The 144,179-nt window shown below is 40.6% G+C and overlaps 2 long non-coding RNA genes across 9 annotated transcripts; one reads left to right on the top strand and one right to left on the bottom strand.

Moving 5' to 3' along the window:
- The first annotated feature begins 42,872 nt into the window (after positions 1-42,872).
- Positions 42,873-114,690, top strand: LOC144044786 (uncharacterized). Of its 7 annotated transcripts, none has more exons than XR_013291362.1 (5): positions 42,873-43,409; positions 90,407-90,467; positions 110,095-110,742; positions 113,308-113,495; positions 114,036-114,690. It is a non-coding gene; the product is annotated as an uncharacterized LOC144044786 (long non-coding RNA). The 7 variants fall into 7 exon arrangements; XR_013291360.1 differs by having other exon boundaries at positions 113,308-113,519; XR_013291357.1 differs by lacking the exon at positions 113,308-113,495 and adding an exon at positions 53,838-54,000.
- A 4,879-nt stretch (positions 114,691-119,569) lies between these two features.
- On the bottom strand, positions 119,570-122,422 carry LOC144044294 (uncharacterized). 2 transcript variants are annotated; one of them, XR_013291245.1, is made up of 4 exons: positions 121,713-122,422; positions 121,360-121,618; positions 121,214-121,280; positions 119,570-120,298 (listed from the first exon to the last, which is right to left on the bottom strand). It is a non-coding gene; the product is annotated as an uncharacterized LOC144044294 (long non-coding RNA). The 2 variants fall into 2 exon arrangements; XR_013291244.1 differs by having other exon boundaries at positions 121,360-122,422.
- Between the last annotated feature and the right edge of the window lie 21,757 nt (positions 122,423-144,179).

Below are 144,179 nucleotides of genomic sequence, written 5' to 3'. Positions count from 1 at the left end.
CATATTCCTGAATGATTAGACTGTTATTTAGATTGTTATACAGTATTTCATGGTCAAGTCTAATGGAAGTGAGGACATGCAATACATGTTTTCAAGGTAGCTTAAATTCATCTTGGCAATTGTATTTATTAAATATGTATTGCTTGACAAAAAAAATAAATATATATATATATTTCCTGGACATGCAAAAGGCACAGATTTGGTGGAATGGGGTGTGTATCATCCAACTTTTTATCGTCAACCCAACATTTTTATTCTGTCTAGCAACAAGTGACCATGCAAATTGTGACTAGAAAATAGAATGTTATGATACTGGAATAATACTAAAGTATCTAGAGACTGGTTCGTTCTTCCACCTACAATGCAGAGCAACAACTTCAATTCATCACAGTCAGTGTATATACTGTAAGTGCTGCTATTTTGATTAGCAAGCGAGTTCAGCAAATGTCCATGTAGAGTTTTTTGTTGTTTTTTTTGCCGATGAAAAAAGAAAAATGTTTGTCTCATGTGAATGATCAGGAAACTAATTGGGGGAAGGATATCAACTTGCTAGACGGACGCTATTTGAAGAAATTCTGTATTTTTCTTAACTTCTTTAAACGCAATCTTAACCAGGCAGTATTGTCTAACGGGCTGTGAAATGTAAATGAAACAGACCTGTCTGAATTGCCATGTTGGCTCACCCCATCCATCCCTCCTCCTCACATCCATCAAGCGGCACGCTCAATGTGACTGAGTTGATCTAATGTGTTGTAAGCCAGAAGGGAGCACTTAGACAGAGGGCTAACTGTAACTCACCAGCCCTCCACCCCTCCCTCTTACTTTTTCCCTCCGTGTGAATAGTTTTTACTGTCTCTGCCTCGTCCGTTGCTTCCCACATTGTCTCAGCGGCTGACAAACAATCCATTCATGGGATAACCAGACATCCCAAGAAACCCCATCGTGTGTTTATGAATTCTCCAGGCGGACAAGGCTGTTTGCGGTCGAGGCTATTGCTGCTTTTCCATGTTTTCAGCTCTCCTGTTGTCTCTCAAGATAGTTTCCAGGCCTCCTCCCTTTCACGTTGCTGCCTTCTGTTTTGCTTTTTGTGTCTATTTTCAGACTCTGTCTTCACTCTGGTACAGATCAGGGAATGTCTATATTTGATACCACTTTTTTTTCCAGACCAATACCAGTACGAGTACTCACCGAAACCAAATACTGATACCATTAGTACTTTTGGTACATACTATTTCCCCCCCCAAAAAACAATGACTTTGTCTTGCAATTTACAATTTACAAAACTAAGACCAATTTTCTATTATTCTCATTTCTTATTTCTATTTCCTGATTGTAAAGCGGCACAAGTACTGTACCTTGAATCAGTACTTGACGATCTCTAATTATCTTTAGCAGTGCTCCTCAAACGTTTTACATCAAATGCAACTTTTTGGCTTTACAAGTGCCAGTCTATTTTATTAAATACTGTATTGCATCACAGATGGTTCAAAGGAAGTGTACATCAACAAAGCAGAACTCATTAGCACTGCACAACTGTACTTAATACGGGTTGTACAACAAATAGTTCTAAAAGATTAGATGCAAATGTGTTGTACTTCAAAGTTAAATACAACTGAATGGTACCTTGAGATTAGGTGTACGACTTCCTTAATTAATCTCTGGACAGACACCTCTTGTACTACACATTCTTTCTCTACTTTGACCGAGTGGTTCAGTTCCTTTGGACATTGTTCACATTTGAAATGCCCGTGAGTCAAAACAGAGCCATTAGGTTATTAATAATGAATTGGAATTCATTCCCTTGCCCCTTGGGGTGTCTGTCTGCGTAATAAACTGTCTGGGTTGGCATCAGCCATTTAGCTCAAGGCCCAGGCTTTGATATAACATTCAGCAAGGTTTTATAAGACTAATGAACCAGTCTGGCAGAAACCAATCAATATGTTTAATGTCTGAGTAGCTTATGTTCTAGTGCAGTAATTCTCAAAGTGTGTATGTGGTATGCAAAGAATGACTGAATTCGCTGTTCAAACTGTACATTGCACTGCAGTACTTTTGTCATGTATAGTTCAGTTGTATTTAACTCATTCACTCCCAGCCATTTTCACAGAAGCAGCCCCTTTTGCTCCCGGCTGTTTTACTTACTTATTTATTTATTTATTTATTTTTTACAGATTTTTCAAGGCCCACAGAATATTGTGCTCTATTGCTATAAAAACATGTAACCTACCAAGACAAATATTAGAGTCTCTTCTTTCATCAGGAAAAAAAGTATATTTGTATCTGTTTCCGTTTTGCAACAATTAGCATTAAAATATAGCTAAGTTTCATCATTATTCACAAACCTGATCAAAACACTGGGGAAAAGAGCTTTTTGCAACATGGTCCTGGTTGATCTCTTATACTCTGCTGCCACCCGTTGGCCATTGCTTTAAGCGACCTGTCAGGTCACGGGCAATATTTAAAATAGAATGTTCTTATTGATTTTTGGGAGCAAATAAATTAACTTTAAGTGATTTACTCTCCTTACTTCTATGAAGGTAGCATGGCTTCACAAAGTGGCAGTGTGAACATTAAGTGCAAACAAATGTCTGTTTCTCTATGATTGAATATTAAACAATCCAGGTTGTAGTCAGCTGGGACAGGCTCCAGCTCCCAGCAGCAGTGAAACGGATAAAAGTACAGAAAATGAGTTGATGGATGTTTCTGGTTCCATGGGTTTTCCACCGGATTTGCTTGTGGCCACAATGCTAACCTCAGCATCAACCCTTCACAAGGCCAATGTACCAAACTTCCCAGGATGAGAAAACTTTCAATCAAAATGTTATTCTTCTGCGTCCTCAAAGGACACATTGTGTAGGGATCCAGAAGGACATACCAGGCAGTGAAAGAGGCTCTTTCTTGTTGTTTCTTTTTTTTTTTCCTGGTCCATTGGCCCCCTCCCAGTCTCTCACTGGGGCCGCCTGTCTCTCTCCGACAGCAGCTGCTTGCTGCCTTTAGAGGCCAAGCTCGAGCAGTGCAGTCCAGACATCTGTAGGCTCTGAGACATTCATACACACACATAGAAGCCCAACGCTCAGCACAAAGGGCGATATTCATCTTCTCATAAAGCCGACTAGTGAACAGGTCGCCCGAAGCTCCTTAGCGCTTCGTTGAGACTCCGTCCTTCTCTGGGCGCTCCCTTCCTTCTATAATTGTGTTCACATTCACTGAAATGGCAAAGTAATTGAACATCATGCACTGCGGTCAACCCCAACGATATCCGAAGGCCGTCGCTCTTAATTGAGGGAGACTTTCCCCGGGATGGAAGCTTGGTGACCTCGGTTTGGCTTCTGCGTACATCTAATTATGAGCGTCTTTGAAAAAATAAGCAGGAGTGTGGATGTATTTGTGCGTCCCTCTCCCCTGTGTGAGTTTTACCTCCTCACCCTGAGAACGGGGCATTCCAGCGCGGAGGACTTGCTGCCCTATGCTCACAAAGAGATCTACTGAGGGAGGCCGGAGCAGAACAGAGATCCTTTGTACCGAATGAATGTGGCCCGTGAGAAGTTTGAGAACGTTGCGGTTTGAGAAACATCGCAAAGTTTTATGAAGGCCCCACCGGTCGGAAGCCGCCTGCTTTCAACGCGGTTGCTCGAGGTCGTCCACACGTCCATCAGCTTGTCTTTGGGACGTAATAGCGTGGGAACCATGGCGCTAAACGCCTGCCATGACGTCTTTACTGTAGCTGTTCCTATCCAAGTCGCAAGCTGTTTCCCCCAGAGTCAGCAGACACCTACCCTGCTGTTCCAGCAGGTGACCTCGACTAGGCATGTGTTTTGTTAAGCTGCTGGGAGCGTCGCCTTCTCTGCTGTGTAAGCTCCGGTGGGGTCATTCTACAATATACCCAGGAACTCACAACAATGAGCAGGAATGGAATGATTGACACAAAGTAAAAAATGCTGCGAGCTGTTATTGCAGCACAGTCCAGGAGGTTGTCATGCCAAGAATACAAAGACATCCGTGGTATTTTTTTCCCTTGATTCTGTACGACAAAGAAAAATGGTGAAGTTCAGCAAGGTTGTACCCTACAAATGTGAACCTTGGAGGATACTGTCAAGCTTTGTTTTTGTCAAATAAATACCCATCTTAATGCCTTTACCATGTTCAAATTAACATGCATGTTGTTTGGAATGAGGAATGAAATCAGGAGAAAACCTAAAACTTTTATACATTCAATGCCTTGCTGACGGAGACCATTCTAATGTTAGCGTGTATTTTTCCATCAGGGTATAAAACCACAATTAAACCCCAGTCGGGTTCCGTGCTCTGCAATTAAAAAATAATAAAAACATCTAAGGTCCACACAGACACACACACACACAAGCAGCGCAAAGCACAACTTGTCTGCTCATCTGCTTGTCATTAGTGACGACACAGAGATGCCAAATGGGAGATATGGATCTCATTCCTCAGCAGACAAAGCCTTATTCATCGCCGGAAAAGTCAGATGTGGGAAGACGTTTCCAGCAACTCGCAAAGCGGATGCTCGCCACCCCCCTCCTGGGTCTTATTTTGAACCTCGCGTAACCATGCGCTAGGACGGGTAGAAGGATGTTTGAGACGGAACGATGGGATTGTTTACCCTGCAATCTTGTCTGACTTAAGTAGACAGCGGTTTGTTTTCCATTAGTGGCCGCTGAGAATGAACAAAGTCATTGTTGAGCAAGAACATCCGTTTAAGTCACTTAATTGACCTGCCACAAACAGCAAGCAATTTTTCAGCACAACTCCATCTTATGAATATGACTGTCACCACCCCCCTCACGCAACTGACCCCAATGCAAGTGGACTGTAACGACAACAAAAAATGACTGTATGAATGTAGTTCCTATTTATAGCTATAAAAAAGACTAGCTAACGATCCAAAATCATGCTACTTTATGTATCATTTAACATTTATCGAGCTGTCTATTGAATGGAGCAGTTCACGATCCAAACTATACCACATCAACTCTCTTCGATCTATCTACTGAATGTGGTATTATTAGACTGTTTATTGGCAGGGCTAATTATCAGGGCCAATATTTGGCATTTGTCAATTATCGACACCTGTCTTTTTATTTTTATTTTTATTTATTTATTAATTTGACGGCCTCTACGTGATCAATTAAAAACTAGGCTATTTTGGCTCTATGTTCGCAGCGCGCCTCTGATTGGTTGCTTGTGCAGTGGTTAACAAGCCAATCAGCAGTGAAAGCTAGCCTGGAAATTATTCCAGACTCACTCGCGGCTTTGCCAGAGAGTGAGAATGGTCAACCGCCCTATCAGTCACATTTCTGAGGCGGGGCAAACTTGAGCTAACAGACAGTGGAATGAGCCAATAAGCAAAAGGCGGACGTGACGTCAGAAAACAACATCAATAAAGCCCCCCCCCCCCCGCAGAGACGGGGTAAAAATCCAACATGGCTAACTAGCCAAAGAGAGACAGTAGTGAATGACTTATGTTGTTGCGGTAAAAACTTCAAAACTTGAAGATGCATGGTGTCATTAGTCACTCTATTTTGATATTCAAACTGGTTAGCGAAGACGACGTAATGCAAATGGACAAATTTGATTGGCCGGCCTGTCCAAATCGCTGTCAATGGACGCCTGTTCGAACGGCTTGCCAGGCTATCAATTTGCACGTAATAGAAATAGGAGAGAGGAATAACGTTGTGGGAGAGGCAAAAAGTAAGAAAAAAACAACAACAACAACACCCCATAGAACACCAGAAAAAGTTGTCACTAGTTGCTTTTGACAAAACAAAAACATTTCCCAAAAGGTTTTGGAAAGTCACTAGATTTAGCAAGAAAGTCACCAAGTTGGCAACACTCTGCTCCAGTGAGCAGAGGTAAGTTAAAGCTACTTTTCCGAATTTGTAATAAATAAACACAATTACTCTGCTCACTTGTAAAACACACAGTGACTTTGTCTATTAAATGCATAGATAAAAAGAGCTGTACCCCGCTACTAGACAATGCGGTTAACCTATGAGCTAACTGCTACCCCTCCCAACAAGCTGCTACTTTGCTATATCAACCACATGGCTCGAGAGAGAAGTTTAACCACTCCTTTTTCAAAATATTGCCACAACTATCCAAACACTGCACTAAATTTGTATAACTCCAACACTGTTTGCAAAATGACACACTTCAGTCACAACATACTCACTATTAAAAGCATACACATACAGTATTTACAAAAATACTGTTTTGGTGTCATCTCACGAACACAGTCTGAAATGATGAGACTATTGCAGTAATTTACACACTACTGTGACCAATATAAACAATATAAAACACATTTGTAAAAAGTCCTATTTAGGGACCAGCATGTGCTAGAATTATATATATATATATAATGAAAATGGCAAAAATGTGCATTTTCGGCATTCGGCTGAAATAAAATACAAGCCGAATAAAAAATATAATATAAGAAAAGAAAAATGCTGCAGGCAAGTGTCTGTTTGAATTAAACACAAAACACGAGAGTGAGTGCCCGCCTTGCTGCTCGTTGGCGTGTGTGAGTACAGCTTCATTGTGCACACCGGAGAAGGAGAGGGTCGCTTGGTAAACTATGTCAAAAAAGAGAGCACTGCCGAGTACTGCACTAAAGGTGAGCCACTCTTTCTCCTGCAGCGCCTTCCTTTTTTTCTTTGATGAGCGCTTCCACTTTTTCACTTGCATTCTGGTGGCCATGTTAAATACTTTAGCTAATGTTAGCACTATTGCTATCAACAGTTTTAAACAAGTAAACACTTACCACTATCTCCGGTTGCCTACAGATCTGTACAGGACGCCCTGTGTGACTTTGCAGGCCGTTCCCAAAGCCGATTGGCTGGTGCGAAGAAATGTATTTATTTTTAGACGTTGGTGAATGTGTGAATGTGCCGATTTTAAGTGCGCCGCACCGTGTCCCGCTCCAAATAGCCGACAAATACATCATCCGCACCGCACCGCCAGAAAATGCTCAGTTGCTCACCCCGCGTTTGGTGTTAATAATAATACCATTCGCCAACATGTCTCTGATGTCTGTGGTGTGGACGCATTTAAATTTATATTGTGCTTCATTAAAATGCCCGTGCTAAATAGGCCTAAATGTTTTATAATAATATTCTAATTTTAATTAAGTATAATAAATGCAATGATAATAAAAATTTGCCATAAATTTTTTTCGGCGTTTCGGTTTTCGGCCAAGCATTTCTCATTTTCAGTTCATTCCGGTGCATCCCTAATATATATATATATATATATACATACACACACACACACACACACACACACAGTGTTGCGCAAAAGTTTGTGAACCTCTTGAGCAATTTCGTCTTTCCAATTGTTTCAACCTGATTTTGTTGATCAATCTGAACCATTACATTTTATATGAAATAACAGGTGTTCTTTTTTTAATCAATTGTGTAGTCAAAACTTAATTAAAAAATAGTTTTTGGTCAATTCATGTCGGTGCAAAAGTAAGTGAACCCTGAGCTGCTTAGCGTAAAACAAGCAGTCAAGTAGGATCAGGTAGGACAAATTGGTAGCTAAAATAACCACTGAAATGGACAAATGAAATGAGAGGTTTAGCAAAGAAATTGTGCATCAGTGACTGAAACAGAGGAAAAACAACATCACTTTAGTCTTACCCAGGTGAACCCATAGGTCAGTCATCCTGAGAGGAAGATACATCTCAGGGGACCTCAGGAAGTAGGTAGAGACAGCACAGCTGTCTGGGGAAAGCTATAAAGTCATCTAAAAAAAAAAAATAGCTACATCATTCCACTGTGAAGCAGATCATCTGCAACTAGAGAACACTGAAATTTACTACAATCCTGCCTAGAAGTGGGCAGCCTTCTAAAATATCAGCAAGAACCACAAGAAAAATGATAATCCAGGTAAAAAGCCAATTTAAACATCACATCAAGGAATTTGCAGACCTCTTTTGCTGCATCTGGGACACATGTGCATGATTCAACAATCAGAAGAAAAGTCAATCGACAAGGCTTTCATGGAAGGCTTGCTAAGGTAGAAGCCTCTGCTCACAACAACAAAAATCTAAGATGCCCATCTGAACTTTGCCAGCGAGTACCTGGACAACACTGAAGCTTTTTGGAAGTCCCTTCTGTGGACAGATAAGTCCAAAATTTAACTGTTTGGTCACAACTAAAACAGTCATTTTTGATGAAAAGTCAACACTGCATACCAGCAAAAGAACCTTCACCTTTAGAGTGAAGCATGGGGTTGAGAATGTTAAATTCTGGGCTGGCTTTCCATCCTCATGACCTGGACAACTTCACATAATCCAGAGAATCATGAATTCAGAGGAATATTGTGAATATCCTGGAACATAACCTGAAAGCCGTCTTTGTGAAGTTACTGCCTGGTAGAAGATGGATCATGCAACATGACAATAATCCAAAGCATTTCAGCAATACAACCAAAGAATGGCCGAAGAACAACAAGATTCATGTCCTGGATGTGCCCAGTCAAAATCCTGACTTAAATATTTTCAAAATAATGTGGCGGGACCTGAAGCGGGCAGTTTGTGCTAGATGCCCATCCAACCTCTCTCAACTGGCTGCATTTTGCAAGGAAGAGTGGCAAAAATTCCCCCAAAGTAGATGAAAAAGACTGATAAATCACTAAAGAAAATGTTTGGATGAAGTTCTCATTGCAAAAGGAGGTGCAATGTCCGATTAAGTGAGAGGTTCACATACTTTTACACTCATGAAATCTGAGTTTTGTGTTCCATGCTTCTGAGGTTTATCAGTAAATGTAGGGCCTTGACCCATCATTGTCAACTGTTCTCTTGAGTAGGATGACCTCCATTGACTACCAGGAGGTTGGCCCGTCGGTACACCTTTATCTACTATTGCAACTTCATCACACAGAGAAGTGTTAGTTCTTACAGTTTGCGTTCAAATTACTTTTTGTTGCTAACCATTCCATGTGCCTGCACTGAGTTTGCAAAGAAAGCTATTATCTTCTCTGACCCTTCTACATGGAACCTGTAGCATAACACTCAACAATACAAATCAGTACAAAATAGGCTGGGTTGGGGTGGATGGCTGGGGGCGGCTGAGGCTGGGTTGGGGTGGATGGCGGGGGGTGAATGGGTGGCAGGGGGTGTGGGGGGAGCGGGGGCTGTGGACCGGTGGGGTGAACGGTATGGGATTTTTTAATAGGTTTTAGGTGAACTAATGAATACACACACACGCACGCACACACACACATGCACATACACATGCTCACCCACATACAAAATAAAAATTAATTTAAAAAATATATAGATATAAAAAAAAGATAGAGAGCAATGATGATGACATTGTCAAATCGGTAAAATTACCGAATGAATAATACTGAGCTCTCCAAAAAAAAAAAAGGAAAGGTACAACTCATGATTCAAAGCATACCATGTGTCATGTTATCTATTGAGCTATCTATCTTTTGAAAAGAACAGCTTATACACACACACTCGCACGCACGCACATACACATATTCACCCACATACTAAAAATAAAATAAAATATATATATATAAAAATAAAAAAAAAGAGAGCAATGATGATGACATGTCAAATTGGTAAAATTACCAAATGAACAATACTGAGCTCTCCGGGAGAGAGAGAAAAAAGGAATAGCTTATGAACCATAGCAGACACATCAACTGTCATCCACCTAATTGTCTGCATGATGTCTGTTTGAAAAGGTACAGCCCAGATGACATGTCAAATGATCAATACTGAGCTCTCCCAAAAAAATAAAAATAAAAAATGAAAAGGTACAGCTCATGATCCAAAGCATTCAAATACAGATCTATCTAATGTAAATGTATCTATAAAACACAGTTAGCGTATTAACTTCCATAGGAAAAACAAAGCCTCCAGTGTCATATTGTGCAGGCTAAACGGTCAATGCCTCAGTTTAACAATGGCTGTAAAGTCTTAACTGCTAACTCTCCGCTGGTTTATTGCCTCCCGTTTGACCCTCAGTCCACTTCCTAAACGTCAAAAGCAAGACAAAACACATTCCACTTTTTGTCCAAACATTGTCTTTTCCATTCAGCACTTTTCCCCTATTGCACAAATGGCAGAGTGCAGTGTTGTTCTTTGGCTTCTTTTTAGTTTTGTGTAAGCTGGCAGCACTAATTCCTCAGGCTATGAGGTTGCTGACCTACAGTTCACCTGTTCACTGTCGTAATACATTATAGATGATAACATGTGATTGTGTGCGTGCGATTGTATGGTGTCTTCACAGGTTTTCACTGAACTCACAAAATTGTCTGGACTTTATCTCTATTGATAATTCTGCCGCTTTTAAAGCACTTGCCAAAATGTTTGAATTGCAAAGTTATGGGATCTTGTCTGACAGGACAAAGGGGTCATAGTCATAAGGGATGTGTTTCGCAGGGTTTGGTGATTTTGACCAAATCTTTATTTCTTTACACCTCTCCACCTGTTTATGTAGCTTCCATGAAATAAAAGAAGGAAACAAAATCAAATTAGATGATTTTCCAAGAAATACCTGATGCTCCTGCTCTAAATCTAAAACTGCCCTAGCCCAAGCCCTAACTCCACTGTAGCACCATCAAACAGCACCTAATAGGAAGCCATCTTAATCAGATTCAAGTACTACAAGGTTCTCTGTAATCTACTAAAACAAGCTAAATGTTATGGGCTTCCTCTCTCGCACCTCTCCAACCTATCCCCCCTTTCCGCCGCAATGCACGGAGCAAGGTTCATTTGAAAGGCACTGTTTGTTAAGGCTTTAGCGGTTAGTAAGTGCTTTCTTTGTGTGGCGGGAGCGCAGAGACAGGGGGTTAATATCTCCCAGGGAGTGCGTACAAAGAGGGCCTTCAGCTCGCCTGGCCGAAGCGGGGTGGCGAGATGAATGAGGCCGGGCCGCAGAGCAGAGGTGCCAGCAAGGGCACGGGAGGGTGGGGAAGTTCAGAGGGAGAAGTCTTGGGACGTCAAGGGATTCCGGAGGTTTTCGGTGAAGGTGTCTTCAGGGGGCAAAGTCAATGCAGGGGTAACCGTCTGCTAGTGGCCTGAGATGAAAGATAAGCGTCATATGAGGGTAAATTTGGAGGTAAAAAGGTTGAGGTATGTGTTTCCGATTAGGGCGCTTGAGGAAACAGCATTTCAGGTGACCTGGTGCACAGACCTTCACTAACTGTCTATTAATATTCACAACTCACAAATAGTTAGGGATGTACTGAGCCTTCCTCCTCTATTTGGGAGTTGCCATGGCAAGGCAACAAATTCAATTCAAATTCCAGAAGTCAAGTCCTAAGGCTGGTGGTGCTCATTGGGACCGGTATGAATTCTTCCACTGTATGTCTGCAAGATGACTAAAATCTTACCCCATGAGACAGTTGATGGGTCGGTCACCGTATCACACCTTTGCCCTGATCTTCACCAAAATGCAACAGATTTTTCCTTAGCCCAATCAGTTTTATATTTATATTTTTTATATATCATATTTGTCTTGTATCCCTCCTAATTCAAAGTCACAATGACTACATTAATCCAAGTAATTAAAACAACAAATACTTGGGACTTGTCTTATAAGTACTATACTCAATTGTGTTCTGACCAATGGCGGACCCAGACCAGCCAGGGTTCATAGTTTTTCTTCAGCCAGGGCATTACAGCAGGGCATCTGAATCGCAATTTTAAGCATGAATCTTGGCTTTTCTGGAATTTGCCGTTTGGGTTTGAGACCCAGAATGGATGATGATCAGTGTTCCCTCTCTATGGTGCTATGTTGACAAAGTGTCAGCTAATAATTATTGATCAGGGATTTTACCGAAATTCAGCAATCAGCACTTGTTTGATTCATCAATGGAGCATGTGTTCGATGGACATAATGCCTCTAGTGATTCATGGGCTGTTGCATGTTGGGGCTTTGTTGGTGTTACCATCTTCTTTTCTTTGAGAGAGGGAGGAAGGGAGATGTGTCTGGTGGTTACTCGCCTCTTCCCACGGAACGACTATTGCATTCCCGCTGTGTCGTGGCCAAACCAAAGGTCTCTTTGTGCCTCGTCCATCCGTGTTCCACAAACACTGGCCTCTCTGTGAGCCGCAACCCAGCACTGCTGCCTTTGGGACTGCACCAACAACAGCAAAAATATGGAATTCCTTCACCTCTTTGCCCTCTTCTGGGAAAAGTCTCTAATGGTATTTAATCCATATCCACTGGTACTAGCTCTAGTAACAATTTGGCCAAGGTATGCCAGGAAAACACCATATGGTTGACGCAAACCACTGCTCGTCGAGAAGGTTTGTCATCACTATATGATTAAGGGTAAATGGCTAGGAATAACAAACATGCTAATGTTAAATTAGCTTGTTGCAGTGCCTTAGCTCTGGTCTCTGCTTTCTCCACTTGGCTGGGTCACTCTGTTGAGTAGAGATGGAAAACCGACCGCTCCAAATACAGTAGAGGCAATATGAGCTGGAAATGAGCATCAACAGCACACAGGGAGGAAGGAGATTTCTCTTTGTGAATACTTTATTTCCTCAAAAAAAGAAAAGAGAAAAAAAAGACAATTGAACATCACGCCACAATTAGTCATTGAAGACATTTAATATTTTCAATTTGATGTTTTACTGTTTATTAATTTACTTATAGGCATATCAATGTGATATAATCATGAGTGTTTAATAGAATACAGTGGAGTAATGATTTTGTGAACTTTATTTTATCCTCTCACCCTCAAAGCTATTGAAGATAGGAATGTGCATGATGTTATTTAGAGCCTTTTGGCATTGGAGTCTAAAAGTCTGGGGTTAGATCCTCATTGCATTTGTTCCCCCAGTCAAGAAGGGGAACTGTATGTAAATGTCTGTTTACTAATAAGATTACACCTTTGGCCAACCTGGAATCAACATGTCTGTATGTAAACGTCTGCTTGCTAATAACATCAACATTTGGTCACTAGGAGATGACATGTCTGCCCTTTGTTCAATCAAGAGCCGGGAGGAGGAACCTTTTATCTTTTTTGTATAAATGTGTCGATGTTCTGTAAATTGTCACACACTTGGGGTCATCACGTTGCATTCAGATGTGGCGTCCTAACGGTGTCTTTGGAAGCTTTTAAATAAATCCTTGCAAGGAACCTTGTTCATCAGATCTCGGATACAATCATTTTGAACACGCAAAGATTACACTTAAAATAGTAATCATACAATTCCTTCATCATCCATCAATCCAACAATCTATTTTCTACACTGCTTGTCCTGTTTTGTAAAATTTTCACAGAGATGTTTCAGTGGAGAATCGAACCCAGATCTCCTGACTGATAAGACAAACATGCTAACCGCAGTTTCAATGTGGTATGCATCTCCTTTTTTCAATGAGGAACAAATACAGTAGTTGCTGTAATTATCGCAGTTTAAAGGATCCAAGAGTTAACTCGTGATCCGTTTGAACTATGTTGCTAATCAAAACTTTAGCACCTACCGGAGCATGTAAAACAGGGTCCAAAAGTGTCATGGCCTGTGTTTGAAATTGTATTTGGATTTGTTTCATGTTATGTTTTGTGTTCCTGTCTTGTCCTGCTAAATCTATTGTTTACACCTGTGCTTGTCTATTCGTTCCCTCGAGTCTATCAATCACCTCTCTCTGCCGCTTAGGTCATGTCCAGATGTTTCTCACTGTCTCATTAGTTTGCTTGTATTTAGGCCCCGTCCAGACAGAAGCAAAGCCGGCTTCGTTCCTCAAACAAATCTCATACACACAGAAGCATTTCAAGATTTGCGTGTGTTCAAAAGAAGACGCTGAGGACGTTTAACGGCTGTAATGTAAATGCCAAGTCTGGAGTGGCGCTGTAGCGCAACCACAGGGAGTTAACGGAAAGCGTAGAAGAAGAATCAGCGAAGAAGACAAACACTTTTTTTCCCCCTAACTTTATTGCAATCTACAGAACAAACATGGCTTTGCATGTATCAAAATTACATGAAATAGACGAACACAGGAGAAGTGACAATGGCGGCTGGTTCAAATACAACACTGCTTGTTGAACGTGGGAATAAAGAAGCAAAATATTGTGTTGCATAAGCAAGCTAAGGAGGCTGCGCAAAACGACTATGACACGGCTATCCGCCATTGTTGTTGACAGACTGACGGTCGCGCGAGAATTGGCGCCTACGTCATCAATCTGCGACAACGCGTCGTCATCGAGCTGCGACCATTAAGTCATCACTGGAGGAGTATCCTGCATATGGTGTCCAGACTGACACGTACAGGGCGCGTTTTGAAATCTTTCCCCTCTGGATCCCGGTTTCAAAAATGATCGGTTTCAAGCTCTGAAACTGCGCCATCGTTTGGACGAACGGCCTAAGTGGTAAGAAACTTGTGAGGATACATTGAAACTGGCTTTCGTGTGGACGGGGCCTTAGTTCCTTGCTTCTATTCAGTCATTATCGGATCGTTTTGCATTTCTCAGTATCTTTCATTTGTCCTGTCCTTGCCCTGGTTAGCCTAGTGTGTTTTGTTTGTATCTGCTTTTTGGTATTTTGTTAGTTTCATAGTTTTGATTCCAAGTTTCCTGTTTGGCTTTGAGTTTTTCTTTTGGAAATAAATTCCTTATTTTTATTTTGACATCCTGCAAATCTGCCTTGCCTCCGTGCTTCCTGCATTTTTGTCCTCAACCCCACTCAACACCTAACACAAAGTACACTACACGGCCCTCAAGGACCGAGTTTGGACACCACCACATGTAGTTGAGCGGTGGGCTAGGAAATCTTGGCTTCAAGTCTGTGAGTGATTTTACAGCTTTTATAGAAGCTTTAAACATGCTCTACGACGCTGATTCAAAGCAGTTCTGCGAAAGAATAATATTTATTCACTTTAATCCCTCCTCTCCTTCTCGACACATTCCCCAGGTTACACAAATGCAGCGGTGTGCCATTACAAGCGCCCCTCCCTTCTCCTCCCAAACCTTCCCCTATGACCCGCTCCGCCACAATGAGCAGCAGGTGTTTGGCTAAGACCATGTTGCAGGGACCGATTATATGTAGGATTTGGCCCAAACGGATGTTCAGAGTATAATGGCTGCGCCTGTGCAGAAAGGCATGTTGACAAGCAACGCAGATACAGCACATTTTTCCAGTTCATTAAAATGTTGCTAAAAGGTAGCCTATAGTAAGTCCGTTCAAATAACAATGAATCAGTCAGTCTACCAGCTCATCTTCAATTGGAAACATTTGACTGACGTCACACCGCTCTCAAATAGAACATTTTCCAATTCGAGGCGCCTTACCGTCCGCGACAAAAGTCCTCTTGCCGCGTTGCGCCGCTCCGTGCTGCCCATCAACGCTTCATTCTGTGGTCCCCGTCCTCACCTCTTACACACTCCATGAGTATGATGATGGCACACTGCTAAATGCACTGCACAAATGGCATAAAGCCTTAATATTAGGTAGGTATAAATTGTATAAAATATGCAATACTACAACCAAAAACATCCTACTTTAACTATTAAACCAAAAAAATTGTATGGTTACTAAATTACAAGAAAAAAATCTAGATTTTGCATGGAAAAAGAAATGTTATGAAAACAAACCTTAATATTACAACAACATCAAAATTGTATGTAAAGAAAAACGGGAGAAAAGAGCATCATTCAATTTGTTTTTCTTTTTTTACAAGAGTAAGAAACAAAGTAACATAAACGTATAGTAATCAGAAGTTGTTAGCTAACACATAATGATTTCTAAATGTCTCATGAGGTGCAGAGTAAGGACCCAAACACAGACAGGACACAGAAGTTGGGGGATCAGAGTAACAACAGAGAACTGGGCTGGATTTCACAAGGTCTCGAAGAAAACACTTGATGGAAAAACTTTGACAATTTTTTTTTTGTTGAGAGGGCTGGATGCATGGACGAACAGCTTGCATGGAAGAGTAGGGATAGGAAACCTCGTACTGACAAAAGTGTCATTCAGTAACTCTTGCTAGAGCAATGCGCACTTATTTGTCAAAATAAAAGCCTGTATGACAAAAAAAAAAAGTCACATACAGACCCTAAATACAGGAACTAAGAGTGAAAATTACAGGACCATAGCAACTGTACTGTATAGCAACTGACAACTTAATCAACACAAGGGACATAGCAGCTGACATCATCATCCTCGTCATAATAATAAGGACCACAATGAGCCAATGACCCAACCTAAAATACAGTTGTAACAAATATGCCTTTTTTGTTTTTGACGTTGACTTAAATTTATTTATTTTTTATTTATGTATTTATTTATTCCAGTGTGGTCCAAATACACCACGTGATGTCAACAACCAAGAGGAGGAAATGCACTTTTTAAAATGTGATTTATTTTTCAAATTTTGGTGGTTTGTATTTTTGGGAATCTAAAAAAGGGCACGGAATTATATCTTTTTTTAAATACCCCTCTTTTTGTGGTTGGAAAGGCATTCATAAGTAAATGAAAGAAGCTAAAAAGCTTATGCAAGGGATCCACGTTTGGATCCATCCATCCATCTATCTATCTATCTATCTATCTATCTATCTATCTATCTGTCTGTCTGTCTGTCTGTCTGTCTGTCTGTCTGTCTGTCTGTCTGTCTGTCTGTCTGTCTGTCTGTCTGTCTGTCTGTCTTTCTTTCTTTCTTTCTTTCTTTCTTTCTTTCTTTCTTTCTTTCTTTCCCCCACCAAAATTAGCTAATCTGATAGCATTTCCATTCTTCCTTACCTTTCACTCACCTATTGTTCCCTTCGCCGTCTTACTCCCTCCTCCCCTCTGCTCTATCCCAAGTTTTCGTCGTGTCGTGACTAGATGTCATTAATCTTGTGGATGTTGACAGTGTGCCAGCAAGTCCTAGCACAAAGCCAAGGCAACTGCGCGAGCTGCTTTTCTTGTTTGCAGAACGCTGCCTGTGTGTCATGCCGCCGCTGCCCTCGGGGCACTGCGACACCTCAGCTGATAAGTACACACTTGGATGCACACCTTTTGTTTTGTGTCGGGTCACAAAATCCTTTTAACATTGACAATAAAGTCAACTTTTTGGCAGACTTGATTTCTTCTTATCACCCTCAGCAGCCTCCATGAATTGTGAAAAAAAATGAGCTGACTGCAAATGTGTGAGTCAGTCAGCCTTTGCGTGATGTTATCAAACATCATACATTTAGCATACATTTAATCATTAGCATCTGTCTTGACAGTGTCAAGTTGTATAAAAAGAAAGTACATGTTTTAAAGGACAGATCATTTGTTTACTTATCTATTTATGATCTATTTTAATTAATTATCTACCTATTATTTAATTATCTATGAATTATAAAAACAAAATAATGGTGATCCATTCTTGTATTGAGTCTTTACTCGTCTTCAATGTCAGCAGTTAAGATTTTCACCGAAGGGTAAATTTTGCCAATCAATTGAGATACTTGTTAAAAACACATTTATTAATACAAAATAAAAACACTCTGTTCTTGTCTTCATAGCCTCCACTATTCTACTATAAAATTTATGTGTGTGCGTGCCTGTGTCATACTTGCATACAACTCTCCCGATTTAGGCGGGAGACTCCCAAATTGCAACCCTATCTCCCACATGTCTCCCAAGCAAGCGGTTTACATTGTGGGGAATATTTGACACATTGTCTGGCAACATGTCGCCAATGTGGAGAAAAGTCCAGCTTCAAAATTAACCTTGCCATACCAAATAATATGTGGAGTGCAATGCTTTAATTTTGAAGTTCTTAATTCCGTTGACATTTTATTGCACAGTGACTGTTGCTAGCGCTTAGGGCAGCTAACAGCGTTAGCGTGCTAACAGTGCTAGACGCTGCAGCGAGAGCCATTGGATTAGTTTTCTTTTTCTTTTCTTTTTAATTTTTTCTGAGAGCTCAGTATTGTTCATTCGGTAATCTTACCGATTCAACATGTCGTCATCATTGCTCTCGCTCTTTTTTCTTTCTGTGTGTGTGCGTGTGTGCATATGTGCGTGCGTGTGAGTTTGTACTCATTAATTCACCTGAAACCTATTAAAAATCCCATACCCTTCACCTGAACTGAATACTTCAGCATCTCGATGTATAGTCGTGAAGTTTTCAGGAGACCCAACACCTTCATCGACCAGAGACCACGTACTACACACCAGAATCTTTCACCAACCCCAGAAGCATATACATTTCAACAAATTAGAGACCTCAAGAGACCAAAGGAAAGGAAGGAAGCATAGATGAAGCAGAGTGAGATCCACAGACATCAGTCTTCACCGATTCAGCAACCAGAGGAAGAAGCAGATTGTGTTTGAATTTCGGTAGATGCTGATGTGGTGGATCTGGCATGCAGTAAAAACCTCTACCAAAGAGGGGAGCCGTCGACCCCGGCCAGGACAGGGCAAGCACAACCCCCCAGGGCCCCCCAGGCCTTGGCAGCGCCAGGGCACAAACCCGGGACCCGCGGGGGCCACCGGCCGGAGAGCAAACCCAGGAGCCCGGAGCGCCCTCAGCCCAACGCAGCAGAACGGAGCACAGCAGGCCCACTAGAATCTCACTAATGTTTCTAGAGAGGAAAATAATGTAAAAAAGTAAAAATAAAACAAGTTGATTATCTACAAATAAAAGTCGGTCGATCATTATTAAGTGGAAATATCTTTTTAATATCTGTATTCATAATTGTTCTTTCACCAAGAAAACATTTTTATTTTTATCCGAATACCTGATTATTCAATGTAATTTTCTGTAGGATAGAATAGAACAGAATGTTTTGAAAGAAAATGAAAGAGTTTTTTTTGCCATGTGTACAAGTCAAAACCAGGTTAAAAAACAAGTACATCGGAGTCAAGTAGCTAAAAATAATAACAACGATATAATAAAATAAATAAATGCATATTTGATATACTAAAGTATTCGATAACTGCAGGCTTGGAGGGGACTGCAACCCACAGCGCTATCCTGGTTCATATATAGCATAGATGGATAATGAAAGAGATGACCTGACACTTGGGGAGGACTGGCCATTGGGAATTGCATGAGTTTCTCAAATGCCCAGTCCATTTTCCAGCCAGTGGTCTAATCGCCGCATGTCGCTGACTGCTGTGCACACGCTCTTCCCACGGTGACAAATCACGAATAGTAATTTCTGTTACTCTCCTATAAAATGTGTGCCTGTGTGCTGTTGTTGAAAGAGGAAATAAAGGACAGTTCTGGCAGGTCAGTGGCGATATTTGTTCAAACCATGACGTGGTTTTATTGGTTGTTTATCTCCAGCGAAACAAGGGTTTTGTTGTTGCCGCAATCTTCCCCGGCCAGTGTTCAGTAGGTGAACAAACCTTGTCATCTTCAGTGTGTTGGCAGTAGACTCTGGACTTTGTGTTGCATGTTGAAAAAAACAAAACAAAAAATAACAATGGGGAAATGCAACAGCTGACCCCAATTAAAAAGTAAAACCATAAAGAGCCACTGGGAGGTTAACAGAACGCATTGTGCGCACCATAAACGTCAAGCAGTACAAAATGAGAAGCAAAATGCAGAAATAGAAGTGATTTACAACTTGAACCTAATCTCTAAAGCAATGATACTCGCTATTTTTTTTTACACAAGAGCCACATTAGCAGAGCCAAGTCAAGGGGAGAGCCACTTTAGATCAAATCAACGGACCCCGACAATAAGCTGGAACACCGACAGGAGCTTGCTGTGTTGCCATGTTTGACAGTTACCTCCTTTTAGAAAACAGCATTCATTGAAATTAGATTTATAATGTGGGTATTTGCATCTTAGTCGCATAATGATGGTATATATTTATGTAGCAGAATATAAATAATGTATTGAATGTGTTTTCATTTGGTTCTAAATTGCCACTAAACGTGTTGATATTACATTCTGAAGGTATGATAACAGTGAGTAGAACTATCGCAAAGTCATGGACTGTATCACGGTATTAAAATAACAACTCTAAAATGTTCTTTTTTTTATGTTCATATTTTGGTAAATTGAAAACAGCATTTTATTTTCATTGAACACAATCAATTTAATTAAATAAAACATACAATATTTGGTACATTCACAAACATGTACCATGTTAACTTTAAATAAATACATGTTGACAATCTCATATTTAAACTCTTAGCAAGTCGCAGCGTCCCATCAATGGTAAGCTTTTTTTTTTTTTGAACTGACCCAAGCTACACGTGTTCTTTTAAGTGAATTTACTGAAAATGTGCAAAACGGACATGCGACCGTTTCCATCCGTTCTTCTGTTGCGAATATGGGTTATATGCCACGGAGGAGGCGGGACTTCCGACTTTCACACATCAGCTTTGTTTCCGTTTCCTGTTTGCGACGTGTGGGCCGCGTCCCAGTTCTTGTCCTTCCGCCTTTGTGCCCCTCGGTTGCGCGTTCCCATCAATAGGTGCGAGTGTGTAGTGTGTCTGTGTTAGTTGTCCGAAGCATTTCAGAGAGCAAAGACGCCCTGCACGCTCCACCCTTCGGCAAGCTCGCGCGGTTGGGGACACAAGGGTGGGGGTGCGAGTGTTGGAACGAGGCCAGCAGTAGCTGGAAATGGCGCTGATCTGTGAAACCCGGAAGTCTGTGGCATCTACCACATTGAGAGAGGACTCTGCCGCTGTAGGTGGCGGCATACACCATAGAGATGTAATCCACCAGTAATTTAAAAGAAGAAGAAGACCAGGAAGCGACTGCGCCGGGCGATGACGTAGTCTGAGTTTGCTTTTGTAATTCTTGATAAACTGTAGCGTTTCTTTGCTGTTTTCTAAAATAGCATTAATATTCGCTTCTTTAATTAATTCCAAAAATATTTCTGTTTCGTCGTCCCCCCAAACATATCTTACTTTATCGTCCGACATTGCTTTGTGACTACAAATCTACGTGTGACGTAATATTCGATCAAAACGTGCGACGTGTATCTGGTCTTGTCAGCATTTATTCGCAAAGCCTGTTTCCATAGCCAAAATTCGCATTTCCCTTTTTTCTATACGCTTCAAAATCCACCCCCTCCAAGCGTAAAAACTTTTTTTGCGAATAAAGTTGTCTTTCTCGGCGTGGCTGCCGTCCGTCGCTGCTCACCTGGACCCTGGCTAGCATGTTGCTGGCCGCCACGTCGACGCTGCCGATCCGGACTTAGCACATTAGCGGAGCCTCACTGGATCTTCCTCACCAACCCCGTTACATTCATCGGGGGTCAGGGCGCCGCTTTGTTTTGTCTAAGAGCGGTGACCATAGCTCCGTCACATCACTCTGGTCGGCATTGCATCCTGTCGCAAAACGGCTGCGTCATTGATTGCATCATAAGAGCAACGCTACTCCTGGCCCTGTTATGGATTGTAGTGCACGGCGCTTTGGAAGACCTGGAGTGGATTACAGTATTCTCCGCTCTCTTTAAGAAAATGGATCTTAACGCCCACTTAATGTGCAGTCGTCAAATAAATCTGGCCTCATTAACGACTATATTCCGGACAAAGGAATCGACATACTCTGTTTAACAGAGACTTGGCTACAGCCTGATGACTATGCAACCCTGAATGAGGCCTGCCCACCCGGGTATTTATATTTACATAAAGCCCACACAACTGGCCGGGTGGTGGCCTTGCTGTTATCCATCGCAGAAGCATTAAAATGTCTGTGCCGAGTGTCGATTCTTTTGATAGTTTGGTTCTCAAGTGTTGTCATCCTTTCTCTGCAACAATAGCACTCATCTATCACCCACCCAAACCACAACCATCTTTCATCTCTGATATCCATAACATAATTTCACTCTGTACGACTTAATCCAACACTCTGCTTCTTGGTGATTTTAATGAACATATGGGCTCACACAACTGTCGACTGGCCTCTGATTTCAATCAGGTTCTGGACTGCCTAAATCTTCAGCAGTTTGTGGACAGCCCCACACACAACTGGGGGCACAATAATAACTGACTCCCTTCCAGTCACTGGCCTTGAGGTGTATGATGTTGGTGTCTCCGATCACCTGGTAGTCACCTTCAGGGTCCCTATGTCCTCATCCCTCACAAAACTAAAACGCAAGATCACTTTTAGGAACATCAAAAACATTGACTCCTCCTCTCTCAACCTGCATCTCCAACAGCTTTCCCCCTCTCCACTCTCATCAGTCAATGATTTAGTGGATTACTACAATACAAGACTCAGCTCCATCTTGGACATTAATGCTCCATTAACAAACCGGATTGTCACTTTCACTCATTCCGCACCCTGGTTTACAAGTGAACTTAGAGAGATGAAGAGGTCTGGCCATGTCCTGGAGCGTGCTTTCAAAACATCTGACCTGACGGTGCATAAGTTGGCCTACCGGGACCATCACAGATCATATGGAAAGGCTCTCTCCAGGGCCAGGTTAGTTTATTACTCTACACATTAACATTAACAACAATCCCAGTAACTCCAAAAAACTGTTCTCCACAATCAATCATATACTCAAACCACAAATTTCCTTCACCTTACAGCCATACAGAAATAAATTGTAACCGGTTTCTTGATTTTTTCACTTGACATAATCCGCTCTTCATTCTTACCTCCCATCAATGTTACCCCAACGTATAATTCATCCCTCACACAACAATTAACTAAATTCTCTCTTCAAACGCAGCAGGAGGTTGAGAACACAACAACACCGTAAATCCAAACCATCTACTTGCCCCCTTGATCCAGTCCCGTCCTCTTTGCTTAAAACTCACCACCACTCTACTAGTTCCTTCATTACCGAAATAATAAACCTCTCTTTTGAAAACGGGCACTGTGCCATCCACCCTTAAAATTGCTCTCATTAAACCCCTCCTCAAAAAAACTACCTTGAACCCTGAACACCTGTCAAATTACAGACCAATTTCAAATCTTCCGTTTATTTCGAAACTCCTAAAAAAAACTGTTTCTATCCAGCTACACAACCATCTCAAATGCAATAGTCTGTATGAAAAATTCCAATCTGGTCCCCCCCTCCCACACACACTACAGAAACAGCTCACAGTCACTAATGATCTGCTGATGACTCTGGTTCAACTTCCCTCCTCATTCTTCTCAACCTCTCTCTGCTACGTTACAACATTGGTCTCACTAGCACTCCCCTTCACTCCTACCTCACCAATAGGACCGATTACGTGGCTCTGGGGGATGCAAAATCCCGCTCCCACACTATCACCTATGGGGTCCCCCAGGGCTCTGTACTCAGCCCTTCCCTCTTCACCATTTATATGCGTCCCCTTGGCCGTGTCTTCAGCAAGCATGAAATTAATTTTAATTGCTATGCTGACAACACACAACTTTACATTAAAATCAATCCCACCAGCTCCCCCGCTTCCTCTATTGTCCGTGTTAGCTCCTGCCTGGAGGGGATGGGGGCATGGATGAGTCAAAACTTCCTGCAGCTAAATGGCTCGAAAACAGAAGCCATTCACACCGGTACTCCTCATCAACTCCGCTCCTCTCCTCTCACCTCTGTTTTATTCTTTTTCATGTCACCTGTCTGCAAAACCTCCTTTTTCCACCTCATTAACGTTTCTAAACTGCGCCCTTCCCTTTCCCTTTCTGCTGCAGAGAGGCTTGTCCAGGCCTTTGTTTCCTCCAAGCTGGACTACTGTAATGCAGTCCTCATTGGGATCGCTGACAGGAGCCTACATAAGCTCCAGTATGTACAGAACAGTGCTGCCAGAGTCCTGATGAGGGTGCAAAAACATGAACACATCACTCCCATCCTTCGCACTCTGCACTGGCTCCCCATGCCCGTATAGAATACAAGATTATTTTACATACCCATCACTGTCTGCACGGTGCGACCCCCACCTATGTCACCGAACTACTCACACTACACACCTCTTCCCGGACCTGGTCAGGCCAACAGCACCGTCTGGTCTCGCCCAGGACACGGCTCAAAACGATGGGCGATAGAGCCTACGAAGCCGCAGCTCCTCATGTATGGAACGCCCTCCCAGACCACCATAGGGCTCCTCAGACGGTGGATGTTTTTACGAAAGGACTTAAAACCTTCCTTTTTAGAAAGACGTATCAATTGTGATTTTTATGATTGTTTTATCTTATTTATAGTGTTTTTTTTTAAATTGGTTTTAATACATTGGTTTTATTTATTTATATAAAGTGCTTTACAAATTAAATGTATAATTATTATTATTATCACAAGGGTCACGGACGCGCTGAAGCCTACCCCAGCTGTCTACGGGCTGTAGTAATTACGCCTTTGAAAAGTAATCAAACGGCTGGAGCACTTTACCGCTGCTAGCTAGCGCGGCTAGCTTGCTTCTTGGTGCTGGTAGCTCGCTGTTAGCTAGCAGTCGCCGCTAAATGCTGGCAACAGGCGCCGTACAATATAATGTCAGCATAATTATGTCTTGATGCTCTTAACTGGAGCTTGAACGTGACTTCAGGACTTTGTCTTACTGACGTCTGTCGCAGCAGTTTGGGACATTTATATTGTTGTTCACAAACTCTGATTAGACAAGCACGTCGTCAGCCCTTATACCGCAACGACACACTTCCGGAACAACTTCAAAATAAAAGCACTACAATGCATTGATCTACATACGCTACTTGGTAAGGTAAGGTTTATTTTTTAAATTGGGTTTCTCACAGCGTTAGTAACGTGTACTGTCATCGGGTATCCGAGGCAGAAATGACCAGGACTCGTTGCAGCCCTAGCATTAATAATCGTTTTTGTACGATTATACCAATTTTGTAATCGTGGAGAGTAATAATCAAAATCATAATTGAATTTCAATTAATTGCACAGCCCTATCGTGTCATGCAAAACTCGTGTGTCATCTCATGTCCACCCGTTTGGTTCCAGTGTGCCCCTCTTTCCGCCACTTCCCTCCTCCTTGTGTCCTAACCATGGGGTTATCGGCCCATGCCTTGAAAGGAGCTAAAGCTAAACGAGTCGCATGTGGCTCATGAGCCGCGCATTGAGTATGACTACTCTAAAGTATCAATTCCTGTCAATGAGGAAAAAATGATAATGATAAAATTAAAAAGTAAAAGCTTAAGCTTTGACAAACTGGTTTTAGGCCACATTTAAAAAAATAAAAAAAAAACTTATACTTTTAAACAGAAACTGTAAATCCGTACAGGCGTTTTTTGGGGAGGAAAATTATCTTTTATCTACTCATTACTGTTAAAAAGTAGTTCCCTTTTTAAATTGTGTACAATTAAATTTAAATTAAGTCTTTGTCATTTACATTTTGCAAAAATTAAATAATTAATATTTTAACAAACATGTCCAACCAATTTTAAGCAAATCTGTGAAGCTAATGTCATCGGATAATTGTTTTTCAAGCTTTCCCCAGTTAGAAAATGGTGGCGTCAAACTTTGATTCCATTCATTGCCCAACCTAAATGACAATAGGCAAAATAAGCACAACAATTTAGTGTTTCCCACCTCTCTAGGATATCCGCTTTTGATATGAGCTCATTTGGCAGTATTTTCTAGGTGGATGAGCCTTGTCTGGAATTCACTAGAAAAAGCTGTTTCAAACTAAAAGGGCTGATTTCCTGTTTAATTTCTGGCGAGGGTCAGTGCATCCATATCTAATAACCAATTCCCGCCAGTTTCGTGTCGATCATTTCACCGGGGCAAATGTCTTTTTCTAGTTTCCAGGGGGTGGCAACTGGGCGGATAAAAACATTACAGATTCAATTTGTGGCTTCATGACTATGTGTATATAACAAATGTGTATATAATAATGTTTAACTTCTCCCACCTCAGACCAAGTAAGCCGTGTCTAATTACATTTGAGAAAAATGGCCTCCTAATGATAATGTGATGACGTTCAAACTGAGAAGTTTATGTCTGATTGCTTTGAAGTTCGGTGCCTCGGGCATGCAGTCGCTTAGCTCTACTTCACTGCATCTCTGATGTGATGGGAGGATGAGGGTGGGGGTATGTGGGGTTAACCTGCCTCTGCTGTCACGCTAGCTTGCGGTTGAATGAATCAGCAGCTGCGAAACATACACACACACATGCATACACACACAAAATACACTTGGACCTTCACATACCATTCTCAGACATCAAAAGCAGCCAAAGCGACTCCATACGCTGAGAGTTCACATCAGCACTTCCATTAAAGTGGTTGCACTTTTACATGTGTGCACTCCAATACAAATGATCTATTCATACGTCAAGCAAGCTAATTGTAAACAATTTCACTTGAGTGAATTGCATCCATACTCGGCAGACTCTTTCGTCCTTTCCAAAATGAAGTAAATACATGTCAATATGTCTCTTCATAAAAAAAAAAGTAGTTTACAGAGCTATTTCTGTTTTGCCAGTACTGCTTTGTTCTCTGAAATAGTTTTTCCTCTCAGCTCTGTTCTTAAGCCAGTTGGAGCGTATACAAACGGCAGCCTGCCATGACTGAAAACGCCTCCAAGTATCTCACGTTCCTAAGATGCTTCAGAAGTGGCAGTCATAAGGTAAAGCAATGAACATGTTTCATAACAATCGTAATTCTTGTATGACAAATAGACTACCAAGTTGTACAGATGAGAACAGTTTGGTACATCAACGTATTTACTAAAAAATTATTTTCACTGCATTTACTCCATCCTTGGGAATTGAAACCAGATCAAGTGTCAGTTTCTTGGTTTCTAGTTGTAGGGTCAACAGGAGTATCTGGCAAGGCACAGGGAGAACATATAACGCTGCACCCTGAAGTGTGATGTTGAGAGTGCTCCAACCAGGCACCTTTTTGTTGTGAGACAGCTGGAGGCACACACATCTAGGACCAGGAGACTTTTGTGAGGGGATGCGGATGCCTTGCTCAATGACACCTCTGCATTCTGCAAGTGGTCCTCAATGAATCTCGAGCTTGGAATACTGTGGTCTCCAAGCCAAGTGTGTAAGACAGCTGAACTCAAACCAGGGGATATTTTTAGGAAAAATTGCTGGGGAAAATCCTTTCAGGCAAGGACTCCACATGCAAATCCACACCGCTGACTCATTGTCCAAGAGTGGTCCAACCTGGAATCTAACCAGGGACCTTCTTGTGCCACCATCAGCACCAGAGCATTTGTGTGAAGGGCAGAGTTGGGGAATCCAGATCCAGAAAGTAAAAACCCAGAAACAGTTAGGCTTCAGCGCCTTTACTTGCCAATTGAGTAGAAGCACCTGTGGCTCAAGCTAATCTGTGGCAGAGATTTTACTTTCTCGGTCTGGATTCATCAAACCTGGTGAAAAGAGGGTGGACACCCTGATCAAGGGCATCTATGTAGTCTGCAACTCTTTTCAGCAGTGACGTGCAGTGAACTCTAGGTTTGGGTAGGCAGGCAGTCGCAAATGGAGACGCACACACCAATTACAAATTTTTGTGTCGACAGGCGAGTGTACAACATATCCTAGGGTGACCATATTTTAATTTCCAAAAAAGAGGACACTCAGCCCGATCTCGAGATATTTGATACTCAGATACAAGATGCCATACAGTCAAACTATTTTAACATATGCCTCCTCTGTATCTCTTCTGAAGTCTTATATTTTTTTGCTCCGCAATATTAATTAATTATTTTTTTATTTCCAGCTGGGTTCATACCCATCGCTTCTGGTGCGGCAGCTCAACATTTGCCACGCAGCTAAAGTTCTGGGCCACCATCACAGCCAGTGTGAGGTCTGCCAGCCATGGTAAACGTTGCAGTGCACTCCCATTTGCCGCACAACGAAAAACGGACCATTTCAAATCCGCCCGGAAAGAATGTAATAAAGGGAATATCTCCCTGTAAAACAGCCTAATTGCTTACAAAATCAGGCTAGCAATAGCAATACCAAGCACCATGTATTGTAAAGTGAAACAGTCAGTTATTTGAAGCACATCCACGGAGCCAATCTTTCCTTTTGCACCATTCTTTGTGAAAAGTACGAATAATTCTTTGTCCCTCACTTTGCAGAAGATCCGGTAGCTAAGGCGTTGGTCTCCCATCCTTCAAAAGCTGACGTTTTCCCTCAAAAGAAAGGCATGAAAATAGTTTTATATTCTCCAGAGTGGCGTCATCTTACCGCTTTGCTGTGCACTAAGTGTGTTTTGAATTTACGAATGCACTGTGCGAACGTACGTTCGCATAGGAATAATCCAGCAACGTAAAAAGGCTGCGTAGCGATCTGCCTATGCATGCACAAACACACATCGTTACACGGACAGAGCTGGTAAAAGCACAGTAGCGGTGTGCCTTTAGGAGGATAATTTTTGCAGCATTTTTGCCTGCAGCCCGGCGAAGTAATGAGACATTTTTAATTGAGGTATGAAAATCACCAAATGTTGTCACTTTTAAACCTATAGGTAGTGTAGGCTTTTGGAAATGAAAGAAATAATTTAAATAAACAGAAAAAGCCAAATGGTTTCAACTTTCATTTCAGCCTGGGGTAGGCAGTGCCTACCTTGGCTATCCTGACCGCACGTCACTGCTTTTCAGTGAGTCTCGAACTTGGAACCCTTCAGTTCCCAAGCTAAGGCTTAATCTCAATACCGCCCCTTACCCCTCGTCTTGTCCCTCAGCCCTTGGAATGTGTGTTAACGACGACGAAGGAGTTTCACAATTCTCCTTAAACTGTAGGGGTAGGATTACAAACAAGGGCTGCAGGTCTCTTTTCACAAAGATAGACGCCGACCTCCCTAGTTTCTCTTACTACTGTCACGCCCCCTCAGCAACACAGGCTGAAGTAATGGCGACGCCAGGAAATAACAAAAAACAGGAAACACATAAATGTGTAAGTATTGTATGTTAATATTTATTGAATATCATAGTAAAGATAGTGGTTTTATCGAATGTTCTCTATACTTTGGCAGAAATTGGCACAATTGCGTGTTTTGGTAAACGCTCGCTATTGTCATGTCTCTTACGTCACAAACAGCACACAACTGCGGCGGCTCGAGGTGACGACGTAACAGATTGGATAGCAATAGTACAATTTCTAGAGGGATTTTTTTGTCTTTGCCTCCCCAAATAAGTAGAAGGGAGAGGGGAGAGATTAACGAGACAAAGAGTGCAGGGTAAAGAGGAAGTTACGTCGTACGCGACCTACGTTGTTTCGATTTTACAGCATTAGTGCCTTGTTCGTAGCATCTTTTTTTTCGTTAATTTCCCACAGTAATCACGCCATTTTTAAGTTATTTAAAGTTGTGTTGTTTTTACCTCCTGCAACGGATGTCCATCAGCAGGTTGGCTTGCCATCAGGCGCGTCACATTTCCGTGTTTAAATTTGAATTAGCTCCGCTCTGCCGTCCGTCAGCAAAGAATGTCCGTGTGGAAACACAAAATATTGGTTCCAGCTCTTCCAGGTTACGTAAATATGTGTTTTAAAATGACTGTACAAATTATTTTGATGTAAATATTGACTTTAACGGGGAAATACGACTTAAGTCGAAATTCGGGTTAAATTGCCAGCGTAGGAACGGAACTCCGCTGTAACTTGAAGACTCCCTGTAATGGGATTGGGGGTAAATCTGTGCCGGACAGACCCTTCCAAACAGTTACAACCTTATACTACATCAGAAGTCAGAAAATTATGGGTGAAATTCAGCTCACTCTCAAACTCCATCGGTACCCTTATGAGTGAAAATAGTGAAATGTGAATTAATCATGTAGAAAATATGGCATGGAGCCTCTTGATTGGTAACTGCTTAAAATATAGTTGCTAGTGGAAGGCGCACATGCTTCCTGCTTGTAATGCCAGGTTGCTGGCATGCCTGCAAGCACACCTTGCAGTGAGAGCAGGGACAATAAGCTCGTTCATCGCTGTCACACCTTATATCCAGGACATCCTTGGGCTCCTGTGACAACAAGTAAAGCTGTGCGACATGACAGAATAGACAATTGTGAAACCAATAGAACCAAACACAATTGCAGAAATTGCGTCATGGGAAATATGGAAGACTAAATCATGACTATCATTGGCCATTTCTCTTGCCTTGCCTTATGTTGCGGCACCAATGGCTTCATATTTGCAATCAAACAACCCCTTTGTCTCGGGGGTTTCATCCGAGCACGGTGGAACAGAGCGCTGCATTGACGGGACGCAGACAGATTATCTTGTTTGAATGGCTTTTCCAGAGCAGCAAAAAGGCCAGCACAACAATAGGTAACTTGTTATAGGCACAACAAATCTAATATTCGTTTAACATGGCCCATGTGAGGTGGTGGGGGGCTGCTCTTGCCGGTACAGTAACTGTTTGTGTTTGCACAATGCACCACCTCAGCAGGGCTGCTAATTGGGCTGGTCGGACGCCGCCAAAATCCCCCGATGAAAGCAAGCGGTGGCCGCAAGTTGTCACAAGAGACACAACAATGTAGGGATTGAAATAATCTCTTTTGCGGGATTGTTTTGTCCTCGAGTACAGTCGGACAATCAATCAGAAAAGCCTAACTGTGCGTTGTTGCATACTGGGAGGGGGTTGTCCGTTGGTTTAGGCTGCCGATTTACAATGTATGTACAAGTGACTGATTATCTTAGGATCTTCTCCAAACCATTCCCATAAAGTTGGAAGCATAGGATGGTCCACAATATCAGAAAAAAAAAATCTGGGGAAGTGTAATGCGGTTGATTTTTAACATCTTAACTGATTTTTTAAATGTGAGAGACTCCATACATGGTGATGGAAAAATAATCGACAAATGGGAGGGGCGATTTCCTGCTTTTGAGGGAATCTCGGAGTCTTCAGGAGTCTCCAGTGATGCCACAAAAGTCGTTCAGTTTGTTGCGTGTTGCTTTTAAGAAGACATGACTAAGAGGATTGTAAATGTTCAATTTAGCGACAAAGTTGATAAGCAGGCCACATTGAGTAGCCGCTCACTAGCGCATGCCACTTTGTTGTCAGGGTACCAAAAGTTGCACCTAATTTTCAGTGGACAGAACGCTGCCCCCTCCCGACCCCTCTTTTCCAAGTGTGGTGGCTGTTAATAATTATTTAAAACTCATTTTACAGCATTAGCTTTTAAAATTGCTTACTTTTACTTCATGTTGAAAAATACACATTTGGCCTTTGCTGCATAGACAATTTTTTTACCAAGAACCTTGCAAGCGTCTTCAGGGAAACAGGTGCTGAGTCAGTGAGGGCAGGAATGCCAGAAAGAATGGGGAGGGAAGCAAAGTGTGTGTGAGTAATACTGAAAAGAAGCCAGCACCGAGAACAAGGGGCGGAGCCTGTCCGGGGATTGCGTGCAGACATCAAATGTTTACCTGTAGCGAAAAGAAAGGGGAAGGTGTAGAAAAGAAAAAACGGGCCCTGGTTTACAGGGGTGGGCGGGGAACCAAAGCCCAGAGCATGAGCTTCGCACGCAACTTAACAATACTACCTTTATGGAGACTGCCTTGCGTTAGTCACGCACACACACATGCACACACACACTTGCAACTGATGATGCGAGGGAATCTCATAGCAACATGATGATGACACTGCAGTCGGCCATGTGAAGCCATGCAAGGCAAAATGTGATTTTTCTTTTACTTCCCATCCATCCTGGTCATGTTTGCAAATAAGAATGACTTCTCAAACTTTTCACCTGCTAAAATAAAGGTTAAATAGATAAATAAAATACAATAAAATAAAACAAATCTAACAGCTTTTAAACAAGGATCCGGCAATCTGCGCCCAGCAAAAGCGTTGACCACGCCACGTGGTCATTTTACCATCAACAAATGGACAAAATGAGAGTGGCCTGACAGCCCCATTTGATCCCCGCTAACCAGCCTCCACTCTTCATCCTTGTCTGACTTCTGTGTCACTTGCTTTGTCTTCCTCTACACTTATCTTTGCTCCTCATCACATATCTGTTCTATGAACAAAACTTCTGGGATAAAGTGCACCGATAAGCGATAACAATAGCCAAGCAACAAGTTTGTTCTTTTCACCCACCTTTTTTCTATTATCTTCGCACCACTCTTAACAGTATTTGACTTGATTGGCATGCATCTCATTGTAGGCCCAGTTTGTGGAAATGGCCTAGCAAGACGGATTGGATAGGTTTTGGGGAACTGTTGCCACCTTAAGGACTGGAATTGTTATGAACGTACTTAAAAATGCATTTTTTTACACTCAGAGGAGGGACATTTATGTTTAAAAAAAATACCCTGATACGCATGTACATGGCCTATACCTTTGAATGTGCATGTCCAACAGTTCGGTTTTTTAGTGCTTTTTGCGCAACGTGCTATTTTCTTACTAGGAGCTAAACGGCAAATTTCACAACTGTGTGTGATTCCTGAAAATTTCCAAGGCTGTCCATGTCAATGCCTTTCTGTTACTCCTTCAGTCTCTCTGGATCTTTGTTGCAACATGCTGATTACATCGCAGGGGCCGCTTTTTCTCTTCGAGAACATCATTTTTGAAGTACTGTACTGTTGATCAACTGGTAGTTGTCATCTTGGCCTCATGTCAGATGTGAACAACATTTTGAAGAGGAATCTTTAAATACCATCTCTAATAACAGCAAATGTACTTGTCCATTTACAAATCAACAGATGTATAATAAATAACATCATACTTGTGATGTGAATAAATTATTAAATGACTTTACAACTTCGGAAGTCATACATTTTCAGAGAATATGTCAAAAAGTTACAGGAAAAAGTCGTAGTATTGTGACAAAAAAAAAAGTCACATTTGTTTCCAAAAAGAGAATTGTAGATTTACCAGAAGGAGTCTTACAGTTACAAAATATATATATATATACAATCATAATTTTTATTTTAATTACAAGAATAAAGTTGCAACATTACAGTGGTAAGGCTGTAAAGTTGTGAGAAAACGTAATAGCAAGAAAGTTGTGTTCGTCTTCACAAAATACAATGTGGTAAAAATAATTTTGTAGTGTTTTTTTTCTAAATTAAATCTAGCGTTCTATAATATTTTAGTTTATAAAAACATAATGTAATAATACCCTTCAGATGTGTGTGATTTTACCACCAGGGGAAGTATGATACTTATAAAGAAGCAAACTAAGAAGAATTTTACAACTACTATGAAGCCTATATCCCACTGAGGAGTGAACGTTTGCGAAGCTAGCTAATATTGATTTCTTGTCAGGGTTCGTTCAAGGTCCCAACATTAATGTTGGTCAACATTTTCAAAATTTCATTGTGACCAGAAAATTTATGAAAACATTAGGTAAACATTGAGCATTGAGACCTTGAACAAACACTAATGAGAAATCTACATTTGCTAGCTTCGCAAACGTTCGCCCTCAGTGGGATTCATGCATAAGTTACGCAATAAGCTGCAGTAATAAAAGTTTGGTAGAGGAAAAAAACTATAGGTCTGTGAGTATTGTATTGTTGTCTGCATGTGTTGATGCACAATTTGTGCCTAAATACCCATTGATTGTAACACAATAAACAATTTTAGCCTGTCTATGTTTTTTTGTGTTAGTTAGCATTAAGCTAAGATGAGGCAAAGCTATGTTGTTGTTTTAAATACATAAAGTGTGGTTCTCCTTTTTTTTGATTAGCTTGACAGTAAATTTACACATTTTGAAGCCATTTTTAGGAAAAAGTATTCCCTATGCCAAAAGCGTATTAAAAAATGTCTGCTAAGAAGCCTATATCCCACTGAGGGGTGAACGTTTGCGAAGCTAGCTAATATTGATTTCTTGTCAGGGTTCGATCAGGGTCCCAACATTAATGTTGGTCAACATTTTCAAAATTTCATTGCGACCAGAAAATTTATGAAAACATTAAGTAAACGTTTAGTGAGCGTTGAGACCTTGAACAAACCCTGATGAAAATATACACAAAAGCATACAAAAGATGTCTGCTATTTTGAAAAGTTAGGTCACTCATATCTCAAATCACCACTGTAGTTGACTCCTGTTCAGTGTGAAGAATTAAGTTGTAATATTGTGAAAATATGTTAAAAGAATAACAGAGCATTACAGGAAAAACATCATAATGCTTCTTGAATAAAGTCAAAATGTTATAAATTAATTAGATTATGCTTTGGCGGAGGTTTGCGCCAAGCTCTTGTTTTTAATGCTGCATGCATTATGACACAGTTAAAAGGTGTGATTGGCAGCTTGCGTGTAAAAGGCAGAGTTGCCGGGATTTAGCCGGCAGGCGCCTGCGGTCAGCGTAACGCACATGGCCTACTATAAATAATTTGACGATGCCATATAGTGTGTGAGCGAGGGCACGCGGGTGAGCGGGGCTTCCTTCCGTGTGAGCGTCTGCACTTAGGTTTGCGCGTACAATAGAGAGCATTGTTCACTTGACAGGCCCCTGCCTGCCTGACTGCCTGCACCCCCACACAACACTCCTACCTGAGCACAGAGACAGGTGTATTTGTCCCAGTCACGCATAGCCCAGCCACACTCCCACACAACCTGATACTGACACATACACACCAATTCCATGCAGCATACATACTATACTAGCATTGGATGTCATGCAGGTGTGGGAAACCTATGGCCCACTAAACTGCGATCATGCAAAAACAATTAAATCTGAACAGGCCCTGTTATGGAAAATCCAAATGTTATTATGTAACAATGTACTTAGCATAAAACACAAAACTCCAATCACTCAGCTCTACGGGGTCCAAGCTGGAAACACATGCACAATAAGTGAGCAAGCTAAAGTCTTCGGCTGCAGGAAAGTTCCAGTGTATTTCCATAAAAATGCAAACGCAACTCCCGGAAGGGTGTGTTTATCTAAACAAATGTCCTCTCGCATGCATTCATCAAGAATGCCTGAGTCATTTCATTATGAGTCAGAAGTTGATTTCACTGTTGCTTAATGGGGATTATTATTTCCTCCTCCAAGCGTGAGGCAGCGGGATCATTAAAACAAAATTTCTGGTTCTTTTTTTGCCATTTGAAAGATGTATCCCCAAGTTGGAATTTGATATATTCCCAATATCTTAGATTGTCCTCTATAAAGAAGTAAGCTTGCTAACCTGCTGAAGACCCCCCCCCCCCCCACACACACACACACACACACTTGTATCTGAGGTATTTCCCATCACTTCTTGACGTTACAGTAATGAGGCAAGTGTTACCCCCTCCCAGACACAAAAATTATACAACATTAGTACGTACATTGGTACATTCCAGTAAGTGGCTTGCGTCCACTGGAGGACTAACAAACACAACTACACTGCTTTACTTTTGTTTGTTTTTTCACTTTTGCAAAATAACTGTATCTATTTTTGCTATTTTAGTAAGGGTGGATGCGTTTCCTCAGCCAAAGAATTAATAGTTGCATTCCCATGCAGACATATATCTCTTAGCATGATAGCCTGAAGGAAGTAGCCTGATAACATAAGGACAAAGAAACAATGTGAACTTCACCTGTTTTATTGGATGATTTCTTTGTTTTTATATTTGTTAATTTACATCTTTGTTGTTTGAGTCAAGACACAAGTCTTCCCACCCTCACAGATAATATATATAGATTGCAGTCTTGTCGTCTTGACCGTCAAGAAATAGCATGCTAGCATATGGATAATCAAACAAAGTCTTTGACTTTTTCACTTTTTTGTTGAGAAATATTTATCCCTCCCATATAAAGTATCTCCCACAACACTTTTTTCCCCCATCAATTTTAATTTTCCTAAAATAAATGTTCAAAATGCCTATGTTTGTATTTGCCATAATACTGTAAAACAAAACAAAACAATCCCATTCATTTTACTCACACATCACACATAAAGCAGCGATATATACAAAGGTCACAATTGCTATGGTAATAAATTATTTCATACGCTGGTCTCCATCACTTCGGCATTTGCACTTCGGTTGACGGAGCTTGGGAAGTCGGAGCCACATAAGGAAACATTTGTTCCCGCCGTCCTTGAATGGAGTGCTTGTGCCGGAGGTAGTCAAAGAGATACAAGAGGAGAGCACATCCAAACAGTTTGAACACAAGAGCTTCGCTGTGAAGCCCCCTCTCTGTCTGAGTAATGAATGTCCTCCAGTCTTATGATGATCGCACACGGCCCAATGATATGACTGACGCCATTGTCCTCGCCGCCAGGTTGGTGGACGCTGGCGGAGGTCAGTTAATATTAGATTTGGCTTTGGCTGGACATGTATATAGAAGACAGATTGTGTTTATAAGACCTAAAGGAAATGGGGAGTGGGGACCCATCTTTATTGAGTGGTTGTTATTGGGGGTATACTTGAATCAGTAAACCTGAGGGTCATGGGTCCATTTTTATTGGGTTATCAGAGCAAAATGGCACAAGCTATTTTAGTGATTGTCAAGAACATGCAATTTAACTCATTTGCTCCCAAAAACGTTTAAAAACATTGTATTTTAAATATTGCCATGCTGCCAAAAATTTATTTATAAGTTTTTTATGTTATGTCGACTGAAAAAAAAAAGATCTAAATCTGCATCATTATCTATCAGACTTTAAAATTAATAAAATAGTAGGTACAGCTTTTCTGGTTAGCAACATTTTGGTTTTCACAAGGCACTACAGATTGGTATGTCTCACCCATACTTTCTTAGTGTCTACATCAGAATATCTGGGTTAAAAACAATAAAATAAAACAAAACACATTTATTTTTTATTCACATTTATTTCCCAAAATTTAGTTCTGAATTCAAAATAGTACCGTAAAATGCCTTAAGCTTATTTTCTTAAAGGTCCCAGAGTATGAAAATGCACTTTAGTGGGGTTTCCTATCAATAATATGCGTCCCCGGCCTGTCTACAGTCCAACCAGGTATGAAAAAAATACGTCTGCGACTTCGTTAGCTTTCTCCTCCTTTCTAAAATGTGTGCTAAAAACGGGCAGATTAAACTTCCGTGACTTAGTGACGTCAAAAAGACACTGAAGTGCACTCGAACCAGCCCCCTCGGGTTAGTGGCACCACCTCTGGTAAAGGTTTGTCACGCCAACTGAAATTCGAGATGCTGGCTGCGCCTTTCTTTTTCTCTCCCTGCTTGCAAATGCTCCGTGGAGAGGGGAAACAATGATCAGGAAAAAGTGGTTGCTTCCTTCGTCCCAAGTCTCTGAGAAGACAGTGGATTAATTTTATTTTTGAAGGACGTGTACCGACATCATTTCTCAAAGGACTGTTTTGTTAGTGAACAGAGCTGGAACATAATGGATCGGTCCCAACAGTGTAACATGACTGCAAACGGGGAAGATGTAAGTTTAACGTTTTTGATTTAGCCTTCCTTTCTATTACTGGTGTATTTTAGTGCCTAAAATGGGAGCTACATTTGTCGTGTGGAGGTTGTTTGGTCCGCGGTGGTTAATTTGCCGTGAGTGGCAACTCGCCACCTAGTTGACATGACTTTGTGATGCCAACAGGACGCTAAGTGGTCTCGACGAGAAGGCTTGCACGTTGCAACCGCGCAGTGGCCTAAATGTGCACATTTGTGTTATTCATAACCACTTGTAAGTGTCTACAAGCATTCATGGCAAATCAGAGACATTCACGGCAAAATAACATTCGCGGCAGATTTGCCGGTTACGGCAAAAAAAACCATTCCCTAAACAATCACAAACTAACGCTACAACATAGTCTCTGTAGTAACGTTATGCTTTTTCTTATTGTAAAATGTTATGCCACTTTTCTACATATTAAAATAGTTCTCAAATGTGTAAAAGACATGTCTGTATTTTTCTTTTCTTCTGCTCCCATGGCCAGTCGTTTCCATTCACAGCATAAGCACATGGCTACCATGACCGAAATCACTGCCCATTCGAGAGAGCAGGGTGCGGCCTAGGCGTGGCCTGGTGCAGCTATTTACATAAAAGTGACACCCCTAAAACAAGCTGTATTGAACAGAGCGTTTTTTTGGCTGATTTAGGGACAGCAAAAATATTAGATCCAAAGTCCATTTTGATGAATACATGTCACAGACATGTCTTAACTATTCTAGTATGTTGAAAAGTTGAGACCTTTAAGGATGGGCAAGTATCAGGCTGATGCCCGGCCTTATTTCAAGGTATCCGTTCACGTGACGGGCTAGTTCAGGAAATAGAATTTAGAAGAATAGGAAATTGCCATTAATTTCATGCAATATGAATGAAAAATGCTGCATTTCGATATATATATATTTTCTTTAAAATTATCTATTATTCTTTTTTGGGGGAGATTTGATGTATCAAAAGTAGTATCGGTCCTTGATATTGTTGTCCATGACTAAGTTGACTACTCATTCTGAAAAAAAGTGGTATTCAACATTCCTACATACAATTCCACGGCTGAGCTCTTTATTTTCTTTTTTTTACTTGACTGAACAATGTTTTCTTACATCATATACTGTACTGTATATACTAGGCATGGGATGTTGCAGGTAACTAACCCATGGTATAGTCTGTACCTCAGTTTTTGGGTCATGGTTCGGTACGTTTTCGATACGTGTTTTGCGCATTATAAAAAAAAAAAACCTCTCTCTTTTTCAAAACTATCTTTTCATTTTGTTTGTCAGCAAAAACGGCACTGTACCAGTGCACTGAATCACAGAACTTATTTCATTTCCATGCTTGAATTAATCTTTAATTAATTTAATAAGCCATGGCTTCTTTCCGTCTCCTTTCGGATGTCAATGTTGCAAATGATATGATGTGATTGATGTAACCTGTAATAATGTGTCTGAAATGAAAAAAATGAATAAAACAAAACAAATCTGTGAGATTGTTACACGCTCTGATAATAATAAGGCGTCAGATTTATGTAGCGCTTTTCTAGACACTCCAAGATGATCCATTATTCACGCCTTCACACATTCACACTGTGGTGGCGGTAAGCTACTTAAGTAGCCACAGCTGCCCTGGGGCAGGATAATGGAAACATGGGTGCCAGTGTGCACCTATGACCCCTCTGACCACCACCAAACATTTGCACCTTCCATACACCAGTGTAGTAGCACTAGAGGCAATGTGTGTGAAGTGGACACAACATTGCCTTGGGGAGAGCGGGGATCGAACAGCCGACCTTTTGGTTACTGAATAACCGAGCCACGGCCACCACAATTGGTGCTGCTGTTTTTGATAGCAATGGAGTTCAAGTCTCTGAGGTCTTGTATGATTTAAAGTTTTCCATGCTGCCTCAGATAAAAAACAAAAACGAACCTTGAACGAATAAACATTAGATGTGATTTTGAAGATGTGATTGACTACCGCCATGCATTTGCAGTATGCTTGCTGAATACGATTACTGTGTAAGCTCAAGGCAGGCACATGGTATTGAGATAAAGCCACATTCATATTTTGTTCGCTGATCACAAACAGATTTGATGTTATTTACATTCATCACATAGTTTCAGATAAGGTCCAGTCTCCCCCAGTTGCCTTTAATTTTATAAACGTAATTATTCATTGATGTCAGTTGAGTTTAGGGAGATCCACACTGTGAGCTTTATTAAAAAATGTCTATTTCTCCTTTACTTTCTTTTTTTTCCACCTTAAGAGGAGAAAAAAAGCCTTCATGCAGCAGTGGTGGCTTAGGAATGTGAGACAGGAATGCTGTTCAGTTACTATAAAGGGGGTTACTGATCACTGAAAACAATGTCTTTGTGTTTTCATCCTTGGCTGTAGTCACGCAATGTTGTGTGCGCAAAAAAGAAAAAAACATGGGCAACTTTTCAACCCCCGGCACATACGGCACACAAGAAAGCCATCAAGTACCTGCGATTGACAGAATCGCGTGCGGCTCAGGTACTCTGGGAGCGTACTGGAGCGGCGCCAGATGCAGAGGCATGGAAAAGCTGGAGTGGAACTGTGCTATGCCTGACTCACGACTTTTCAGTCCTCTAATTGTACTTTACAACAGCGTTTCCCAACCTTTATTGACCCAGACACACATTTTATATTGGCAATATCACACGGCACACCATCACATAAAAAAAATGTCACACAAAATAATACTGATAAAATGATGAGCTCATCTTTAAATTAGGGGTGTTTGGCGATTACATTTTACAATTAATCGCAATACTTCAAGAGTTAATTCATGATTAATCACAAATAATCTGTTCTAAATGTACAATACAATGCACAATAAAATTTCCCCCCCAAGTTTTCATACTTTTGTTAACATAAAAGTGGGGAAAAAATGTTAAATAGAAATGTGGCTATATCTTTTAGTCATTGATACAGTAATTTCATAATAATTCATTCTTTAACATGAAGAATATTAATTAAAATGGCAAAATACAACTTGACCCAAGTCTCCACAAAAATATGCAATATTATTAAATGTATTACTGCTAAGTTTTGAAATGGACGTGTCTGCTGCGTTGCGAATGGAATTCACCCACTACAGGCTTTCCATGTAAGGGGCGGTCATTCGCGCGTTACAAAAACTAGTGGCGTTAAAGGAACTTTAAATTAGCGGCAACTCAAAATGAACACACTCATTTTGACACCACTACTTTATATACATACACTCACAAATTTGATATGGCATTAAAAAAGGTGATTTTTATTATTTGTTACTAGAGCTTAAAACTGCAGGAACGGAGAATGTGTGGTGGTGGTATGCATGGTGAGCAGAGAGCAAAAATAGGGTCTTATAATAATAATAATTTAAGACCATTTTAATTAAACTTGTCCCCACTTTAATTAAGCTGACACTGACACACTTTGGTAAGTGCTGCTGTTCTGGTTAGCAATAGTTTAAATAGGCCCAGCAGTACATTTTTTATACCATATGCAAATATGAAAGTATATCATATTTGCCGCAAATTATTAATTCAACTCCTACTGAGGGAGGCATTTATTTGTACAAATACATGTTTTAATTACTGGTATATTGCATTATGTACAGTGAAACTTGACTATATGACACAACATTGTTGTGTGACCATAAATCAACGTGTTGAAGTTCCTGTTTCCACATGACATGAATTCATTTACATTATTGTGCAGGGAACATGTTCCACGCTTGAATTCATCTGAGAGTCTGTTAGTGTTTACATGCCTTGGTAGGCGTTGTTTTGGTTCGCAACCGAGGTCTAATCTGCAGTTCACTGTTTAATGTCCGTATGTGAAAGGTAGCATCTAAAGTATAGAAGGTGTGTATTTAAAGAAATTCTCTTTGTGGTATGGTACACACTCACCTTCAGAAAATTAGTTACCCCTAATGAAATTTAATGCGTTGGCCTAATTATTATTCAAAAACGGGACTGGGAAATACTGTAAAAGTTTTAAGATAACAGTTCATAAAGATTAAATGAATTAAATTGTACTAAAAAGTTAAATACTGATGAACTTAGTGATTCTTCTATTTTCCATTTTGAGAATTTTCCTTCTATATGGTTTCATTAGACTGTGAGTAATTTATCAGGATAATATCCCTCTGGCATCTCCAGTCCACTCCTAGAGTCTCCAGTTCTTGTTTTGAGGCTGTGAGGGAAGCTCTGATCCAAGGAATACTGTACAAGCAAGCCCGGAGGCGTAAGAACATGAAAGTGAAGTCAGCAAAAACAAGAGATTCATTCATTCATGGGAAGGTGATTTAATGCACCAACATCCTTGTGTGTCTGCGCGCCGCCACAGATGATCATCATTACTCACTCGCACCGCTCACACGCAAGCCACCTTCATGCTGACACCTGATGAATGACAATCAAATCTACTGACACGATTACTGACATAATGACATCTTTGGGTCTTACTGGTAATACTATAATGTCATCAATTACTGTATATGTGTATGTATGTATAAATGCATGCTAATGCTACTTTTAGAACAATTTTAAGTTTGTTTAGTGGTGTGAGGAATCTCTTTTTTATATCAGTATGTTCACTTACAATATTTTACATGAAAATGACATTCAAAAATATATTTTTTTCATTCAACATCAAATATTGTTTCATATTGTCTTTTTTCTAGTACAAATGAATGAAATACATGATTGAAATTAAATAGAAAAAACAAACAAACAAATATGCTAATAAAAATAAGATATTGTTTTATATAATACAACCCTGTGCACAACCCTGTTACCATAACCTTTTTAGCACGAGAACATTTGTTTTTTGAATGTGTGTACACCAAGATATTTTGGGAAGCATTTCAGCGCTGGATTTTGGATGATAATGATTCACTAACACTGGGTTTCAAGAACATTAAATTTGGGATTGTGATACAAGACAGAAAAAGGGAAATGATGCTCAATACTTTGATAATAATGGCAAAATTATAACACATATGCAAGTTTATTAAATGTCGACCTTCGTTTTTGATTTATTGAACAGAGATTGAAGGGTTTGGAAGGGCATTGAGGAAGGTTAAGACAAAGCAAGCCTTGTCGGTATTTAATAACACTGATTAGACCTTTTTTTATGGGGGGGGGGGGGGGGGTGTTTTGTGTGTGTTTTTTTTCTTGTGTTTTGTTTGACAGCACCGTTCTGGTTTTGTGTGCTCAGTTTGAATTGGATGTTGGAGTTTAAATTAATAAAGAAACCAACAAAAAACACACACAACCTTTTAGCACAAAAGAAGAAGAAGAAGAAGAAGAATGATACGCTGAAATGTACATTTTCCAAAAGAATGGGTAGAGCAAAGTGATGCCCCCACTTCTATTTTTCATATTTTTGTAACATAGTTAGCCTTAATTTACAAATTTAGATTTCATGTTAGTTTATTTATTACGTCTTTATTTAGGAAGCTGGAAACTGCTATTTATTATTATTATTTGGCTTTTTTTTTTAAAGGCATGCTTCATTCACAAATGAGCAATCATATATTGTATAGTACTTACTATGCTTCTCTTATTATATTTTAATGGGAATTGTAAACTACTTTTCTCAATTTATTTATTTCCCCAGGAACACACTTATGACGGTTTGTGCTGGCGTTTGCTGGATTCCACGTTAAAACTTCATATCCCAGCAGGCTTTGCGCGCCTCACGTCAGACGCAGGCAGCATGTGCTCGAGTGCTGAGTTCCAACTATGGCTCAGTCTCGAGTTGACGAAGGACAAGAGCGGTTCGTCCGAGGAAGCAACTTTTAACAGCACCGCGCTGGATACATGCTGAAAAATTGAGCTGGAAACTAGGACCTCGTTTAATTCCTGGAATTTTACTTTTTTTTCAACTATTTTGAGGGCAGTTGCGAGGATTCTTGGGATGTGTCGAGAAGTTTAAACGCTAACCCGCGTGTTTTCTTCTTGTTAAAATACAATGCAGTAGTACATCATATTATAAATGAAAAGGATAAAGATGGCTTCATGTTATGGATTAAACAAGCTCCCTGTGGATCATTCTGTGGAATACTCAACTCTTCAAATGGGAAGAGTGATGTCCCAGTCCGGCTGCGGGACATGTGAGACAGACGACTCTCATGGGATAGCAACATCCTCATACTTGTACTCCTGTGGATCGGATTGGTTTTAAAACACAAAGAATGGATTAACGTCTAATATCTTGGAATATTTGTAATATTTATGTTGGTGCTTTGCAGCCGAGCGACTTTATGGAGCATCACCTGATCAAGCAGGTATGTAAGAATGAAATGTTGGTAATGAATATTGTCAGTGAAAGTAGGGTACGATACTACAAAGGGCAGGGACTGGTAATTTAGAAAAAAAATCAAACTATTGAGAGAATCTGATCTGGCTACAAAAGTGTCAAAGAATGGAGGTGATGGAGAAGCTGTTACTTGTGTTACTTATACTTGTGTTGATAAAACAAGTGCTTTGGCAAGTTTCTTCCCCTTTTCAGTTGCATTATACATATTACAATGGGCCATATGTGTCCCCTTCTGCCCCTCACACTATATCGCAAAATTGCTGTATCATGATGTCATCCTTGGCCACATATTCCAATGTTACTCCCATCCTTAGTCAAGAGGCTACAACACAGGTGTCTCCCCAATCTGCCATCATATCTCATAAATAAGTTTCTCTACCTCTTTTTTTTTAAAGACCTTAAACTGTTCCTGAGTTGCAAATTTTAGTGGTTGTCAATTACACATATTTGGTCAATTTCGATATTTACAATACATTGGTATAAAGGTACATGAGTTTTTTTGTTTTCGTGTTTGAAACTTGTCAGGTTTGTAATGTTGTACCATCAGTTACTCTATTTCAAATGGTACAGATAAATCCTCAATCTGTCAATGGTAAATTTGGAGATAAATCTGTACATTTTGGGTTTCTGATTTATTGAAAAGTTTAGCGTTTAATGGGGTGCATTTGCCAAAATTTTTGTGATTTTCAAACAGGTATTTTTCCCGTTACCTGTAAATTGTACATATAACAGGACTTGTGTTTAGGATTTCGAGTAATATATAGTACCTTGTTCATAAATAATAAGTGTTTTAGTTAGATTAAACCGTTGGATTTGTACCAACAGAACCTTCAGAATTAAAGTGTTTAGCTGTTTTATTACCATCAAATGTGGTTGAGCAAACGTGTATCCATTATCAACCTGGATCTTTCTCAAACATGGGTGAATTTACTCATTCCGTCATTCATCTTAAGATCACCCTCCAAAATGAGCTACATTCATTCCGTGACCTTCCGTGCACCTGCTCCTTACACCTCGCAGCCTCTGCTTGTGCAAGTGATCCACCCTCTGACTCCCTACAGGTGAACGTGGATAAAATCTCATAGGATCATACCTTTTCGGAAAAACCTCAAGACAATCCCTCGCCTAACCTTATTAGCCAGAAAGACTGATGTCTTTTGTGAAGGGTCGAGGGACAGAGCACCTCTATGTGTCCGTAGTACAACACACAAGACCCCCTTTCTCGACTGAAGAGGGACCCTCTGTCTAGAGCCAAGTGACTCTCATGGCCGGCATTGACGGTGGGACACTTGCCCTCACAAAAGGAGCTGAAGTGTCAAATAAACTCGGTCAGAGCAGCACTCACCCCACCACCCCCAACCAACGCCAAGACACACAAGAATTCCTTTATCTAACACCCTGCGAGGCGGACAAAGACGGACATTGTGTCAGCAAACGAGGTCTTGGCTAAACACTGGGTCTTCTTCTTCTTCCTGCTTTTTGTCGTATGTGAGTGGCGGAGAAGGCGCATGTCTGCAGACGTGACCCTTGATCGAACCCCCCATGTGAGCAATATAGACACTTGTTTGGCTGTGTCAGCACTCAGCAGCAGAAAATAAGTACGCCAGCTTCTTATTGAGGTGATACCCTCAAAAGTAACTAGTTTTATACTCTGGGTGGGCCAAAACATTCATACTGCACTGCAACGATTAATAGAGTAACTGGAATAATTTTATTACACAGAAAGGTTGAGGCAAAATCTCTACCTGGCATGCAAAAACTGAGAATTTCCAATATTTGAGATCATTTCACACTTACAAAGGAAGAGGTGAAATATGTATTATAACAACACGTCTACTCCAACATAAGGTAACATATCAATGATAGCTAATTTAACATAGCATCGTCGCTATTTTCCCCACAAGATGTCAAGGTTAGACAGACGCAGCCGCAGGCTTCCTCTCACTCACTTTACTGAGCAAACCATAAGACAATAAACATGCAATGTGCACATTCATACACGATTTGCTGATGGTGACAACTCACGCTGAGTCACTCAAAGAGCAGAATAACAACCAGCCAACTCTACACTCTCATTCACTGACACCCACATCACTTACCAGGCCAGGCATCATCTTTTCCAGCCTTACACACTCCTAGCCACAGATACTACTGAAGAACACGAGGATGACATGACTACCCAAGTGAACAAAAATGATACCTACACCACATATGCACATTTTTGTTTTTCATAATGCAAAAATAATTTGATACAATTAATCAATGGTGTAATACAATATTTGATTCTACCAATATTTGCAAACTCAGTTGTAAATAATCATTGTCGGAGTTTTGTTATAACGTCGGTGGCGTAACCAGAATTTGTAGTCCTTGCTCTAGTCTTAATGCACCATAGTCTATTGTTAACCTACGCTAATGCTGTAGTAAAGCCTTACTTAACAGTGTTTCCCACAGATTTGAAATCTACCTGGGTGGGTTGGACGGAAGGTGGGTCCCAGTCCTGTTAGTACGTCTAGTCTAGCCTCACGATCCACAAGTGAGTGATGGCGAACTAACGTCACATGTGGTATATTTTATCGCGACACGTTTTTTTTCTTTTTAAATATATTTTTAATACATTTTCTTGTAAACTTCTTGGGTGGTGGCCAATATACTTGGGTGGCCCACCCAAGTATTAACATGGTGCGGGGAACACTGCTTAAACTAAATATTTGTATACGAACACTTCAAGACCAACAGTCAAATAAAAAATAGTAAGTGCTGAACTTGTTTGTTTGTCACCTCAAAATGTAGGGTTCGAGGATTGTCACTAAATAGGCTTGTCCAAATATTGGGATTTTTTAAATGTATTTTATTTTGTTTTTATCAAAGAACAGAACATTTTCCTTGCCTTCATGAATTCTAATCAACAGTGGTTATACCTTAAATGAAAAATGTTTTTCCATCCATCCAACCATCATCTGAACCTCTTATCCTCAAACGGGTCGCCTTGTGGTTTATTTGCTCTTGCCTGAAAACACCTCCTTTGTATTTTTGTGCAAGTTAAGAAAACATTTTGTTTCGTTGTCTTTAATTTTGTAATTTTTGGTTACATGATAGCTTAGTGTATCCGTAAATGGCTTTCATCCATTATGCCAATTATTGCTACATTGATAATATTGAGTCTTACATTCTTCTGTGATTCCCTTTACTTTTTACAACTTGGGAAACACCTGTACTTTTTTTGATCCTAGAAAACTGTGAAAAAGTTGCTTTCCGAGTCAAGCAATCAGTCATATGGAGTGCATGAGCGATAGAGACACATTATTGTATAAATGCAACACTCATCCAAGTGGCCAATGAGTTGTTTTCTTAGGCGGGGGTAACAAATTTTCTTTGCATCTCAGGGCGGTCGTCGCTGAGCGCTCAGGAATTTGCTTTCTCACGCAGTGTCAAGCATGCTGCCATATGATAGGCTTGAGGCGAACCGCAGCAGAGAACCATTTACGCACCGGGGTTTGACTCGTTTAACAAGCCCCGTTTTCTTTTTTTTCCCCCTCCCCGCTAATTTCCCTCTTCCCAGGAATTTTCTTTTCTTTTCAGCACGGGTGAAATGTTTCACCATGTTTTCCTGTGTGTCTTGTCAAATGTTTTCACGCTTATGTTCTTCATAGGGATGTTATTTAAACATCGCTTGAAGCAAACATGTTTTCAAGATTTGGAACTGGTCATCGTCCAACGATAGCATTTAAATTTCATTTTGCTGAGCTAAAATGGCAACGGGAACAACGATTATGGATGATAACAGGTTGATATCATTGCAATCTTAAGATACTGGCAAACTGTCTTCTAGTCGCTATAAGCAGCATAACTTTACAGCAAAGTGTCTTTTCTAACTAATCTTCTCGTTTAAGAACCATATATTTATTTATTTATTTATTTATTTATTTAATTAAATAATAATATTAATAAAAATAATAAATAAATATAATTTAATAAATTAATAAATAATAATAAATTAAACAAATTAATTTAATATTAATAAAATAATATTAAATTAATTAAATTTTTTCCCTTTACATTTGATCCATCACAGCAAACACACTGTTATTGGCTTCTTGCTCAAGGACACTGCACCTGTGTGTCTTGAACTGGGATCCCCATAGTGGCAGGTGACAATGTTAACCACTTGGCCACAGCTGCTCAAAATTTCTGAGCAGTCTTGTGCCGTGAAAAGTAATGGCTCACTTCTTCAGAAGTCTCACATTTGTGAATTTGACAAATAACAGGGCTCGACACTGTGACCAATTCCACCCGCAAATGTGAGCAACTTTACAGCCTGTGCTGGTAAAAAATCAATCAAGTCGCACGGTGCGAGTACATGTTTAAATGTGTGGTGCAACGGCGCATCTTTAAGCATGGATTTTCTTATATATGATTCTTTTACCATCCATCTATTTTCTGAACCGCTTATCCCTCACAAGGGTCGCAGGATTCTTATAACATTTACCATCAAAAATAGGGGCGCCTATACATTAGTCCCCTTTAAACAGGCATTAAACAAAACACTGAACAAGAATAATACTCCCCATGGCAGTTTAATTGTATTTCCATCAGTTACCTGAGCTTCCATATACCCCCTGTAATGTGCTCACATAACTCTGGTTGGGAAACACTGCATCTGAGAACCTAATCCAAAGTTTGTTTAAGGGCCAGTATTTACTGATCATGATGCTATACAGACTGTGAAGCAATTGGTTTTCCCAAGGGGAAGAGGGTTTGGAGGCCACGCATTAAGAGCTGACCTCTCTGCGTTGAACAAACTAATGTTCACATAAAAGCAAAGCCTTTTTTCCAAATGTCCTCTTTTAAAGTAATATCAAATAATTGACCTGTTTTATTGCAGACAAATCTTGTTACAGTAAAATGTTTTGCAGCTATACTGCATGTTGAGTCACTGTCAATCTTCACGTCATCTACAACTACGCTATGCAACTTGAAAAACTATACATACAGTCATGCTGTATTTCCCCCCAAAAAGGCGCGACCAAAACCTGTGTGGTGCGACTAACTAAAAAAGTTGGTAGCAACAGTGCTACCAGTGCAAAAGTTAGTGTAGAGCTCTGAAAGGTTAAAACTAGTGTTGTTCCGATACTAGTATCGGCAGAGGCCCCGATACTGCATTAAAACAGTGGTATCGGTGAGTACTAACAAGTAACATGTCGATACCATTAATTCTGACGCTAATATAGGATTTTGGATGCAGCATCTTGTGTCTTGTTCATGCACGACATTCACTGATGTGTGACATGTTCACTGCATGCCGAGCTAAAATATCCTATTGGCCTTTGAATGTTTTAAACCAATGGCAGGATAGCTTTTTCATGTTGAGAAAAAAAAACGTAGGTATTGGTATGCTGGGTATCGGAATCGGTATCGGGGGCCAAAAAACGGTATCGGAACAACATTCCGGCATTCAGCTAACTATGGAACAGTACAAAGTAAGTTTTCCTAAAATATGATATCTTTATTTGACATTAAATCCTATGTCACAAATAGCATAGCTTTCATGTTCTTCTTCAAACTGGAAACTAGTTGACACTGAATCAACAATGCCTCTGCTGGTTGCAGCTTAGTACTGCATTCCAATTTGCCTCAGTTGCTTCAAGATGCACAATCAACAGAATTCTGAACAATCACGAGTTTAACATTTTGTCATTTTTCTTGTATCAGTGCTTGAGTCATTGCACTCGCTAAGTCAGGGTGGCTAGCATGGTAGCATGGCGCTGAAAGCAAACAGTTCGTCTTGCTTCGGTGGTGCATGTTAATGATGTGTTTATGAGCTTGGGTCGAGTGGGGATTGCTGACAAAGTCAAGAGCCAGACCTCAGTAGCAGGTGAATGAGCTCAACGTGACCTGATGGTGAACTCCCATGTCTGGGTGTCATGACTGGCTGTTTTCCCAAACCACGGGGGAGCAGGAGGAACACGTATTACACACTAATGACACCTATTTTTGTCTATTGTGCTGCACTGATTTACCTCAGGATAAGTAGCCCCTCATCGTTCCTGTCAGATGATCTTCTAGTGTGGGATTCATGGCAAATTGTCCTTACCATAAATTGCGTTTTTCATGTGTATTTCATGTCCGAACAGGAGAACTGCCATTTATTATTATGGCACGAACAATGGGAAGCTTGTCTCCGGGGGTGGCAGGGGGCCGGCAGGGGGGCCGACGGAGCCCGTTGGTGGTGGTGGGGCTGGTCTGAGATTGGGCAGCAGCCTCTGACCAAGAACAAGCCCCCGTCTGATGGAGAGAACTGCTGACCCTTCCTGAGTAAAATGGTACCTTTGTTTTCGAGGTGTATGTGTTTATGCGTGTGTGTGGGAGAAGGAGTACGTTTTTTTTTTTTTTTTTTTTGTAAAGCGGTGGCCTGCTGTGGAAAGTGTTTTTGTGATTTTTCTGTCAGGTTCTCATTGCACTTGTCTGGGAAAGAAATGCGTGAGAAACAGGTAAAAAAAAAAAAAGGACATCTTACTGTAAAATGGTCTAATCTTGAGCAACAATGTTCCGGTAATGGTGGATTCATGCAATTACCGGTTAATATTTTCCCAAAGAAGCATGAAGATTGGGGTTTGGGGAGGTTTTAAGTAGCTGATGGAGAAACAGCCAGAATAAATAATTTACTCTTCCATGCATTTGTCCTTATTGGTGCTGTATGTCATCTCATCTGAAAACTTCCATCCTGATTTGTCTGAATTGTTTTGTCAGGAAGCTCGCAGATACCGACAAAATGCTGCAAATGCAAATGCTGGAAACTTAGGTTAGGAGATGCGGTTATGGTTAATTTTGGGGGGTTGGAGTTGGGTTTTTGGGATAGGGACAGATAATTGATCCCATAATTAGAATAAAGATTACGGCTAAAGCGCTAGCTAGGGAACCCTGGTCCTCGAGAGCCACTGTCCTGCCTGTTTTCCATGTCTCCCGTCACCAACACACTTGATTTGATGAACAGGATTGTTATCAGCCCTCTACAGAGCTTGCTGATGAGCTGATCATTTGAGTTAGCTGTGTTGGAGGAGGGAGTAGCACTCAAGGACTATGGTTCCCTACCCCTCAGTGAGAGGGTCAGTTTAAGGTTAGGGGGAAGAGTTAAGGTAAAGGTTACTGGAGACTGTAAAGGTTAGGGGATAGGAATGCGCCAGGTTTAAGGTTAGGTTAAGTTAGAGTTTGGTGGTTACTGTTAAGGTTCGGGGTTGGAGGTTAGTGTTAGGGGACAGGTGTTAGTTTAAGGTAAAGGGGAGATGATAGTGGTTAGGATGTATGCCACAGGTTATGGAAGGCATTCGGGTTAATGTAACTGGTTAGGGGTTGATGGGTACTGTTAAAGTTTGGGGTTAGATGCTTGGATTATTTTTTGTAATTAGTAGTTTGGTTGAGAGGTTTGTCTTTTAAGATTAAGGTAATGGGATGGTAAGGTTAAGTTTAAGATAAAGGTTAGGTTCATGGTTAGGGTTGATGTTGGGGCTTTTTTGTGCCTATATTTATGCATAGCTAACCCACATCTTAGGTGGACATTCATTTTCGTCTTCTTAACCAGGTGTTTGACTAGAAGACAAATTTACTAGCACATGTATGTGAAACTTTTGAATTTTGGGGGGAATTTTTACAAGTGTAGGTTGTATCCCCTCCACAACAATTTTCTTTACCACTAATGCCATCTCCTAGCCTGGCATGCATATTGCAGTTTTTCATGGTCCTAATGAGCTTTTTTGGCAATATTATTATGTGAAACGTTTTAAAGTGAATGCCCCAAATATACTAGGTGTACCTTGTTACTGTACCACTAAGAAGTGCAGCAGTGTTTGTTGTGTTATTTAATAGACATCACCATCTTGTGGCCTGTTATGCACAATGCAGTGTTATGCAGCTCTTATTTGAAAATGATTGTCATCTATGAGAAACCTTTCAAGGAAAAAGTGTCAACCATTATTTCTAGGTTGTTTGTAAGCATACCTTAGTGGCTATCCTATTTTTCGTGATATGCAAAAAAAAGAAAGAAGATAGATATAAAATCAAAAGCTTTTAATATGTCCTATAACCTGTACAACGCAGTATAAAAACTGACATTTTATGGGAAATAAAGTGTGCACAACCTCTTATAAATGGGGAAGGGTATGGGGTGCATTAGTGATGGGCAGGGGGTCCGCCGCAACATTTAAGTTTGTCGACTTATTTTAAAATTCTTGTGCTGGCATTTGTGTTTGGCCAGGGAGTCTGGAACCGAATGTGCAGTAATTGGTTGTCAAGGCTTCAGACGAGAGATAAGCCCTCAGAAACAGTCCTCGTTATTCTGCCAAAGGGCTGACAAAATGACCGCAAGCTTCTTCCGTGCTCACTCGAGGCTGCTGTCACCAGGCCAATCATTTGTATTATTGTACAAACCCTACAAAATGACAGTAATCCCTCTCTAGTAGGCTTTGGCTGATTGCTGTGACTCACAGTCTGAATGATACACTGCAGCTAATGGCCATTTAGAAAGTTGTTGCTCCTCAGGGCCTTCTCTGTTTTCATGGTAATACTCTGCTGCACCCCTGTGGACAATTCGTGCAGTGATCCAGAGCATATTTTCGTCAGCTGCATTTCCCCCAGTGGCCACTTTAGAACAGTAGCGCTAAACTAATTAAACTTGCAATAAAATATGAAGGAAATATGTAGTTTACTGTCCTTACTTATATTTTTATTGAAAACAAAATGCAATAAATATTTTTTAATAAAATGCAAATAAATATTACAGGGGTGCTCACATTCGGTCCTCGAGAGCCCCTATCCAGCCTGTTTTCCATGGTTCCCTCCTGCAGCACAGCTGAATCTAATGATCAGCTCATCAGCAAGCTTTGCAGAAGCCTGATAACGATCCTGATCATGAATCAGGTGTGTTAGTGGAGAGAAACAATAGAAAACAGGCTGATTCGGGGCTCTTGAGGATCGAACTTGAGCACCCCTGAAATATTAATTTACTAACATACAATTCATTTTAATCTATATTGTTTTGATTTAATTGAACACAACATAGTTTCATTTTGAAAATATATTATTGAGTAATAAATAAACAATTAATTTCTATTAAAATTTGGTTCGTTGTACATCCAATTAAAACTAATTATGGAATCTTGAAAATACATTGTTGAAAACCCGCCTCCCCCACCCCAATACTTTTTAAGATTTAAAAATATTAGTTACTAATCATTATTACTCCATTCTCCTCCCACATTGCAAAAACATGCCATTTTTGTTTGTTTGTGCTCTGCAACTGGCAGGCCACCAGTCTAGGTTGCATGTCAGCTGGGACAGACGCCAGCTCAATTTAATGAGCTTTCGAAGATGAATGAATGGATGTTTTCATCTGGATCATCTCCTCAAATGAATAGCACTTATTTCATCTCACCACTGGAGGTCACAATTCAGTCTTGAATCAAAATTGACCTCAGTAGTACTCAGGCAATGATGAGGCAGGGGGAGAGGGGGTGCGCTATTACATGTACTATATATATATATATATATATATATATATATATATATATATATATACTGTATTTCAAGATGTCATAAGTCACTATGATAGTTACTATATGGTAGGAGAACCAATTCATAATGCCTGTTTTACTTTTTATAAACATAATGAACAATTTACAAAGGTGAACTTGCTTTTGTTTCTTTTTTAAGATTGTTATGAATTATTATAACCACAATATATTTCATTTTTTTCCTCACAAATGGTTGACTTTACGGAATCACACTTGTTTTTTCCCCAGGTATGATACATTATTATTATTATTATTGTGTTGTTTGTTTGTTTGCTTGTTTAGATATTGTTCTTGGTTAGGATGAAAATGTTAGATTTTTCTATCATAATTCTTGTTGTCATAGTAGCTGTGATAATATTTTTGTATAGCGTTCTGGTTTCGGGTTATTTTATTTGTTAAGGTTTCAATCACAGGCCTATGAAGGGTTAACAAAAATTGGGTTTCTGCATAGCATCGTAGCATCTATGGGCTCATCATTAAGAGTATCATTTACCACACTTGGAAAAGCTTGAATCAAAAAGAGGTGATGCGATTAAACAATCCTGCTAATTGTTTGTTCCATTAATTAGAAACCCAGTTTGATAATTAACCTATTAGTCTGTTATTCAAATCAATTAGAGCCAATGCAGCCCACATCGTTCCCAGGTGTTGTTCATGAATGAAGACAAAACTCTACCTCCTTTAGGTTTAATGTTGGCCACTAGATGGCAATGTGGCTACACCAAAGTGCAGCCTGCGCAAGCCTGAGTGCTGTGCAATGAATGTTGTCTTAGTAATGCATTATGATCTCTGTTATTGCCCAACTCATTCTAAGTCATCTCCCTTTGAAGATCAATGTGCTCCCCGACGCCGATAAAGGCATAAACCTGACGACCTGCCGCCATATAAGTCACCGATTGATCCTGAGAGAGCCAAAAAGTTTGTATAAACTTGGAATGGACTTCATCATTGAAAGCAAGAGAGCAGACTCCTTGTTGCCGAAACTTGGCAAAGGTAAAAGTCACGTGCATAGGTGGGGCACATTTTGATTGGGTGACAACAGCGGTTTTAAATTTAATCTACCAGTTCCCACAGGTATAAAGTGTTTAATATCGTGTGCATTCACCTATTGTAGTGTTTTTTTTTTGTTCTTGTGTTTACAGCATCTGTACATTAAAAATACACACATACACACACTGGTGCAATACATGCTAAAGTGTCCTTAATCCAGACCAGTGAGTTTTGGAGTATGGACAAAATAAAAATAAATCAATTACATACATACAAATAAACAAAAACATGTTGTCAACCATATTAAATTGAAGGCTGGAATTATGACTACAACCTCTCAAAATGTATTTTCTGAAGTCAGTACATTACATTTTTGGCTTTTCATGTACAGTAAGTTGTTTGTAAATACAGGACATTTTTCAAGTACAGCTCAGTTATATTTGAAGTTGTAGTTTTAAGTACAATGCAGTGTATTACAATACATTTCTTTATGTAGGGATTTGTTTTATAACCATCTAATTCTAGTGCAATTTTTATTTAAAAATCAAAAACAGGTGATTAACGTCCTGTTTTGAGCAGAAATGTTGATAATTTGATGTTGCTTCTGAGTCCGCTCATCTGCATGGACTCCCTTTGCTATACTTCTGTATTTTTTTTGCAAAAATAATCACCATAGTGCAAGGTTGACCTTAGCGATCACACCTTCTGTCTCTATAGATTATTTTTTTCTTCTGGTTTTTTTAAGAACAGTTTTATTCTTTCTTTCCTTTTTTGCCTCATGTTAATGTTCAAACTGTGAACAATTATCACACAGTTTATTAGAATAAGGTTATAAAGTTAGCATTTTTAGGAATGAAAATTCTGCCTCGTTTTTGATGAACATTTGGTTGCTTCTTTTCTCAGTTAAACTCTATTCCAGTTTGTCTTGTAAGAGCTGTGCTAGTATTTTCTTTTTATGTTTTTATTTTTTACTTCCTGTTTACTGTCTGTGCAAGTGTGTTACTCATGCAAGTCAGTGTTCTCCCCACGGCGGCGTGTAAAATATCGACAAGCTGCAACACAGCATACATTTGCGACACAGGCGCTAAAAAAAAGATTTAAAAAAAAGAAGCTAATAATTGTCGGCCTAAATCAGGGTTTGGCCTATTGAGGACCACTGAACTAAATGCTTCAGTGGCAGGCTAACAGAGGTCCTGGCCTTGCTGAAAACTGGACCAGATGTGCCCAAGACTAGGACTTCCTTTATGGGTCCCAAGGAAGGAAAAAAAAAATCTGTTTTTGTTTTAATTACACATGTTGGAGCATATGGTGACATTGCAAGACAGTCTATGCAGGTTGCACTAGGAAGGACTGTCTATTGCAGCTCACTAAGCACTGGTATACAACCAATGCGGATCGTATGCAGTTATATTTCTTGGTATACAGTTTGATTTGATGTTGTTTGTATTTTTCTTTTAGCACAGGGTAGCTGTGTTCTGCTGTTTGCTGTGATTGTTAATAAATAACATTTTCTGTTTTTTCTATGAATACTTTTTTGTTGTTGTAGTTTTTACTTGTATGATTTTTTTTTTAACCTAGCTTTTACTGCATACATTGCCTGTTTTCCCCATTTTTACTGTGATTGATATATCTTTATAGTTTTTTTTTATTTATTATTTTTGTTTTGTAATGCTTTCAATTTGTAATTAAATTAGATAAAGTTTAAGTTTTAAGTCTGGGCTCCCCTGCTAAAGTTGCTACCCCATGCTTTAAATAATTGCTCCTCTTCTTGTAATCTTATTTACTTGACTAAAATCTTGGAATTAATGTAAAATCATCAAATAGAAAGTATATTTTTATAATCAAAGACTGTTCTAATAGCTTTCTTTGATCCTTGAATAGAATACTTTTCCTGTAAAATACAACTGTTAAACAAAATGATCAAAAGGGACACAAACATTTGTCAGAATTTCTCGCTTACAGGTTTAGTTCTGCTCACGAGCGCCACACTCCAGCAGCATGATTTGCGAGGCCAGGGAGGTAACTTGAGCAGGGAATCTTGCTCTGAGATGATACGCCAAAGGCGTACAACTAATATGCTATTTGAATTTGGCACAAATTACTTAAGCATCAAACAAGTAAGTCAGAAAGTAAAACTACTATATATTTTCCTGCCAGTGACTCCTCCAAATTTGGCTGCACACTGAATTAACTGAGTTAACTGAGTTAATTTTTCAAGCTTTAATGACTTTAAATTAATCTCTAGATTTAATGCTGCAATTTTGACAGCCCAATTTAAAAAAATTGTCTTCTTATATCGTCCATTGTGTGCGTTGGTCTGGAATGTATCCCCACTCCCCACGCCCAGTAAAAACGACGGTTCACTGTGTTACAATTAATGTCAAGTAAAACTGAAAGGCTATAGAGGAAATGAAGCTGAACACCAAGGGCCAAAAAAGAGTGGGCGAAACTTATAAGTCTCAATAGGATGAAAAACGTTGATGTGCATAACATTGTGGAGTGACCACGTCAGTTACTACCGGAACCGTTAAAGGTGCCGTCTCCATGTAATGCAAGTCTGGACACTTAAATTCATTCCCAGAGACTGTTTATGTATAGTGCTACCGTTTTGGTTAGCCACTCTTTTCAAACTGACGTAACAACTGCAAATTAAGGCTATTGAAGGGGAGGATGGTCACTTTTTAGGGAATTACAAAATTGAAACTGTGCAAAAAGTCTGAACATGTTGGTTTATGTTGGTCCTTAACCCCACTGGTCAGACCAGCCGCTACACCGTAGTTCGGACCACCTAGAATGTTCTGACTGGCCCAGTTCATTCTCATTTGAGGCAGGCGAAAAAGGAAAATGTGAGTGAGGTGTTTTGGGACCTGGTTGCTGGCCGATGGCAAACTTCCCCACCGCTAGCTGCCAGCTTATCGACTTTAACGACACGGGTGGGCGAGGGCCAGCTCCTTTATCCCCCCTCAGGGTCTCTGTGTCCTTGACGCCCGACACGGTGGTGATATTAACAGCGCCCACTTTTATTCAGCATTCCGTGTGATTCATGCTGAAACGTGTCTTCCAAACCCTTACAAGGGCTCTTTAATCATCTAAAGGATGGGTTTAATTAAATAATGTAAACATTATCCTTCGGCTAAACTTCATTTCCAGTCCTTTTTTTTGTTGCCTTATTTATTTCATTTTGGTGATTTTCATTATTGTGTCCTACTGTATTTTTAGTCCCAGATTCCTTTTTCCTTTCCCTGGGTTCTTCCCGTCCTTATTGTCGTGTTGGAAGGAGCCCCAGGAACAGCGTCCATTTTGAAGTCACATATAAACAGGCACTGAAAGGCAGCGTGGTCTTAATTAGCTAGAGCCGCTCTCATGCCTATTGCAATTGTGTAATGTTTATACTATTTGTGTGTGTGTGTGTGTGTGTGCATGTGTGTACTTGAATGCTGTGTCAGGCCACCTTGAAAATCAGCGCCCCTTCAGTTTTATTACCCTGCAAGAGGTTATAAAGGTTTCTAAAGTGATACCACCAAAGTGTCGTGAATAAATATGGACGTCATTTGCACTCAAGAAACATGTTGGAAGCTCTGGAGCAAGAATGTGCTAAAAATGCCATATTTTGCCACAGACATATTCCATTTTGATTCATGGTAATTTAAAATGTCATCCAAGCAGTAAAGCTGTAATTAATACTCCACAAATTATAGTGTATATTTCTTTGTGTTCAAAATCCTACAGCGAGTATCTTGTAGTAATTAGAGTTAAAGATTGCTTCGTTTTGTAATGCATATTATTTTGTAGCATTGTACACACGTAGCACCTTTTTAAAATCTCTTTGAAAGTTGGCTCAGTTGGCTGGGTTTTTGAAGGATTTCTCAGGTGCTGTGAAGCATCTAGCAGTAGCTATTGAGGCAGTGGTGGTGTTAAGCTATCAGCTATCACACATTAAATTCTGTAGAGTAAATTTGACTCTATTAAGCAGGAGCTGTGTGGCTCAGGGAGTAGATCAGCTGTCTCCCAAACTGAAGGTCGTGAGTTTGTTCCTCAACCCTTGAGTGACTTTTATTTATTTTCAATTCTTTATTTTACTCTCTTCCAAGTGTAAAAATTCTAAAACATGAGTCTATTTGGTACCACTCTAAATAGAGTCAAATTTGCTTTACAGAATTTACTGTGCACGCTGAATTGGTTGCTCCAAGTTCTGTCAATTGAAGCAAAATGAAGGACAATATTTGGACACAGCCAGTGGAAGGTTATTAATTAATAAACCAATTTTAAGAAAAAATAGAAGACATCAGCAAAGGGCTACAACTCATCTGGGAAATTATTCTCACTTTACTTTAAATACGTTTAAAACATAAGACGGCGTATTAGGGCCAAGTAGAAATATATATTTTTTTAGAGGGCGGGGGCAATATTGAGAGAAAACAAATCACAAATTTGCCACTTAATAAAGTGGCAAATTTGCGAGTTCAAAAAGTGGCAAATTTGCGAGCAAACAAACAGAAACTTACAAGAAATACAAGTAGCGTAGCTATAGTCTAATCATGTGAGGTTTCGATGGTGGTTAATGGGACACTGTTTATAAAATGAAAAGGCAGGATGGAGACAGATTCATTCTTAAATTAAAACTTTTCATTCATAGCAGCCAGAGCAACAACACTTCCTATCAATTGACTAACATAATCCAATCAGATGCTAGCATACCATAGGTAAATGCAAGTGAATGACGGAGAGCAGCAGATTCGACACAACTTAGATACTTGTACAAAAAAATACCAACATGTATGAATGTGTAAATAATAATTCTGGAATGCACAAGTAAGTATACATTTTAACAAATTAACTTTAATGCTTAATCGTCTGGGTGTGGACCTTCACAAAGTGAGGCGTCATTGTCGCTGGCCAGTGGCCGTACACAACGCTTCAAATAGCGAATGCTTAACATGATATGGTTAACCTATGCTAAAGCAATTACTATCTCCTTATTTGGAAACTCGACCGAAAAGTATTGGCACAAACAGTCAAGTAGTACGCTACGTGTAATTTGCGAGAAAAAAACCTCTTAAATTTCCGAGTTTATAAAGTGGCAAATTTGCACGTTTTTTTCTCGGAATATTACCTCCGCCCTCTAAAAAAATATATATATATCAATACGTGGCCCTAATACGCCGTCGAAAAAACAAATGGCAAATAAACATTAATTTAAAAAAGAAATGGGTTTAACGTTGCTGCAGTGTCTTTGGGTTTTTGAGTTCTTTCTCCGGCATTGTGAAGCATCCTGTTTAGTTATGAAAGCAAAAACAAATTCACGCCTTCTCTGTCAACGCTCCGTACAGTAAAGCAGCGACATTTGGCCCTATCACAAAGGAGCAACAAACGCCATAAAAACACCTTACGATGTCTGGCTTTTTGCAGTCTGGTCATTAAGCTGTAAAACCACTATTGTAAAAAAGAAAAAAAAAAGAGATTAAACTGATACAGCAGAGGAGAGCGCGCCAAAGATGAAAGCTCATACTTCAATAAAACCTGCAGTGGACCTGTTTTTTTCCTCTCCCTGTCTCTTTCTCTTACCGGTAAACGAACGGTTCTCACACCCCCAGTTAGTGGGATGTTTGACGTCACCACAACTTCAATTAGCTCGCAAATGACCGACTTATTTCCATTTGAATACGTTTTCCTTGATCGTTTGTACGTTGGACTGGAGCGCAGATAAGAACAGTGCAGTAGGTGGACATTGTCCACTGTATGAACATACTGTAAGTCCCCTGGATGGCCTCCCTTGGCTTTTGTCTATCTTCTGCCTATCTATCTTGCTCTAATTGTGTCCTAGACCCAGACATGTCCATAAATAAACGGGGTCTCAACCAGACCCAAGCCGTGTTTATGTTCAGGCCAGTGTGTTGGAGGTGGTGGTGGTGTTTGCGGGCGGGTGGATGTATCTGGACCACTGAGGCTGTCTAAGACTATCTCGGCTCAGGTGGAATCAAGATGTGTGCCGCCTCATTCCAGCAACATGTGCCTAATGAACTCATGCGAGCTTAAAAACAGACACAGTGTCTGCCTCATTTGAGATAATGTTATTTGAAGTAGTTGAAAATAAATCAAACAATGTCCCACGACACGAGCAGCGTAGTGCTACACTTTATGCAGCCGGCGGGGAGTTGCTCAGTGGCAGCAAGTATGAATGATCGCCAATATTTGTCAACTGTGGGCATGCGAAGCCCTTTTTGTGATTAAGGGCTAAATAAATAAACTCGACTTGACTTGGTTGTTTGTGATAGACTGGCGACCAATCCGGGGTGTATTCAGATGGGATTGGTGGCTTTTTTAATACTACCTTATCTAGAAGCTAGTTTTCTACAGAATCTTCCATCAGATTTAAACGATAAGGGTGGAAAACTCAAAGCCAGAAAGCTGAGGTCCCGTGTTTATATTTGCAGGAAGAGGTCTTCGTTTCATTAAAACACTTATTACCCCCATTCCAAGCTCTTTGCAAAAACATCCCTCCTTGTGCTGTTTGTTTGACTTGTAGCTGATTATTCAAACAGAGCAGTAAAAAGCTGGTTTGAGCCTCTGGTCTGGTAAACAGTCGGATCTGCGGTACGAGATTCAACGCCACCGTTTTCCACTTCTCATCCGTCTGCTCTAAGTTGTATGGAAGCTTGCCATCAAACGTGCCGTGTCACGTTTTCCCGCTTTCTGGCGTTTTGATGTGTCATCGTGTAGGCGGGTAAGATTTTAGCAGTATTCCCTGAAGAAGACATCTGCTTTGCAAATGTTGATGCAGTGGGATTTTTGTATGTTTTTGAAACTCAGTTCCAAAATTCATTGAAAAATGGGCCTGTGGTGAGTTCCAATTCAAAAAGCTGTATCAGAAATGGTGCAATTTACAGAGCTATTTATCAGAGGTGTCAAATCCACGTCCAGAAAGTAAAAACCCTGCCTCAGTTTGGCTTTAGCCCCTGGTGCTAGCTTACTAGCTAGCTCCCTAGCAGTTAAACGAGCACCATGGGAGCTAGCTAGGGAGCTAGCACCTGGGGCTCAAGCCAAACTGTGGCAGGGTTTTTACTTTCTGGACCTGGATTTGACACCCGGTTTTATTGACCTTGCCAGTGAAATACTATCATATTTCCTCGAATTGTGATTTTTACTCTATAGACACTGTGTCTTAATTAACTGTTGAATAGTTTTGTCCTCTGAACAATTAGACGCTAAGTTGCTATAATTTCCTTTATTATAAAAGCAGCAGCCATGGCATCTGTAAAGCTGACCTATATACAGACGCTCCCCTACTTACGAACATTCGAGTTACGAACAACGGTACATACGAACATTTCTGCGCGTACAGTATGTCGAAAAATGTTCGGAAAGAAATGCTGTAAGTTAGATTTTGTATTGCGCGTAGTGCTTCTTTCCGCCGCTAATACCGACGATTGGCGCTGTGAGAGCTCATTGGAGGCTGAGCAACGTGTCGAGGAGGAGGAGGAAGAAACGCCGGTCCCCATGAAGCAGGAAATAACTTTTGAAGCCGATTCCAGCGACGACGAAGAATCTCTCATGATATAAAATCCTCCTCTTCCTCCTCCTCCATCATCTCCTTAAGCATCGAGTACATCTTCCAAAAGTAAGTTAAACTTCATTTTATTTATCTTATTACGTACATGTACATACTGTGTGTGTGCGTCTCGCTCTCTCTCTCTAACATACGTAGTACAGTACAGTACTGTACGTATTCTCTCCATTTTATTAAGTTTTTTTCAGTACAAACCAATGCAGGTTACTTGTACAAGCCTTAAACATACTTATATAAACCTTCAATATACTTATATAGGCTTTAAACATAAATTATAATAGAAAATATAGCACTGAAGCAACTTACGAACAAATTCACCTTACGAACGATCGTCCGGAACGTAACTCGTTCGTAAGGTGGGGAGCGTCTGTAGTATGAACAACTTAACTGCATAGACAAATAATAAACATATTGTTAAACAAGGACCGCTCTGAAAGTGTCGATCAACTGTTTGCGTTAGTTTAGAAAATGCATAACGTTTTCTGATCATTTATTGTGGGACCACCAACATGCAAGCAATTCCATTTCTGTTATGACTGGAGTTCTTATCTCAACCCTGCCGACATCATGACCATCTGTCCATCATATTAGCGTTCCAACACCACCAGGATCCGCTTGCTTGATGAGTTTATAATTGTTTGCCGAACGCCAGGTGTCATGCTGAAAACGATAGCGACAACTGACAAATGAGCCGGTGCATGTACAGGAAAAGTGTGTGTGCGTGTGTGTGTATGTTTATTGAGTGTGCATGAATTTGCATGTTGATATGTTACAGCGGGTCATCGTAGAGCAAAAATGCCCTGACACTTGAAAGTGTTGCTAACATATAATTAAAAGTTTATTTATTACAAATAAAACAAGCAATTTATTTTTATTTTGTTAATTTTTTTCTGGACTTTTGGAGACTTGGCAGGAAACTGCAGAGGTGGGCACTTCTGTCTCTCCTTCGGCCCCATCATTGACGGATACCCACATTTTCGTTGAGTGCCCACATTCTCATTTGCATGCCATGTTCCAAAGAAAAGGAACATCTGGCTCTGAATACACATTTTGGATTCCTCTTCATGGGAAGAGACACTATTGTTACCTGAGTGCCAGGTAGATTTTTTTTAAAATGAGATTTATCTTGAACTCCCCCACAACTGTGCTACTCTGAGCAGGAGGTGTAACTAGTCTTGACCTGCATTTCAAGCCGCATTCTAGAACAGTAAAATGTATGTAATAGATACGGAACACAAAGCACCACACCTATAAATTATTATTATTCTTTTTTTGTCTAGTTTTAGTCAGGACAATCATTTCACCCCTGTATATTTTTTGTCAACAGATTATGTTGAACATTTCGGATCTGTATCTATTTCCCATACAATTTTCTCTCATCACTTTGATGAAAAACAACTTCACACACGATTACAGTATGAGCTAGTAAGTTAGCCAGCATTAGTTAGCGGTTGGATTAATATTATTGTTGGAACGTTAAAGCCGTGGATTAATGTTAAATTATAACTATAATTTACTTAATTAATTAATTAATCCATCAATTTTCTTAACCGCTTGTCGTCACAAGGGTCATAGGGGGCACTGGTGCCTATCCCAACTGGCTTCGGGCAGTAGGCGGGGTATACCCTGAACTGCTTGCCAGTCAATCACAGTAATTAATTAATTAATCAATTAAATTATTTATTTATTTTTAACTTTTTAACTGTGAAACCACCTCCTGTCTGGACCATGTTTGTGCATGTTGCACTTGCTAGCTGCAGATTTGAAAGCGGATGTGTCACTGTGTGTCACATGACAGTGTCACAGTGATAGATTAGCAGAGACAAGATTTTTAAAACATTATATAATGTTCGTCTGGTTTTTGTTCATGAACTAAAATGTCCATAGATTTTAGTCCAGTTTTTATTAAGTGAAGTACATTTTCGTCTCGTCTTAATTAGTTGACAAAGATGCATACCGATTTAGTCCCAGTTATTGTTTATTAATGAGGGTTTTAGTCTACTGTAGTCTAGTTTTAGTCTGGTGAGAAGTGTGTGAAATTATATTTGTTTAGTTTTCCTTGACAAAATTGCCACTAGTGTGAACCCTTCGTTTACAACCTCATTTCCCTTGTTTGCATGTTGTTGTGTATTCTAGCTATCCGACAAACAATAGAAAGAACAGATTATGTTTGCATTACTATAGTAGTCTTTTTTGGAAAAAAGGTTTCAGTTTGTGGTAGCATCGTGTAATGTGTGGTAGGCGCATGCATCGAAGCAAGAAGGTTCTGGATTCCAATGCCGGCTCAGAATTTCTTTGCGGAGTTTGCATGTTCCACACTTGCTAGCATGAGTTTTCTTCGGGTAATTGGGTTTCCTGTGGGATACTCTGGTTGTTCTCTGGTTACTTGGCTTTCTGCCGAGTGCTCTGGTTTACTCCCACAGCCCAAAACAGGAGTGCGAGTTTAATTGAAGACTGTCAATTGCTCAGGGGTGTGCATTTTCTGGCAACCCAGCAAGGTAAGGTTAGATTTGCATGACAGGAACATGATACGACCGTACCATCTTTGGAAAAATTGCTAGAATTTTGGTAAGCACTGCGGTGTGAGTGCTTAGCATGTCGACTTTATGCAAAAATGTTGTATACTCAGACTTTCTGTGCATGTACTTGTGCTTGCATTTGTTTCCTCTGGGTACTCTTGTTTCTTCTTAGTATTTGAGTTTCCTTCATGAACGCTGGTTTAACTCTGGATGCTCCATTTTTCTCTAGATATTCTTGGTACTTATTCTTCTATGTCCTCTTATTCTTTTTTTGGGCACTAAACAAATGAAAGAACACATTAGAATCACTTTTGGAAAAATGGCTTTAGCTTGGGGAAACTTTGTGGAGTGTGTGGTTACTACAGCTGCCTCACAGCAAGAAGGTTCTGGATTCGAATGCCTGCCAGAATTTCTATGTGGAGTTTGCATATTCCCCGGGTTTGTGTGGGCTTTCTTTAAGTACTCTGAGATAACTTTGTACTTTATTTCTGGTAACTTGTGGGTCCCACACTCCAAAACATGAATGCTAGGTTATTTGAACACTTTCAGCTGTTCAAGGGTGTGCACATTATGTCAACTCGGCAAACAATGGAACGAACACGTTAGATTAGCATAAACAGCAGCATGGTGCTGCCGTACCGTCTTTTGAAATAATCACTTACAATTTGTGAAAGACTGTGGCATAAATTGGTTGGCACGTCTTTCTCAAGCAATAATGTTCCAAGTTCAGACTTTCTGTGTGCAGTTGTGTAGGTCTCTGCTTGTGTGAGTTTCCTCCTGGTACTACAGTTTACTCTAGATACGCAAGTTCTTTCTGGGTACTTCTGCATACTCTTGTTTTTTCCCTGGCACTGCGGTTTACTCACATTATCCTGGTTTCATCAACTACCCTACATACTGTACTACTAAAAGTCCTTCCTCGCCAGCTCCATGGCTGTTTTTGTCACACAAATAAGTTATAACCAATGACTTTGTGACCAGAGCTGAAAGTTTTGTAACAGTATCACCGCTGACCTTAGCATTCCTGGCCTTTCTAGAGCGAGGCCGAAATGGCAAAATCTCGCACGCGAACATGTGCTGCCGCTGATCTGCTTACTGCGATTAGACACAAATGACCTGGCTTATGACGTTGAAATTTGTTCGAATGAGCTTAAACCAACTAACAGATTTCTTTATATATAAAAAATAAACTTGAGGCTTTCATTGGTTTGAGTTTCAATTTACACACTTTGTAGGAAGTATATCCTTTTCATTGACAATGAAGATGGCTAAAAAGAAATGTTTTCATAGTCAACGTTCTCGACACAATCATAGTGCTGTGCCCTATGGGGAGATGGTGTGGAGTGTGAGTGTGTGTGTTTGTGTGTGTAAGGGGGGGCACAGTAATTACGACATTAAGTTGAAAGGAATTCAAAATAAATTTAATCTCCAAATCCCTTTCACTGCCTTCCCAAAGAGCTTTAGAGTGAACATGTTACGTCTTGTTGCCAGACACACGGAGAGCACAGAATGAAGTCGAGAAGAACGAGGGTGAGGTTCTGGTTGATGAAATCAGTCTACTGAAAAATAGTGAGTGAGTGAGACTGTGGGAAGATTCTCCCAGTGGGCAGAGCTACTCTGTATGCATTGCTACATGTGGGTAGTAGGAGTGGCGACCTATTTTCTTTATTATAATTTTTTTGCTGTTAGTTGTCTCTGTACCAGCATCATTTTCATAGTTAGCCACAATAGTCGAATAGTGGACTTCTTGCTTGTTGAATACATTTCAGCTTCTCATCAAAAAGAACAAGAACATGTGAGTTTGCATAAGGAAACTAAACTACAACTACCATCTACATACCGTTTATCAACTGATTATTAACTACAAAAACAGAGTACAATTACCTCCAAATGTCTGCAACACACGTCCAGGATAAAATCAATCAATTTTGACTAATGATGACGTCATGGCCCCGCATCAGGAGCAACTGGGGGTTCGGTATCTTGCTCAAGGATATTTCAATGTGGTCACAATGGCATGGGATCAAACCCACAACCTCTGGGTTGTGAGACGACCACTCTACCTTTGAGCCATACCGCTCTGCGAGATTTTGACATTTTTGCCTTGCTCCTGATCCTATGGTCGCCACCATCTCTGGCAACTAAACCATCATTTAGAACTTCTTTGTGTCACCAAAACCGCCACAGGGAAGGGAAGCTAGACCCAATCCTAGATGACTTTTGGGCGAGAGGCACGGGTACACCCAAGACTGGTCGGCACTCAAACACATAACATATATGGATTGCCAAACAAGCATCGCCAAACAAGCACTCACTCTACCGACACAGCGCCGCATGGACTGTGGACTCTAACATTAGAATTGTGAGTGTGAATTATTGATTTGTAATTGCCACGCAATTTGCTGTCAACAAGTTCTGGGTGTACCCCACCACAGGCCAAAACTCATCTGGGATATGCTCAAGCTCACCAGTGACCCCAATGAGGACAAGTGGGGTAGAGATTGGATGGATTGTATTGAGCAAATAATGCTGACCCGTAGGAATTACGTCATAGTGTGGATGTAACTCAACTTCCCATAACTGACGTAGTGTTGTTTTAGTTGTTGTTCATACTGATTTATTATTTTGGTTGCACGGGAGAGGCGCCGTACTCTAAAAACCTGTCAGCATGATGCAAATTATTTCCGTTTAAAATGTGAAACTGAGAATTATCATATTTTGTATGCAGGCTATGTGGAGAATTTTTAATTCAGCTCTTGTGTTGGATATCATTTCTTTGTGTAGGTGGGATTTCTGATATGCTGCAAATTACAGCATATTCTCTTGGTTTAAAATGCAAAATGCCTTGTGGGAATGTCTTAGCTGAGTCATCGCTGCATTCGACTGTATGTCATAAAGCGGTTTGAAAGCTCACTTGGCCATATGCTGTATTTTTATATCGTAATCATTTGTCCTCTTGCAACAACACTGTAAAAACATGCTGCCTGCTGGGGCAAGAATTCCGCTGTGAGCCAGACACAGCAGCACAAACAATGGAGCTGCGATTTTTGGAAAACTCAAGCTTTTTTTTTTTGACGCCACAAAAGCTGCTCTGTCCCTTGCGATGATGTTGAAATCAATTGAATGTCACTCCTGAAACAAATAGTTGAACCATGCGGCATAGCTGCGTTCATTAGGGCCTGGCGGCTTTTATGAGCGCTGTTAAGGTGGCCGAGCGTAACCTGTGGCGCTGCGAGGTGAGTCATCTTTCCGTTGTTTGGGAGGGACGGCGAGGTCAGCTGGAGTTCTTCCTACCAGGAGCACTTTAACTGACATGGACTTGGCTTGCAGGCAGCAAAAGCAATTAAGACAGTTGCGACAGCCTGTAATTACTGCCTCACCCATGCGTCACCTATATTTTCTCTCTCTCTCTCTTTCTCTCTCTCTCTTTCTGTCTGCGCCCATTATCCTCTGTAGTGTAGTTTCCACTGTGTAGTTGAACGTCAGGTCAGGATTGCACACCTGAAATAAATGTTGAGGGGGAAAAAATACAGTCGCAGCCATTGTTATTTTTTGAATGATGAATCCTGGCAAGCATTCATTTTAATGATGTATTGCATCAGAAAAATGTGTGATGCACCTAAATGGATTGTTGATTAAGCAAAATGGATTGAGTGCACTTCTTGTTGCAGCGGAGGCACTCTTGATTCAACTAGTTTGTCGATTAATGGAAGAATTACTCAGTTATGTGGACTTGGTTCATCATGGCTTGAAACGGTTGAGGCTAAATTAAGTGCATTACTTGTTGCAGCAGAGGCCCTCTTGAGTCAACAAGTTTACTCTCTGTTGAATGGAAACTTGTTCCTCCACTCGTTACCGCTTTTTCACTTATCGCTTAATGGCTTGAAATGGATTCATTGATTGCTTGAAGTTTGCTTGATTATGTGGAATTGATTTATTATGTGATGTCTTAGAGAAAAATGGAGTGCCACAAGTTTGCTGTCTGACGTAGGGAATCTGGTTCTTCCAATCCTTTCCATGATTTTTGAGCGTCATTTAATTGTGTGAAACTCGAATTTGAGTTGTTGATTAACGGAGGACTCACTCAATTATGTGAGCTTGATTAATCAAGTCTTGAGGCAGTTGAGGCTAAATGGAGTGTGCTACTTGTTGGATCAGAGGCAGTCTTCATGCAACAAGCTTGCTGTCTAAAGGATGGCATTTTCAAATACTATGATAATTGATGGGGGATTCATATAAGTGGAATTGACTAATCATGTCATCAAATTAAGAAGTTGAGGCAAAATGCAGAGACACTGTTGATTCAACTTCAACTGTTTGTTGTCTAAGAAGTACAACATGCTATGTGAAGTTGAATTACATTCACACTCTGGACAGGAGGAGTTCATAGCACTCCGAAAGTCTCCCATCTCAATTAAAATAATCTAAACAAACAAACAAAAAAAGTTTCCATCTGTAGTTGGTAAAATTTAGTCAATTACTCTAAAAAATTGGACTTTGGACATACAGAGTATTTTCATGTTATCCAGGAACTGCTATGACGTGCTGTGAACCTGAAGGTCCTGAATGAATGAATGAATTAATCACTTTGACGTAGTGTCATAATCTCTCAGCATTCTCATGCAATATCTATAGGACTTCCAATTTGTAGGACCCCTTGTTTGAAAAATAGGCAAATGTGGCCTTCCCTCCCTGACAGCATGATTGAATGCTATTGTATTTGGCTCATTAGTAAACGCAAGTGTGACTCTCAGGGTGTTGATAGGTGGCTGTGGGACAACAACGGGGGCGCTCTGCGCAGAACGCGCGGCCCCCACCAACATTGAGGGCAGTATTTGATGGCAGGCCGTGGGTATGCAGATCATGTTTCCAGCAGAAGCAGGAAGTGAGAATTGGAGGGTTCCTGCTACCCTTTCCTTACCCCTTCCTACATGGAACCCAACTCAAACCATGTGTGCTCTGACCCCGTGGGCCCCACGAACACAGTCAACTAGGCAGTGTGATCGGCAAGTGTTGTGGTCTTTATAATGGGACTTCAGAAAGCCTCCACCTTGCCATTGTTATTTGAATACCCCCTCAGTGCAAAAACCCTCTTGGGGAACGTAGTAAGCGATTCCTCCGGTTCCCTTCCACTTTCATTCAAGGCTTAGTGCACGATGGTAGTGACAGGGGAAGTACAGTTGTTCGTCCCCGGGGTCAAAGGAAGTTTCCTGACACTCAAGTTGCCACTGGTTAACAATGGACAGATTAAGGAAAATGGCCTAAACGCTCAGTGACATTTAGTACGGAACTGAGCTGCTACACAATTCAATAGTAATTAGCAGAGTTGAGAATATTACTTTACAAATGAAGTAGGACATGTAGACATGAAAATGTATGAATTGGTTAGGACGAAACAATACCAGCACAGTTTACAGGTCAAGGACACTTTGGTGTTGGGGAGTCTGGAGCTGATTTAAAACTTTTAATTATATTCACTGCTAGTAATATACCATAAACTACACATTTGTTAAACTTTAGGTAGAAATGCGGCTATAGAAATGATCTAGCTATAATATTAATCAATTACTTTAGCTAAAGCCAGCAAACCTTCAGAAACAGCAGACTGCTGGAACTTAACACCAGAACTTTTCCACCAGAAGCTTTAGGACCATTGTGTTTGGTCCGTGGAAATGTTTGTCTACATTTATATCTGTATGAATTTACCAGTGGCGTAAAAAGAACCTGCTTGGGGGAGATAGTACTTTCTAGAGTGGTTTCATGAACCTTTGGGCCAGGTCTGCGGCACTTTACATGTGCAGTATATGTGTGGTTGTCAGAAAACATGGTCCAGGTGTGTGACGTGAGCCTAAAACTGAGATTGTGCAAAACCAGTTAAAAAGGATAGCTTATGCTTTAAATCAAACCTTCCTGCAGTCTGCTATGATTAAAAAGAGTTCACAGGAGATTGTTGGATGTTGTGGTTTACTCTGTTGTTACATATTATTTTACATTGGCTGCCTAACACTAGGGTGACCAAGCGTCCTCCTTTGCCTGGACATGTCCACTTCACATCGGGTTTTATAAATTCATGAAAATGTTTTCATTGTGCAGCAAACTGGAGGCGGAATGCACCGTATTAGAAAGTAGAACGCGAGGGGTGTAGGGAAAAAAGAAAGGCGGGTTTTGTGTGTGTTGTTATTGTTATATGTTAAAATGTATTTTATTTTTATTAAATAATATAGTATGTCAACGTTTTACATACCTCACTTCGTTAGTGTAACACTAGACGAGAGTGTATCGTGGATCACTCCAAACGAATGTCGCGGGAAAGAAAACAGCATTCGGAGAGAGAATAACTCCACCACCACTTTATTGTGTTATCTTGCTTTCAAGTCACAACAACACAACAACCGTCACAATCGCTTCCCCCTTCTTTTCATTTACCATTCTACCAATCACGCTAATCTCCAATAGCTCCGTCCACCCAAATCAGAAACAAAATAGATCCCCACAAATACATATATCAATGTGGAAATAAATCCTCTTACATTAGCATGCAAATATTGCCCTGACCTGTGTTGGCAGCCCTGAACTTTAGCTCGAGTAGTAAAGCATTACGCTGCTGCACCAGAGGGCGCTGATACAATCCCCGCTTTACACATTACAAAAAAATAAAAAATCAAGTAAGGTCGAGCTTACAACACTGTGTCAGTATTTATTAATTTGTCAAGACCTCAATAGAGAGTCATTTTGTTTTATTTTCAACCCATACAAAGGAGGCACATGTTAATATAGTTCTAATGTATGGCATCTCTGAATAAACTTTGAGTATCATTTAAGTATCTCAAGGCCGGGCCGAGTGTCTCCTTTTTTTGGAAATGGAAATATAATCAACCTATCAAATACTGAGCACTGAAGTCCTAAACTGCGTTTAAATAAATTTACTACATTCATACAAACATATTCAGTTGAACAATTGGTACAAATGGTAAATTATACATAGAAAATCACTTCTGAATGGTGAACAGACGGAAACAATGGTCGTTATGTACGGTTGTTACATTTGATGATCACATGGACACCGCAATTTATCTGTTCACTTGGCAAAATATAAAATGCCTGCAGCGGAACTGTGTGCCTTTGAAATCCTGCTGACTGATGCGCAAGAATAAAATAATTATAATAAATCTCGTAAAAAATTGTACGTACAACTGACGTGAAAAAAATATCCATACATTTTCAATCGTTTCCAATTAAACTGGACACCACACGACGCGTAAACTGCTCTTTCATCGCGGAATAAAAAAGAACTTTGTAAACAAAGTGAAACCATTGAACTACTACTGTAGTAAAGTAGTTCCAACGGAAACACAAGGTGGAGTACAGTTGTAAATCATCTGAGGTACCTTGTGGACTCTAAATGTAATAACCGTAATGTTGTTTTTTTCTGCCGACGTATTATGTCACATTAATGACAGCGTGGAAGTTAATTAAACAGTATTGTGTTGCATTTACATCCTGCCAGTGGAATGGTAATAACTAATAAGGACTCTTGTTTACATGGGTGTGTCAGCATGCCACAAACTGGAAGGCGTCAGCTATTTTTCATTGCTCAAAATAAAACATCGCAAAGGTCAGTAAGGTTGTTTATTTTATTTCTGTAATTTTATATGCAGTACTGTACACAGTCAAATTTGGTGATTGGTTTTAAAAAGAAAAAAAAATTGACTCTCAAACTGAGTCACCATCCGCACTTCGCAGCCCTTGGCCACCATCTTTTTCTGAGACTCAACCTTGCAAACTACTCGGCCTAGAAACTACAAGTGCCGTGTTTCCACCGCAGGACGTTCGGGTATGGGGAAGGGAGGAGGGACTTAAACAGGAACTGTCCTCTCCGCTTGTGGCTGTGTCTCCACTGCGGAGTACGACCCATTTCACGACGTTACGAGTTTTGATCGACACGTAAACGCCATGCGACGGTTTCTCCCAAGCATCGCGCGACAAAAATCACAACGAGGAAATAGAAAAAACTTTAGAGAGTTGCTGTTTTTCTCAGTTTTTTATTTTATGTACTTGGCGTGGATGGATGGTTTGAGTGAGAGGAGACGGCGTTTAGATGAAGAATTTGAAAAGGCTGATAGTCACGAATTTTGATCGACACGTCCTTGCGACAGTTTCTGTGACGCCACCCAAGCACGGCGCCGCAAAAATCAGAACGAGGAAAGAGAAAAACTTTTTTTATGCTTCTTTTTTTGTACCTTGCCTGGATGGATGGTTTTGAGTGAGAGGAGACGGCGTCTAGATGAAGAATTTGAAAAGACTAACAGTAGAGTGGAACGAAAATAGGCAAAGAATTATTAAGAGAATTGTTTTGGTGGAAGAGACTTAAGCCGAGAATGCATCATCCTCGCGCATGAAGGTCAGATAATTTTTTATACTAAATAATTTCGTTTATTGGGCCGCGGAGTACCTACCCTCGAGTAGAACCTACCCCGAAGTTCTTGCGGTGGAAACGCGGCTAAGGACATACAATTTAGTTCCTGTAACTTCAGGCTTAAATGCAGATACAATATTACGATGATGTACTTCTAATGTATTTTGCTAGAGCTGATAGTTGGTACAGTTGGGGCACAACTTTCAAAGGGGTGGAGATTTGCTGTGCTGGATGTGATTGGAGATGTTTTGTTCCAGGAACTCATAGAATGATTGATAATTAGGATTGATTGATTATGTCTAAAAGTGGAAAGGAAACTGTAGGTGGAAATTCAGTTATAGTTCCCCTATTGTAACTTGGAATGTGAAAAAGGTGGCATGCTTTCTCATGTTGCAATACATTCCATTTCCAGTTGTATGGTTGTTGGTGCTCGTCTGTGGTGATAGTATCACAAAGCAAAACTTGTGGAATTATTCTTAAAGATGCTCATTTAGCTGAAAAAATCTCAACAATTTTTGCAAAATATGCAGTTTTTTTTCTTCGTGGTAAATTCTAATCAATGTTTGAATTGTATGTACATTAGTTTTTTTTTTTTTTTTGCCACACCAAATTAGACACCTGTGGGCTGCAATAAAAAAACGAGGGTGTGTGGCTTTATAGCCATCTTTTAAACCCAGACGTGTTGACTAATCGCCCAAGGATTAAGCCTTTAGACAAGGCCTCTTTCATTCTGACACCATGCTCACCGCAAATTATCTGTGCTGAGATGGCAAGGAGACATTTTGTGGGGGCAAGAGGAAGTTCGGATGGCGTACTGTACCTGGACGTTGCTTTGTTGTGTCATTCAAACATCTGCACTTACACACAAATACATACGAACATTTATACCTCTAGGCTGGATCTTTCATCACTTCCTCTTAGTGGAGACAACTCTGCATTTTTCTCACAGCAATCAACAGCACTGGGAAACAGAAATGTGTCTTTACTGCAGTGGTCGAGGTTTGAAAAAATAATCATATACAGCACTACACTATTACTCATTTCATGAGACTAGTCCAACTTTGATAGAGCCAACTTTTAAGCAAAATTTTCAGTTGTGATTGATTATATTTGGAGTCCCCTCAAAAAACGTAATGACCGTCACAGCTCACCTGTTGTCTGAGTTTGGTCATGTGATGTCCACAAGCTGAGCCCTTAAGCACTGTAACTTCATTTTCAGTCAACAGTAAATGGCAGTACAAGACAAAATGGCTGCCCCCTGAGATGGATAAGAACTACAGTAATTTCTTACAATTACAAGTCACTACTTTTTTCATTTGCATTCAACCCTGCGGCTAATGCAAAGGTGCGCCTTATCCATCAGATTACATGGGGGCACACTATAAAGGAAGCACAAGAGCGTCAGGCAGAGCAAAACAAACCAAGAGAGGCCAAATTCAGTGGGAGAGAGAGAACAAGAGCGAGACAATTTGCACCCTCATTATGGAAAAGACAGTAGCGGGAACCCGGTGCGGTAACATTAAAACACATGCGACTTACAGTCGGGTGCGGCTTATATGTGTAACAAAGTCAAGTATTCCCAAAATTCAGCTAGCGCGGCTTATGGTCAAGTGCGCGCCTTTTAGTCAAGAAATTACTGTATTGGCTTTTTCTGCTTAACTTCTATTACACAAACGCAGCATTAATCAGAATACTGTGTTTAGACTAGTCGGGCGCATAAAACATATTATTGTAAAGTAAATATTTGACTTGACTTTGACCCTATTAACCACTCGATTCACTGTAAAACTGTTGGAATTGGTAAACATTGTTTTACGAAATTAACAGCCAAAGGATAAAACAACTAACAAACAAATACCCGCAGAGTTAATCCGTTGAAGTTTGCTGAAATAAAGTCTGTATTTGGGGCATATTGTTTTGGTCTAACTGAATTCCCACTTTTGGGGCATTCCATCTTGAAGGAACTATTATAAAGCAATCCTGGAATGTTTTTCGACAGCGTACAAGACGATGCTGTTAAAACCACGCTAACGGACAATGACACGCATCTCTATATTCGTACCTGGACTGCCACAGGTTTGCAAACAAACACGTTGGCTCACACACAGCCTTGCAGACTGAGATTGAGTTTAGCACGCCATCAGCGGCTTGTGTATGTGTGTTTGGGAGCGGGCTTCGGGCCTGTATATTGTTGTATGTAAATGTTCCGTGGCGCAGCTCGGACGTGATGTTGCGCAGACATCCTCGACAAGTGTGCACTGCTGTTTGATGAGCTCATTCGAGATCATGCTTGCAAGATGCAAAATCATGTTTTAGACATTGAGAATTGGATATATATACTCAGTTACTTATTTCATGCATTAAAATCTCAAATTGGTCGCTAATCATCTATACAAAATGAGTACTGTGAGAATTGAAAACCACCTCCGTTAAAATAGTTTCATTCAGGACACTATATAATTTTGCAGTGCTATCTGTAGATTGAGCATGTGAAACAAACACTCTATTTTAGTGAGCTTTCATGGCTTTACTATTCCAAACTTTACAGTACCGGTACACCATCAAACTGCCCTTACATGAATTATATTCATTTTTTAAAACTTCTGTGAGAATATTGTCATTTTTTGTGATAAAACAGTATACAAAAGAAACAAACGCTACATCGTACATCATTGTTTTGCAAACATTGTACCAGTTTTCAGAGTCTGCCATTTTGACATACCAATCAATCAAACAATCAGTCAATCTGGTAAAAAAGCGGAGCAGGCGCCTCTGTGGATTGGTCGATAGAGAATCAACCACCATAGTTTTGTGAGATTTCATAGGTTCGCCATCCAAATGTTGCATTATGGAACTGGACTGAACTGAATCATGTGGCCTATTAGACTTGACACTGTGGCAGCATGGGGAACTGTGGTTAGCCTCACCAGAAGATTGGAGTCGGACCTCTGTAATTTGCCTGTTCTTCTGGGGGTTTCCTCTGGTTTTCTCCCATGTTCATACATTACAATTATTCAAGACTCAAAATGATGATTGGTTGTCTTTTTCAAGCGCTTGTCGAGTCGACTTTACTCCTCAGCATAAGTGTTTAACACTTAACGTCAACTAAGCATTAATCAGGTGTTTTTGGTATCGTGTCTTCCAATTGGCCAATTTACAGAGGACTTTCAACTCGCCCATATGATGCTATCGGCCGACTGTAATGCTCAGCTGATCACCAAAAACTCCAGCCAACAAGCTAACACAGACTTTAAGAGCGAGAGAGTACAGAAAGATGGTTTTGGATGAGCTAGTGCTCGTCTCTCTAGTCTCTCTAGTTTCTGCTAATCTAATCATGCTAATCTTAAAATATTACTGTACGTAAAACCATTCCACATGGCGTAAAAAAGGTTGGGGGTTGCTGTAGGCCTACTGTGCTGAAAAAATCTCATTGACATCAATGATTAAATTAACTTTGACTCATTACATTATACTATACTCGCCTACACATTTTTTTAGTCATTCAAGCCCTGATTTCTTTCTACTGTATATGATTCCCTAGCGACCAATCCAGGTGTAGTCTCTTTTCCCCAAAGTCTGATGTGACACCCTCAACAGGGTAATTGTTGGAAAACGGATGGGCGGGTGGACTTTATAGTATGCGTAAATGCTTTGTTGTTGGGAGGGACGTCACTTTTTACACTTCCTCATCTAAATTCCTAAAGCATCTTGGTCATGGTGGTGGGGAGGTCCTTACTGGTGTAGATGCCTCTAATTCAACATTCGATGCCTCAACCATGTCACTCGCACTGCTCTCTGTTATTAGGTTGTATGATTTGTTTGCAGACCGGAGCCAGAGTACGCTTGTGGTTTGATGCACGACTGTAGCGTAGCTATTATGTGCTTCCATGGCGGTTTGCCCTCAGTGCGTCTCACTTTTTTTTGCATGTCAGACATGCTGCAATATGCCATTTTAGAAATGAAGTAAAGCCCGACTGCGATTGCGGTTTTGCACACCTTACACAGTGAAGTGCAACAAACTAAGCCGTCTATGAATAAAACACGATGGCATGCAAGCAGAGGTTTTGTAACCTGACAAGAGGGCGCAAACATGGCAGTGATTGCTGTCTTGTTGTTCAAAAGCTTCTGTTGCAGTAGCAGGTTCGAGAGGTCTTCCTTTGTTCCCCTGATTAACTTCAACCTCAAGTGCTTGTTTGCGCTGGGCAAGCCTTAAAGTAGCAGGAAGGTATCTTCACTTGTTTGTCTAATTTGTCACCGTGGTAGCTTTTGGGAAGGCCGTGCACAACTTAGGTGTTTGCTCATGAACTCCGCCAGCCCTAGAGAAAAAGCCACTGCAAACTAATATCGTTGTGTAGTGCAGGTGGATTGCCCAATGCCTCAGAATCAGATTCCTTGTAGTTCACTCACAGTGGCATAGTAGCAAAGGCATCCACTCTTTTGCAATTAGGCTGCCATCTCATTCAACCAGTGTCCACAATGGTAACAAAGGAAAGTATCAAAATATGCTTTGCAGTCGTGAAGAAACCAAAGACATCTTCTTCAGAAAATGGGAGGAACTCTCTGTGTGTGTCTGTGTGTTTAAAGGCTATGGTTGGGCTTCCAGGTGTGTACACCTGCAGTTGTTTGGGCTTGTGAGGCCTCTTGCGGAGGTGGCTTCATGACAGCGCTAATGATAGGTTGCGGCAGGTGAAGACATGAGTGTGTTTATGTGTCTTGGTGACACACACACACATACGCCCTTCAACGTGGCCAACAATGTCGATTAAAATGACACCATGAAATCAGGACGAGTGAGTACTTGCGAAATGATGGGGGCAAACTCTACAAGTCGTAGGTCAGGTAATTGTCATGCAATCAGCTACGGCTCTGACGCAAACACGCTAACAGAGGGGCTGGCAGGTCAAGTTTAGGTTGATTGTTGAACTCAGAGGTCAAGTATTTGGTGTGATGTGATGTTGTGACATTGTGGTCTGTGATTGTAAATCCGCAATAAAATGTGTTCCAAAAATAGATATTTTTTTAGTCTTGTTAGTGTTAAAATATGCAAAATGTTACAAAATGGCACTCCAAATATGATTGTTTCTTTTAGGAGCAATAAAAGGAGTCTTTCACAGCGAAATATGTCGAAAAAACAACAAAAAGTAACGAAGCAGCAGAAATCTATCTTTTCACAGCCGTGTATGTGATATGTTTAACCAAATTTGTTCAGAGTATGTATACATTTAGTAATTAATTCCCATGACAATCTGTTTATGTTCCCCTCAGCTTGTGCGGACATGTACCAAGGTAAAACGACACGTTTCCATAAAGCCTTGCAATGACTGTATATTTTGTCAAAATCAACGTCATTCATTGTTTAATGGCTGATTTAGCTACATACTTTTATTCTGTTCTGTAAAAATAAACCTTTTACTGCCATTGATCTTGTCAAGGAATATGTTCATTGTCCAAGTTTTTCGACACTTAGTCTGTGAAAACTTAGTGCCTGTCGAAACAAAGCAAAAGAGGCGTGGTGTGGTCTGTAGAAGACTTACATGTTTTTAATGGGCACCCTGGCACCCAAATAGAGAAAGCAGTTGAATACAGTAAGTTGTTTTACTACACAACGTTTACCTACACAAAAAGTTGATGTTGTCAAGTGGACTAACAAGGTTTTGTTACAGTGATAATATGCTATATTATTTTCTAAAGGTTCATGTGTTTTGTGCAGGCAAAAGGGAAAACAATAAAAAGTCTGTTTGATCAATGTTGACAAATGTGGTGTAAAGAAAAAATGTCATTGTTTTCCCCAAATTGGAATGAGTTCTTACTTTGAGGAGAACCACAAAGTTTAATGGGAAACAACAGTAGTAGTTGACACAGGGTGATGCATAACACATCAGAATCATCTTTCTTTTATTTTTATGCGTTTTATGAAAAGCAGTGTACCGGTATAAAACAAATATACAAACAGGATTTTTAGTCTTGCATTTTATTTTCAAAACAAACTCCTTAATGCCATATAATGTCCCCTAACTAACTTTCAATCAGACACTCAGTGGTCTTAATGTACAATACATGTTGATAAAGGTTGCAAGTAAATATTTGAGACATTTTGTAACATGCATTTTTTTTTAAATCCTAAAATGGTTTCCTTTGGGCTTCACTCGATCAGGATTTTGGAGCTGATCAGCAAGTTAAAAAAAAGAAAGAAAAAGATAACCGATCACCAATCCAATAAAAAATTGGCCCTATATATCTGTTTAAACAACATGTTTATTTACTGTACGGTCAGGCCCAGCTATTCAGGGAGGATTAGGCCCATAGATAGCCAAAATTCGCATATATAATTGACACACATCGAAATGCATTTTAATTTTTTTTAAATAATAAAACACTAACATTTTCTCAAAAATGCTAATAAAACTTCAATCCACGGAAATGTGAAAATATTGAAAAAGAATTGAAAAACATCTCACGGTACGTTTGCCTATATACTGTGAAACCTTGGATTAATAATAATGGCTGGAGTGGATAAGGTTATCTTTGCTGTAATGTTTTACTTCAAGGATTGCCAAATTATGACACGACAGCCAATAAGTAACTTTGCATAAAAATAAAAAATATCTACCAATCCGATCTAGCCAATCAGATTTGTTTAAAGTCTTGTTTCCTTTCCAAGATGGCATTCCACCCGACACTAAAGGCCCTTGTGTTTGGATGTGCCACCCCCTTTGAATCACTTTCTTATTTGAAGACAAGCTCACACATGGATGTCATTAAAAAGCCCATCATCATCAAAAGCACAAACACTCTCCTGCCGTCTGATGTAATACAGTATGTAAAGATAAAGATGACTCGACAATGATGCTCATTCCTGCGGCATGTGGGCCAGTAAATAAAAAAGCCAAATGAAGAACCTTTTGTGTACCGACACAATTCCTTGTTGACCTCACACAACGTCAGCTGCATTTGTGCGTAGATACCTCCTTAGAGGGACAAACAGGCAAGCTATTGTCTTTTACTTGCATAAGATGGCTTCCGAGCTAGTCATGACTGCATGTTTGATGTGAATGACGGTTTGAGCTAATGCTTGTTTTAATATGCAACTCTTCAAAGCTGCACAATATGACCAAATTAGATTGGTATTAATTATTGTAGCTGTTCCTAAGATCATTGAAAAGGCAGACATTTTCAGAAAGGTGCTTCACTTTATTTTCAGTTTGCTACCTTCAGACAACCTGTGCAGTCATCTAACATTGTGAAAATGGTGATACGTCGTCACAGCTCCAAGATTAGGACCAAGAAAATTACCTTGTTCCACTTGGCAGATGAGCTAATCTAATCGACTTCAGCTTTGTTTCTTCTTTCTGTAGCTTTGGTCTATCGTCATCATTGTTTTGAGTTTCAGGACTTAACGCTTCTCTCCTTCGTGTTGTAAATTTCATCTTAACAAAATTCCAGAGAGAAGAAAAGTTACACGGTGTGACATTTTAGCCTAATTCTATGTGATACCATTAGGGCTGTAACAATACAGTATTGAAATAAAAAATCTTGTGTTGTTTATGAAATGGCAGCACCGGGACATGCCACAACTTTCAGAGTTCTTGCTTCCAGTTAGATACATACATCTGAGCTCATTGTGCTAACAAACTTAATATAAATATTATTTTATGTTAATTTAAAAAAAAAATCATCAGCTTTGATTGAAAGTACATTTCTTCAACAGGCCTAGTGTGCCTAGTGAAAAAGACATGGAAAGTCTGACATTTTGATTGAAAGTGGCCATCGTCAAGTCTTTTCCTTGAAAAATGAAATTGTGTCCTATTGTGACCGAATTTGAATCAAGTGGACTAGAGATTGGGAGATGATGCCATTGCAAGACAGGTTTGAGCATGACCATATGCTGATGTATAGTTGTCTCAATTTGCATAGCGTAGTTTCAGACAACAAAGATTAACAGCGACTCAACCTAGCTATATGCTAAAAATTTCACTGGAGGCCACCTCTTATAGCGAGGCCTCCAAACCCTTTGGGGAAAAAAAACAAAGCTTCACAGCCTGCCTCGCATCATAATCGTTCAAGTCTGGCCCTTTGGAACACTGCTTTGGATTAGGTTGTCTGATGCAGTGTTTTGCATTGCGAACACATTGCACATTGAGCCGCGACAAGGGTCAATTTTAAAATACAAGTAACAAGGCAATTCTATTGACAATGTATTAGGTGAAAGGCTTTTATTTTGAAGTTGGCCTCTGTAGCACATTCCGCGAACTATATACGACCCGAACCGTGTCGCTTGATCTGTAAGGATCACGACTTAAAGATGAGCCATTACACCACTCATTAAAACATATACTCGCGCTGTGCGACCAGATGAAATTTTTAGCGTTAGCCGCATTTACGGGTAAATTGGTTGCAGTGTCGAGCCCTAGGTGATGCTTCAGAAGTTGCCTTAACATGAAACTCCTCTCAGATCTACAATGATAATGAAGTTCGGAAATATGTTGATGCTCACCCATTTACCATCTGGTGCATCTCCGGAATTTTGTACACGGATGAGGAAAGTTACTGTCTGATAAACAACAGTGAGTTTCTACTGACAACAATCAAGTGCATGTGAAGGGGATCCTTCCTTATGAGATAGTATTCTATGAATCTCAATCTGAAAGAAATGCAGCGGATATTTCCTGCTGTCCCAAAGGCTTAGCTCTCATTCAAAGCCGTCCAACTGCTAACGGCAGCTGGTCGTCTCTTTCATACTGCGTCCTACTGTAATAAGAAGCCACCAGGCTGCTTTTTGTTCATTCTCAACAACGCCGCTCGACACGTCCCCACCTGTAGTGGTGAGCTTTATGATTCAGACCAGCTTTAAGCTGTCTGGACACATATCAAAGCCATGGATGCGAGCCTTCTCGTTATCTTGCATGTCTGTTTTTCTCCAGCAGTACCCACAGGGTAGTGTTGGTGCTTATATTTGTGATGTTGTTGGCACAGGAACAATGGTTTAGTTTAGGCACCAAACATTCCTGATTATTGACACACTGCGGTATGGCTTAGCGAGCGCATCGGCGTTCTGATGCACGGGCCGGCTCGTGTGCGACACCTGAGCATCTCCACAGCAACGAGAATCACAATGAACCGTGACTTTGCCACCAACCGGTTCGACAGAAAGTGTGCGGCGATGCTTCTGCAAGGAGGGTCACCTGAGGGATGACAAGGGACAAATGTAATGCTTGACATTGGCTGTGACCCAAGGTAAGTCCTTGCCCTGTCTCAGCCAACACAAGCACAGTTGCAATTAAAAGGTATTTTCTTGAAGCCATACCTAGTTAACAACCCGGGCAAATTTTGATGAATAAAATGAATTACAACATATATAAAGCGAAGATTAAAAAAAAACAGAAAATTCAAGCCTGTTTTCAAACAATGTGGACATGCACACTGAAAAACTTTCAAATGCAACACAACCCAATCACCCCACCCCCATTCTGCACATTAATTGTTTTTCTTTGATTCTAATGTTTTTAAGGTTGTGAAGGTTGCCAACCACTGTGCAAATATGAACAGTATGCCCGTACATTATAACAATCTAGTCTTCGTACCTTAACACATGCCTTTATGTGTAGATAAGGTCTGATTTTAAGTAGTATACCAGGAGTAACGGTATACGAAATATAAGTACCTTGATTTAAGATCACGGTTCGGTTCACGTTTTGTACAGTATGAGAACAAAATGCAAGAATTAAAACTGCTTTTCATGTACAGTGTTCCCTCACTTTTCGCGGGTTTTGCGTTCCACGCCCACCCGCGATAGTTGAATTTCCGTAAAGTAGAAGACTTTTTTGGGGGGGGGTGGGGGGGGGTGGTCAAGTTTCACTTCTACTGAGCCATAATGAAGTCAGATAAACCCCGTAATATATGAATTTGGGACCCAAATACAAATAGCCACTGTAATGGCATAATGTCAAACTTAATGACATTTAAGATGAGGCAAAGAAATGAAATCTGACAGTAGCTTTAATCAAATAAATGTATGTAATCAATTATTAAAAATTTATTTTAGCATCACAGTATAACATCAATAGTTTTCTTTCGTGGAAAGATGCAAGAGCAACAGAAGTATGTTTACTGCGCTTGGAGTCTCATTACAAACCTGTCGTCATTCACATATCAGATGTAGGCTACACTTTTGGGGGGGGGGGGGGGGAGCTTCAAGCACTGAACGCCTTCCACGTTTCCTAACAAATTTCCCCGTAATCTTATCAATACAAGTCCACATGAACCATATCAGACATCCTATGAAAGACTTCCGCTGACATCATGCCCACAAGTTCCTTCACTGGAAATGTTGCAGCTTATCAAACAACTTGTTAGTCTTGCATTATCCTCCTTCAAAGGCGCCTAACATTAACTGCAACAAAGTGTGAGAAATATACAGTAATTACTTCTAACCATACTTGTCTCATTTTGGCTGGGACAGTCCTGTTTTTGACCCTTGGGTCCTGCATCCCAGCAGATTTTGCCAACCTCATTGTTTTGTCCTGCTATTACGCAGGTCCTGTCTCGGCATCCCGTTTCTTACCATGTGTATGTCAATGACAGACTTACGTAGCAGGCGTTGACCGCAACTAGAGCTACTTCCTTCTTTTGCAGCTAAGTATCGTGGGAAATGTAGTCCTACCATCCACTGCGATCGACACTTGCTGATCAGACAAGACAAGCTGAGCTTTCTAGCTGTATATTTCCAATGTTACAGTGTGTGATTGGTGCGAGGTAGACAGCACAGCCAGCTTCCAATAACTGTCGGGACCGAGCAAAAAAGGTTGGAAAAAGTTGAGTGCATTGACCTGTTCAGCACAGTCAACAGTCAGCCAAGATTTTAGCATTTAGCATTAGCGATTGATGCGCATGTTGGCCTTCTTCCGCAAACCCCCGGCACCTGCTGTGGTAAAATTTGCTGTATATTATATAGCGTCCCGGTTTTAAATTTTGAAAATCTGGTTACCCTAACCATTCATTAGTGTTTGATAAGCAAATGATTTAAGCCATTTGGTAAGAATTCAGAGATCTGCAAAGTGTGGGGTAATCCCGTCAGTTTTCAATTTATTTCACATTGTCCAAGCTACATGGTACACCATTCATCCAGTCATACTGCCATATTTTTAATGTACTTCCTGATGGCTGACGGAGAAATGATATAACTGGAAAACTCGAGTAGAAGAGTGCAATTTAGCGGAACAAGACTCGGCCTGTTTGCGAGGCGCCCACTCATCCCTAAGTGGTTTTGTTTGGCCAGGTCCCTTTTGTTGACGCTCCCATTCTCTCATGCCTATTAGATTTCCATGCATGGACGGGCACAGCGCTGATACAGTATGTGCCAATATCTTAGGCTATGTTCACCCTGCAGGGCATGATACCCAACTCAGACTTTTTTGTTAATTTGATCTTTTTATGTTCTGGTTCTCAAACATGTCCACGATGCGCACAAAGAAAAACGTTGAGTCAGTACATCAGCTGGCACAATGTTTTACTGAATTAAATAAGCCTATAGTCCCACATGCAGGGGCTCATCTTATCGTCAGGAGTGAGACGTGACAAAGCATCTCATTGCTCAAAGGTCACATGATGTTTTTAAAATTATTCGTACCTGTACTTTTTGTATCCACTGTGCCTGATGATTTCCAGTGATAAGATGTCTGTATTTTCCTCATTCATGCGTCACGGTCACTGGTAATAACACTTGTCATGCTGACAAGGAAGTTGCGTTTATTTTTACATTTTCTCATCAAACGTGGACCCCTTTTCATGTAAACGTGTAACACCTGCCACTGGGCAAGCGCATTCTTCTTCCGTGGCTGTGGCAGCGTGGGAAGTTCGCTGCACTTCCCGACCCCACGCGCTACGGCGGCGCATTGACCGTCGTCACGTGACAAAGGAATGCTCGCCGCCTTTTGTTTTAACATTCACGGCGCTCATGAAGTTGAGAGCAACTTTGCATACTATAGAATGATGGCTCCCCTGGCACTTTGCCTCCCTATTCTCCTGCCTGTGGTTGCTCCCAAACAGGATTTGCGGGCAGCGCTCCCCCCATCTATCTTTTAAATCACTTCAAGCGCCACTGAAGCCTCTTCTTCTTCTTTTTTTTTTGCACCCCAAAGCGGGCACCCAATCGAATGGCATCACAGGGCCTTGGACACATCCAGATAATCTACCCACCCCTTTTTTTAAATTTTCAAGGCCAAAACAAAAGACGGGCCCAGTGAAGCGCATCTCGGCTGGTGGGCTGAATAGAGGGGCCCCTTTCATGGCTGTTTATGAGCACCCCTCTTGAAAAACACACATACAAATCACATCCCGTTCTCCCAAGGGCTGCTCTGATACGGGGCAGAGGGCAGAATTCTCACCCTGCTTCTCTCTCTCTCTCTCTCTTTTTGTTTTTTTCCCCACTTGATGGATTTCCACCCCGCATGCTTTACTGTCCGATCCATTGGTTACGTAAGAACAAGCGGGCCAAATGCTTGCGGTAAACATCATTAAAAAGGGTTATACGGCAGATGCAGGACAGACAGCACACATAAAGGAGATGTTAAACTGTCGGATTCAAAATAAACAAGGCCGGTGATTAGGAGAAATTTGCCTTTGTAGTTCTGCTACACTGTGACAATCACTGGAATGTCAGATATCTGTGAGTATTAAAGACATCGAACAAAAATTGTAGTCTGCAGAAAAAAATCATAATTTTATGAGAATAAAGAGGAGGAAAAGGGTGTAATCTGATTAGCATATACATGACTGGTGAGGATATTGGCGAGTTACTGCAATATACGTTTCAGTTTAACATGATTTTATTAAAATTTGAAAATGTTAGCCTCTTCCTGAAACAACCTTTTGTTGGTTTTGTTCAAACCATAGTGTATTTAATAAATATTTAATGATTAATATATAGTCTGGCCCTAGAGAAAGACAATGGATGTTTATTACCATAAGATTATGACTTTTTGCTTGAAAAGAAAGACTGCAGAACTCTATGTAAAAAGATTTTCACAAAAGATTTTCACCCAAACAGAAACATTTGTTTTTGTGCCCCCCAAAACATGTTTCTCTTGTAATGTTTGTCCCCTTGGAAAGTAATGCTTTCCCCAACCACCCTAAAAATGAAAACCCTGTTTAAAAGAAACTAAAAAGTTTCTCGAAAGTCGGATTTATTTCCTGAAAATTTGTTCACCAGTGAAAATGAACTTTTCCTATTAAAATGCCATTATTCTTTTTCAGCTTCCCCCCACCGAAACACAACACATCATTGTGCAACTACGAATCAGCTAAAAATGTTAAATGTTAAGGCCACAATGTCGCCTCCAGTGTAAGTTGCACCATCATTTATAAACATGTCAGGAATGCTGGTACAAGCTGCAAAGTTCAATCAAAGTTGAATGTACTGTTGTCTTAATTGTCTTCATTTTTAATTTGCACATTCCTTAAAAGAACACACCACTTAAAACTCATTTTCCAGTATTCGATTAGGCATTGTGTGTAAAGAATAAAGTGCAAATATCTCTGACATCTTATCCCCGGATAAAGTATCAAAATAAGAGCATGCCCGGGGTAACACCATTATCCAAGTCACGTGATTGCAATGACGTATCCGGTGCATAAACAACGGCCGCCTTCGTTAATTTGAATGGGAGTTTGCTGACATAATAAGCAAGAAAAATGGCGTCTTCTATCGCCAAATACTGTGCCAATTCTGGTTGGCATAATCCTCAGCACGTCAGGTTCCATGTCCTGCCATGTCGGGGTGGGGTGCGGGGGTGGCCTCTTCTAATGTGGACTAAGGCGCGCTCAACACACATGTAGCTGGGCCTGGCACAGGGAAAGTCAGCTAGATGTTTACTGTCCGGGTTAGGGATTGTCCACAATTTACATTTCCAGAATGTTGTTGTTCTTGCAGAAGACAAATTTATTGGCTTGGTAAAATGTGGGATTTTCTTATTTTTGTGTGCAGTAAACTTCAACTAGGAGTGTCAATAAACAGTTTGAGCAGCACTTTTTTTGTGCCAAACTACAAAGCATGCTGAAAGAGCTCACAAAACAAAATAAACACGGCTTGTACTTTGAAAACTACAACTGTATTGTATATTTTTTAAATGTAGCTTAAAAAAATAGACAAAAACATTATCACACCTCAGCGATGGTGTCAGACGCGCTCGGAAGCAAACTTGCAAGTCATCCCACCTACGACAGCAAACACGACGGTGGTTAACTACCCTTTTCCGCCCGCTGTCACATCCCGTTCGACAGGTACGCATTTGACGGACGGGCAGGAATGCGAGTCGAGGGATTTGTTTTGGAACGGCGGCCCATTCTTTAGGTGTTCTTAAGCAAACACAGCGGACGCTGCACATCCTGTTTTTATGGCTTCGGCACGTCACTCTTCAAACTCTCGAAACGAGGCTGCTCCCCAAGAGCGCATGCGAAAGAGCAAACAAGTCTCCGAATGCCTGACCTTCCGCCTAATGTGACACACACACATACATACACACGCACATGCACGCATACCTACTGTGCAACACAGATGCCTCAATTTTAACTATGGTTTGTACATTTGCATAGCAAAAAAATAAAATGTATGCATGCACCCAGAACCGGGACTGCAGCTTTTATTACCACCCCCAAGGAAGTTTTGTTAGTTTGTTTGCATCACAGCGCAGTGTACACTGTTTACATGTTGTCTGTATGCATTTGTTACTTAGGGCAAATGATTGACTATTGCTGCTCTTTATTTTTTCTTCTTTTGAAGTTCTGTGTCTCCCATAATGTTGCGTTCGTGCACGACCACCAACGTTGCTCTCTCTCTACATGCCACAGCCCTGCCTATGCACCTGTATCCGGATTGGCACCGACACCAAATTAATTCTCCCATGGTCCATCTAAAGCTGCCCTTTTGTCTCATCCCACTAATATGAGTCGAAATACTCAATGACTAAATGTGTGGTATTGCGCTGTGGGGCTTTTTGGCCATGGCATTACAGCATTATAATTCCTGCTCGTAAGGCCTGCAGATGTTTACAATAGCTTCATCCAGCCACGGGGAAGGCGAGGTGAGATGATGAGCTGTCAGTCAAAAAAAGAAGAAGAAAAAAAAGCAGAGACTAGAGGGGAATGCGTCCGCCGTGCTGGCTACACCTGTCTGGCGTTTCCTGCGGCGGTATCGGAGGGTGTAATCCCTGACATCGCCCGTGTTTATGCTTGTGTTTTTAGATACGCGCGCATGCTTTCCGGCTGACAAGCCACTTCTGCTTCACTTGCGACTCAGGCTGGCCGCAGGGCATCCTCCGGAGTTCTGCCACCCACATACTCATTAAAGCAAAACTGTAGCGACTCTGTTTGCTATTTAATACAGTGATTATACTGAGAAATTTACATGCCCCAGCTCAAGAGTTTGTCACGTTAGTAAGCCGTTGCTTGGTTGTAGTGATACACTTTCAGCTGTTTATTGAACAGGACAGTCAAACACACAAATACGAAATGAAAACACTCACAAGGAGCATGGGTTACGGTTAGTTGGTTGGCCACGGCTGTTGTCGGAACTCCTGAATGCAGTGCCCTGCCTCATCCAACAGATGGCGTTGCTTTTCTTTTTGCACTTTCATTTTTAATGGTAACAACTCTACTGTTAGTTTTTAAATACATCATACATGTTAGAAACTATGACTACTCAAATGTGCAGCTATAGCATTAAACTGTTTTTTTACCAATTCAGTTTTCCTGGAGGGGGTGTGGCTTGAATGCGACAATTTGGCTCTATAACCCGAAAACACATCTTTCCTTTGGATAGTCCTATGGCGTAGCCACCACTTTAGAGTGTCTTGTTGTTGGCCATGAGTATGCGCACGTCATGCAGAAAATGGGGATTCTTTCTATGACCTATATGACAGCCAGCATGTGGAGTGTGGCTTCAGGCTGGTGTGGCTGCTTTAGAGCGCCTCATTGTGGCCTGTGATGACCCGGTGGGATAGACTCCATCCACTCGAAGCTGTCAGCAGATATTTGATGTTAAAGCAGATGTTTAATAAAGTAGGATCCATTTTCACCCAACTAGTTGATTGGCAGTTGACAGTTGAGTGGGACGTGGTTTCAGCACATTTAGCGGACACGCCCAGCATCTGACAGCGGAAAAAATGAAGAAAACTTTTCCTGATTTTCAAATCTGATTTAATATACTTGGCAAGGTTTTTTAATCATTCACATTTAGCAGAATTGCTTGTGAATCAGCTAAGTTTTAAATGCCAAATATGCATTGTAACTAAGAGGGATGGCAGTGAATAAGTATATTTTTACTCTACTCGACTTTGTTTATAATTTATAATTATTTCTCAGACTTTTTTTGTACACTACCACAAGAAAACACACTGCATTGAACAGCTTCTATTTGTTAGGGATCGAAACTGATCCCTGCCAAGAATAGGGAATATCCGCGAGTCATTGACAATTGCAATTGCCTATAGATGCCGAAAAATGGCGGAAAAGCGCTTTTCCAAATGAAGGTCCGTCTCTCAGTTCAACATAGGTGCTGGCATCATGATACCTAGCAGAAGAATGATTCCCTTCGTCCGCAAACCAGATGAGACTTTATCACATGCACATGTCATTTATTTTCTGCAACGTTTAAATGAACTCACCAAATTCCACCTTAAAAGTTTATGGAAACCTTTTCCTCTTTAAAGATTTTTCATAAAAGGTCACCAGCACTTTTTCAATCTATATAGACTCAAAACCACATCATGGGCATTTATGGATATCATTAAATTACAGTTTCCTGAGGTATTTGAGGAGTTGTTATTTTTCCATTTCGTTTATTTTTTATTTTTACGTTTAGTATTTCCAGATTAAATGTGCTCACACCAAAAACTCCCTCTCTGACACACCTTTTTGAGGAGTGACTCCGAGCATCTGCTATTTTTAATCTTGTGTTCTTACCCTTGTTTTATATTCCACCACATGTTAAGTGGTGCCGTTTTTTTTTTTTGGCTTGAGTGAGATGCATCGAGTGTGTGTAGCGCTGGGAGATTCCTAAAAGAAGTGTTTATGACCACGCTGCGTTGTGACGTCAGTAGCACCAGAGAACCAGTAGTCGGCTCAGTCGTGCAACCTCCCTCAAAAAGTGGGGCCAGAAAGTCTGATAATCAGGTGGATAATAAGATTCTGGTTACCGTTTCTTTGTAGGAGAATGCCTGTGCATAATCTAAAATCTGACCTCAATAAAAGCCTTGCCCCTTTTGTCCGAGTCACACCCAATAGTGTTTTATTGGAGCCCGGTGCTGCTGCTGTATGATGTGACATTGATAAAATCCACCCTAGGCTTGTCTGTTATTTCTGTCTCTGACCCGCTATTGCCAGGCGCTGCTGCGCTAGGCTGTAAAATGGTCAGCTTTTTGTAAGCGGCTGCTGTGGCTTGAACCAATTTTTCCATCCGGGCCTCATTTTTCATGCTTTAACACTTTCTGACCAAAATAAGGTCTCAAAACAACAATGTGCACCCACTTAGAATATCTGTCATTGCCATGGCAACTGGCAACATTTATTACGAGTGAGGCATCAGACCCACCCGCAGTACGTGAAGATCTGTGACATAGACACCATGACATTTTTTTTATACCTTGATGATGCAACTTTTAACATAATGTTTCATCTTTTGTCCTTGTCCTGTATTGTGTGCATTTTTTTCTTATTCTGTTGGGAGTTTCATGACACATTCCAGTTGGTGTCTTGTCCTGAGCCGTTAAGTAGCCAGCGTCTGTATTATTTACATAAACCACAGTTCACACCTGTTGGGGGAGCAAGGCCTGAGGGTCTGAAAAAGACTGCTGCCTTAATTTGATACCCCGTATGTAGTCAGTGTGTGATGCAATGTCTCTCTTACTTCCACAGTGAGAGAATCTGAATTCCAGGAACGAGGCATCAACCCTCAATGGCTCGCACAGATGCAATGGTGAGTATGTCTCTGAAGTGTTATAGCGTTGTCCTCCCATAAAACCTGTCTTGAATAAGTTAGCTGTCATCACGAGGCAGTACAGCTTTATTACTTCCTAACTTAACCGGAGCTTTTGAACAACACATATGGACGTTTGCCAAATATCCTCGAGGCTTCAATCTGATGCAATTGGTATTTTAACGAGTGGCCAACCACCAAATGAAAAACAAAATAATAAAATGCACCAATGTATAGAATCATGCAGTGCTAAGTGAATCTGGCCACTTTCCCGCATCACCCCTGTCTGCTGAGCCCACCCGCCACAGTGTTCCTGTCAGCGTGTCACACCGGGGTGATGCCCCCTTTTCGGCCCCTTTTGCCGGCCCTATTGACTGGACAGAACTTGGTGTTTGCCCAATCATTTGGGAGCCGGATACAGGGATGAATTGTTAACTACGGCGGGTCAGCCTGTGCCCCTTCAGCTCCCTCGCACCCACCCCTTCTGACATGCTGTTGACTCATCTCCATGGTGATGGGGAAGGAATTTGTTTTCTGTGAGCGGCCAATCAAAGGCCAGCTGGGGGGAGTCACATGACCAGGAAGTTTCTGGGGTGTGTGACTGTCAGGAAACGAGGCGTTAGGGGATTTTGTGTGCCATGTGCTCATCAATTATTGTCCCACACAAATCATTGGGCTTGACATGAATGCATTTTATGTTATTAGGGACGCCATTGATGAATTTTCTATTTTAAAAAACAAAACATGGAATGAGTACCGGTACTTCAAATTCCGCTAAAATCTTCCATAACAACAAAATCCCCCCAAAAAATAAACCTGTTGAATCAAAATTTTGGCACGTACAGGTGATTGGTGGATTTTTTTCTTCTTATTTTTAACTTAAGTGTGTCATCTAATCGGAGAAGGGAGTTCCCCAAGTAGTAGACTTTACAAAATGGGTTTGGGAGAATGTTAAGAACGAAATAATAACCTGGCAATTAGTGTTAATTTCGTCAACGAAAACTAAACAAAAATAATTTCATCAGCACACATTTTTCACCCAACTAAAACTAGACTAGACTAAAACCCTCATTAATAAACAACAACTGGGACTAAATCAGTATGCATTTTTGTTGAATAATGAAGACGAGACGGAAACTTACTTAATAAAAAATCGACTACAATCTACAGACATTTTAGGTAATGAACGATTAGACGAAAACAATATGATTTTGTAAAATCTTGTCTCTGCTAATCTGTCACTGTGACACTATCATGTGACACACAGTAACACACCTTTCAAATCTGCAGCTAGCGAGTCCAACATGCACAAACACAGGGGAAAAACAGGAGGTGGATTCACGGTGAAAGGTTAAAAAAATAAAATAAAGTAATTATAGTAACGTAACATTCATCCAACGGCCGTAACATTCTATCAATAATATTAATCCGACCGCTAACTAATGCTGGCTATTTTACTAGCTCATAGCATGAGCCATAGTAGCCACTTGTTGATATATTGTAATTGTGCGTGTAGTTGGTTTTTCATCATCAAAATTTTATGTGAATTACGTTTAGATCCGAAATGTTAAACATAATCTGCTGACAAAATTAATATACAGGGATGAAATGATTGTCCTGACTAAATCTACACTCTTTATTGACTAAAACTAAACAAATAAAATTTGGTTTTCTTGGGCGTAAAAATTAAAATGCTAGATTTATAGTCAACTAAAAATGGACTAAATAAGTTTTTATTTGATGAGGTTGATTAACTAAGGTAAAAACTCACAAGTCTGATTGAAACTGGACTAAAACTGAGACTAAATTTTAAAATGGCAATAGCCAGGTTGATGATTGTGATTCAATCTAGAGCGTTCTCTATAATATCAATCTAGGACCGCTCCACTGGGATTTTCTCGGGAAAGGCGGGACATTCCGTAGAATACTGATTGGATGATGCACCAACTTGTGCATGACTACCAAACTTTTGTTTTGACCAATTTTGGCAACAAATGTGAATGCCGTCGTCATAAGGAGAAAAAAAAAAAAGACAAACATCTTCAGCAGCTAATAAAAATGCATGAAGCACCTCCAGCTGTTCTTCAAAAAGGAAACTAATTCTCAAGAACAGAATTAATTGCATTGTCCATGCAGTCGTCCACCAGTGTCGCCATGTTTGGTTTGTTTCCAAGTAACGGCTTCGGGCTGTCCTGATTTTGTCAGCTTGACAACAACGCCTGATTGGTCCGACCTAAAAAAAGGTCGGTTGCGAACGAATCAGCGAGTGCAGTACAAGATGGAGTCTCGTGGGGTTTACCGCGAGAATTCAGCTTGCTGGCAAGGTTACAGAAATAATGAAGTTATACTGTTTTAATCTAATTTGAAGGTGTTTTTTGGTCAGATTTTCTATAGGCAATATCACACAAAAACATTACCAAAAAGCCTTTTATTTTTCACACAAAAAAAAACCACCTAAATTTCGCCAGAAGCAATTATCAGATTTTCCGAAATTCTCATGTTGAAGTGACCATTCCAGCCATACTCAACATTTTTGACAGACTGTCATTTTTGAGAAATCTTGTCGCATTGCTACTGCATTCCCGGTCAATTGGCACATTTAGCCATAACAATAGAGAGATGTTTTTCCTCTCTCCCATGCCATGAAGATATTTGTGTCTGCCTTTTTTTGGCAGATGTGTATACAGGCAGTAGCTCAATCTTTTTGGCCTTTCTTTGTAAGTTATTATTTGTATTTTTTTTGTCAATTCTTTCATAGGCTGTCTAAATGCTTCCTCTCAAAACCCCCAACAAGCTGTTAGTTTTTAAGCTGTTTTTCTTCCCATCATTGTCTGCACATATCGACAGGCAAGTGTGCGCATGTGTTGTTTGCGCTTTTGGCCTCCGCACATGTTGTTAGCTCAGGGCAGGTGAGTGTTTGCCTACTTGTCTCCTTTTATGAGGTCAGTGTATGTGCAAGGAATGCAGCACGTCCGATTTGTCACCGACTCTTATTGTTGAGGTCATCCTACTGGTACATTGGGTTCTGCTGTTGCCTGGCAAGTGACAAATATGTCCCTTTCATTCATTGTATCCTCTTTTCACTCTTGCTGGATAAAAATAAGAAAACTATTAAGTGTGTTGAATGTGAGTCGGGCCAGTTCGGGCCTGCAAGTGAATGACTACACATTGCGATTGTGTTGAATCAGTGGTGATGAAATCCAGAGTTACTTCCTGGCTTCTGCAGCCCATCTGTGACCACACGGGATGGTCTTTTGCATGACACACAATTGCATTCTACACATATAAAAATTATATTTTGTGATCGAACACAATCCTTTCTTTGATCTGCTGTGTCGTGTGCAAATTTTGATGATCAAATCATATTTTTTGGTCACAAGGAAGCTTCTGAGCTAATGCCTCCCACGTGAGTGGTGAACACAGCTCTTCCAAATGGCGTGATCTGCTTTTCATGTGTGACCTGCCCAACTTAGAGGAACAACAGTACAAACGGTGGAGTTTGCAATTTTGCATTTTTGCTTAGAGGTTCTGTTTTAGTGGATGCAAGATTTGACTATGTTTAAATGCCGTCAATATTAAAGTTAAGGTCAAAATTCTGTTTTCTGAAAGATTCGGAATAACCCTTTCCCCTACACATTGTAATGTGATTGACCCCCATCTAAATTGCAATGCACGGACAGTGTCATGATGCAAATAGACGTCATTTCTGCTTCTTATTTTCTACTCACCATGTTATTGAAGTATGTTTCCTCCCTGCTCCAAAAGTGTGTTCCTGTGCTGAGGCTTGCCATTTTTGTTCATCTCTGCTTGTGTATTTCCAGTGAGTAGTGTGCCAGACGGCCGTACAAACAAGTACTTTCTATACTAAAAGATCAAGATTCCTTGTGGATAGAGCGTTTGCAGAACACAAACCAGTTATCCTCATTCAGAGATAACCCAATATGCGTTTACATGATCAAATATTTGGGGGAGAAAAAGGACCCAGATCTCTTATTCGGGTTTTCGCGCATGTTTACATGGCTTTCCAGAACCCAATATTGCCAATATTCGGGTTTTGAAAGGGATTTATTGACTGCATGTAAACATAATCATTGTTTTGAGCTACAACAATTGTACTGATTATGATACTACAATAGGGTCAAGTCAAAGTATTTAGTGTGACAAACCTTTGCCACCATGCAAAACTTGGTACCAGTATTTTCTGGTCAAGCATGCCGGCGTAAACCACCACTCAGCCTGTTCGTATGCCACTACCGTATTGTCCTCCAAAGTCGCCACTTGGTTATAATGCCTGTTGGTTTTTCATTGAGAAGTTTTGTTTTGACATTGAGATTGATTCTTTATTGTCTCTATTTATATTTCTTTTATTATTAACACCTACTGTGCTGTCAATTTTGAGGATACGGTTTAATAAATGACTACGTAGTAAATTACCTGTTGTTGGGTCACTACAGCACTGTGCTCCACAGTCACCACCAGTTGGCTGTCACTCTCTTGGTCTCCTCAATATTTGCCTAATTCTTACATTGATATCCAAATTACTGTCCAATGCTATTGTGTGATGACGACACAAAGTATAACTTCAATTCCATTAATGGGATCTTGTTTGATGGTTAGCAGACTTTTTCCTGGTTCTTGGAAGGATGGACTGTGCCAGTTATACACAACATTAGCCATATCCGTACCAAAATGTCATAGTTTACTCCCAGGCCTATGCCCTACCCTCTGCAGAAGTTGTGTGGACATTTTGAACTGTCCTATTTAGAACATCAAAATGGCTACTGTAAAAATTTTTTTTAAAAAACACCAAACCAAATATGCGCCAACATGTTTTGAATAACATTATTTGTTATGGGGTGTGAAGGTCTTTATTTTCAAGCATGCGAGTTTGGGGACTCTCGGCCTGTGCCACCATCTGGGTGGTCCTTACGGCTGGCTTGTCCGTAATCCTCCTGTCCCATAAATCAGTGTCCGGGCTCGGGACGGGAGCTGATGCTGTGTGACCAGTGGAGCGAGGTGGGTGGGGTGCTTGGGCGGGGGCTCGAGGCACTAAGCCAAGGCTCCAGTCGCTCGATGGACCTGGCCACACGTCAGCTCTCCACACCGTCCTTTAAAACAACTCGTCATGCATGGTTGACTTTTGGGGAATGGCCCCGGCTAGCTGTCATTAACTGTGCCAGTTGGTGTTCTTGCACCGCCGCGTCTTAAGGTCTCTCTGTGTGTTCCATCTCGCCACTTTCAATCAAAGGACATGTTCCTCTAACTGGGGCTCATTTGGGCGAATTCCAGAGTAGAAGTTTGTCAAAGTACGACAATTTAAGTTCCAAATCAAAATGAACGTCTTCTGTTCAATTTTGGGCACAAATTCTTGCCACTTTTTTTCATGCATCCCGTTGTAATAATAGACAGGACTGCGCAGATGCTGAAACGTGGGGGTATATTTATTTTTTTTTTACTCTGCTGGGTCTGCAACGGAGTTGGGGGGCTTGTATTTGAGAACCAAAAGCATACACATTTACACTAGGATACATGTGTGACTTTTCAGTAATGTTCTGTAGGAATGTACGACTCCAATGGGGAGTTTGCATCTCACCTAAAATCAAATGGGATAGAACTCAAAGTATTTTAGGGGCAGGACCTTTTCGGGTATGTTAAGGCCACTGATGAATGCTATTATTTTTATTTTTTTTGTAAGATTAATAAACAGCGATTCATAGAGGGCTTTCCTACCATCAGGTGCCCGGGCGCAACTAATGTGTTTGTTCTGACTAAGGCCCAAATGGCCCAAGATGAAAGCCGTGCCTGCGCTGCTACCTCTCTCCAAGGATGAGGAGGGAGGATGCTGTCTGGCTGGTCTACAGCCTCTCCACTGAGCTTTTATCTCGGGTAGGAAATTGCCTGCAGTTGTGCCCAGACTCCGATTCCTGAAGAGTGCTCAAACCTGTGGCATTCATGAAGATAATACTGCTTGGAATAATAACAGTCAATTGTAGCCCGATGGAGGAGCGAGACAACAGATAAAAAAGTGTGGCGGAATACAAAAGAAGCTAAGATGAAAGGCTGCAAGGTACACTCTTGCTGGGACTGATGGAAGCTTTATCGACACGCTCACATCCAAACAGAGCCGAGTGAGATCCGACGCTGATTTTGACCCTTTGGTGCTGCGGCGTTGAAACGCAATTTGTTCTTTTGTTTGCCAAGATCAAAGACGTGTATTTTTTTTTTTTTTGCCCCAACACCTCAATTTTTTTTTCATTTTCTCTATTCTCCCCATCACCCTCGCTGAGTACAATTTAGTTTGATGAGCAGGTGGTCTTACTGGAGCTTCTTGGCGTGTGGGGCTTTCAGGCGGAGTCAGTCATGTAGGCCGGGATTAGGGGTGGGGGTTGGAGAGGGGGTGACTGAGGAGAAAGGTCCAGCATGTGTTGGTGGTAGTGGCAGCGGCGGCGACCCCGGTGCTCCCCTGTGAGTCTGAACCACGCAGAGTGCACATTCAAAGAGTTATTTTGTGGCTAAGTCGCACTCCAGAAGGCTTTTGTGCGGCCAAAGTCCTTCAGGCTTGATGGAGCTCTCAGCTCAGCGGGCAAAGCATTGCGGGCCAGACAGCCGTAGAAGGCAACACGTCGTCGTCTCGGCTTTTTTATCACGCTGAATTTGAACGCTGGAGTGGAACAAAATAGCTGGATTAGAGTGCATCGCTCAGCACATCACACATACTACTGTCATGTTGAGGCCTTTAGAAATTAAATAGGGACATATTGGAATGGAAATTTTACCTTAAGCCGGGAGAGCGAATATGTCATATTATTTTGTTTCATCAATTCTTGGTTTCTTAGCCGATGCAATTAATAAGAATATACACGAGAGGAGGACGTGGGCCTCGTAGCATGTCCTGGAATTGTATTTGAGCATTCATGGCTGACGCAGATTCGCGGGAGTTATGAAATAAATGACGACGATTGACAACAGAGCAGGAGTACTTCGAACCAGTGTAACCGGTCGACACTGACATATTGTTAAGAAATATGTTTGTAAACACTGAGGATGTTAAAAATTTCGACAGTTTTGTAACAGAATGGACGACGAATAATTACCATTCGATTCCCCGACGTTATTGCAACTGCACTAAAGTGTTGAAGGTAAATATACCCACAGATGCGACACAGTTGTTTGTTTTATATTTAAGGTTAATAATAATAAACTTGGATTTGTGTGAACGCCACAGGTGTAAGCTCTGAAATGTTTTTGGAATTATGCTATCTTCTTCAGGAGCTGAAATATCAATTATTTAGTAAGCATTGACAATATTATTGAATTTACAGGAAAACTTTAGGTTTTCGGGGGTGATTCTAAAGTCACCCACAGGTTTTAGAGGCATGTTTTGCCAGGTGCTTTAGGCCTTAATGGGTTAAATGGGATTTGAATCTTGGCTGTGGCCTCCATGTGAGCTGTTCGTACGTTCTCATGTACTCCCCATTCTAAAAACATGACTGTTTAGGTTCAATGAAGACAATATTGTCCATAGGGGTGAGTGTGAATGTTTGGTATCTACGATGCGATTGGCTGGCAACCAGTCCATGGTGTACCCGATCTCTGACCCAAAGTAGCTGGGACAGGCTCCAGATCACGCTCAACCATGACCCAAATGAAGAGAACCCTTTTAACAAACGTCTACTTTTTATTGTTGGTATACAGTACAAATAATTCTGCCTTTGGAGTACCTGCCCCGCCCATCAAGTATGAATTAAAACAACCAAGTAAATATTTGGTTTGCTGCCAAGTTCCATGTTTCTCTGTCAGTGACTTGACAGTAACCTTGCTCTGCTCTTAATTCTTGTCGTTCACAAACTCCTGAGAATCCATCTTGTACAGAGGCCGCTGATTTTCACCGATCTGTCTGTTTTTTTGTACGGGCCAACCACAAATTGTGTTTGTGGGCGGATTATGCAGCTGTGACGAAAACAGGAAGCACCGACAATATTGTGGAGAAATCCCTTGAGTGAATCACAATTATCAATTTGGCTATGGCCAAGTTAACTTGACAGCTTGGCTCGGGGAAGAGCCGTCATGGTAATAGGGGCTGTACTCTGCATTGGCCTCAGCAGTACAGCGTGCCAGGTGATCAGTGGCTTACCTTCAAGAGACTGAATCGGAAAAATACAATTTTCAAATCGACCAACTTCTCAGAATCGTGGTCAAACTTCTTTAGCATTGTATTATTTATCATGTTTTCATAGTTACTGAACACCGTAAACAACCCAGATGTGGACACGCATTGCATCTGTTAGCGCTACAAGTTATACATCATCGATCATCAGCATTCTACAATCACCTCCTTGGCGATATACAAACGATCAATATTTAGCCACTAATGCTGAAATATGCAACTCTTCCGCTCTTGTAGTGTTGATTTGTAATGTAAATAGCTGTTGCACATGGTCCCACAGCCCTGATCTGGTGGTTTTCTTATTGACTCCTGAGTTGCAGCATTGCAAGACTTTGTGGCTTGGCACTAAAAGTGTGATTATAATATTTGTGTGTGATTGATGGCTCATTTTATAGGCATGCACGGGCGCAGCTGGCACTGGGGACGGGGGGGACGTGTCCCTCTCAGTTTTTTAACCCTGCCCCTCCACTTTCTACGGGTTTTTGCTTGCGTGCGAGCACACGTTTTGCTGCCTTCATCATACACAGTGCGACTTTTCCCCGCTGTGGTCAATATTCTCCCAGGCCCAGTGAAGAGCGTCTACGCCATATGAATAACACTTCACCCCATTAGAAGAAGAAAACTATTTTTATTTTTTTTCAATAAACTAACAACTTTGACAAATTGGGGTGAATGGTCTACATACATTTAACAAAATAAATGAAAACAAAGAATTGGGAAGCAGAAAACACTGTTGTTTACTCGTCCGCGTACCCCATATATATATATATATATATATATATATATATATACAAACCCAATTCCCCCAAAAAGTTGGGACACTATAAATATTGTGAATAAAAACCTCAATGCAATTATGTGGAAGTGCCAAATTTTAATATTTAAAAAAAAAATGTCTACACTGTTGTTGGAAACCCAGGTAAACTTACCTAACCAATGATGGGTTTGTCGATGTTCTGTTTGGCCCTCGAGAGCTTTTATAACAGAGTAGGACTGATGGATTTTCTGTATTTTGGCCCTTGTCCCCAGAGTGTTTCCCAAATGGTGGCGTCGACTCGCACTGATAAACAGTGCGGGATTGGATCCAGACCCTGTTGGGGTCTCTTGGAGGCCTGGGGCGCGTAACTACACATACTGGGAATGTTAGTCATTTGTTTATCATGGGTGATACTTGCCTATTCTTAATCCTTGACTGGATTAGCCTTCATGTGTTTCTCATTCCAACTTTCTCCACCCATTGCAGGCCCTGACAGCTTTTTTTCCCCCCCTTGACAAGCTCTTGACTAAGAGTCACCTACATTGAAGAAAGATTTTCCTTTGATTTATTTGTTGCTGATAAAAATCCGAACAAACAATTAGCATGTCACTATTAAATGATTACATTTGCACTAACACTCATGGAGGTATCTGCTTCCAATCTTAACCCTTAAATCCTAACAATTAGCTTGTTAAATTTAGATTGACTCACCCGTAAACTAGCTACAGTAAAAATGAATGTTCCCCCAGCCCTAACCCATTGCCTCCTGTTTTTTAATGCAGCCTAGAAAGAATTATCTCTGTGGTCTTTCCAGCTGAAGTGGTCACAGCTGAGTGTCATGGGGTGTTGGTTAATTGGCAGCTTGTGGTAAATGCAGATATGCTTCACTATGCGTAGCTTCTTCAATGGCCCATCGCACTATTTGCCTTTTTTAAATTGTCTTTTAATTGGCTGCACAGTCACAGTCTCTTGCCTTAAAAAGTGTCCCCTGTGCTTACCTGCATGTGGCCTATTGGACTTGGAGGTCCCAGTTGGGGAGATGAAAAGCTCACATTTTGCCAGCCTAAAACCAGATGTTTTGTTTTGGGTCTCCATATTTGTCTGCGGTTGACTCCATGTTATAGCCTATTTGAAGATGTTGTAGCAATATTTTCTATATTAACAAGAGTTATATGTAGTTTATTGCCCTATGCAGTGGTGACTTGAGATACAAGTGACTGAGTTTTTTTTTTTTATGTGAGCCCCAGTCGTTTGTCTTTCTGACAATTAAAAAAAATATATATATATATATATTTTTTTTTTTTAGCTTAGGTTTGTGAACTCAGACCACTCCACTTCAAGTAGCAACTTGGCAAATTAGTGCACGATGCTTCAAAGAGGCTTCGAGCTAGGGCTGGAGAATAAATAGAATTAATTAATCGTCATTTTGAAAATCAAATTGTGAGAAATGCTAAATTGCTAAATCGTGAAAAAATTGCTATTTTAGTTTTGGGCCATATCGCCCAGGCCTACTTCAAGCTGTATATTTCCACTCCCAGTTGCAGTTTACCGGCAAAAAAAGTATTACACCTACCAACCACATAGTTTAGCCTTTCAGTGCACAAATTTAACGCTAAAGCTAAATATCATCTAAATTACTCTGCGATAACAAATTCAACAATGGATTGAACACAAAGATATGCAAACGTAACATGTCGGCAGACAATATAACATTACTCACAGTCATATGTCATAGTCATAGTCTCTGGCAAAAGGGAATTGAAGATTATCTCTGTTTGGATTACATACCTTGGCCGTTGTGTTCGGACCGAGGACGACATTAATTTCTGCTATAAGGCAGGATGCTGTTGTTATGACGTGTCTTCTGTTCACTTTCATTCTGAAGGGTCACATTCAAGTGTATTTCGACTTTTATTGTTTTTTTATGTCCATTTATATCAATCATTTGTGAAGTGACGTTGGTGGGGAGGTGAGGTCAGGAACTCTGGGGCTATTTTGAGGCAAGTTTCTGAGATGCGCTACTAGCAAAAGTTGTCTAAAAACACATTGGCTAAAGAAACACTTGTTACTTATTTTCATACACTTTTATTCCAATTTTAACTTTGTGCTGCTGGTTAATGAAAACAGAAACCTCAAGGAGACTATTTTTGGAGAAAACTCCAAATCTGCATTTTTGTCCAAACGATCTATTTTTGTCACTAACTCAAAACAAATTTCGCCGACATGCTGGCCCTTTTGTTGAAGCGGGTCAAATCCAATTTTTGTCCCGTACGAAGCATGACTAATATTAGTCCCGTACTGATTACCTGACGTCTCAAAGAACAATATTCTTAAACTGCCCCGAAGTGGCCAAGGTAGGTACACCAGAATGAGCAGCAATGTGGTCATTTAATTAATGCTGTGTTCAAAAATGGTCTCATTTTATTTAATTAGGTCATTAATGTATATTTCTAGAAAGTTCAATATTAAGGAGTAGTATTTGTAGTTGTATTAAACTCAAGCCGCCTCATGACCATAGTTGTTTAGTTATAGAACAAGAAAAGAAAAATTCACCTTGGATGAGCAGCCACATGCTGCTTGACTGAGTCTAAAGACATCTGACCACATGCAGCAGCCTGTTCTGGTAAATTTCCATTACAGAAGGTGATCTCTCTTCCTAGAAAAGATTGTGGAAAAGAAAAACTGTGCTTGGTTTCAACACCTTTTCATAATTCTTAGGCGGATCTGTCAGTGAGTAAACGCGCACGCCCTCACAACACCACTGTCAAAAAAGCTCAGAATTCCGGCCTGGTCCATCAGTTAGCTCCGGCAAAGGCTTTTTTCTCCCCAGGCACCATCCACTTCCATGCGGGCTGCATCAGCAATCCTGAGCAGTACTGTGATCCCACCATGGGGTGTATATGACTGTGGCTCTGGCTTGCGCTACACTTTAATCCCCCCCTTTCCTTTTAACCACAATGGGAAACATGTGCTTACTCTGTGTAGGGTACAGGCCCACCATGGGAGAGAGGCTGTTTACCTTGACTCCAAAACTAACATTTCACAGCTCCCGTGGGCACCGGCGCTCGCTACTTCTCGACGGCTTTAAAGGGAAAAAAGAATGACAGACAATCCATCTGCGTCATTTTGTTGCAGACAAGATAATAACCCTCCGCTGTTGTTGCACAATATAACTGTCTCTCCACTTGTCAGCCCGTAAAATTCGGCACTTGGTTTTCCTTTTTTTCCAGCAAAAGCTGGGGAGGGCATTGTAATTTGTACTCACTGTAATTTTATTATCCTCTTAAATTTCCATTCCACACTGAAATTTGGACCTTAGTCGACACCAGTGATTGCACATATCTGCTTCTTGGTAAGAAAATTACATTCAGAAGTGCATCCTAAACCACCATAATCCCCCATGAGGAATTGGTCCAGATGTGCACGCTTGACGCAGAGGTTCCTTGTCCTTAAATTCTGTCTGTTTTGGTGTTGTCAGGGGACGACATAACACAGAGCCATGTAGACAAATGCCTAGCCTGAGGGCAGGAAATGCACTCCAGATGAAGATACTACACTGTGGTTTATTTGACCCCTGCGTTGTGTAGAAGTGTGTGGACGTTAACCCTTCATCTGACTGGAAACCGTATTTGGAAAGTGAAGTGGGGGGTTGAGAATGCAGCCTTGTACATGGTGCTTTTGATTGGCAACACTGCCACACCGTTTACCAGCAATTTTAACTTTTGGCCACCAATGAAAACTAGTTGCTGAACCCTATACCCTGTGTGAGAGGTCTGTTGCGTTGGCTGCATCATTCGGTGTGGGGCATTAAGTCTCGTACTTCAAGCATAATAGTGCGTTTTAGTTCTATGTCTTTTGAGACATTCAACTTTTCCACTGTAATTTGATGCTTCCATGGTTACATAATACAGACTAATCATTCTGCATACATATTATGCCTACCAATTTACCTTTTAAAGTAATGCCCTCAAGACATGCAAATAAGAGACGGCTATAGATGAGGTTCAGGTGACCAATCGTCGGCTCCAGTCCAGCCCCGGGAGTCTGCAGGTGTGGTCAGTGATCTAATGGATGAGTGAGCTCTTCCTAATGTAACTGGAACCTCAACCAGATTGCTCCCCACCGCTCCTCAGCCCACCTGCCGCCCTTTCCTGTCTTTTTATCCGAGCATCCATGGCAGTCTCAGCCAGAGCACCGTCCTGCTGCTTTATCGCCGTTTTTCTGTCGCCGGTCAGCTCAGGTGTCTCTCTGAAGAGAGACTGATCCCCACTACATCCCCCATCAACCGCTTTGACTTGAACTTGAGTTGAGCTTGCTGGCAGGATTCTGTGACAGTTCATTGTTAGGGGGTAAAATCATTCTGACCTCCAAGGGCATCAAGTTCTATGTTTAGGATTTTCTTCATTATGAAGTTTTTGTTTTTTGTAAATTTATAGATAGTGACTTCAATTTTTCCTTGTTGATTAGGGTTGATGTTGAATGGCTTTCGGATAAGCGTCAGTGAGCCTTGTTTAAGTCTCATCAGAGGCCGACTTGTACTTCCTCCCGTGGTCTGGATTTGATTTAGTTCAACGGTGGCAAGGTTTTTTACACGGTCACTCAGAACTACTGAACAAGAACAGCGATGTTCAGCTATACAGTGACATGTTTTCCAAATTAGGGTAGCCATATTAATTGGTTATTTGAGCTGGAACAAAAAAAATTCTGAGACTATGAGCCAATATTTCAAGTTAGTGTTTGAAGCCTGGGTTAAGATTTCCAACAAGTGTTAAGAGTTTCAGAATGTAGTTTCAATACAAGGTTAGAGTTTCAAACCAGGGTCAGGGGTTCAAGTTAGGATCATGAGTTTCAATTTAGCGCTTTAAGAGTACTGTTTGAAGACAGGGTTCGATTTTTAGTAGTAGGGTTTTAAAAGAGGGTTAGGTTTCAAGATAGGGTTAGCTTTTCAAATTATTCATTAGAAAAATAATATTGAGGTTACGGTTGGCATACTGTGTAATATGCACTAGAGCATAACCTAACCCTAACCTTCATTGCAAACTGCAACCGCAAAACAAGAGGAATGTTAAATGAGCACCTATCAAAACAGAAGGAATCTGTGCTTCCCCCTTCACTTGGTAACCTGAATCAAAGGTGAATAATTTGCGCATCATCTAGCTTTTGCATTCCTGTCAAATACACACTAAACAAGTCGCTGCAAGTGGCTCATTCCATTGTAGAGCTCGTCGAATAACAGCCAAGCTCAGCTTGAAACGAGGCTTAACGCAGTCCCTCTGATTATGTTTGAAAAAGAAATTATTCACTTCCACTCACACCTTTATATTTCATTTCTGGATCTCATATTTTTTGTACTTTATGGCAAAGACCAAGAAGGCAAAAGTCGCCCTTGGGTTTGCAAAGGGTGTGCGGACCCACACACCCCAGTTTGAAGATGTAATCTGATTTGTAGAAAGAAACGGCTTGTTTCACATGACTGCTTTAAAGCGACCACTGGCGCATGGTCGTGCCAGCGCGTGTCTTTGTGTGCTCATGTGCTCGTGTCTTTGCTAAATGCTCTTCCCCTATGAGATTTTGTTTACGAGGGCTTCTGAACAGGAGAAAGGTGATGATGTGGCATGTATTTCCAGTTCTGGCTTTTCAAAGGTTCTTTGGAAGTCGGTTAATTAAGAGGCGATTAAGCATCTGGAAAAAAGTTGAGTCGGGTTTGTTTGTAACTCTTGTTTACACTTTTTCCATAGTGGCAGCTTTATTGTGAACTAATGGACCATCAGAAATGATATCAAATAATTGAAGTGGTCCCTAAAGCCTCGGTTGACTTTACCAGCACCACTCCAGTTAAATTCCATGGGAGTTTTGCTTCTGAAGCTTTTGTTTTTCTTATTTTTGCTTTGTTGATGGTGCGGCTTATCGCTCGCTGGTTCGCAGTTGGATGTGGTCCAGCATGTGATTTTCATTGAAGGAGATTGGGAGCAATGTGGGATGTGGTCATTAAATGCACAAGCGTTGAAGAGGATGCCCACAGGAGTGCACATTTGTCTGTTTGGTTACTCCCGAGTGTGTCCAGAGTCACATTCGAACCATCCGCGACCGTGCTAGCCTTGCGTTGAACAATTCATCGACGAGACGATGCGTCAGGCAGGAGGCTCCGATCCCATCAGGCGTGTCAGCGGGGGCGGTTTTTCATAAGACGCTAATCTCGCCACACAAAAGGGTGTACGATATTAGAAAAAGAGCCCCTACCCCCGAGCTAATCAAGACCCGAGCGGCCCTCGAAGCTTTATCTCATCTTGGGGACTAAGCCTAACCGCATGCAGCTTCAACCTCCTGCTGATGCACATGATAACTCATTTACCTCATGATCAGCAATGTGACAGTGAATAGAAAGGAAATGGGACTGGCTCACAGACACCCGTGGTGCCCGTGGGCCAGGTGAAGGTATTCTCGAAAAGGGCGGTGGGGACCTTGTATCCTCTAGGAAGTTTCATATACAGTTTTGTGATGTTAAGGGTTTCAAAATACGATTTCAAAAACAGGGTTCAATTTCAAGTCAGGCTTTCAAATTTGGCTTTTTAAGAGTTTAAAACAGAGCTAGGGTTACAAGGGAAAAGTTTAAAACTTGGCAGTGTTAGGCTTTCAAATTTGTGTTTCAGGCTTTGGTTAGGATTTCAAACAAGGGTAGGCTAAAAATTTCAAATTGGTGTTTCAAGTAAGGGGTGAAATGAGTCCTCGAGTAATTTGAGTACCTTGGTTCCAAAAACTGCTTGAGGCATATTTTTTCCTGCCTCGGATTATTTACATGTACACAGTCAGGAAGGAAAAGTCAAGCCAATTGCAGCAGCAGCAATTTTTCATACAATGCATGACAGTAACATGGTGCCAATGCTGTGAGCAGCCAACTTCAAAATAAGCCCTACCTTACCAAATAATATGTGGAGATCAATGACTTGGAACACTTTTAATCTGATGTTGTTCCGGGCAGCCTGTCATGGTGTAACAACTGACTTGACTCATCCTTCAGAAGGTGTTTGGGGTGTTTATACTTATTGCCACAAACTGTTGCTACCGACGTCAACAACATGGCGGCGTCCTGAAATCTCATTCAAACGCAAATTAATTGCGCTAAAAACACATAAATAAGCTGACATTGTATTTTACTGCGCCTGTTGCCAGCATTTGGCGGCTAGCAGCGATAGCGCTAGCGGTGCTTGGCTGGTGAGAGGCATCTGATTACTTTTCAAAGGCATCTTAATAGATCTCAGTCACTCTGCACACTTTGATGCTAAGTAGGAACGGGCTGTTGTTCCTACTGATCACTTGTTAAAAAAATAAAATAAAATAAAAACAAGCATACTCAAATGTGCTGTTTCAGCTGGCAAAATCACTACTGTTGATCTGACATCACTTTGTCTCAAAGTCCAAAATCTATGGGGAGAATTTCTAGAGAGGAAAATAGTGTGCTTCTAAACACGTTCAATTTACTGCAAGTAAAAATAATAATAATAAAATGTTGATTAATTTAAAAATGAAAGCCAGCTGGTCGTTCAGTAAGTGGAAATGTGTTTATTTGACTTCAGTATTTATAACTGTTCTACGAAAAAAGTTTTTTTTATTTTTTTTATCTGAACACACAGACATTCAATTTCATTTTCAGTAGGATATCCGAATACCAAAATATTTTATAGCTGCAGCCCTAGTTTCAAACCAAGATTAGATTTTCAGATTGGGGTTTTAAGGCAGTTGTTAGTCCATTTATGTATGTTTTTGGGCCAGAATTGCGGTTTCAAACGAGTTCAGGTTGCAAATTAATTCTAAGCTTTCAATTTTGTGTTTCAAACCCAGGTTATAATTACAAACTTGGTTAAGGATTGCAAGTGTGTTTTCAATCCAGAGTTGTCAAAAAGGCATTGGTTTTCATGTTGTGGTTTCAGATCTATGGAAAGGGTTTCAAACTTAAAGGGTTTTAAATAATCCAATGTTGGGGTATGAAGGTACAGTACGCCCGAGTCACCTCATTTTGAGATCGGCCGTTTCCAATACCTAGGCATTTTATTAAGGATATTTTTATTTTTTTAAATAACAAAACTACTCCAACACCTTTTATATAGTGAGTGGACAGTGTTTAAACTAAGTAAACCATAAAAATAAAAAAATACTTCTTTTTTTGGGGCACATCTATGAGTTACTCAAAGGGCTATTATTAATCATATTAATTTTTCACAAGAACTTTATTCTTGAGAACCTACTGTAGCCGTTGTAAAGCATGCTACCTAACAAATTGATGGTCTCAACTAATTTTTTACTTTAGAAAGAAAAAATACTGTATATATATATATATATATATATATATATATATATATATATATATATATATATATATATATATATATATATATATATATATATGTGTGTGTGTGAAACAAGCCAACTTCACAACAAACAAAAGGCTGCACGTTGCGCCGGTTTCTCCCGTGACTTCACCCAAGCACTGTGCGACGAAAATCACGAGGAAAGACAAAAACTTGTATTGGTTGCCGTTTTTTTCTGCTTTTTTTATGTACTTGCCGTGGATGGATGGTTTGAGTGAAAGGAGACGGCGTCGAGATAAAGAATTTAAAAGGTGAACAGTAGAGTGGAACGAAAATAGGTAAAGGATTATTAAGAGAATTGTTTTGGTGGAAGAGACTTAAGTCGAGAATGCATCATCGTCGCGCATGAAAGTAAGATAATTTTTTCTACAAAATAATTTTTAGCCAATCAGCACAAAAGCCCGATCGGGAGTTTATCAGGCAGGCGGAGTACCTACCCTCGAGTAGGACCTCCGCTCGTCCCCGTAAGTTCCTGTAAATGTGGCCCGGTTGGGAAGGCTCCTGCTGTGCAGACGCGCACATACAGGGCTGGCCCCGTAAATGTACCCCAAAGTTCCTGCGGTGGAAACGCGGCAATAGTGTCACTGTAGTAAAGTGACGCCATGCCGCACGCAAAAAAAGAAAATGAAAAGTGTGGAAAAATGAAGTGTCATTCTGTGCCACCGCCTAACTCCAGATTTATTAAAATGTTATGAATTTAAAAAAAAAACTCATATATTTATCCGAGTCCTGATCGAGAGACAACAACCGATTCTGATCGAGTCAAAAACCACGTGATTGGGTCCGATTTCAATCACGTGATCAGATCGGGACCTCCCTAGTATGTATAGTTTCAAATCAGAGTTTGTTGGAAACTTGGTTGTGGATTTGAAGTATGGTTTCCAGGAAGGGTTAAGATTTCAGTCCAGTTTTTGGTTTTTAGAGAATATTTTCAAATGAAGGTAAGGGTTTTAAATTAGGATTTGAATCCTGTGTTGGGGTTTCAAACAAAGGTTCCGGTTTGTCAATAGGAAGTTTTTGTGCCACTGGAAAAGAGCACACGGTTGACCGGCTGACGCCAGTCCAAAACTCGTGGTTTGGTTCCTAAACATGTCTGCTTGGACAAACCTGCAACTTCTCACTCCAATATTGACTTGAACCTGTTGACCTCCTAAATGAAGCCAAGCCACCACATCATTTAGAATGCTGCAAAGACGCAAAAACCCCTCTGACTGCTTCCATCCATATTTGACCCAACTCCAGAGAAATCTTAGCTTCACATTAGGGCCTGGAGCTGATCTACTGTATGTCACTCCGCTCCTGCAGGCTTAACTTTTGCAATGGTCCGTGAAGATACCGAGGAAAGTGGGAGCCATGTGCTTAGCGTAAAGCCTGATTTGGTGGCACAACAGCTTCAGAAACAGAGCAACAGGTTGGACGCAGTGGGGAGCTGTAGCAAGCAGCCAGATGGTCTTTCCAGCTTTCAAACCAGGGTTCGGTTATGTTTTGAAAGTAGGGTTGAAAATGAGGATTGACGAGTACTGATACCAGTTATCGGTATTGGGCCGATAGCAGACCTCATTTCAAGGTATCTGTACTCACAACGAGTATCTATTGCCCTCTTGTGGCTGTTTTACGATCAGGAAGTAGAAATTAAAAATGAGAGGAATGAAGGAAAATGCTATATTGGGATATAAAGGTCTTTCTTGAAAATTATCTGTCATTGTTTTTTTGAGGTTGAGAATTTTAAGTATCAAAAGTACTAGAGGTATCAGTACGAGGTATCGCTATTGTTGATTACTGAAGAGTTGAGTACTCATACTGGTATTGGTCTGAAAATAGAGGTATCGAACATCCCTAGTTTGAAACTAGGGTTAGGGTCTCAAGTTAGGGTTTACCATAAGGGTTCAGTCCTCGGTTAGGGTTTTGAATTTAGTTAATCAAAGTCCAGTTGAGTAGAGTTTTAAAGTTAGGATTTCAAGCCTGGTGTAAACAAGAATTAGAATGTTTCAAGATAGCAGTATTAGGTGTCAAGCAAAGGTTATACATTTTCAGATTAGGATTTCAAATCAGGGTTTGGGTTTCAAGTTTGGATTTTTAATGGGGGTTAGGGTTGTGATTTCAAGACTAGATTGGTGCTCCAAAGTAGGGTTTTAAGTAAGGAATAGTTTTTCAAAACCTAAATTTGTGTTTCAAACAAGAGCCAGGTTTTCAAAACAGGATTTGTGTATGAAAACATGGTTTCAAGCCAGGGTGAGGAGTTCAAGTTTGTGGTGCAAATTAGGTTTGGCTGCAAAGCATGAAAGTTGATTTGTTGGAGTAGATGACATATTTCATCTCTGCTTTCTCCATTTTCAGATATGATCGGGGGGGAGCGAGACGGAGCTGGAGACGTGATCTCAAGGACTTCCCCAGGTGATTTCACTGTGCAATCTTCTCCCAGCATTCTCATCCCATGCAGGCTCCTTATATAAACGGACCAGCGCGAGTACGCAGCGTGCTCGTCGGCCGATGGAAGCGATAGCGCCGCGACTTGGCCTCAGCGGGACGCTATGAAAGTTCAAGTCGTGACAGCGCCGCCAAGAATGCGGCGCTAAGGCCGTATCGCCTTCAAACGCTCCGTGGAAGCTGATGGAGATGCAGCGCGATTGCCCACCGCAGCGCTGCTGACCTTCAAAGCACCCTTATGACGGGCGTGTTGTATACGTGCGCCACTCGCCCCAAACATGCTTGAGTGGAGGTTGTTTTTTTTCCTACCAGTGCTGTTGGTAAATAAAGGATAAACCTGTGTGAGTATGGCAGGATGCCCGCAAACAAGTACACTAGATGGGCTGATGAGGGAGGGCGATAAGGGCCTGCCCATGGGCGTCCGCCGGCATGCCGAGGCTGACAGGCAGGTTGGGACATGGTTCCGTGTGCTGATGTTGCTCAGCTGGCTCCGCTCCAAGTGATGAGGCATCAGGCCAAGGGGAAACCCAGAATGAAGGGACAGAAGGGTACAAAAAGGTAAGCAGGGGTCTTCCTGGCCCAAATGAGGCTGAGGTGGTACCATTGTGGCCGCACCGGAACATTTTTTATCTTAACCCTTTTAATCAGACACTTCATTTCCTTTATCATGATTAGAAGTAGCACGATTAATTGATTCATCGAAAACGAATCGAACATCTAATTGATCAACAATTATTTGGATATCGATGTATCGTTTAGAGCCATTGTTCAAATTGTCCAAATACTCAGATTTCATCCTCTCTACTGCAAATCTGGTCAGATTTTTGTAGTTTATGAAAGTAGACTTATCTTTATTTTTTCAAAAATAAGACAATTGAAAACGATCAACATTTGTGTCTATTTTCTGACGTCATTCACCAAACCAGTAACTGAGACATAATCAATTTATGGAACATGATAGTCATTAGTGGTGCAACGGATCACAAAAGTCACAGTTCGGATCGGATCATGGATTTGAGTCACAGATCGAATCGTTGTTCGGATTAGCAAAAAAAAAGAAGATAAATAGTACTGTAAAGCGCTTTTTCCATTAAATAAAAAAAATCAAGTCCAAAGGTCTAATATAGCCGTTTGGGATTTAGGAACACAACTTTTCAGCGCAATATGAGGCAGAAACATTATTATTTTTGCATGGTTAATGTGTAAAATAACAAGGTATTAATGGCTTAAAGTTGCGTTCCTATAATCTAAACAGCTAAATTTGACATTTCGAGTTGAATGTTTTTCTTATCTAATGTGTTTTATAACCTATACATGAAGACAAAGTTCTATTTATCTTTTTCTTTTTTTTAATAATAAAAAAAACCTCAACGTGCAATGTAACACACTTCCCTCCTTTTAAACATGGAGAGTGAATGACAAAGTAGCCTTGGTCCAGAATATTGAAAAATACTGTCAAACTTACACTCAGACTCGTTGGTCATGCTAACAGGTATCCGCTAGCCACTTACATCGGAGACTTCTGCCGTATCATACAGTGACGGCGTAATTTAGTAGTTAATTAGCGATTGAACATGAGTTCGGGATAGCATTGTGTTGATGTTGGTCGCAACTACAATGTCAATCAGCTACGATAAAGTAACGTCTAAAAGGGAAGTCAAGTAAGCCATCACGCCACGATGTCGGCCAACTTCAAAGTAAAAGTGTACTAAGGCTATTTGCTTTGCCGTCAATGTATTACTGTATTTGGTCAACTTTATTTTGAAGTTAGTCTTAGCGTGTTACGTTGAGTATGTTTCAGCTTCTGTGAATGCGCACTTTGTTTTGTTGTCAACCAATCTGCGGATCGTACGTGATTCGAACAATGATGATCCGTTGCACCACTAATTGTCAGCAATATATATAACAGGGGGGGGGGGATATTTGTAGTTGAACCTGAAAGCAGCCTCAGTAGTGTATGTCACAATGTACGTATGTGGCATTAAAAAAAAAACAGGCAGCCACCTCTAAATGTAGGATGCAAGAAAAAGCCTGTTAAGTCTGATTCATGCAAGTTAAGGGATTAAAATGCCGACTGAGGCGTGGTGGCAACCTGACTCCGTGCAGGTAGAACATCTGTGGTGTACAGACAGACAGGAAAAAATAATATGACCAGATGACTACCTCATGTGACGCACTGCTACCCTAAGGCTAAAGAAGCTGTTCCCGCCACTTTGCTGCCATGACGCCAACTCTTTTGCTTGCACTTAATATCATTTTGGAAGCACAGCTAACTATGAGTTTGAGGGGTGGGGGGCACCTACTTGCTTGACCTCATCTCCAGATATTCTAAGATTGCTTTCCAATAACTGTTGGGCTGCCCTTGAGCAAGACACTGAACTTGACATGTTGAGGGAATTGACTCTCAGGGGATCAGTCCCTCTCTAGTCAAAATTTGTTAAACCCTGAACAGAAGTATATCAAACCTCAAGTTCAGTGCTTTGCTCACGGGCAACCCAGTAGTTCTTGGAAAGCAAACTAATCAAGAGCAAGTATAATCTGACAAAAGAAGCCAGTCCCAACCAAAGTGTTTAAAAGGACACGTTGTATTTGGGCATTACAATGTGTTTTACCTAGTGCTGTCAAAATTAAAGTGTTAATTGATTAATTAATCACAAAAAAGTATCGCATTAATCATGAATCAACACAGATTAATCGCACTATTAATTTTGACCATAGATTATCCTTTAGCGTGACAGCGGATGGCTACGTTTAAGGTAACACAGGTTATGTTTGAGCAATAAACATAATTTCATGCATTAAAGTAAATCATTTGATGAATGTTTGCGTATCACATTTTGAATATTTGTTCATGACAAAATATTGGGGTCATTTTCGTTCCATTTTAAATTATGCAAAAAATGTATTGATTAGAAAAAGATGAGGATGAGCGTGTGCAGTGGATCAAAAAATGTTGAAGACGTTCTCAAAACATTAGATTGACACGTAATCGGTGCTCTTTTTTGGGGGCGGGGAAAAATGTTGATAAAAAAGCCTTTTTAATTAGGTGATTAATCATGATTAATTAGAATTCTAAAATGTGATTAATCTGATTTTACAAAAATTATCGTTTGACATCTTTAGTTTTACCTGACCTGAGGCAGTTCTGATCAGCAATCCTTGTTCCAGTTTAAAGGCCTGCAAGTATCTCTGGAAATGTTTTGGCAGCAGAGGTTCCAAGATCTGCCCAGGACTGAAATGGATTGGTTGTTGAACTTTGATTCCTACTAACTTGTGTGTCCAAAGCACAATCTGCTCCTGAACAGCTCTCCGTAAGATCTATTCAAGACTGCAAGGTGCCCTTGAGCTCGACGCCAGCTCTTGGTCTTATTTGGCATTGCTCGTCCTCATCAATCTCCTCACTTTTAAGAGAGTCTACTCTTGATAATGAGCAAAATCTCATGGCTTTACCACTAATCCTGTCTAGGATCATAAGGGGGCCTGGAACTAACCCCTGCTGATTGTAGGAGTTGGTGTCAACTCTGTACAGATCATCACAAAGATACAGTCAATCATTCATTTATACAATTGGATTCATACGTACACACACTTTAGAGTCTTCGGTTAGAGGACCAGTTAGTATGAGATTCATCCATCACGAATCACATCTTAATCATGATTCTGGACTGGAGTTGCTGCAGTGATTTGTATTCGTTTTGTTGGAAGAATCGCATAAGATCTGTTCTGCTTTTGGATGTTTTGGGTTATTTCTTCATCTCTTCCTGCAATCCGCCTTTGATTTGTGTTTTTTTAAGCCCATGTGCTCATTTTTTGGACTTGGTCAATCATTAGTTTCTGTATTATGTTTCTAGGACCAAGAGTAAATCCCAGTTCGGACAGTGCCAGGACTGGTGCGGCCGTGGACAGATGTTTTCTCCTGGCGAGGAGTCCGACAGCATGCGCTCCATCACTGACAACGTCGCCCTCAAGATCCAGCTACAGCTTCTTGCAGCGGGAGAAGCTTTGACGTAAACGCAGCAGGACGGCCGAGGGGATTCGATTTCTCAGACATTAGGAAAGAGATCAGTCAAGCTCAAATAGGGAAGCCAGGCCGCACGTTTACCACCACTGACCGCGACGGACGGGCATATTGTTTGACTTATCCTACACTGAGCCTGGATTAATATTTTCCCGTACGGACATCTGCTTTTCATACTCGCCCTCTTGCTCAAACGCCGTCCATGTCACATCCACGGCGTTATCCGGTATACATCAACAAGCGCTGGAACTGCGAAAGGAAAATAATCAGAGGTTATTTTCATTCTCGTACGGAGACCCGAGCCAGTATTTAGACCACGTTGACTGGTCAAGGCCGGGTGATGGAGAGCTCTGGGAGAAAAAAAAAAGTCACATGCTGTGCTAAGCGTTTTCATTGCCAATCAATTTGTACTGAATCATTTGATTGTTGAAACTGAAATGAAATCAATGTGTCATTTGACATTGAATAAAGTCTAAATGAATCTGGAAAAAAAACAACTCATGTTTGGTTTATGGTAGTAGACGTCATGCAGAAAGATAAAAATGACGGGATGTATCGTTTTGTAATCAGGCTGAATTTTCTTGAATCCTTGAGTCCTTAAATTACGTTGGAGTTCCGTTCCTATGTTAAAACTCAAATTTTAACTGAAATCGGATTTTCTCGTTAAAGTCAATATTTAGATCAAAATATTTGAATTTGAATTTGCGCGACCCGGAAGACGCCGGAACCAATATTTCGTGCTTCCGCACAGACGTTCATTGCGTGACGGACGGCAGAGTGGAGCTAATTCACGCTTAAACACGGAAATGTGACGCGCCTGATGGCGAGCCGACTTGTTGATGGACGTCCATGGCTGGAGGTAACAACAACACAACTTTAAATAACTTTAAAATGGTGTGATTACTGTGGGAAATTAACAAAAAAGAAGGTGCTACGGATGAGGCACGGGCGCCGTAAAGTCGAAACGAAGTAGGTCACGTGCGACGTAGCTCTAGGACACCCTGTATATTAGGAGTGACGCATACCGTAATTAGAGTGTGTTGTTTTTTTTTGTTTTTTTATTCAAAATGAATTATCTTGTATTGGTATCAACGTTTGTGACATTTGAGTGACATTTTCTAATTGGAGTGAATTCTATTGTATTTACAGCCAATCGTATCGTAATCAGACTTAATTGTTTTGCAACCGGAGGGACTCGTAACGGAATCAGAGTGAATTGTATTGTAATTGGAGCAAATCACATAAGTGCCTCATAATTTGGGCGTCTTATGGTAATTGTAATGTATCGTTTTGTAGTCATAATAAACTATTGAACCTTATTGTATTATCATGGGAATCAATGGTATCAAATGGAGTGAATCAGTTTCTAACCGGAGTGACTTGTATTGCAATTGGAATGAACCGTAACATAATTGGAGTATATCATATTGGAATTGATGTGTGATATTTGAGCGGTACAGTTGCTAAGGCGCTAACTATTTCTCAAAAAGAAGCTATTTATTGTTTGCTTTTACTTTGGAGCTTAACAGTCATCCAAAATGTCACACAGCTCATACTGGCAAACACATTTGCCAAGGTCATCGGCATGTGAAAAAAAAAAAGTGGGGATTGAAGGCTTGATGTTTTGAAAGTTGAGCCTCATAACATCTTTATGGCCCCCCAAAACATTAGCATGGCCACAATGCACTTCCCCCCACCGCCCCTCTAACACACACACACTGCAGGGGAAAGATGACCTCTCAATTCACTGCACTTCTATAGTCCTCTATGGAGCGGCTCAACAAAAGGTGACATCATTTTCTCAGGGTTTGATTGGCCCCCTCCGTTCCACGGAATGACATCATGCAACCCACCCTCCCCAAACTCCTCAAAAAGACCCAACCACCGGGTCCAAACCAGTCCCCCCCCAGCCCTCTTGGATGCTGCGTTGCCAAGACAACAGGTCGAGGAAATGGGGCAGTACTTGGCAGTATATTAGAGCTGCCTATCCCATAATGAGCTCAGGCGGCCATGCCTTTTGTGCGTCGAGTAAACAATCATGGGACATGATAGAGTGAGACCGAATGGAGGGGTGGGCAAAGTGCTATGTGACCCGCGGCCCTGTTGCCGGAACTTTCTACTCAACAAAAAAGTTACATAAAAAGCTCTCAACTTACTGTTTAAAAGCTACAGTCAAGCTGAGTTTTTTATTTATTTATTTTTTTAACTTCTTCTTCATGTTAGTGGAAACACTAGCAATGGGAATAGATGAATGAAGTTTGATGCTTACGCAAGAAGCAACATTTTCTGCCAGAAAGTGAATTTTACAACCTTTTGAGATTACATGTAACACATTCATGTGTAGAAATAAACATTTTAACAGTATTTTAGCTTGATGTAAAAATTGTAAAAGCACTAACTGCAACGTTGAACAGTAACAATAGCCTCACGCTAATCCTAATACAACAGAGGGGTTCCCATACTAACGCAAACAATTAGCTAACTATATTGACTGTTTTCCTTCTACAATGTGAAATCTGTTTGCCTTCTAACAGCAGAATAGATTTTTAGAAGGAATTTTCAGATCATGTTTTCCCCTACAGTTTTTGCAAAAACTCTTGCTAATGCTAACACAACATATGAGGGGTGTCGTGGGTAGTCTACAGATAACATAGCCTGGAAACTAGAATCATCGCTGTACCAGCGAGTGAGTCTGAAAACAGTCACCATCAAACGCATTTCTAAGTAAACCTAACGAAACACACAGTGGCAAGAAACAATCAACGGAGAGCGTAAGTTAGGTCTTTTGGGCACTTCCTATTTCCGTATTTTAACCTAGTGTAGATTCCGAACAAATAACCGCCATTCTGGCATTCTTACATTGAAATGTGCATGCAGCGCTTCTCCTAACTGTTGGTTGGAACTAGAACAGAAGGATTGTAATAACCTCAGACTTCGAGATTTACTCTTTATTACAACATCGATTAAGCGTCATAATTGTTTTAAAAACCCAATGATTTCCGCCACCGTGACTGCCTGGTGGAAGGCACTAGAATTGACAAAAGCCCAAGTGGAGCCCTGTGGACTTTCTCCCCTATGGCATAACCCCGACTTTCAACTTAACAACCAACCGTTTCATTTAGCTGTGTGGGAGCAGAAAGGAATTACACATCTCCACCATCTCTTCTCAGATAATATGTTTATATCATATACATCCTTGCTCCAAAAATACAATATAAAAAACGGAAATTTTTTACATTATCTACAAGTTAAAAATATGATAAAGAAAAAAATTCCAACACTTCGGGGTACGCTCCAACCGCCTGTTTTAGCTAAAGATATTAACAAGCTTTCTTCGACAACAACAAAAAAACTTTCAAAAATATATAAGTTACTTTCATATACTGATAAAATGTCTTTACCCATCTCGAAATGGGAGACAGACTTGTCTATAGCACCGGAACCTGACTTTTGGATTCAAGTTTGTGAAAACGCATTTAAAATGACAAAACACACAAATTTACAACTTATCCAATATAAAATTATTCACAGAACATACATTACTCAATATATGATGAAGAAAATGGGACTCTCAGACTCCGACATTTGTCTCCAATGCTTACAAAACACTACAGACACTTATGTTCATGCTTTATGGTTATGTACTCCGGTTATGTATTTCTGGACTAAAGTCTTAGAAAAACTTTCCGCTATTTTGGACTGTAGGATACCTTTATCTCCAAACTTGTGTTTGCTAGGTGACCTAACAACAACTGACTTAACACGTAAACAATTTCAATCTACACTTGTAGCCCTTACTATCGCAAAAAAAAACAATTCTTGTTAACTGGAAAAATAAACAAACTCTGAATATCGACCAATGGTCTAACCTCCTCATAAATCACATTTTAATGGAAAAAATATCAGCCTCAAATAAAAACCAAATATCAAAATTTATAGAAACATGGTCTACGTATATAGAATTTTTTAACCTAATTCTGGTTACTTAATTCTGTCTGTTAGCGAGAGCCACTATATTGTGATAACTTACATTGATGTTTCTGCATTTGGCAATTTATTATTATATTATATTATTAGTATGGGATTTTTTTTAATGGGCTTTAGGTGAACTGATGAATACACACACGCTCGCACGCACGCACGCACGCACACACACACACGCACGCACATACACATACTCACCCACATCCCAAAAAAAAAGTATATATATATATATATGTGTATATGTATATATGTGTATATGTATATATATATGTATATGTATTTAAAAAAATAGAAGAGAGGAGTTAGGTCTTTTGGGCACTTCCTATTTCCGTATTTTAACCTAGTGTAGATTCCGAACAAATAACCGCCATTCTGGCATTCTTACATTGAAATGTGCATGCAGCGCTTCTCCCAGTCTTATCGGTGGCATTTTTGGTGTAGAGACAGAAAATAATGTAAGAGGGCCACCAGTGACTTCTCACGACGAGTACGCGTCATTGTTAGTCCATTCAGATACGTGATCTTAACACACGTCTTATAAATAAATAAATAAATAAATGCTTCCAGTGCCGTGAGCTGCTGGGGTTTTTAATGACTGTGTTTCTGGTCATTTAAAACAGAGTTTAATGCTGAAAGAAACATACTATCGTCTCTCCTGAGCACCATTTTGAATGAACTTCCGCCACCAAAGAGTGACATTGTTCACAAAGAATACGTTACAGCAAATTAACAAATTTGATTGCACAGTTCATTTTGAACCGGGAGAACAGTGGTCAAATGGCAGCCTTTCAAGAAAGTGGGTGTGGCTTGCCAGGCTACAGATAGCATTGATGCTAAAGTAAACAACTTTAGTTAACTGTTTGACTGCCAGACGTTTTCAGAAAAGGGATGCCGTGGGTGCCAGCCGATTTAAGCATTTTGACTGATCTTTCAAGGTCCACAGAAAATTTTGTGTTTGGACTATGGAAACACACATACTAACAAATGACAACAAAGATTGGACTCTCATCTTTCATCAGAAAAAGTTTGTTTCTGCCTTATTTCGTTTTTCAGTATTCAACAATAGAAAATGGTTAGTTTCACCCAAATGCTCTGTTTTGAAACAAAATACGGAGAAATCAAGCTTTTTGTGAAACGATATTATTTCATGCACTCTAGTGAATTTGACACCTTTTTTTTCCATGAATGATGCCACAAACACCTAAACAGTGCTTTACTTCTGTAAAACACTACCACCAACAATGAAAAAGTACTTTTTGATAGCAAAATACGTTTATTTACATTCAACAGTGTAACAAATTGACAAAACAATTTGGCAAACTATTTACAAATGTGTGCAACCGTGGTACTATTTACAATTGTGTGGATGTTTCAAATACAGTTTTTCTTTTTGTAACACTCCCCTGCGTGCAAGGGGACGCAGCTTGATTTGCACAACAGATTAGTTTTACTGCGATTGCAGACGCTACACTTTTTTGCTGGCTTTTTTTTCCGGGGAATAGCAAGTATATACTGCAGTGTGTGTTTGGCCATGTTGCCATCAAGTCTACTCTCAGGATCATGATACCGGTGACGTTACGGTGGTGTTACGTCTGGCTTCCTCATGTCCTTCAGTTCCTATACCGGGTGGTAAGAGATGTTCTGATCCATCTTATCCGCTCCATTCATGGTGGCATCGTAGTCCATAACCAGTGTCTTCTCCGTGATCAGACTGTACCCACTCCTCCGATGAATATGCATTGGACTCGGGGCACTCTTCGTCGTCCGATTGAACGTCCGCCTGAGCAGAAGTGCTCGGTTGTGCTCCGCGTTTTCCGGCGTTAGCATCGCTAGCCGGTGAGGCTTTATGACGTGATCATAGCTGCCGCGTCAACGCTTCCAACTTCGGCGTCAACCTCGGAGTCACCATCATCATCATCGTCGTCATCAATGTGCTCTTTAGCACAGGTTGATGCTTCTCTTCTTTGAAAAAAACGATCAAGCATGAGCTGCTTGGCACCGGTCGCCATTTTCGCTTTCTCAGCCATTCTCCCCTCGACACTCTAGCTCCGCCTCACGTCTTCTACTACTGACGCCTACCCGATCTTGTCCAAAGAGAGTCATCGCTGCCATCTAGGGGCCAAAAATAGTCATTATACTAACCAGATCTGCTTGATACTTTCATCACAGCTGGCCAAGGCTTTCCTCCACGCGTTTCCCCCCCCCAAAAAAAAAAAACTTTTAACGTCTTTGGCGCTCCTCCGTAGGATTTTACTAAACGTTATTTAACGTTTTTGGCAATCGAAGAGTTAACCTTAAAATAAAAACATTAAGTTACAAAATCTGTTTAGTGACCCATGACGTTAATGGTAATATTATCTTGACTACATGAAACATTAACATAGCAAGATTAGCTCAATAATTGGTCATTGTTTTCTGCTGAAATGACGCTTGCGCTAGCACAACATGAGAAATGTTCTGGCCAGTACGCAAATATATTCAAAATATAGGCTACTGAAAATAAAACAAAAAGTAAGCACGCTAACAATACAATACTTGTACAATAACCAACATAATTAGCAATGATGCTAGCTAATGACATAAAACAAGAACATAGCTAAATTAGCTCAATAAATGTTAATAATTTTTCTGCCATGATGTGAATCGTATTTCCTTATAACGTCATAAAGACAGTTAGTCTTCAAAAAACAGTAACTTTTTCAATAGTAACGTTAGCTTGACCTAATGTTAACAGCGTGCTGGCTTGTCCTGACTATCCACCAATAACACAGTCTGCAAAAGTAGGCTATTCTTCTGAATACAAGCCACCGTCTCATCAAAAAAAAAAAAAAGAAGAAGAAGAAGAAAAACAGCTCTCACAAGTGTGATCAGAATCAAAAAGTGTTGCTGTTTAATTTGATGTAAACTGTGACCTGGACTAATAAACCTTTCAAAGTCATGTTAGGCACCACTGCGTTCACACAAACGTCAACATTTACTTGGAAATGCCGTTAATGGGGATAATTGGAAGTGTGCTGGCAGCCAAACCTCATTGGTTCCAAACAGTCTTCCTTGAAGCCGACTCCAAGTAACTTCCCAAAAAGCTGAGCCGCATCTGAGGGAAAAACGACACAGTAACCGCACATACCCCTGGAGAAGTTCCAGCTGTCATGTTGTGCTTATACATATATTACCCAGCTGACGACGTGCGCTCGCCTCGTCCTCTCGAGTGGACAAAACCTTTTTTCCCACACGTTTTTTATCCAAGTAGCCGAATCAAAGCGCCACTTTTCCGTGGCTTTGCCGTTATGTCATGTGATGTGATTAACGGTGTTAGCTGCTCCTTTGGGCCCTGTGGGAGAAGGCTTTTTCGGGTAATGGGTATCGGTTACCTCTGGCAGGCCCGAGGGCGTGCGTAGGCTCTCACTGACCATGACGTCCGTCCACTCGCCTCTGGTGGGAATCAACAACTCTTGTGATTTTCCGCTATACTAGTTTCCACAGTCGGCAGAGGTGATGGAATTTCAATCACGAGTGATACACTTACCTTATAGCTTTTATTTAAAAATTAAAACTGTCTTGGGCTTTTAACAGCTAGCAGGAGAAGCAAACGCATAAGTCTTCATCTCGACTCGGTGCTCCGTCTTGTCGAACAGAACAAACAGATAGACTCAAAAGCACAAGTGACAGAAGATCAAAGTGACAAATGTGACTCAAATGACACTAAGGGCCTCTAGTGAAGTGCAATCCTGTGGAACAAGACCAACTACTGAACAACAAAAATTGGAGGAGAGAATAACCGTCCACTGTATGACTCATCGTGTGACTGTTGGTAAGGAAACAAATTTTACTCAAGAATAGACTAGGGCTACTGGTAAGGTGCGCTGCTACTGTTAGTCACCCTCTACCAAACAGGAGAAATTGAGAAGAATAATGGTCTTCTGTACATACTTCTTCCAGTGTGGTTGTTGGTCGCGATACTGAGATGCAGTTTACTCAAGAGGAGACTGTGGGCTGCCTGTGAGGTGCACTGCTACCAAACGTGGCACACACAATACCACACAATAACAATGGAGGAGAACAAGAGTTTCCAGGATTTGCTTTCTTGTGTGTGACTGCTGATAAAGCAAACACATTTTACTCAAGAGGAGACTAAGGGCCTCGAGAGGTTCTCTTCTACAAGGCACACTACCAAACAACAATGAACGAGAACAAGGAAGGGCGATCTGAATTAATGCTTGTCATGGGCCTGTTGGCAAGAACACAATTGTTATCCGAGAGGAAACTAAGGGCAAATGCAACAAAGTGTATGTGGGGGGGGGGGGGGGGGAGGTACTTCTTAAAGTTTTATGCCCATTTTGTTTTAGATTTTTTTGGGCGAGGGTTTAAAAAAAAAAAAAAAGGCTGTATATGCCCCCCGAGATGGATCTCGCCCCATCTGCCCACCCCTTTGCACGCCACTGCTCGTCATAAATGGCTTGCATAGCAGAGCATCATTCCATCTCGGCAAGCACCCTCTCTCACAATCTCCATCCTGCTTTTAATCCCCATTGAGAAGTAGGGGTGGGATGGGGGGCTATGAGGAGAGGAGGGGGAAATGGTTGATGAGGTTGAGGAGGGGGGGGCAACAGAGCAGGCCAAAGGCTCCGCTGACATCCATGGGAAATGTGCAGATCCATTCAGCGGTAATTATGGGCATCAATGCAGAGAGGGCAGTGTCAAGGCGTGGGGATGGGGGCAAGGGGGTGTGGGAGAATTTGGCGAGGGCGAAGAGGTTGGGGGGTTTCACGGTCCAAAGACAGACATCATGACAAAATGGAAAGGTGACGACTAATAGGGAGTCTACGTTTATTAAGTGGATATAAGCTTGACCTTGAGACACACATTTGGATTTATATTCATATTTCTATTTTGGAAGCATTTTATCTTTGAGGAGACTCAGGGATGCGACAAAACAGTCATCTTCAGAAACGTGCAGACTGTGAAGCATAAATTGTTACACGTTGAGTTAATCCTTTGATGCCATGGCGGATCGCATGGTAGCTCGACATCTCGTTCAAATACCAGACTTTGCTGAAACCTTCGGGACATATTGTTTGGAGAATGTGGGGCAGACATTTTGGTCAAGTCAAATATGCGTAAAGTCAAGGTAGAAGAGGAGACTAAGGGCCACTAGTGACTTGCACCACTACAAACAAGTGTGTTTTACCAAACAACAATTGAGGAGGATTATATTCTCCTGTATTTACTTCTCGGTGGTAAGGTGACACATTTTACTCAAGAGGAGACTAAGGGCCGCTAGTGAGGTCCACTATCACAGATCAAGCTTGGCTACCAAACAACAACGGAGGAGAACTAGAGTCTCCTGCATTTACCCTCGCCGTGTGCCTATTGGCCCTGGTAAGGAGGCACGTTTACTCAAGAGGAGACGATGGGCCATTATTCTTAAGAAAATTTGGGGTCAAACTGCATATTGTGCAACTCCTTGTCTTCTCAACAGGTACACATTTTATTCAAAAGGAGACTAAGGGTCACAACAGTATAGATGGGGGATTCTGCTTCATTAAATTCTCCACAGTTGGCATATTTTATTTGAGAGGACACTGCAGCAAAGTGGAGACTGTGGGGTTTCCTGCTTTTACTTCTACAGTAAGGAGACACATTTCATTCAAAAGGAGACTAAGGGCTGCTGCAGCAAAGAGAATGCTGTGGAATAATGATATGGTGTCTTATGTATGTCACCCATATGGTACCTTTATATAGATTACAATACTCCATAGTCTTCTTTTTGCTGCTGTGGTCCATATTCTTAGAGCCCCAAGTCTCATCTTGGACAAAATGTTCCTCCCTACCAACCGAGAAGCAAAGATAGAAAGCGCTTATTCTCCCATACTCTTTTTATTAGTTAGGATGTCATGTTAGCAACGCTGTGTTCAATACAGCATGGTTTTCAGAGTGTCCACAACGTATTATCCGGAAGTGGAGAAACGGGATTATAATTTTCTGATGCAAGGCCTGTAAATTTATATTTGGATGAGTTTGGCTTGGAAGCCCCTCAGAGCTCTGACTTCAACCCCATCCAACAAGTACTTTCTCCGTGCTCCCTTCCTGAAGTTGCAATCCTCGTGTTTTTTGACATAGTTGTTTAGCACCTTGTAGCAAACACTTTCTCCAAGCTGAAACTATGTCCCCCTCCTCCTCCTATACATCATCACCCAGACAGGCCATTTCACTCCTGGTTTCGGAATTCCAGCTGAGACGCCACCTCAAACACGCCGACGTCACTCGGGCAGCTTTCAATTGCTGCCGACCACGCAAATCTGTCCAAATTGTGGCGGGGAATTATGAGCCCCTTTTTATTTTCAGCCCTATTCAAAAGATATTCCAAGGTGATGTGTTTTTTTTTGCGGTGTGACCTTTACCGGCTGGCAACTGCAGGAAGGATTACATTCAAACGACGGGTTGTAAAACTTTTAAAGGCATCTTTTTTCCCCTCGCTTGTAACCTTGTTGCATTTTTTTCACCTGAGGGGTGAAAGTGAGGTCAGGCCAGCAGGCGCTTCTTCTTCCGCCGTCTGGGGAGGTTACCTTCAGAGACATCTCATTACGCCATTGATGAATTTAGACAGAGGGTGTTAAAACACAAAACACGTGCTAAAAATAACACAAAAATGCAGAGGCCCCGACATGACATGAGGGGAGAAGAAAAAAAGTGGACATAATACAGACAGAATGGGCGAACATCACTGTGGTCATTTTATGTAGACCAAACAACATTAGCACTAAATTTTGGCAGAAGCTGCTAACAAAAGTTTTGTTAGTTTTGATTTCATTTTGAATTTATTATTATTATTATTTCTTTTGTATTTTTCACAGTCGGTTTGTTAGGTTTCATTTGTTATTTTCTCAAAAATACTTTGTCTTTATTAGTTTTAGTATTAGTTTTTGTTTTTTATGTGTATAAGTGGAGCATTTGTCGAGTGTAAGATTAAACAAAGTCAAGAGTTGTGTAATAAAAGTAAGCTTTCCAAATGACTGTATGATTCTAGTTTTAGTTTTTTAAATGTAAAATGCAGTTCAGTTTTTAAAAGCACTCCTTGCTTTTTATTTCATTTCATTAATTAGTAATTACTATATATATATATATATATATATATATATATATATATATATGTATACAGTCAGGGAAAGTGGAGCCCGCTTGACACGGCCCTTCTTTTACACTCTGCGTTTGAATTTCTTCTCCCGACGTTTTGAGCTGGCAGCAGGGTGCGGAACAACAAGAGGCCGTGGGGGTCATCGATCATGTTGGATGAACAAACAAGAAGGCGCCGGTGTGCTACATTCACTGCTTGCAAGTTTGTTATTTGGAGTAAAAAAAAATGACGCTTGTCATAGTTGTTTTTACATGCCAGCTGACTTTGGCCAAGAAGCAGGCAACCAGCCAGTCGCAGGGCACATATGTAGTAGTATGTGTATTCACACTCACGTTCACACCGATGGACAGTTAAAGGTCAAGAGCGGCTTCTGCCACCGTTATAGTAAACACCAAGCCGGACAGTGACGGCCGACATGCGTACACACTAGGCCTCTTGGAGCAGAGTGCTCAGCACTTTCTGACTTTGGATCTATCCATCCATGTTATTAACCACTTGTTCTCACAAGGGTCGCGGGGGGCGCTGGATTCATCCAAGCCGGCTTCAGGCATTAGGCGGGGTACACCCTGAACTGGTTGCCAGCCAATCGCAGGGCACACAGAGACGAACAACCATCCACACTCACAGTCACACCTCGGGACATTTAGAGTGTTCAATTAACCTGCCATGCATGTCTTTGGGATATGAGAGGAAACTGGATTACCCGGAGAAACCCGCGCAAGCACGGGAAGAAATGCAAACTCCACTCAGGAAGGCCGAAGCCCGGACTCGATCCCATGTCCTCCTTTGGATCTAATGACGAATAATTGTGAATCACAGAAATCAGAGGAATCCAAAAGAGACTCGAACCTTATCAGGAAATTGCGGATGATCAAACTAAAACTAAAATTTGGGAATTATTTTTTCCCCCATGTCTGGTGTTTTTGATTTTCAAAGGAAGTTTTGTCCGAATTGATATTTTGCCAAGAAAGTATGATCTTATCGGACAAGCCCCTAATGTGCGTGGATCCACGCCAGAAATTCCAAATGCCTCCGACTGGCTTCAGAAGCCGTCAGCGAGACGAGTCGTTCTGATTCTTTGAAATAGTTTTGCCCACTAAGAAAGATAGTCAAACATTCAACTGTTTTCTTTTTTTTTTTTAAGTTGTTGTTTGTCACACATGTAATTTAGTCTTTTGATCTATAAAGCTGCTGGGTGGAGTTTGCATGTTCTCCCCTTGAATGCGTGGGTACTCCGGTTTCCTCCCACATTGCAAAGACATGCATGGCAGGTTAATTGAACACTCCAAATTGTCCATAGGTGTGATTGCGAGTGTGGATGGTTGTTTGTCTCTGTGTGCCCTGCGATTGGCTGGCAACCAGTTCAGGGTGTACCTACCCTACTGCCCAAAGCCAGCTGGGATAGGTTTCAGCACCCCCGCAACCCTTGTGAGGACAAGCGGTTAAGAAAATGGATAAAAGCACTCTGATAATGAGCGTTGATGGAGTCTTACTGCTTTTGATGTCACAGGCAATTTCCTATGCATGCACAGAACATATTTATTTTGGAAGAGTCACTAAAAAATGCCCAAAAGCCAAAGAAAAAGCAAAGCTATGATGTTCTGAACTCAAGACATCACACATAACTCTGGTTTAAGTTTTGTACACCTTTTAAAGGTGTTTTTGTCATAATTTTTGGACTTTTGCGGCTTTGCTGTAAACAAAATTTACGTTACTTTTAAAGGGTTGTAAATCATGAACCTGATTTCAAGGCCACCGATAAAATAATAAAAACACTCAGCAAATCCATTTTCTGAATCAACACACTTGGGTTTATGTGCCGAGCTTCCTGAAACAAACACAAATCTGCTCGGGGAGTTTGATTTGGAAGGAAGCGGGAAAGCCTCGTCTGGTTTTTGGATTGAAGGGAGCGCAGTCATCTGGATGTTTTTGGGTGAGCATGTCCAGATTCCATCTGTGTCAAAGTTCGCTTTAGTGTCATGTACAGGACAGACCACTGTGACATCAACAAGAATGGCGATAACCGTTGTCACTTACTTTAACCCTTTGTCAATTTACATTTTTAAGTTTTCTTTAAATTTGGAAATAAATAAAAAAAGAGTGGAGTTAAGCACAGTTACTTTGCTTTATTAAACCAAGTACCAAAAATGACCGACCAAAGTCAGGAGCGGAGTCGACCGTTGTTATTTTGGTTACTAAACCAAGTGCAGTTGACCTGCAAGTGCAACCGTGCTGTTCCTCTTCAATGCTGCATTCAAGGACTCAACTGCTTGCTGTTCTCAGCCTGAGAACATGCTGAGTAGTTCTCATGCGTGCACTCAGATTGTGCGCTTCTGTTTGGCGTGATCACAGATGTGACGGAATCCTCCTGAGAGGGCCGATCAGTAAAATATCCCTTTGACTGCTTTTCACAGGTGACTGTAACTGAACACCAATCTCATGTCGGCACAATGCAAACCCTTTCTGCACTAAAGTCCAAGTAATAATTTCCAAGGTGTTTGTCACCGTGAGAAAGAAGCGTTGGTTTCACCCGTCTTCCCCAACAATTGCAAAAATTAAATGTGGTTGTCGATCTGTGGGAAAAAAATTCTCTTTGGTCCGCTGAGCTGTCTCCTGATATTTTCGATACGATCTTCCCACATTTGGCTTCATTTAAAGGACACGAGGAACAAGAGAGGTGCAACCATCACGGTGGTCCACGTTTTCAAACTGTCATCGTAGCTCCCGAAGGAATTCAACCTTCACATTGAGCTGTACACTAAGACAGAAAACCCTCTGGTGGAAAGCTGTGGCTTCCCGCTCGGCGCTCTCATGACGAAGATGGCGGGGTTACAGAGAGTTTCGTGAGCGACCCGCTTTAGGGCCATTTGCGGCGAAAAAATTGGATCATTAACTGCGATACCGCAACGTCTTTCAGGTCTCTCATCCAGAGCTTGTCGTCGTTAAAGGGCAGCATTAACAAGGGGAGCTTGGGAACATGCAGTGCGCGTTGAAGAGGAGTGAAAAGTATCCGGGGAATGATGCACATCCTGTCAGCTGAGTGACCCCCTTCCTCCTCCTTCTCCTCTTCCTGCTCACAGCTGGTGCTCCCACCCGCACGCAGGCCAACGTGTAGGTTGCAAGGATCTCTCCTCGAGGTCACCGCCTTAAACGGGGCTCGGCCTAGACTAATGCTCAAGGGTTGCCGGACCTTGTGACCTGCTGGTTAGCCCATCATCTTTATCTCTCCCCATTGCCGCAGCCATATTGAAGACGTTAACCCGATGACCCCCGCCTCTTCCAAGGGAGGGACAAAGTATTGATACCTCTTTCACGTTACAGTATGATTGTGCCATCAGCATGTTGTTACTTTGTTTTAATCAACCAAAGGTGGACAATCTTAGACATTTGACTTCCTGTGGATGAAGAGAGATGGCTTAACTCTTATGAATGGATATATTTACTAAGACATTGTGCTAATATACCTAAAAATTTACATTTTAAGGGGGTGTATAGCAAAGACTTGCAACTTTGTCACAAATGGAGCTGAAAGCCGTTACTTTGTTTTATCAAACTAAGTGCCAACAAACTTCGAAATTTAGGTAGATTCAACACTGTTGAATGGAGCTGGCTGTTATCCATTTTTAGTTTGTGTTAATGAAACTTTTTTTTTTGCTCAGTCAAGAATGAGGCTGACAGCTGTTACTTTGTTTTAATAAACCTAGTGCCAAGAAAGTTCAGAAATTACCTTTTTTCATGAGGAGCATGAAGAGTGAAGGCTTAACCCTTATAAATGGATATGTTTGTTATTACATGGTGCTAATAATATGTTGGTAGGGTCTAGAGCAAATACTTGCGACTCAGTCAAAAAATGACCTGAAAGTTACTTTGTTTGATCAAAATAAGTGCCAACAGCCTTCGAAATGTGACTTGAGGAAAAGGGCTGGCCGTTATCCATTTTTACTTTGCGTTAATGAAAGTTTTTTGGGGGGGTTGGGTGGGGGTCTTTCAGTCAAGAATGACACTGACAACTGTTACTTTGTATAAATAAATAAACCTAGTGGCAAGACACTTCATGAGGAGCAGCTTTACATTTTTAAGGCCTAGATACAACAATCCGACGTCGAACAAATGTGACCGACGCCTACCCCCTGTGGCGTCGGCCCAGACGTCGGCACGTCGCGTAGAAAAATTAAGCAAATACACACCACACTGACACCAACTATTACGTACCTTCAGTGCATGCGTGAGAAGTAATTCCCCTCCATACCATCGGTGGCGGTATTATTCCTCAAGGCAACCGGAAACCGGGCGTGTTTTGAGGGTGTTAACCATGTTGTTAGCCAGCTAACGTGTAAAAGTAATTATATTTACTAATTACAAACAGTTGCTATACTTCTCAAGTATATAAATAAATCCTACCTGCTATATCCAGTCGCATCCCCATGTCATGTCATAGTTTGGCTTTCATACCTTTGTCAGCATACCCTTTAACGGTAATATCATTCTATGTCGGTCTCTCTTGAACCAAAGAGACAAAGTCCAAAATCTTCCCGATCTTCCAGACAGACAATGTACGTTCAAATGCGGAGGGTACAACAGGGTGACGATGCAAAATGAGCGGAACTGTGTACTGAGTACTGTTTATCCGCATTCGTCACTTCCTCTTCTTGTCCCGTGCGCTGATTCGCTAGCTAACAGTCAATCACAGTGATCAAATGCCCCAGACGCCGATCAGCGAAGTGCGCATCTCGGACCGTGCAGTGCATTGTGGGCAGGGGGGCGTTACTCGGCTACCAAACAGTAGTCAAGAGTAATAGAAAGCAATGGAGACTAATACGATTTCAACCACATGAAAGTTGATGATTACTTTTTTTTTTTTAAGTTTTTGTAGTCGCCGTGGATTGCCTGTTACGAGGACTGCGTTCGGCAACAGACAGAAACGGAAAGATGAACTGGCTGCCATTGCATATGCTGCATCGATCCAAAAACTACCAGTCTTATTGACAAATGAGGAAGAGAGAGACGCTGTGAAAAATGACTACATCATTGTTAATCGTTGGAGAAAAAGTAATTTCTGACCCCTTGAAGACAAGTGACGGATGACTGGAAGAAGCCCATGATTTGAAACTTTGGCCACCTTGCATGTCAGCCGACATCGCTAAATGTGTGCACTTTACTGGGAGTCGGGTCGAGGACACAAAACCAGGACGCGATCAAGAGACGGGTAGGATCTTTCTTTCACTGAAGAGGTCAATTGGGGTGAGAAGCAGGTTCTTAAATGACCGTCACTCCATTAGTTTTGTTACACGTACGTCCGCTAGCCACCTTTGTGTTGCTTCCCTCTGCTCCCTCGGTTTCAGGATATTGACAAAATTAACGTGTTCAAGAAATGTTCCATTTTAGCTTCTTTTATGTCCCAATGTACGCCCCGACGTATTCCAACTCGATCTGACTTTACGACAGTAATCTATACACTGATCAGACGGCGCATGCCGTCGGCCCAACACTGTCCGACTCCCGACGTCGGATTGGTGTATCTAAACCTGTAGAGAAATATATGTTTGTGTATTACATACATTTAGTTATTTAATACATTTATTATTTATTATAAAAATGATTATATTGTTATTATTTATGATAAAAACCACCCTTTTGAAGTAAGTATGAAGCTTAATTTTCAAGCTATGATGGTTGGGCTGAGATTGGCGCTAAAGCTATTTCAATGCAGCGGAGGTTGATGTCAGGACATGGCAACATTCATCTTAAATTATATTCCGATGGATTTAATCGCAGCTGCTTGCCGTCTAAATGGAACTCCTGCGCTTCTGCAGGCTGCTGGTCAGGTGGACGGCTCCGGGCCGGGTGACTGCCACAGGGTTGCACAGCTCCCCCACCATGTCAACCCACCCACCAACCACCAGCCACCCTTCACTCCCTGATCTGCCCAACGTGCACAGGACTTAGGGAGAAAAGCTGGGGATTATCTCCGTTGCACTTCCACCCCTACCACCCACTGCCTTCTCGCACACCGGGACGCTGTTGCAAAGTTTTCCAATGCAGCCTTGCACCTGCAACGGAGACAAACCGGCTGTGGTTAGAGAGGGAACAGTTCCAGGATTCATAATAAAGAATTTGTCTTTCCAATATTTATTGATTCATTGGGTGGGCATGGCTCAGGTAATAGTGGTGGTCTCCAGATTTGAGGGTTGTAGATTCAGTCGTCAGTTCTCAGTGTTTAAATGCCCCACTTGTTTCTTGATGACTACCTATTCTCCTAGCCTTATGCCGATTTTGACCATTGTCTAAAAATCATTATTTTTTGGCCATCATCTGCGTTTTGGAACATCTTCACTCATTACAATGTCGAGTGTTTTCCCAAATTTCAGTTTAAAGGGAAAAAAATGGGATTTGTGTTTGAGCACTAGGCACAGAATGCATAAAATCCAAGTTTTTAGAAAGATCTAGCACGAGACGACTATAGTTGTCTGCTTGCTGGTATTTTTACTTACTATCAAATATTGATGCAGCTGATCACTTGACAATCAACCTTCCTCTCAGACACACTAAAAGAGGCAAGAAGAGATATCCTATACTCCCAGTGACAGACAAGTGACAATACCAGTTTTTCACATTCAGGTTATAGTTTAGATTCTTTGTTAGACACTCAAGCACCCGATCACTCATCACTCACTAGTTGACGTTGATATAATGACTACAGATTAGCAAGAGTGAAATGTCTAAAAGTGCATGTCAGATGACTTCCTAGCAACAGAATGCGACTGAATGGCAGCTCACGTTCCGCTGGATCCGTTTGTCGACGTGCGTCTCACAACTACCCGCCGAGCTGCCTTCATGATGTCATGCACCACGAGTGCTGACAAGAATCTTAAAAGCGTGCGGGTGGAGGAGCGAACGGTAGCTGCCTGATAGAGACACAACAGCAAAAACAAGGGGGGTGGGGGGGTGAAATCTGCTTTGGCAATCAGATGACATCAGGTAGCCTGTGGTTGTCCTGGCAAGAGCTGGGAGATAAAAACCCTGAGGATTTATTCAACAGCACACACAGATAGGTCAATGACGTTATTGTGATTCTCGGTCATCTCATTTATGAGGATTCAAAAAGTTCAAGGAACCTGGACCACTTCTTGTTTGAAGAACTGAACTTGTACACTCGTGTCTTTAGATCCAAGATGAAATGCCTTCAACAACCAGAAAGCCGTCCAGTTAGCTTTGATTCAAGTGTTGTAGTGTCCAAACCGTTGACTTAATATAACCTTTATTGACTAAATAGGGTTTTTTGGAAGTAACATTTTCATAAGATTCGTTGTTTTACAAGTTGAACAATAGTGCCTTTCCTGACTTGAGAGGGTTCAGTTACCACTTGGAGATGATGAGCGACCAGTCCTGGGTGTAGGCTGCCTTGTGGCCAAAGTCCGACTGGATAGTTCCCAACTTCCCATGACCTGAGCAGGAAGAAAATGTATTGATAGAGGGATGAACGGATGTTTAACCAGTCTAATGTGAGTCCAACAGATCTCCTCCAGAGTCCTATAAAGTCAATATGGAAAGCAAGACACAGAAAACTGGTTCATATTTTTCACCCAAATTTTTGCAAACTCCCAGTTACCACTGTACCATCGTTTTCCAAGCAGGTTAGAACAAGTTAGACCAGGTCAAACGGATTCATATGCTGCCTTCAGCAGACAAATGGTGCAATACGTCCATTTGCTTCTGTGGAATGGCTGGAGATCAGCCACCCAAGGGAGATAACAGCATAACTGGACGTGATTTTAGGTTGGTAGTAGCCATGGAAACAATGATGTCACCATAGAACCAGCGGTGCCCTATAAAGTGGCAACGTGACGGAACGTGGGAGTGTGACGGATATGGAATGTGATGGCGTGTCCATATGATGAACGTAGCAGTGGAGTACTGTATGGGAGCACTTTGAAAATCCTTCCTTCTTTTCACTAAAACGTTTTGGCAAGCACGTGAGCCAATCATGCACCACTGGCAAAATGACCACACGGCCAATGTTCAGACGACATTTCCCAACAGCTGGGGAAATAAGAGAATGGAAGTGAGTCGGATGATCGTTGTAAATTGGGTAATTTATGCAAGGGTTGTTGTGACAAAAGCGTGTTAATTTGGCTGCAAAGTCCACATTTATTTTATATATATTTATATAAATATATATATATATATATATATATATATATATATATATATATATATATATGTATTATTATTATTATTATTATTATTATGTTCATTGTATTGTGGCCAACAAGTTTAAACCAAATTTTTTACTTTTGGGGGGTGGGTATCATTTCGGTGCTCGCCTTACAGTACATTTCACTTAAATCCTGCTGTCCTCAAAGTACACTTGTAACTTAAAACACTCAAAATTACGCAAAAAAAAAAAAAAGCTCTGAGTTATTGATTTCAATTGTACATATGCAGTATTTGACTCTGACAGCATGGCACCGCAGTGAGGACCGAGGAGCCTAACAAAATCAAACCAAGAAGAAATATGACTCAAACTTGCTCAGATTTAAAAAAAAATTATCATTCACTTTATAAAGTTAGTTCACCAACCTTGGTAAAATACAAAATTTAATGTTCCAGAATTTTGTGCAGTAGGTACGCATCTCTACCACAAAGTAATTTCACTCTAAACAACGCCCTCCAAAAATGAATTAATAAGAAATGTTGCAAGCTAACATCTTTTATACTCTTTATGTCAGTGAATTAACTGTAAGTGATGTTAAGAACACGATGATTGGAGAAGGTTGTCACCTGTGAGACACAGCCAGTACTTGCCAGAAATTCCTTCAGCTCCTTTAATGTAGCTGTATGTCTCTTTGCAGCATCCTGACCACATTTTTATCATCAGCTTAATTTGTGGTTTATCAAATGAGATGATATTAATTACAGCCTACAGAGTGCACATATTCTGGTTTTAACTGAAGCAAACAAATATGTTGAAGGTGATTCATGAAGCGCGAGCAAATGTTTAACCTCGATGCCATTTGAACAGGAACCGGCTTTGCAAGAAACGTTAAATAAATCTACGTCGGCAAGACCACATTTCCTTTTAGCTCCTGCGTCCCTTCGTCATGTTAATCTTGTATTTTCTGCCTCGCTGGCTGGCTGCGAGTGTTGAGTAATGCCTTTTGTTCCCGGCTCAAACACAGGACTTAGCATAAGCAAACAATCTCAGGCCGTATGACCGAGAGTCATAGTGCGCGATAGAAGTGGAGATAGTAAGTTTAGAATACACGTGAGGACATGCTTGAACCAGGGCTTGGCGGTTTTAGGTTAGCATTAGGGTTAGGGCTATAGGTAGGGTAGGGTTAATGTTTGGGCTGGGAAAAAAAGTAGTTGGAAATCCACTTTAAACTTTTGAACTAAAAAATTCCATCTTAAATAGTTGTAACAACGTCCTTTTTCCAATCATAAAAAGCAAGAGCATATTGTCAGATTTAATTTTTAAAAGATTAACAAAAAATACTTTGTAACATTCAACAGTATAAAAATAAAACAGTATAAAATCTTTTTTTTCACTTGGAAAAGAGTGTGAATGACATTTTCTTAGTTTGAAATTCTTTTAAAAAAGTGTAATATTTTGTAACGTTTAACTTTCTTATTTGAGAATTGTATTCTTGTCTTTCAAAAGAATATTTTGATATTCTGTAAAATTCAAACACATTTTTTTGTACGCTTTTACAATGAAAAAAAATAATGCAATATTTTGCAATGGCCTAGTGGGAACCTTTTCTAATTATTTTTTTTAAATAATGTGTAATATATTGAAATATTTTTTTTCATTAAAATAGGGTGATAACTTTTTTTTTAACAGTTTTGAATTAAAATTTTTAAAAATTGTAATCCAACGATTGCATGAACATTTTTTCCTTCTTAAATTATTTTAAATTGCAATACTTTGTAAGATTATACTTTTATTTAAAATGTGTATTTTTTTGTTATTTAAAAAAAAACCTGAGATATCTCGCTTAATATTAAGAATATTCCTGTTTTATTCCTGGAAAAATCCAATAATGTAAAGTACAAAATATTAGTTCTTGGGGGAGAGAAAAGGATTCTCTGGACCTCTTTTTTTTTCGCCAAAAACTCTGCTGGATGGATTTGGAGCAATGCAATAAAAACTTGCCAAAAGTGAAAGAACATGAGCGTGACACAAGCCTGCAATGCAACACATTCATCAACATTCTCCAAAATGAATACTCGGTGTTCCCATGTGCATTTCTCTTCTAATACATCAATACTGCATGTACAGCAGGAATGTGCTTTCATACATCAGCTTGGGTGCGCAGGCAGGTTGCAAATGATTAACAGCAAAGGGTCAAAAGACGGATGGCCTGAAACAAGAAGACAATGCTGTGAATGCGTTCATGCACAAATGTTTTGTGAGTCCACTTGTTTTTGGTGTACTGCAACATTCTTGAAAATCAATGACAAGCGAAGGATGGGCTAGCTTATGCTATTGCTAACGCTAAGACCAAACAGTTTCAGTCCTTCATTGTGTTCATGTGTTCTTGTGTACATTGATTCAATAAAAAGACAGACATATTGTATGCATTTATTTTGGCTTTATTTAAAATGGTGTTTTTGTCATACAGTGTGCAGTCCTTCCTATGTGGCCCACTAGTTGCACTGACGTAAAATCGCAGCCCCCTCCATCTATAGTTGCCCGTTCCTGGTATACGCAGTGTTGATTGCTGTAGATTTAGCTCTGTCCACAGATTGGGTAACCACAGTCTGTTGTGGTCTCAGCCTCTGGACAGACAAGCATGAAACCGACGGGATTCCCAGGCTGTGACACAGTCATTACAGAGGCCGCCTGGATGGATGGATAGATTGGGGGGGGGGTTACGGTTCTCTCCCTGACCAGGGTTGACCCGACTAGACGACCGCAAGCATTTGGCCGCCTCAAGCTCTCTTTTTTTTTTTTTTTTTTGTAATGCTAGGAGAGCTGCCTGCCCGCCTCTATGTTCTGTGCTCCATTTGGGCTTTCTTGAAGCATCCCAAACAAAACCACAAAAGTGGAGGGGCTGATGCAATGAGGTTGTCGAGCAGCTCTGTAGCCCCGGCCGCAGAGTGGTGAGGTCATCCCCTGCGTGCCCCTGGCCTAGCGCTTGGCAGCCAGCATGGGAACTGCCTTCGAAGAGCTCTCATACGCCGTGCCGCTCGTTTCTTGCGTCTCTCCTCCTCCATCAGACTTTTTTTTTGTTCATCGTGAGCGTCCGACAGTCTTAGCACCTCATCATCGACGCGGAGAAAGGAGAACATGTGGTATTCATATCACCGCCGCATATTACTCATCGTCCAATCGCTCCAGATCCTCATCGCTGCACATCGAGGTTGCATTTTTTTTTCCCCCACATAGCGTAAATCTAAAAGATGCTGGCAATGCGTCAGCAACTCTGAGTGGAGCTATATCGAGAGGCAGCGGAGGGTTTGCATGTCACGACATCCGAGAGTTTTATGGATTTACTGGATGTGCTCATGCTCAAGCACACAACCAAAGAAAAATGGCACAAGCTAGTATATATTATATGTATTAGGGATGAGACGAGACACAGATCCCATGAGACGAGTTATCGCACGGGATTGAACCCATGAGATGAGATTTTTTGCAAAATTTGCAATACATTGTAGGCAGACCCGTCTGCAGAAAGAAATTATAGGGGGCATTACATTTTTCTTTTTCTTTTTATTTAATGGAAAAAGCATTTTACAAAATAAATGAAGACAAAGTATTATTTATTTTATTTTTATTTTTTTGCTGATCCGAAAAACGATACGATCTGTGACTCAAATCGGTGATCCCATCCCAGCCGTGACTTTTGTGATCCGTTGCACCACTAATACTGTACGTTCAGTTCATGATATTCCCAAATATAAACGAGTTCATAATCTGCTGTCCAGTGAAATCGTTCCAGTACAACACTTGTACTTCTGGCTCAACAGGCGAAAAAACTGCCAAAAGAAAATAGATCTCCTGCTGTGCAGGGACGAGATATCTTGTGGCGTTCCAATCTCGTAGTACGAGTTTAAGTGGAACGATTCGGTTCAATTCAGTGGAATTGCCATTTAATTCGAGATGCGCTATAGCTATTATCAGGTCTATCAATATGTAAAAATACGTAAAAGATCTCCAAAGCACAAACCACTCAAATCATACTGTACAAATTTACAAAAAAAAAAAAAGACCACTTGGTCTGGGATGGGTCTTCACTGTATTTCTTATGGGGAAAAAACTATTTTGAAATTGCATAAAACGTAATTGACTGATGCCAACAAAATACAGTACATGTTGTATCCTGATGCACCCTTTGCTGATTATTCCCACCATCTGCAGCTTGAGACTTGCTCAGCTCGGAACCGTAGCGCTCGTCTGTCGTACTTTGTGCAGACATAAAGGTGCCAGCATTGTTTTCGCATGATGCTAAACCTTCCCAGGCTTGGATGGTGTATTATACAGTGCAGGACTTCCTGCATCAAATGGGCTCATGTTTCCATCTTAGACAACAAGGGCCTTGTCTCTCTCGTTGGCTGCAGCGTACCTGTCCCGTAGCCATGAGGGCCCTTGTTGTCGCTGGTTTCGTCGGGGCGCGCACCAACACAGTTCACAGTGAGGATAGACATATTATGGGATGGACGCATGAACAGTACACATATTAGGTTTTGTTCTACTGTCGTCTGGTTATGCACACACGCAATCCTGTACAGCTAGTGCTTTACTTTGCATGGTGCCAAGTCATATGATCAGAGCTGAAATAAGGTGTTCAAAATTGGCCCCTTTTAAAAAATGATTTTTTTGAGGGGGGTCATCAGGGGCTTACAGTAAAAAGTCAAATTGTTCAATTGTGGAGGTATTAAGCATTTCTTTCTTTCTTTCTTTCTTTCTTTCTTTCTTTCTTTCTTTCTTTCTTTCTTTCTTTCTTTCTTTCTTTTTTCTTTCTTTCTTAAAAAAAGATTTTAAATAAAAACATTTTTATTTTGTTAATTCTGAACTGTTTTGAAAAAAGTTTTTCACAAAATAGATTACATGTAAAACATTTCATCTAAAACAAAAAAAAGAAGGAAAAAAAAGAAGAATGTTCCTAATATCACACACAATAAAATAAAAATCTGCTTGCACTAATCTTGTATGCATAATGTTGCAAGAATTTCAATTTTAATGAATGCCATGTCACCGTTACAAGATTTGGCACTTTTTAATTTTTTTAAAGATTTTTAGTTTTACGCTACATGACATCACACATTTTTCCTAATAATAAAGATGCTATCACATTTTAAAATAAAACAAATAAAATTAAAAATTAACAATGTTAGAAAGAAAAATAAACACATTTGTTGATTGTTACAAGAAATCCCACATTTAAAAAATGAAATAATACAAAAATATTAAATATCACTCTGATACTAATACTATTAGTCTTGTTTAGTATGTAGAATTAGCCTCAACCTCCATTCATTTTTCTTAATGCCCTTTGGACATGCATGAAAGACATTTTGAACATGTTACACCGGCAGCGTTCAATGCTATGTACGTATGTATCAATACCTCTTTTTAATTGCACATTTGCGGGAAGCCTATTGTTCTGTCCACACAGCAATATTTGATCTCCTTTCTGTGTACAATTGCAATTAGCGTATCATAAATCAATATTTGGATGGCATTCGACCCGCTAAACATTCGTGGGAGTATATTTTGTTTATGACTCTGCGACACGTGTAAATGAAGACTTCTGTGAACGAATCACATCATATTGCATTGTTATTGCTTACAATAGTACAAATCAAATATCGGTAGTGTTGCAGTCCGATGTCATGAAAATCGCTTTTGAAGTTATCTTCTCATCAGTTCAATACTATCGATGTTATGATGTTCAACGATTGTGGCACAATTGCTAAATCATAACAGCATCGCTATCTTTGGAAAAATAGCACAATCACAGTTACGCTGTCATCCTTGCCTCTAACAAAATGTATATGGTTTAAAGTAAGTAAGATTTAAAGTAACTAGGGCGCGTTCTGACATGGGTACATATTTAAATTATATAATTGGTGTTGAAACAGAATTCATAAACTGAATACCGCTTGTACATGTTTTGTCCCATCCAGACTGGTTGGACCAGTCGGGAGCTCCGGGAAATGACGGAAGTGCGAGACATTTTTGGCTGCAGTACAGATGCCTAGCGCCTCAAGAACGACTGCCGGTTCGAACACATGCAAATCCAAAACAGTAGGACGGGACCGCCACGTCACGTCCCAACCCCTGCTGTTGTACGAGCCCTCTAATCCGTCATTTCATGTGGAAACGTATCCAGCGCTGATTTATGACATCCGCCCCCTTTAAAAGCTGAACACACATGCACATTAAAGCCTGCGTGTCAAAGGTGACCCGTCAGTTTTACTAAGCTGCGCCCTTCATTTGGGTTTGCCACTCATCTCTACTTCTCGTTGAGCTGTTTTTTACAAGACCAGGACATTAACCACATTTGAGTCATGAGTCAGAGAAGTTGACAAATAAGATCGTGGAAAACTGGAGTGTGAAGGAGTTGAGCGTTTTTGGTTCTTACAAAAGATTTGTCCCTTCCCTTCTTTAAAACATCCAAGATTTTTTTCCCAGTCAAGTCACATCAGTTTATTTGCGTATAAAGCCCTTAATCACAAAAGAGTGTCCTGCTCAGTCGACTGATCGCCCCTTTTGGAGCAGGAGAGGAGCGGGGAGGAGAGAGGAGAAGCAGCAGTAAAACAGACCAAAATCCAGATGATTAAGTCATTGAGTGAGGCAAGGCAAGATACAAGTGGCACACTAGAACAATGCGAAAGTGTAGAAATACATCTTGGGACATTGGGATTTTTCTAGGAATGTGGAAGTAAAGACTGGCAAAGGCTGATAGAAATAAAGTCCTGCATATAACACTTCCACTGCGTATAACGTTTCCATTGTGAGACATCAGGATCTGTGTCTTAATTCATTTAGATGAATATCATTCATTTTTAATAACATGACATGCCACCTAAGTTTGATGTCTTGCCATGAAACACAAAATTCTAATAAGTGGCCATCACTATCCAAGTATGGACTCGATAGCAAAACCTGAAGTTTTTCTGAGGCACTTTCCAGTTTCTTAGCATCATATTTGGTAGGTGTGTTTATTATGAGTAGTCTCACAAAAAAAAAGTCTCAAAAGGCTATCCGTGATAAGATACAGGAAGTCAGCCATCTTGCTTTGAAGACGATCAATTTGGTTCATTTCGGTCATTCAAAAAGGAAATTGTGCTTGAAAATTTGAAGCACGTACAGCAGACACGCGTGATCCTAAGCTCTCAACAATTTGAGTTTACGTCATTGGATGTTGGCACAGGTGGCAAAGTTTAACGACTTACCATAAAACCAGGAACTCTAATAAATCAGCTCCGCAAGGGCTGAGTTTGACCAAAAGTCTCACGTGTCCAAGGTCCCGCCCTGAAGAAAGTCATAGATGCTCCCTACTGGCAGAAATGTGTCGGTGCAATACTTGTTGCATGGCGTGCCACATTAAATGCTCCTGTATGCCGTATTTAGACCCCACGGGACCGAAATCTCCCCACCCCTTCTTCCAAGTGGTCAGACAAGTTATGGACCATGTCAAGGCAAGCTTCAGTGGTTTGGACGAACACAAACGCGTGCGTGCGTGTTTGTCGCGATGCAGCGCTCCCTTCACAAAGTGGTGGTGGAAACACAAGTCTGACACGGGCCTGTCAGCGGAGCGTTGCCGTCGCCATGGTGATGTCCCAGTGTTTTCTTTAATAAGCGCCTCGCAGATAGACTTACTCATATAGTTTGATGACACCTGTCAGAGAGGCCTTCTCGTGAAAAAAAAAAAATCTGATGAGCTCAACAGCTACTAACTACTAGCTCCCCCCCCCCACACACACACACACACATCTCTCCCACACACACACAGAGAATGACGTCCTTGCAGTGTCCTAAACGACGCCTTAATGAAAACAATCCTGACACGGGGCCTGTCTCAATGTCACTGTCAATGTCGTTCAGGGCAAAAAAGGTGACGTTCTGTCAATGGAACGCCGAAGGAAGCGAGCGACAGCAGCAAATTAGCGACATTGTTTGCAGGGGGATGTTTTGGAACCCGCATCTGATGCTATCTCCGCTCCCTTCAGGGAAGATTCTGGGAGTAGCGCGCCAGGGGAGGGAGGCCCGGTCACGTCTCCTTGCTGTAATATGAGACTATACTACTATGCGGCTGGTTATGACATGCGGTGAGCCAAACAACTGCGATGTTCTTAACCAGGGCCGCAACTAAAATGGAAACTTTAGGGGCGTGAAACTCCCAGTTTCAATATTAATACAGGATTTTGCAATTAGAACATGATTAAAATCAACAGGGTTTTGTTTAAAATTTTAGTTAAGGATGTTGTGCACCTGTTTTGAACCTTTTATTCACCATGTGCCACAAAGATTATGCAACTCTATGACACTGTTCAATGCATCTCTATGTATTATGTATTTTCTTGTATTTTGCGTTGTTTTTCTCTGCTGTCTGCTGGCAGGTGAGTACCACAAATGAGAATGTGTTCTCAATTTCCGTATCTGGATAAATAAAGGTAAAAATCTGTATATAACATTTTACAAAGAATGAGAAAATAAGATTCACATGCCCAACATACCAAATGTTTTAATGTTTTTTAATGTTCAACACTTCTTTGAGACAAGACCATAACATTAAACCTGGTGGCATATGTCTGGTCATAGTCTGAGAAACATTTAACCAACATTAAGCGAACGTTGTGATCTTGAACGAACGCTGACGAGAACTGACTTTCACTCCCATCGCAAACACTTGCAAACGTTGACCCCTCACTGGTGGTAATTTGTTCATTTAATCAGTTTTTTTGTTTTGTTGTGTAATGATAATTGCATTGAATTTTATAATAGATTAAAAAGTAAAACATATTAAATAAAGTAGCAATTACATTATTGAGTTGTGAAATAAAACTAAGATTTTTTTCTTCTTTATTTTATGACCAAAGACATATAAATTAAAAAGAGTTATACAAACATTTTTTTTTTAAATAGACTCATTTGTAAAACTTGCAGACATTAGAAAAACCTGATATGTTAAGAATTTTGCATGTATTTAATGGCATTTATGTCGTCTCTAATTGCAATTTCTACTATGAAATACAAATACATACAACATGAAATATACAGTATTACTCATGAGATATTTAATATGCTCAATATAATTATTTCAGAATTGTTTTCATGGACAGCTTAAAAATTGTTTTTACATGTTCAAATTCTAATTATATAGTTATGAAATCGTTCGATTTTGTCACAAAAAACTCCATGATTTTAGGCTGCCCCTTGATTGAAATGTGAGGGAACAAAAAGAAAATGAAAGAGGAAAATTGAGAAAGAAGGAAAAGGTGAAAGGAATAAAAACAACGAATGAGAGAAAAGGGAAGCGAAAACAAAATAAGATGTCACTTTTCTTTCTTGACCTGCTGAAAAGGGGGAAATGTTGCCTGCTGTGACAATTGGATCTGTCACACTTGTCACTCAGTGCATTCTTGCAGCCTTTTACACACATGCACACGGACGCTCTCGAATGTGCACGCACTCATCTCAACACGTCATTATTAGCTGTGTTTGTTTATGTGCACATAGTTGGACTATGAGTGTGACAAAAACTGTCACAATCTTACTTAGGAAGAAGTGAGCTGTCACCAAATTGCATACTTAATGACACTTAATTTGCCAGTTTGATGATTTGTGCCTTATGATGTGCATTCATGAGGCCCTTGGGAGTCTTAAATTGGATCCATCTTTGGGCGTTCGACTCTCATGCCATTCAAACGCTAAAAGCTCTTTGCAGAATAAGAATAATGAGCAACTTAATGCTAATTGTCACAAAGTTTTTGAATATGTTTTTTTTCTCTGTGTGTGTGTGTGGGGGGGGGTGTTCTATTTTTGAGACGCTTCCAAATCGTTAGCCTGCTATCCTAACTGTCAGTCAACTTAACTAAAATAAGCAGTAATTAAATTGATAAATGATACAAATGTGCTTGATAAAAAATAAATTTATCGAACAAGTCTGTTTCTTGGCTGCGCAATACATTTTGCCTAACTAAATAATAAAACAATTATTTATTCATTTTATCTAACCAAACCACAAACTGTAACTGTCTTAAACGTCTCGTAGTTTAATACTAACAAAACTAGCAATAATGTTGTAATAGTTATAAACATAGGCGACAGCTGCATGCAGACAAAATTCACACAGTCATATATTCTTTATCCTAAAATGATTAATATTTTTTATTGCAGCATATTTGTGACTGTCTTCTTCTGTTTCACCATCAAATCTACATGTATTATGTCCGTATTGATTATACTGCCCCCTAATGGCCAAAGCACACACACCAGGATGCCCGTTAAACAAACTGTTATTTACATTATATTTATTTAAAGGAATACTTGACTCCTTGAGCCATTTTCAGCAGTAAAAAGTTAATATTTTGTTCAGAATTTATTTGATAACTTAATTATTTTTCTTGTACAATTAATAACTTTAAAAACATTTTTTTCCACTTGCGTCATCATCACCTGTGCTGAGGAAGTAGATAATGACCAATCATGGCTCACCTGTTTTCTGGGTTTGGTCAGCAAACTGAGACATGATCATCTTCAGTCGACAGCAAGTGGGAAAATTAGTTTTTAAAGGTATAAATTGTTCATGAAAAATGATGAAGGTATCACATCAATTTTCCCTAATTATATTAATAATAATTATAATAATAATTATCCCTTTAATTATGTTATTAATGTAT

Source organism: Vanacampus margaritifer, chromosome 2 (assembly GCF_051991255.1).
Source record: "Vanacampus margaritifer isolate UIUO_Vmar chromosome 2, RoL_Vmar_1.0, whole genome shotgun sequence".
Taxonomy (NCBI): Eukaryota; Metazoa; Chordata; class Actinopteri; order Syngnathiformes; family Syngnathidae; genus Vanacampus; species Vanacampus margaritifer.
The sequence above is the reverse complement of the archived record's forward strand: the minus strand, read 5'-3'. Positions and strand labels throughout refer to the sequence as shown.